Source organism: Eretmochelys imbricata, chromosome 2, assembly GCF_965152235.1.
Source record: "Eretmochelys imbricata isolate rEreImb1 chromosome 2, rEreImb1.hap1, whole genome shotgun sequence".
NCBI lineage: Eukaryota > Metazoa > Chordata > Testudines > Cheloniidae > Eretmochelys > Eretmochelys imbricata.
Window position 1 is genome coordinate 188,836,281 of NC_135573.1, and position 144,179 is coordinate 188,980,459.

The window sequence follows — 144,179 nt, forward strand, 5'->3', positions numbered from 1 at the left end:
CTCATTACATATTAGGTCCACAACTCTAGAGGGCTGACATTTGTGCTGGATCATCCCATCAAACCTTAGGACTGGTGTCAATGTAGGAGGACCAGGGAACCCGACCAAAATCTACATACAGGCCAAAGATCCCTGGGGCCAAGGTGGAAGACATCTAAACATGCCTACACTCTTTCTCCAACACCAGCTGAGTTCAGTACTGTCCTTCCACAACGCCTTGCGATCACGTGACACTTCCAAAGTGGATCATGAAGATCAAAGAGTATTTTTGCCATCCATCGTGTCCATAAAATCAGAGGGAACGCGCCGTGTAGAGGCATTGTCCCTCTACTTGGTGCTGAGGGCCTGTGAGCAGTATCAACACACAGCTGTGTGAAACAATAGATAGCCATACTATCTCATCTCCACCCCCAACCCGCATCTGCCTCAGTTACATCCATCTGCTCCTCCGAGCACCAAGAAGAGATGGAAGCATGTAGGCCCCTATGTCTGATTGTGCAGCATTAGCTAATCTCGTTACAGCATCTCATCTCATTCCCCATATCTTGTAGTCATTTATATAAGAAGAATTTCATATCCTCCCACTTTCATATCCATTTAAACTTAGTGATCTTCATATGGATCTGGAACACAGTTTGTCAGAGTAATCTTAGACTGGAGTAACCATGATGGCTGGCTGATATTCAATCAACTGTTCTATAGTTATCATTGCAGGCTCCTTTTGTACAAACAGACCTTCTAGAAATGAGACAGTTACAGCATTGCCACTGCCTCTCTGGTTCAATTAATGTTTACGTTTCTGCTGCCTCAAAGATGCTGCTTTAATTTTCAGGAAGAACTGTCCATTTAGAACAGGGGTTAACATTCACCAACATCTATGACTTCGAAGCCGTGGAGTTGAGGCCGTTCAGTGAGAGAACAACTCTTCTCCAAGTCAGAACAGGGCAGAGGAAAGAACAGGCTGAGTAGCACAAATAGGAAGTTCCAAAATGTGGTGGTGTCCCATGTAAATAAACCACAGCCTCATCTCCTCTCTTACCATCAAATTGTTAGTAGCATCAGAGACACCCTGAATGGTTAATATGACAGGAAAGGAAATATGTTTAAATAGGGTAGAGAGACAGGAGAAACTGTACTCATTTAAGCAGACCATATTATTATTCTGGAATGCTGGGTCCTAGAGGTAAGTCTAAATGGGACAAATAAACCAAAGTCCCATCTTCACTACAAATACAGTCAAGTCAAGCAAACATGGTAAAACTTTTCAATTTATAGTGTAAACAGAACCTGAACCATCTTCCATAACTGGGTCAAAGTCTCGGACATATCTACATTACCAGTTCCAACTATGATATAATGGTCCCTCTGACTCAGTTGTATTTGTAGATGGCCTAAGTATATAAAACAAAAAAACAACCAGTTTTACAAGGGCCCTTGATTAGATTACACACTCAGGTCTGGGGTACAATGATGATATTATCCATGGAGGTTTCACCTATGATCCCACAATACTACAGTTGATTATTTATGTGACTACAACTCTGAATGGTGAAACGTCCTATTGGCTTGATTTTCAAAGGTGCTGCATTTCAAGCCATAGCCCATTGTAGGGGCCACAAAAACCTAAATTAATAATGCTTGAGTTCGGTGTAAAAGTTCTGTTTGCTCAAACCAAAATTAATTTAAAAGCAACCTTATAAAATTCTACCACCCACTCCATTTGATAGGCAAGGAGTAAATTTATGCTTGCACTGGTAAAGTTTCACAACAATTTTGCAATGCTGATTTAAAGTATTTGAAATGTTGTTCTTCATTAACAAGCAGAACAGAGAATAGAGGGTGAACTATAATGATCCATCTTTTTAATTTTTGAAATGGTTTGAAGAGACTAACTTAGATGTAAATGCTTGCTAATGGGGCAATCACACTAAAGGGTTTCATTATATCTGTGTATATCTTAAGAATAGCTTGCCACTTTTTAAACAAAACCCCCCCCACTCACAAGTTTGAAAAAATGAATGAAGTGAAAAAGAACCTTTTCAAGCTCTTGAACAGTTAAAGCATCAAGCCGAAAAAATAATTACCAGATATCTAAACAGATTTGATTTAAGAGAGTGGAGCTAAAGTACCTTTCTTAATTTACATCAGAAATGCAATTCCCTCACGATGCAAGCTCTTAGGTTTGCAAAAATTCTAATGAGGTTTATTTTTATATCAAAGAAAATTAGAAATTAGCTTTCAACTTTTTATTTTTAAAGTGATCCAACATCAAGTTATTTTTCTAAACAGCAAAGAACTTCAAAGTTTCTATATATCTCTCACCATGTCACATAATAATGAACTGGTGGAAACAGCAGCTCTTTGAAGTTAGAAGATAATATGCCATCAGACCCTGAAGCATAAGTGTACATTTTGTTTTGAACAAAACTGTATTCATCATCTTGAGTGTTCAGCAATCAGTTTTCTCCAGACCGAAAATGACTAGTTGAATATATAGTAAACTGCACTGGATAGAGGTGTCTGCCCCACACAAGATTGGAAAGGGTTAAAATGGCCTGGCAGGCCAATTAACTCCTTTATCTGTATGTGGAGGGGAAACCAGAGAGCAGGCAACTGATTAATGTAGATATGTCCGAGACTTTGACCCAGTTATGGAAGATGGTTCAGGTTCTGTTTACACAATAAATTGAAACCAGGCTTAGCTAGGCAGGAATAGGTGGGGCCTAAAAAGCCAGGGAGCTGGTAACAGACATAGGCGGCTGGAAAAGGGTGCAGTTACTTCCTAGGAAGAGGGAGGGGCTTTCTGTGTGTGTGAAAAACTGATCTTTATTTTCCAGAAATATACAAACTTATTCTCTCATTTCTCCATTTCTTCTACTCATCTGATGTACAGGACATTGTTACATCTTATCAAAACTTCACCAAGGTGTCCTGTCAATGCATAATCTATGTACTCTTCTGTGTTTGCAAGCTACATGTTCATGTAGCCGTCGACGGGCTACACCAGGTAGCCTTTGTACTCGTTGGAGCTGGTATGCCCAGAGAAAGGGGGGAACCAAGAAGAGCAGGAAGCAGTCCAGGGAAAGAGCAGTGAGGTCTGGAAGAGGAAAGCCCAGAACTGCTGGGTTGAGGGTCCCTGGACTGGAACTAGTATTACCTCACTAGTAGGTGAGGCCATGTTCCCCTGCTGGCCACTAGGGAAGTGGCACCATCAGGGCAGCACCAGAGAAGACTGCCTGAGCCTGTTCATATGGAAGGTCTTTGGGTAACCCAACCGTCATGAAGAGGAGGCTGCAGTTCCTGGAATGGAAGGGGCTGCAGGGCAAGACAGGATGGGTAAAGACAGCGCCAGAGGAGGGCACTACCTCTGGCAGAGCTAATCCCTAGGACAGCCAGGAGGAAGCGCGGCTAACAACGTGTGAACCCTGTGACATGCACATTACAGCAGATCACAGAAAAACTATAATGTTTGGTTTTAGATCTTAATTTAAAAAACAATCATACAAATGGTGTTTTAAAAAGCTCAACTTTGGCTCTGCTTTCATAGAGGAACAGTTTTAATGTTTAAAAACTTTGGTGTGGTGATGGACTAGGACTTGGATTAAAAACAAATTGCGGTCAGGGGTCTGCAGTTCATAGCCTGTGACTATTAGGTGAATTTAAGATCAAGTACTTTAATATAAACATTAGACTCTAAAACCCTAATCCTGTGCCCAGGCACTGTCCCACTAACTTAAAACAAACAGAGATTTGTCCACATGGTTCTCTCTGTAAGATCAGGCTCCAAGACCTTAAACAGCGATAGCAGTAAGAGTACCAGTCCCTTCAATACTGGTGAACCCCTTATGTCAGGTGTTTGGGACATTCACAAAGGACAGGTTAAGATGATGATATGTCCCTTGTCCCCCTTCTAGGATCACTTTCTAACACTGAACCCAATCCTGCTCCCAATGAAGTCAAAGGGACATCGTGAATAAAATACCCATGGGCCCCCATCAAGGAGACACAGCTGAATGTTTTGGTATTTCCCACCTCAGCAAGAGCTCGGGATGGAGTCACTCTGGGAACAGAGTTGTACAAAGGACAGAAATTCCATTTCCCAAAGAATTTCAAGATTTCAAAATTTAGCTTTGTTCCTAATCAGAACAACTACCCCTGCCCCCATTTCAAAATTCTTCAGGAAGGAAAATTCCACATTTTTTCCCCATTTCAGGTGAATCAAAATTTTTCTATTTTGACTTTTGATTTGTACTATAATATATAATACAAATTAAAAAAAACCCAACACCCTGAAAAGCCATTTCAAAACAAAAAATATCAAAGTGTTCAGTTCCAACAGTGTCAAAACGGGACATTTCCATATTGCCAGAACTTTTTCTCTGGTTTCCTTCCAAATAGAAGTTTTGACAAAATTGACTTCATTCTGTGAACAATTCTGATTTTGACAAAAAGGCATGAGGTTCTGTCAGTGTTCCTCTGACCAGTCCCACCAGGGAACTGTTTCTCCACTGTTGTGAGTGGCTGGGTAAGTGAGCAGCAGGGAAACACATTCTGAGTTTTCCCTTGTACCTATCCATAAATGGTGTAAAGCCTGAGCTGTATAGGGCAGGGTGACTGTATCCCAACATGAGGAGAGCGTCAGTCGGACAAGAATGAGATGGCTCCAGCCCGGCCCAGAGGAGTAAGAGGGTTTGTTCTGGCCCCCTAGTGGGACAGAGGAACATTTGCTGGCCCCCTAGTGGGACAAAGGAACACGAGCAGCCTTGCAGTGGCTCATCAATTTTGATCGGACCATGCATCTCAACCATCCCTCACTCACCCCAGAGTCCCCTGTGTTCCAAACAAAATTTTGTGTCCTCTCCTTTAATTTTTTAAAGTTGTTTACATCAGAAATAAAGACTCATGGGGCTTGAAATACAGAACCGTTCTTTACATTAAATGAAGTAATCCCACAGCCGTTTACATTTCCTGCATGAGTAATTTCCGGGTCTCTTCAGTCTGGGTCTTTGCACACATGGCATCCCACATTTGGGTCTCGGTGGGTTGAGAGGTATGCCCAGGACTAGATTTTTAAATCTTCACTTTCCCCCCTTCTATCCATGCAATGTCCACATTCTATAGTTTATTCTCTGTCAGCCACACAGTGAAGTTTCTGCTTCACAACCATGTGAACTAATGGCACTGCTGCCCTTTTAAAAACCTTCAACATCAGTTTAAACTCAACAAATACTCACTCCTATAAGGTACTGGGCTATGGAGGCCCTGATCCAAATCATAGCACTTAAGCACTTGCTTCACTTTGAAATCGACGGGACTATTCACACGCTTAAAGTTAAACATGTTCTTAGGTACTTTGCTGTATTGGGGCCTGAGTATTAATCACCTAGCAGGATCTAGATAAGAGAGATTATTCTTCTGTGTAGTGGGATGGCTACCCCAGTCTGATAGATGGGTTAAAAGCAGCCAAACTAGGCTGATTAGGGAAGCAGCCACAGCTGTGGCCAGCTCAATCACGGCCCAGTTGGCCCTTATGTAAGCGGGGGAATAGTCCCGCTATTGTGGGAAACTTTCCCGGCTTCTGTACTACCCTGATGAAGCGGGCTAGCGAAAGGATCTGAGTCCTCGCTCCCACTTCCTTTACCCAGTGGCCTCCCTGCCCTTGAGGGCTCCCTTTCCACTCTCCTGTCTGGCAGAGTCCTCATAACCCCAACAAGGCTGGGCCCAGGATTCCTGGGGGGCTGGACCCCAACCCTGCTGTGGTCACCTAGGACAGGGACTAGGGTGCCCCACTCCGGGGTACTCTCTCTGCACTGGGCACTTCTCTGACCCACTGAGCATTACATACAAGTTAAAGCAAATGCAAGTTATTTAATCAACAATTAATTTTAAAAAGAATAAGGAAAAATGGGAAAGGTTAAAGGAAACAAATCAACCCACTCTGTGGCAGTGAACATCACAGTGTCTCTGGAATGTCAGGGCAGTTCAGAGTCTGTTCCTTGTAAGTCCCAGGCCTTCTTCTCAGGCCCTGGCTTTGCTGCAGGGATGCTGTGGGCTGGACGTTCTGGTGGTGGCCACACGCTCTCAGGCTCTAAGTGGTAGGACCCTTCTTCCCAGTGTCGCCCCCGCCCTGTCGGGGTTACGATCCAAGCCTGGCCTGCAGAGCCTCTATGCTGGGCCCGCTGCCCAGGGTCCCCCTCGCTCTCCTCAGCTGCTCACCGCACCCAGCTCCAGACTGCTGCAGCCCCAACTGCACCACTCTGTCTCTGCACTGCTGCTGCTCTGCCTCCAGCTCCCTGGGCTGCTTCTTTGGCCCCTCTGGCTCTGGTTGCTACAGCTCTACTCCCAGGACAGGTCTGCTCTGCAGGCTGCTTCTGTGACTCTGCTCCCAGCACTGACCTGCTTCCTGGGCTGCTTTTCTGGCCCCTCTGGCTCTGGTTGCTGCAGCTCTGCTCTCAGGGCAAGTCTGCTCTCTCTGGGCTGTGCCTCTGGCTTTGGGGCTGCAGCTCTGCTCCCAGGACAGGGGCTGCTCTCTCTGGATCTGGCACAGCTCTGCTCCCCAGCTAAGCTTGGGCCCCTACTTTCTCCTTAGCTCGGCCCCACTCCATCTGACCCAGGCAAGTCCAGCTCTCACGGAGGACAGGACCCCCCTGGCCTCCTGACTCCCTGATTAGCCTGCCTGCCCTGTCCTTCAGGCTGACCTGGAACATTGGCCTCTTCCCATTGTTCCTGGGGGCTGTCAGTCTCAGGGTCCAGATTCCCCATAGACTCTTCCCCTTTTAGTACTGGGAGCTAGAAACTAAAACACCCCCACTGAATGTTAGTAAGGGGGCAACAGTCCCCTTACATCTGTAAGAGGACTTGGGGTCAGGAGCTGAAGGAGTCTCACTCTAGCACTGGAGTGGGAGGAGCTAGCTGACTGAGAGCAAGGCACCTGAAGCAGAGCAATGCTGGGGAAAGGCAAAGGGAGCTGGGGAGCTCCAGCCTGGTAAACCCCCAGGCTTCAGGCCTTGGTGAAGGCCTACAAAAGGTACTGGGGCTACAGAGGTGCAGCTTGGGAATAGGCTGAGGCAGCTGGTCCTAACCCCGTGCCACTGATGAGTGGCCATTACAAACTACAGTCTGCCCCAGTGAAAGGGGGCTAGATGATGACTGGCAGTAGCCACTGAGGCAAGGTGGGTTTAAAGTGTTGGGGGTTCCCCTTGGAGGGGAGTCCCAGAGCATGGGGGCACTGCTGAAGCAGAACCCCAAGGTAAAGGGCACTGGGCTCTGGGAGGGACATGGTGCCCTCAGCAGGCCTGCAGAAGGCACTCTATACGCTGGAAAAGAGCTAATTCTCAGACGACCAGCAGGAGGTGCTGCGCTGGTGAGGCTTCACTTTGCTACATTCGAGGTCCTCTGCTCTTAGAGACAGATGCTTCTGCTTAGCTGTACTCTCTAAAACAGTAGTTCTCAACCAGGGGTACATCAACTCATCTAGATATTTGCCTAATTTCACAACAGGCTACATAAAAAGTACTAGCAAAGTCAGTACAAATTAAAATTTCATACAATAACTTTTTTATACATCTCTATACACACTATACATTGAAATGTAAGTACAATATTTATATTCCAATTGATTTATTTTGTAATTATATGGTAAACATGAGAAAGTAGCAATTTTTCAGTAATAGAGTGCTGTGACACTTGTATTTTTAGGACTTGATTTTGTAAGCAAGTTTTTAAGTGAGGTGAAACTTGGGGTACACAAGACAAAACAGACTCCTGAAAGGGGTACAGTAGTCTGGAAAGGTTGAGAGCCACTGGTCTAAAAGAAAGCTGGATCTAGGCTCAGAGCCACATAACTATCTCAGGGGACTAAATAACAGAATTAATGGTTAACAGGATTCAGGAAGTTTAAGATCTCAAATCTGGCACAGATAAGTAGAGACCAGATGTCACTACTGCACAGAAACTGTTTGGTGGCTCACATGAGATGAAGCAATCTCCGTCCAGTTCCTAGTGGACAAGTGTCTGCATTCTAAATAAATAAACAAACAAACAAATAAATAATAATTTGCAGTCTCAGCGGGGTTAAGGACTGACTGGACATGTCAGCTCAACTTCCTTCTCATCACTAGAGGTGATCTGACTACGTCACGGTTAAGGCCAATTGTGAAGGTGAGGTGGGGAAAGCTTGAATTGCCAATGTCTATTCTGTAGTTATTCTGCCGATAAAACCAAACACTTCAGTCTCCAGGGATTTCAAGCAGGCTGTTTAATGAGCACAAAATGCACTTACCATTAAAACAAGAAAGCGGCTATGGATACACAGACTCCATACAATTTATTGTAATCAAAACCACAAATGTCATACATTGTAATAAGGCTCTGTTTGAGATCAGATGCTTACAGCGAGGTACACTTTTGCGCTATTCTTCTCCCGAAATGATTACACTGGAACCCAATGCCTGTGTCAATTTGGCTTAAATAATTACAAACATTATGATCTTAGTAAGGCTCTGTGTTGGATTTATTCTGTTGCATACAAACATGTTACAAAAGAAACACCTAAAATATGAAAATACGTATCTAAAACACATTTCTTTTTTAAAAAGGAAATTAACAGTATACCACCACAGCTGTAAAACAAAATAGATATATACATTCAGTGAATAAGTTATTATCATCGTAAACTTTGTTCTACAGAAATACATTCTTGTTGCCTGGGATTCTTTTTACTATAAGCTGTCAGATATAAAAAATACACAAGGCTGATCCTGCATTCCTTGAATAGACAAGACCCTCATTAAAGTCAATGGGAGTTTTGCCAGCATAAGGTCTTCAGGATTGAATCTTTATATGCTAGTTGATAGAATTCTTCCTCCCCTCTCCCTGGGAAAGTAAACTTAACCCAGAAATCATCTTACAGGAGAACTATTGGTTTCATGTAACTTAAGTGCAGTTTTGGCATACACGAAAATGTCAAATCCCTACCAGATTTCCTTGATCACTCCTGTATGGTTCATGTGAATAGCGCTAATGCCATAGGGTAGCAGAATTGCAGAGGTCCTTTAAGTTCTGAACTGCCCAAGTGATCATTCCAGCTTGCTCAGGAGAAAAGATTCTGAAGCTCTCATTTAGCACCACTGTAGCTACTTCAAAACCCAATTTACAAAAGAAAGAAAGAAAGAAACATAAAAGGGCTGAAATTGCCCTGGTAACTACACCAGTTTGTGCTCACAGTTTAGTTCTATTTATTGCAATATTTTTTTTAAAACTGCGATTTCTCCTAACAAAAATGAAACTTGAGCCAATATTTCAATTCCTATACTTAATGCAGCAAAGGAAATGCAGTGAAGTCCGAAATTGGCAAAGAGAGAATTGCAAACCATGATAAACACATTGTAACTTTGATTTCGTACCAACCAAAAAGTTAAACTATACCTAATAAAAACCATACAGCCACCAGAAGAGTTGGATAACGCGACCTTCACATTCTTCCCTCAAAATCAAGAGATGGGATTAGAGAAAGTTTGGCCCATGTCATACGCTTTGCAGTTTGTTAGCCAGAATAAGAACTAAAGTCTCTTGCCTAATAAATTGCAAAGATTAACACAGATGGATAACAGGGGGTTTTGAATATTTCTACAGAGCCCCCCCAATCCTTTCCAAAAAAAGATGGAAATTAAGTAACATTGACCAGTTGGAGACAGAATTGAATTGGCCCAAGAAAAATATATTATGGAAGTTATTTGCCTGAGAAAAATAACGATAGTTATTGCAGGAAACAAGGTAGAATAGCATAATTTAAGTTCTCACATGGCATTTCAATGCTCTACTGTACCTTGACAAATGTGATCCCAACAACAAAGAGGAGATGGATATAAGAACACACATTTCTCCACTCAAGTGCAACATATAACCACTTAATCTCCCTAAGACACAATTAAAAGTACTCTCAGATGACAGGGATCTCACAATATGCTAACAAATTCTATGATAAAACTGCTTCAGATGCAACATAAGTATGAAACGGACATTGATTCAAGGAGAATGGTATTGTTATTTTATTAAGGAGAGTAATGATAAAATATTTAGCACAGAAAGTGAAAATCCTTGCCCTGTTGATGTCAACAGAAAAATCTGCATTAACTTCGGTTGGGCCAGGATTTCAGCCATAGACGGTTATAGTTGCTTGAAATCTCCAGTTACTGTGCATAAGTTTATATAAGTTTCTTCTACAAGTCCCTTCAAATATTGTTATGCAAGAGATCATTCATAGCGTGACAAGCAGAGCCAGATCTCCAAGTAGTCCGCTCTAGTGCCATATGCAAAAGTGTGCACGTAATCATTGTGATTGTACATATACACAAATTAGGCACTTGCCCATACGAGTGGCTGGGCCTCTGACCATTTCTGTGGAAATGCCCACAAGACTTGTGCTCCTGCATTATTCAGGCAGGATAATCCAACATTAAAACCAACATTAAAACTCTAGTAAATACCTAGGCCTGCTTTGTGGATTAATTCATACATTTTGCACAAGGGTCTGACAGAGTAATTGCATGTTGGAAATGGAACACATTTTTCCACTTTAATACTTGTCTTCCTTCAATAAACAAATCTCTCTTTCAGGTCAAGTGCAAAGCATTAGTAGCAGATGGGATGCCATTATTATTTCTTTAGAGCACCTTCTGTCATTACTGGAACAAGAAAGCATAGTGGAATAAGACAGACCTGAACCCTACAGCCATCAGAGCGGGAGTGCAAGTTTTTTTTGAGCTCTCAAAAATGATAATTTTTTTAAACAAATACACAAGAGTATTATGCTTGCTGCTAAACTAGGAGATGCAGGGAGAAGAACTGGCATACAATACCACTTCCTATGCTCCGACTTTAGGGAAGAAATCCCGCTTTAGTAAGAACATTCCATAGATTTCAGAGCTGCCCTGAGTCAGTGGTGTGGGATACATCTTCAATCAACACCCAGCAATCTTCAGGAAAAGGAGGAATTACTTGGAAGAGAGAAACTGTTGGGCAAATATTCTCCCAGTTCTGTTCAGTTCCTGAGCTTTTAAAAATCCATTTTCCCTCTGGCTTTATGATAGAAGAGAAAGCATATCTTTGCTTCCATTTCCAAAAGAGAAGTACTTGCATTCATGGATGGTACATGAACTGTTGATAGGTTTCCTAAAGGTTCATTCTAAAATTTGAAAACATCAGCAGTTGAGGTTAAAACAACCCACGTCTATCCACGCTTAAAACAATAAATCTCCTCTTCCGATTTTTCTGCAGCATATGAGAGCACTTTTCCTCACAGCGTCACCCTCATTTCCAAACCAAAGTCATTCCTTTGGCATAAGTTATTCCACCAAGCCTTCTTGTTCCTTACTTTCCAAGAAGGACATGCCCACATCTCCAGTACTGTTCGCACTTGTGTCTCCGTTGCCCCTGGTCTCCTCTGGTTTGTGATGTGCAAAAGTGTATGGTTCACTGTCCCTCTCTGGGCCGAAGGGGAGTTCCTCAGAGTTTAATATTTGAGTGTCTCTCTTGAAAGAGATGGGAGGTGGAGTAGGTGGTGTGTCACCCACAGGCCCATCAAAAGGCCGGTACACATCTACCTCTGGATTGACTGATCCATTGGATTCCTTCAGCAAATCTCCATACACCATGGCATCATCAATGACTGCATAGACATGGGAGTCATTTTCCTGCCTCCTCTTTTTGAATAAGACCCGTCTTCCAGGCATCTGGGTATTGATGTTGACATTGTATGTACCCACTTCAGGATTCTGGCTTTCCTTCTTCCTGTTATAAAACAAAAATTAACAAGTGAGAACCACTGTAAATCCATATGTTACTTGTGTATTCAAACTCCGTAAGGCAACATCCATTTATTTTTATATTTAATTATATTTCCATCAAGTCTATGCCTCAAGTATTTTCTCTCCAGGGCAGAGGAGCTTGTTCACAAGTAGTAAAGGAGTTTACAGTTAGAAACATTGCCCTAGGACCAAGTGCCCCAAATTTTTTACACCCAAGCTAGTGAAAAGTCCTACAATCGTCTAGCTTGTTTCAAGGGAGATGATTTTGCAGAGCTCTAGTTACCACCCCAAGAACATCTTCATTACAGTTTACAAATGAGGACCCAAATCCTGGAAACACTTAATGTGTAGAAGTATCCCCATTAGCTTCATCCGAGTAAAGTTATGAGTATTTGCAGGATTGGGTTCCTTCTTTCAGGGCTCAACTTTAATTAAACTACTCCTCCCAGGCCACGAAAACCAAGAGAGAATCCCCTAGTGCTAGAAGCTGGATGGATCTGATTGATTTTGGCCTTTTTCTATCCCGCTCTCTTGCAAGTATGTACAAAAGAGGTTTTCAGTTTGTATCATCTGTAGACAGTAGCTACCTATAACCATGAGAAACATTACTGACTCATCGTAATGTGACTTCCTTAAATCACCCAGAATTAGGAAATCAAATCTGCTCCTGACTAAATGCTGCGCAACGCATTGATGCATAAACTGACTTGTTTTATGAGATATCGGTAAAGGGAAGGGGACATTTGACTGAATAGTGATTGTACACTGCTTTCAGGGAAAGCAGCCAAATTAACTTGGAAACATACCTTTAATAAAGTTCAGGAGATATCTACCTTAACACATTCAAACAAACATCAGAAGTCTATGGTAGTGCAAAGTGCATTAGTAAAGTGATCTACAATATTGTTGCAAGAATCTTAAGCTTTTTAGTTGCAACCCATTGTGCCTGTCTATCCTACACCTTCCACTGCACACTCCAGACCCTTCTTCAAGGACCACCTATCCAATATGTTAAATAAGAGGAATGGTACCGCCTGGCAAAACTGCTTCTTAATCTGCCTAAATCAGCATCTTGAGTAATGAACATACCTCTTCCTAGTGCAGCATATGACGATTCCGATAATTGAGAGCGCTCCAGCCATTCCAACTACCACAGCAATTATCACTGTCACATCTATAAAAAAAAAAAAAAGATACAAGGAAGAGAAATAAAGTCATTCAGCAATATGCAACCACAGTTAACCTATTGAAATCTAGTTGCCATACTTGACTTGCATCATTGCTGCTTAACATACCAGGTCTGCACAGAGACTCAGCCAGTTCTTGTGCCTCTACACTTACCTCCTACATCTCACTTACTTACATCTGATTGACTGATTAAACACATGTGTGAAGAGGAAGGGAAAAGGCTCCAACAGCAAAGGAGTGAAATAGCAGGATCCTTTCATTAACTCTCCTTCAACCTATTTAAAGATGTAAGTAACAAACAAACACAAAGCCACCCGACAGATCTTTAAGGTGCCATAAATGAAAGCCTCACAAAATCAATCAATCAATCAAGCAGGTCAATGTACCCAGGGTGCAGGAATTTATAGGAATGGAGCTATAGAAGTTTGACTGAATTAAAGCAAAAAAAAAGTTTAAGAAAGAAAACACACATTTAAAGAAATAAGTTTAAAGGCAATGAAGTGTGAACTAAAGAGGAAAAGAATTAGAAGTTCAGTAGAAGGTGATGTAATCTGTTCTAATCTTCATTGCCAACTCTTGCTCTAGGCCTCACAGCTGTAAATGCAAGTACTTCCATTGAGTTGAACGGGACTACTTGCAGACATAAGGGTTTTGCATGACTGGGGCCGTGAACCTGAAGAATAAAGTGCACTACACTTTATCCTGACAGGCGGGAAGTTCTTGTAGATCGGACACGAGTTGGAGCAAGGAACTCCCTAATCCTAATCCTGCCATTGAATGAATCTCAGCGGAGAGGCACTTCTTAGGCTATGTCTATATTATGCAGCTTTTAGCGACATGGCTGCACCGCCACAGCCGTGCCCCTAGAAGTCACACAGTGTAGCCGCGGTTTGTCGGTTCTCCTGCCAACAATGCGCTGTTCACACTGGCACTTGTCGCAGCAAAACTTGTGTCTTTTTGGGGAGGGAGGGGTTAACATCTCAAAGACAAAAGTTTTGTCATTCAATTGCCAGTGTAGACACAGCCTTAGAAGCAAGCGTGTCAGAGAATGTGCCTTGGTACACAGTGTGGGCTTCAATCTGGAGGAGCATAGGAAGAGTCATTATTGATCTCAGTTTGCCAGATGACTGAAAATTCAACGGCACCTTTTTATCAGCTACCACAGAATTGACAGTTGGCAAGCAGCCCATAGGATAGCAGGATTTAATTTTGTTTTTATATAGGTATACATAGTCAGAGGTAATGCTTTAACTATTTTACACTCTGAAAGCAAGTCCCAGACTCTGGAGTCTCTATAAGCCTGCCTTTCAGTATAGAACATTACCTGTTCATTAATGTGGAAGGTAGCTTAAAAAAAGCCCACTACATTTGATTTTCTACATGGTATTTAAGGATTTCTTTTTTTAAATAAACATACCCAGAAGGCATACAAAGGTCTAGTGAAATTTTAATTCCCAAGGTCACAGACCTAGGCTTGGTATACACTACCAACGTATGTCAGTAGAACTGTCGCTCAGAAGTGTGGAAAATTCACACCCTTGAGCAATGTAGTTATACCAACCTAACTCCCGATGTATACACAGCGCTATGTTAACAGGAGAAGCTCTCTTGTTGACATAGCACTGTCTACATTGGGAGTTAGGTCGGTATAACTACCGCCTCTCGGGGAGGTGGAGTACCCACACCGACAGGAGAAGCCCTCCCTTCGGCGTAGGTAGCGTCTTCACTACGCGCTACAGTGGCACAGCTGCGGCGCTGTAAGTGACCTGATCACACAATTTTACTCATCTAAGAAGTTAGTCCTTATGTGAGCTCCCAAACATGAGTAATCAAAGATTTATTACATACTGCAGACCTCATTGCCAGCTGAGAGAGAGTAGTATTTTTACAGTACATGGTGTGTCTTTCATTTAGAAAGATCCTCCCTTACAAACCTAATTTCCTAGCAGTTAGTTCCTGTCTCTCTACACACACACAGAGCCTCTGGTAGATGTATGGCATTACAGTGTACAACAATATAGGTAAAAGGATATGACTCACAAATTTGCTACCATTGGTGCTGACCCGTACATAGATAGATACCAGAGTTTGCAGCAGAGCTTTGAAAATGGAAGGCACGGTATATTACGATTAGGATGATGATATTGATATTCTGATTTAAAGGAATAATACTAATCAGAAAAAAGTGTGGTCTAGTCTGAGGAGAGAGCAGGACACCAGGATTTCCTGAGTTCTAATCCTAGCTGAAAGATTCTTTCTGCAGCTTTGGGCAAAACACCCAGTCTCTCTGCCTGAGTTTCTCCATCCTTAAAAATGAGAGTAATTAAATAGTTATTACCTACCTCACAGCACTATTGCAATGATTAGTTAATGTTGGTAAAGTGATTTGAAGATTAAAAGTACTGTGTAAGTGCTAATGATCTTCATTGTATGAAATATCAGAGACAGAACTCAATCACATACTTTGTTTCTAGATTCTGTCTGAGCAAGGAAGGTCCTCCAAATTCATAAGCAAATTTTAATCTATGTGGATGGACTGGGAAGAATTAGGGCATTAAGAACAAAACACTAGATCTAGACAATTATTGATGTCTAGGGGTGTCATAAATATGAAGGGAAGGGTAACCACCTTTCTGTATACAGTGCTATAAAATCCCGCCTGGCCAGAGGCAAAACTTTTTCACCTGTAAAGGGTTCAGCAGCTAAGGTAACCTCTCTGGCACCTGACCCAAAATGACCAATGAGGGGACAAGATACTTTCAAATCTGGAGGGGAGGGGGAACAAAGGGTTCTGTCTATCTGTGTGATGCTTTTGTCGGGAACAGATCAGGAATATAAGTCTTACATCTACTGTAAAGTTAGTAAGTAAGCTAGCTAGAAAATGCGTTAGATTTTCTTTTGTTTAATGGCTTGTAAAATAAACTGTGCCGGAGGGAATGTATATTCCTGTTTTTGTGTCTTTTTGTAACTTAAAGGTTTTGCCTAGAGGGATTCTCTAATGTTTTGAATCTGATTACCCTGTAAGGTATTTACCATCCTGATTTTACAGAGGTGATTCTTTTACCCTTTCTTTAATTAAAATTCTTCTTTTAAGAACCTGATTGATTTTTCATTGTTCTTAAGATCCAAGCTTTTGGGTCTGTGTTCACCTGTACCAATTGGTGAGGATTATTATCAAGCCTTCCCCAGGAAAGGGGGTATAGGGTTTGGGGGGATATTTAAGGGGGGAAGACGTCTCCAAGTGGTCTCTTTCCCTGTTCTTTGTTTAAAACGCTTGGTGGTGGCAGCATACTGTTCAAGGACAAGGCAAAGTTTGTACCTTGGGGAAGTTTTTAACCTGAGCTGGTAAGAATAAGTTTAGGGGGTCTTTCATGCAGGTCCCCACATCTGTACCCTAGAGTTCAGAGTGGGGAAGGAACCTTGAAAAGGGGGAGAAAAATCTTTTAAAGTACATGTCTCTGGCTCTCAAAGATTTTTGAAGTTCAGGTATGTCGAAGTGCAGGGATTTTATGATTAATACTAATTAGAAGTAATATTAGTAGCCATTCCAGAGATAATTCTGTGCCAAATTTTCTCATTCATGCTTGTTAAAAAGAAGGCAGGCAGACACACATGATGTGCATTTAAGAGAAACCTTCATTATTTACACAGTGCCAAAGCATGCCAGGTCTTTTACAGACACACAAGTTAAGTTTCTATACCAAGTAACATACAGATTAAGGCCCCACTTCTGCAATCAGATACATGTGACTGTAAGGATCCACTGGTCCTGACCAGATCAGATTGCTGGATTTGTGCATAACTAGACATCTTACAAAGAGGAAAGACAGCTGGAGGAAAGGATACAATGAGATTTTAAGAAGTCCTTACCTATGTGTCAGTCTGTGGGGTTTGTTTTTTTTCATTTGCCAATCTTAACTGTGTGTGTTGTTTTGTTTTTCAGTTATTAAATACATACTGCGACTTCACGATTTCAGTATTATTTCAGCCTTCTCCCAGTGCTTAAAATGGTTACCAAATTTAGGTAGCAAAGGCTGACTTAATAAAAAGCTCTATGATTCAGGGAACTGATTCTAGGTATTGTCCGTAATTTTATTTGAATTTTTTTTATGATTGTACAGTGGATTATTTGCTTTCGGTCATAATCTCTTAGGTCCGATAGTGAGGACCTGTGTGCAGCCCCATTGAAATTAGCACATCCAAATACCAACGTTCAGACTTGGAGTCTAATCCCACAGGAGGCTGCAGCTCTTTTGTCCATCTTCCATTAAGAAGAGAACATCCTTCCCTTACTTACTTTTAAGCTAAATATAGCAAAGAGGAAACTGAAAAACAAGGCTGATAGTGAAATTGAAAACATCTAAATCATTAATATACGTATATTCCTAAATGCTCTCTAATATGGTGTCTGAAATACAGATTGTATCTTTAAGTATCTTGGAATTTATACATCAAGTTTTACATTCCCTGTTTCAACTAAGTTCAGAATCATCTCTCACAATTCTGCTACTTCAATCTCTTCCGCATTTTTACACTTTCTACTTCTTTTGACTGTTTCCCAAGTGAATACATCCAAAAAAGAAAGAGGATCCTGACAGAGTTTAGGCATCTGATGCTGTATTCTACAAACCGTAGAAAAAGCTGCAGTTTTGTAAAGCTGCTAAGAAGCATCTCTGTGTTCAACAAATTGATGAAGCAAATAGTCTACAAGTACATCTACAGCTGTGGACAGAAAACACCAGAGCATCCATACTACAGAGCATGATCCTCCCTCAGTACAGAAAGACAGCAACAACTCACCCCTCTTTTGTGGGACAAATGTCACCCAGAACTGCAGGCTCAGCTGTTTCTTATTCACTGGTTTACAGTTAGAGATGTTTACCCAGAAGTGGTGGTACATATGCAGGGGCTCAGGAAGCAGCTCATCTTCACGGCGCACAGTTTCTTCAGCCTTTGGTTTCTGTTCCTGTATGTTGACATAGGCGCGCCCCGTTTCACAAGCAATGTCCATCCGCTCCTTCAAGAATGCTAAGCGAGCAACTTGCTTACTGGGGACTGTGATGTTCCAGGACACGGAGACATAAGGAGGCAAACCCTCTAGCCAGTTAGGGGTTTGTAGGTAAACTTGCGCTTTTGGGTCTGGGATCACAGTGAAGATACATTCCTCTGTAGTATAGGAAGAGATAGATTGTATACATAGTATTGTCACTGCTCTTAACTTTCTCTTTAAATACATTACTTAGCCACTCTTTTCTAAAATAAAACGCATCACTTACAATGGTGACTAGTGATTCATACAGAAAAAAACCACAATATCTTCTTAGTAGTAACATGTCACTTATCACCATTTTTGTGTAATACAGTTATAACATGAAGAAAAGGAGTACTTGTGGCACCTTAGAGACTAACCAATTTATTTGAGCATAAGCTTTCGTGAGCTACAGCTCACTTCATCGGATGCATACTGTGGAAAGTTTAGAAGATCTTATTATATACACACAAAGCATGAAAAAAATACCTCCTCCCAGCCCACTCTCCTGCTGGTAATAGCTTATCTAAAGTGATCACTCTCCTTACAATATGTATGATAATCAAGTTGGGCCATTTCCAGCACAAATCCAGGGTTTAACAAGCAACTACAGCATTTGCTCAAGAAACTCCCTGAAAAAGCACAAGATCAAATCCGCACAGACACACCCCTGGAACCCCGACCTGGGATATTCTATCTACTACCCAAGATCCATAAACCTGGAAATCCTGGGCGCCCCATCATCTCAGGCATTGGCACCCTGACAGCAGGATTGTCTGGCTATGTAGACTCCCTCCTCAGGCCCTACGCTACCAGCACTCCCAGCTACCTTCGAGACACCACTGACTTCCTGAGGAAACTACAATCCATTGGTGATCTTCCTGATAACACCATCCTGGCCACTATGGACGTAGAAGCCCTCTACACCAACATTCCACACAAAGATGGACTACAAGCTGTCAAGAACACTATCCCAGATAATGTCACGGCTAACCTGGTGGCTGAACTTTGTGACTTTGTCCTTACCCATAACTATTTCACATTTGGGGACAATGTATACCTTCAGATCAGCGGCACTGCTATGGGTACCCACATGGCCCCAAAGTATGCTAACATTTTTATGGCTGACTTAGAACAACGCTTCCTCAGCTCTCGTCCCCTAACGCCCCTACTCTACTTGCGCTATATTGATGACATCTTCATCATCTGGACCCATGGAAAAGAAGCCCTTGAGGAATTCCACCATGATTTTAACAATTTCCATCCCACCATCGACCTCAGCCTGGTCCAGTCCACACAAGAGATCCACTTCCTGGACACTACAGTGCTAATAAACGATGGTCACATAAACACCACCCTATACCGGAAACCTAGTGACCGCTATTCATACCTACATGCCTCCAGCTTTCACCCTGACCACACCACACAATCCATAGTCTACAGCCAAGCTCTGTGATACAACCGCATTTGCTCCAACCCTCAGACAGAGACAGAAACCTACAAGATCTCTATCAAGCATTCTTACAACTACAATACCCACCTGCAGAAGTGAAAAAACAGATTGATAGAGCCAGAAGAGTACCCAGAAGTCATCTACTACAGGACAGGCCTAACAAAGAAAATAACAGAACGCCACTAGCCGTCACCTTCAGCCCCCAACTAAAACCCCTCCAACGCATTATTAAGGATCTACAGCCTATTCTGAAGGATGACCCAACACTCACAAATCTTGGGAGACAGGCCAGTCCTTGCCTACAGACAGCCCCCAAACCTGAAGCAAATACTCACCAGCAACCACATACCACACAACAGAACCACTAACCCAGGAACCTATCCTTGCAACAAAGCCCGTTGCCAACTGTGCCCACATATCTATTCAGGGGACACCATCACAGGGCCTAATAACATCAGCCACACTATCAGAGGCTCGTTCACCTGCACATCCACCAATGTGATATATGCCATCATGTGCCAGCAATGCCCCTCTGCCATGTACATTGGTCAAACTGGACAGTCTCTACGTAAAATAGTAAATGGACACAAATCAGATGTCAAGAATTATAACATTCATAAACCAGTCGGAGAACACTTCAATCTCTCTGGTCACGCGATTACAGACATGAAAGTCGCTATTTTACAACAAAAAAACTTCAAATCCAGACTCCAGCGAGAAACTGCTGAATTGGAATTCATTTGCAAATTGGATACAATTAACTTAGGCTTGAATAGAGACTGGGAGTGGCTTAGTCATTATGCAAGGTAGCCTATTTCCCCTTGTTTTTTCCTACTCCCCCCCCCCAGACATTCTTGTTAAACCCTGGATTTGTGTTGGAAATGGCCCACCTTGATTATCATACACAATGTAAGGAGAGTGGTCACTTTAGATAAGCTATTACCAGCAGGAGAGTGAGTTTGTGTGTGTGGGCGGGGGTGGGGGGAGAGGGTGAGAAAACCTGGATTTGTGCTGGAAATGGCCCAACTTGATTATCATACACATTGTAAGGAGAGTGATCACTTTAGATAAGCTATTACCAGCAGGACAGTGGGGTGGGAGGAGGTATTTTTTTCATGCTTTGTGTGTATATAATAAGATCTTCTAAACTTTCCACAGTATGCATCCGATGAAGTGAGCTGTAGCTCACGAAAGCTTGTGCTCAAATAAATTGGTTAGTCTCTAAGGTGCCACAAGTACTCCTTTTCTTTTTGCGAATACAGACTAACACGGCTGTTACTCTGAAACCAGTTATAACATGTTTACCTGCAGGATTTCCATCATAACTACCCACCTACAACTCCAAGTCTGAAGTTTTTATTCCCTTCTTACAGAGGCAAAACTTCCATTGATTCAAAGGAAGCTTTGCTCAAGTAATGATGTCATAAATATAAAGGGAAGGGTAAACCCCTTTGAAATCCCTCCTGGCCAGGGGAAAGCTCCTCTCACCTGTAAAGGGTTAAGGAGCTAAAGGTAACCTCGCTGGCACCTGACCAAAATGACCAATGAGGAGACAAGATGCTTTCAAAAGCTGGGAGGAGGGAGAAAAACAAAGGGTCTGTGTGTCTGTCTATATGCTGGTTTTCTGCCGGGGATAGACCAGGAGTGGAGTCTTAGAACTTTTAGTAAGTAATCTAGCTAGGTATGTGTTAGATTATGATTTCTTTAAATGGCTGAGAAAAGAATTGTGCTGAATAGAATAACTATTTCTGTCTGTGTATCTTTTTTGTAACTTAAGGTTTTGCCTAGAGGGTTCTTTATGTTTTTTGAATCTAAATACCCTGTAAGATATCTGCTATCCTGATTTTACAGGGGGGATTTCTTTATTTCTGTTTACTTCTATTTTTATTAAAAGTCTTCTTGTAAGAAACTGAATGCTTTTTCATTGTTCTCAGATCCAAGGGTTTGGGTCTGTGGTCACCTATGCAAATTGGTGAGGCTTTTTATCCAACATTTCCCAGGAAAGGGGGGTGCAAGTGTTGGGAGGATTGTTCATTGTTCTTAAGATCCAAGGGTCTGGGTCTGTAGTCACCTAGGCAAATTGGTGAGGCTTTTTACCAAACCTTGTCCAGGAAGTGGGGTGCAAGGTTTTGGGAAATATTTTGGGGGGAAAGACGCGTCCAAACAGCTCTTCCCCAGTAACCAGTATTAGTTTGGTAGTGGTAGCGGCCAATCCAAGGACGACGGGTGGAATATTTTGTACCTTGGGGAAGTTTTGACCTAAGCTGGTAAAGATAAGCTTAGGAGGTTTTTCATGCAGGTCCCCACATCTGTACCCTAGAGTTCAGAGTGGGGGAGGAACCTTGACAAATGATATTGGAATTGGACGGTAAGAAATTTAACTCCTGTTATTTTATTATCGGATGTACAACACTTATGTGTTAATGGATATACTGAAGGAGTTGGGGAATGGATCGGGGGAACAGACCTCCACCTTACCTTTAATAAATGGCACAAAAGACATTTTCAGATCCTGATTAAGAGAGTCATTGAGGAATCCTCTGCCAAATGTTTTTAGGGATATGGTGATATTGTCTCTCATCTGAATCTTTTCAATGGATCCACCAGGACAGAATATACCAAGGTTTAACTCCTTTCCCTTGGTGGTGCTGACAATGCCATAGCTGTAACTTGTATTGCACCTCTGCTCTTGGATATGTTGTTGTAGCTTCAAGGATGGAGACATTATTTCCACATTGATCTCTTCTGGAGCCAATAGCTTCCAAATAAACTTATCCAGCCGAACAGGAAGCTGGGAAATAGCCCTGGGCACAGTGAGGTGATAGATCTTCTTTTGGCATCTTTTGAGATCCCAACAGGCTGCAGTCATAGAGACACAGATTATTGCTATACTTTTCACATTGAGCAGAGCTATTAAAATGAGATTTTGCTATGTGCTAGAGTGCTTAGGTCTGTACAAACACAAAACAGCAGAGTTCCATTGTTTGGTATTGGGGATATATGTGCTGAAAGATGGAAATAACTCAAATTCCCCATTAGCTCTGGTCCTGTGGGGATGCACTATAGAGTACATCCATATACCCACCTTTCCCACTATATTTTCCATAGTAACCATTAATAAAATGAGTGTGTTTCTCCTGACTCTTACAGGACATTAACGGAAACTGAGAAATACCAATGCACAGAGTTTGCCTGATGGCTCTTGGTCAGCACACAGGATATTATCTTCCCATCACCATTTGTCTACAGACTTCATGGGATTTTCCATGGAATTGTGTAGACATCTGGTATAAGAAGCATGGATATCACCTGCCCCATGTTTGAAGGAGAGCTTTGCTAACACCCTGCCCTAAGACAGGTTCCAGCACTAAGCAAGAAGTTTCCCTCTCACTTGCTTGTCTTCCATGTGCTAGGATTGAATTTTTCTAGGGATTAGCTATGCTGTTCTTGTCTGTCACCAAATCCCTACATCCTAAACCAGTTTGTGTTTATTTACTGACTTACTGTACCCACCACCTATTTGTTCAGCGCCTGTCTGCGAGCCAACTACACTTAAGCACAAATGAAAGACAGGATTTACAAGCCTGAACCTTCAGTAGAATACTGTGGAAATGAGAACATGTAGAACCCTTCTGTAGGTAACAACATTCAAGGCTATTGTCATACCTATGGTTTTTTCAGCTGTGATCCTCAGATTCTCCAAATCATAACACAGGAAGAAAATCCTGTAAATGGTGCCTGATGTTAAAGTTACATTACGTTCACAGGTTCTAGGATCTTTACATATCAAACATTCTGGCTCAAACTGCGAAGGATGCCCACTGTGTCGTGATTTTGGCTGTATGGTTATACTTATGTCCCTCTCTTTGACTAAGTCAATCAAGTATGTTGCATCTGAAATGAAGAAAAAAAAAAAAGAATTAGATCAACACAGCAATTAAAGAAATGTGGTGAACTGGAACCTCGTCCCATTCCTCTCTTCTCCAAAAATCAGATGTTGGACTTATCTTTACATTAGCTAGGAAAGCATTATTTACTTTTTACACTATTGGAATTAATACAAATAACTGTTTTTGGGTTAGGAGTTAGCCTGTTATAACAAAGTCCCATTCCACATCATATGTAGAGCTGAGAAAACAGCTGATACTTTGTTTTGGTTCTGGGGAAAAAAAAATCCAGATAATTTTGAAAGGAAACCGAATCTTTTCAGTTTCAGTCACCAAAACGCAAAACAGAAGAAAAAAAAAAAATTCAACCCAAAGAAAAAGAAATGTCGTTTTGAAACATTTCATTTTGGAAATGTCAATACGGTTCATTCTGAAAGTGTCAAATGTTTCAATATTTCAAAAAGATTTTTCTTTTTGGATGAAACTTTCAGCTGACTTTGATATGAATTTGTGAATAGTTTCGATGCCCCTCCAAAGTGCATTTTTTAGCAAATTTACTATTTGCCAAAAAAAAATTTTGCCCACATAATTTCGTGTATGCTAGTCCCTTCTGAAAAGGCTATGCAAGAATATAAGGAGCTTGCTATAGAAAATTCTTTAGGTCACAACTATAGTATTCACAGTAGGTGCTATAAAATGGTCATAACAGACCAGTGGATAGGGCACCAGACTGAATCAGAAATTCTGGGTTCTACTGCCAGCTCTGTCAAACTTGTTGTGTGACCTTGAGCAAGTAAAGTCACCTTTTTGTGTCTCAGTTTGCCCACCTGTAAAATGGAGATAACGCTTTCTTACCCATGTAAAGTGGTTTGAGATCTGTGGATGAAACTTGCTGAGTAAGTATGGAATACTGGTACTATGTAGCTAATTAATTTCATTTCTCTGTATTACATACCATAAACTACAGCAATACTGTTCTGATGTTACTTTCACAAAGAACTGAAGTACTTTTCTGTGATGTTAACATTTTGGGTTTGTGTGTTTTTATTTTAAGCCCTAAAAAACAAAAATTGAGAATGAAGAGCTTGGGAGATAGTGGTACATTTTTTTCTGACTACTATGTGACCCTCTGTGTGATGCTTAAGATGCAGCTTGTTAAAGGATATCTAGGGATTAAGTCAGGCAGGTGGTTTTGCATTATTGCAGGAATCAAAGTCAATGGGTCCAGATAGCCAATCACCTGTACTTAAACAATACAGGTGTCAATTCCTTTGAAGTTTTACCCCCCTCTGATCAACATGGTGGCTGGTAACTAGGCGAGGGGAGACTGGAATCCAAATGGAGCAAATGAAATGGTTTGGGAGAGTTTAAAAGAAAGCCTCAGTACAAAAGCTGAGAGAAACCAGAGAGGCAGAATCTGCAGGAATGCAGATGGAACCCTGATCCCCAAAAGTGGAGGAATGGTGGGTGGTGAATTTAGAATAAGTGGGTCCTGCCTAAATTGAATTGCTAAGTTTTAGGTAAGAGAGTCATGCATGTAGGCCTTTTGTTGTTTTAGCCTTTTTCTCTGGATGCTATGTTCCTATGGATAAATGGTACTTTGTTTTCAAGAAGCTAATTGGAGTCAGTGCATTTTCATACTGATCACGGCTCCTGAAGAGAATTTTTTTGCAGGAACCAAAATCAGCTGGGCCTGTCAGGCGAATCATGGGATTTCACCCTGAGAGGAGTGCAGGCACGAGGCCTGTCTCCTGAAAGGGCACTCAGGAAAGGACAGAGAGATAGGTCAAAAAGTACTGCTCATGTTGAGCCACAACCGAGAACTAATGGCTATTAGAACTGACAGTAGTTTTGAAATTTTGAAAAAGTGAAATGCAACTTTTGCAAAAACAGTTTGCTAAAGCTTTTCTACATTTTCTGACCAGCTCTACTGGTCACACACTTAGTGATTTGAAATGGAAGAGTTCTCATTTCTCAGATTTACATCGATTGCAAGGTTATCTTCACCCCCCCATTTACAAGCATATCAGACAATTTAAGTTTCTTCAGCTCAGCTGTGAACAAAGTTGTCTGGTTGCCTGGAGTCTCTTCAGTATTAAGCTCAGCCAACAAAATCCAAAGAGGAGGGGAAACTGCCAAATATGGTATATTTGCAAAACTGTTAAAGTTTATTGAGATCATATAGTTTAAAAGAGGGCTTCCCAATACTTATTTCTTTAGATCTGACATTTAAAATACACACATGTCCAAAGCCATGAGCAACTAATTTGTAATTTAATTTACAATAACCACTGAGCACAATATTAGAGCTCTGTGAGCACTGGAATTTCCATTCCATGAAAAAATTGGTATTTCTGACGTATTTTCGTTCTGAATCAGAAACAAGTTGGAAATGTCAATTTTTCTATGGAACAGAAATTTTAGAAAATTCTATTTCAAGAGAACCAAAATGGAGTTTTTTTAAAAAAACAAACTCCAGGCAGAGAACATGGGGAGTCCTCTAAGTGGGCAGCTGGCTAGCTGGGGAGTCTGTAAGCTGGACAGCCTGCCTGGTTTCCATCAAAAGTGTAGATGGAATTGACATGTTCACGCAGAACATTTCGATTCTGTAGAATCATTTTCTGACAGAAAACTGTTCTACTGGAAAATTTACAGACAGCTGCAATAAATACAAATATACCGACAACACCAACTAGCAGCCTTCAATAATCAAAAGTTGGTAACAATCTGCCTCAGCCAGCGGATGGCAAACATGAAAAAAATCCAGAAAAATGGTCTGTCCCCCCCCACAACAGACCTTTATCCTTCTCTATCCTTTCATACACAAGATTTCTTCAGAATGCCTGGTCATCAAATATGGGCTATTTTGGGGGATGGAGAGCAAGCTCCAGAGTCCCTGGGCTCTCACAAAGAATGCCCTGCCAATAGCCCCCGCCCTCTTTTATAAAGAGTGCAATCCTGCTCAAACAGCCTTACTGGCTGTAGTCGTGTTACTGGGGCATTGGGAGTTAAGCAGTCTCTCAGGTAGGTAGGATACCAGGCCATTTAAGTCTTTGTAGGTCTATGGCACACACGGGGGTATGGCTACACTACCAGCTGGATCAGCGAGCAGCGATCGATTCAGTGGGGGTCGATTTATCGCATCTAGTCTAGAAACGATAAATCAACCCCCGAGCACTCTCCCATCAATTCCTGTACTCCACCGCCATTAGAGGCGCAGGTGGAGTCGACGGGGGAGCAGCAGCCATCGACTCACTGCGGTGAAGACACCACGGTAAGTCGATCACTTCATGAAGTTTCAGAGTAGCAGCCGTGTTAGTCTGCATCCGCAAAAAAAAAAACCAGGAGTGCTTGTGGCACCTTAGAGACTAACAAATTTATTTGAGCATAAGCTTTCTTGGGCTAAAGCCCAATTTTTCCCCGCTACTATTCCTCACGCGTTCTCGTCAACTTCTAGAAATGGCCCATCTTGATTATCAGTACAGAAGGTTTTTTTTCCCCCCCTGTCCTGCCGGTAATAGCTCACCTTAACTGATCACTCTCATTATAGTGTGTATGGTAACACCCATTGTTTTATGTTCTCTGTGTATATAAAATATTCCTACTATATTTTCCACTGCATGCATCTGATGAAGTGAGTTTTAGCCCACAAAAGCTTATGCTCAAATAAATTTGTTAGTCTCTAAGGTGCCACAAGTACTCCTGTTCTTGTAGCTGAAGTTGCATAACTTAGATCGATTCCCGCCCCCCTTCCTCCCATGTAGACCAGGCCAGGGACTATAGGCTGTTTGTAAGAGACTTGTGCTTGTTTTTAAACCCAGAGAACATTGTTCTTTTTCAGAAAGCCAATCAACTGAATGCTCTAGGGATGTGTCTGTGTGTGCCTCCAGCGGGAGTAAAGAAAGACTTTTTCCCACTGCTCAGGAAGCATCATGATATATGGTAAATGATAGAGCTAGGGAGGTGTGCATATTTAACTGAAGAGGACTTGGACTTAGTCCCACTGCATCTATTTTTGGGCCTCTTCCATTAATTGCAAGATAAGAGCCTTGGTTTGTGAGGTCCCACACAATGTTTTCTAAATGGAAATCAAAGGGGAAAGAGGATTCTGTTAAATGTGGCTTTTTGCTGCATTTGCCCTGACAGACAGAAACTACTTTGTTCAGTTCAGTCTAGTTTTTGAAAAGCTATTATTCAGTCACAGAAAGCTTGTAAGGTTCTGCTCCCTTAAGGTATGAGCTACTAGACTGGTTCAGTAGTAAAGCAATCAATTAAACTCCTCTCAAGGGATAGAAGCACTTCGGTTAAGTGATTCCTCTGGCCAATTGAGTGGTACCACTGAGACTCCAAAGGTTGTCCTCAACCAGAAGGATAAGTGGCTGTGACGCAGGTATTGAGGATGTGCATATACTAGCTGAGCACCTATATCAAGTATGGACTGACAGGCCTGCATTTTCAGAGGCATTACACAACCACAAGACCCACGTGAGGTGGCTGTGAGCATTTAGTACTTAACAATCAGGCAGCTTACTTTGGTGCTCAACATTATGTAGGCAAAATCTGAAAATTTTAGCCATTGTGCATAAAAATGGGGTCATTACAAAAGGTGGGTGAGCAGCATTATCCCCATTTTATATGTGGGAACTTAAGGCACAAAGATAGAGATACGCCCACGGTCACACAGTAAGTCAACAGCTCAACAGGAAGAGAATCCAGTTCTCAACTCCCAGTCCAGTGCCCTAATGACCAGGTCATGCTTCCTCCATGATTTGTCTCAGCTATATGTGGTAGCACAGATAGGATATTTGTTTTAAGTGAGAACAGCTGTATATGTTTCCCTGGCACCCAACTGTAAGCACTGCGAACAACAGTAAAACTTGTCCAAGTGTTTGGGATGCCTTTAGATCATGCAGGTATCAATTTTCTTTTTAATCTGGAAGTTAAATGTGCTTCTAATTAGTTTCTCATTACAGAGGGAAAAAAATCAACACAGTTTCAATAGATGCATAAGAGGTATTTGGAGCCTTTGAAGGAAAAAATTATATAAAACTACTCATGAAATCCTTTAAAATCCCCAGAGAAACCACAGTTCTCATTTAAAACTAGGAGATTTATTATTTGCATTTTATAAAATATAACAGCCTGCAAGGTTTTTTAGGTTAATATCTGGTCTGCAGGACATAATGCATTAAAGTTCCACGTTACTGTCCAAAATAGAAAAGATACAAAGATGGATTAACTGAATAATGCTTTTTACTCAGTTAGGGTTTCAAGACACATTGTACACTGAATATAAGCAAACATGCTTTGTCAAACCTGAACTTCCTCTGAGGATTTGAGGAATTTGCTGCTCACGAATGGAGCCAGATTAAAGGTTAAAGCATATTCCATGAACCACAAATGGGCACTGCTGATGTGTCACAACCACTACCTAGATGGATCACCTCTAGGGTGAATCCATTACATCTTTGCTCCCTGCAGAGATGGCCTGCTAAATTAGCAGCAGCTGCAGTGATGGTTTTGCAAAGTGGACTTCTATCCACTAGCAATTGTTCTTAACTCACCAACTCATTTTAGCCTGACAGCTGTCATATGTAAATTTTTCAATCTCTGCCAACAGGAGCTGAATCCAGACCACCTGGAGATAAATAACTTTTCAGCTCATTATTACTTGCACCATCTAGTCTCCAGTAACAGGGTTATTACTTTTAATACATGCAACAGTATTTCAAGTCATTTCCTCTATCAAGCGGTTCCACAGGGCTGCACTTTACCCAGAAGTATCAGCTTACATTAACCTGTGATTTTGAAGTTAGTGTAGGTTAAGAGTAACTTGTCAGCTCAGTTAAAAAAAACAAAAAACAAAACAAAAAAACCCCCACAGACATTCCTACATATATAGGTTTCATCCGATGAAGTGAGATGTAGCTCACGAAAGCTTACGCTCAAATAAATTGGTTAGTCTCTAAGGTGCCAGAAGTACTCCTTTTCTTCTTCCTACATATATAGGTATCTATATGTCTAGATCTCCCACTGGTTTCCTCTGACCAGTTAATATAACACCTGGATTGAGCTTCATGTCACCTTGCTCTCATTCACGCTCCTATGTTGGCAAGGTGGTATGTACTCAGAGGCCCTCTACAACCTGGATCAAGTTTAGAAAAACAAACAAGGAAGTGGAGTACTTGTGGCACCTTAGAGACTAACCAATTTATTTGAGCATGAGCTTTCGTGAGCTACAGCTCACTTCATCAGATGCATGCTGTGGAAACTGCAGCAGACTTTATATATACACACAGAGAATATGAAACAATACCTCCTCCCACCCCACTGTCCTGCTGGTAATAGCTTATCTAAAGTAATCGTCAGGTTAGGCCATTTCCAGCACAAATCCAGGTTTTCTCACCCTCCACCCCCCCACACAAATTCACTCTCCTGCTGGTGATAGCCCATCCAAAGTGACAACTCTTTACACAATGTGCATGATAATGAAGTTAGGCCATTTCCTGCACAAATCCAGGTTCTCTCACTCCCTCACCCCCCTCCAAAAACCCACCCCCATACACACACAGACTCACTCTCCTGCTGGTAATAGCTCGTCCAAACTGACCACTCTCCAAGTTTAAATCCAAGTTAAACCAGAACATTGGGGGGGGGGGGGTAGGAAAAAACAAGAGGAAATAGGCTACCTTGCATAATGACTTAGCCACTCCCAGTCTCTATTTAAGCCTAAATTAATAGTATCCAATTTGCAAATGAATTCCAATTCAGCAGTTTCTCGCTGGAGTCTGGATTTGAAGTTTTTTTGTTTTAAGATAGCGACCTTCATGTCTGTGATTGCGTGACCAGAGAGATTGAAGTGTTCTCCGACTGGTTTATGAATGTTATAATTCTTGACATCTGATTTGTGTCCATTTATTCTTTTACGTAGAGACTGTCCAGTTTGACCAATGTACATGGCAGAGGGGCATTGCTGGCACATGATGGCATAAATCACATTGGTGGATGTGCAGGTGAACGAGCCTCTGATAGTGTGGCTGATGTTATTAGGCCCTGTGATGGTGTCCCCTGAATAGATATGTGGGCACAATTGGCAACGGGCTTTGTTGCAAGGATAAGTTCCTGGGTTAGTGGTTCTGTTGTGTGGTATGTGGTTGTTGGTGAGTATTTGCTTCAGGTTGCGGGGCTGTCTGTAGGCAAGGACTGGCCTGTCTCCCAAGATTTGAGAGAGTGTTGGGTCATCCTTTAGGATAGGTTGTAGATCCTTAATAATGCGTTGGAGGGGTTTTAGTTGGGGGCTGAAGGTGACGGCTAGTGGCGTTCTGTTATTTTCTTTGTTAGGCCTGTCCTGTAGTAGGTAACTTCTGGGAACTCTTCTGGCTCTATCAATCTGTTTCTTTACTTCCGCAGGTGGGTACTGTAGTTGTAAGAAAGCTTGACAGAGATCTTGTAGGTGTTTGTCTCTGTCTGAGGGGTTGGAGCAAATGCGGTTGTATCGCAGAGCTTGGCTGTAGACGATGGATCGTGTGGTGTGGTCAGGGTGAAAGCTGGAGGCATGCAGGTAGGAATAGCGGTCAGTAGGTTTCCGGTATAGGGTGGTGTTTATGTGACCATTGTTTATTAGCACTGTAGTGTCCAGGAAGTGGATCTCTTGTGTGGACTGGACCAGGCTGAGGTTGATGGTGGGATGGAAATTGTTGAAATCATGGTGGAATTCCTCAAGGGCTTCTTTTCCATGGGTCCAGATGATGAAGATGTCATCAATATAGCGCAAGTAGAGTAGGGGCTTTAGGGGACGAGAGCTGAGGAAGCGTTGTTCTAAATCAGCCATAAAAATGTTGGCATACTGTGGGGCCATGCGGGTACCCATAGCAGTGCCGCTGATCTGAAGGTATACATTGTCCCCAAATGTGAAATAGTTATGGGTAAGGACAAAGTCACAAAGTTCAGCCACCAGGTTAGCCGTGACATTATCGGGGATAGTGTTCCTGACGGCTTGTAGTCCATCTTTGTGTGGAATGTTGGTGCAGAGGGCTTCTACGTCCATAGTGGCCAGGATGGTGTTATCAGGAAGATCACCGATGGATTGAAGTTTCCTCAGGAAGTCAGTGGTGTCTCGAAGGTAGCTGGGAGTGCTGGTAGCGTAGGGCCTGAGGAGGGAGTCTACATAGCCAGACAATCCTGCTGTCAGGGTGCCAATGCCTGAAATGATGGGGCGCCCAGGAGTTCCAGGTTTATGGATCTTGGGTAGTAGATAGAATATCCCAGGTCGGGGTTCCAGGGGTGTGTCTGTGCGGATTTGATCTTGTGCTTTTTCAGGAAGTTTCTTGAGCATATGCTGTAGTTGCTTTTGGTAACTCTCAGTGGGATCATAGGGTAATGGCTTGTAGAAACTCGTGTTGGAGAGCTGCCGAGCAGCCTCTTGTTCATATTCCGACCTATTCATGATGACAACAGCACCTCCTTTGTCAGCCTTTTTGATTATGATGTCAGAGTTGTTTCTGAGGCTGTGGATGGCATTGCGTTCCGCATGGCTGAGGTTATGGGGCAAGTGATGCTGCTTTTCCACAATTTCAGCCCGTGCACGTCGGCGGAAGCACTCTATGTAGAAGTCCAGTCTGCTGTTTCGACCTTCAGGAGGAGTCCACCTAGAATCCTTCTTTCTGTAGTGTTGGTAGGGAGACCTCTGTGGATTAGTATGTTGTTCAGAGGTATTTTGGAAATATTCCTTGAGTCGGAGACGTCGAAAATAGGATTCTAGGTCACCACAGAACTGTATCATGTTCATGGGGGTGGAGGGGCAGAAGGAGAGGCCCCGAGATAGAACAGCTGCTTCTGCTGGGCTGAGAGTATAGTTGGATAGGTTAACAATATTGCTAGGTGGGTTGAGGGAACCATTGCTGTGGCCCCTTGTAGCATGTAGTAGTTTAGAAAGTTTAGTGTCCTTTTTCTTTTGTAGAGAAGCAAAGTGTGCGTTGTAAATGGCTTGTCTAGTTTTAGTAAAATCCAGCCACGAGGAAGTTTGTGTGGAAGGTTGGTTTTTTATGAGAGTATCCATTTTTGAGAGCTCATTCTTAATCTTTCCCTGTTTGCTGTAGAGGATGTTGATCAGGTGATTCCGCAGTTTCTTTGAGAGCGTGTGGCACAAGCTGTCAGCATAGTCTGTGTGGTATGTAGATTGTAATGGATTTTTTATCTTCAGTCCTTGCTGGAAATGGCCTAACCTGACGATTACTTTAGATAAGCTATTACCAGCAGGACAGTGGGGTGGGAGGAGGTATTTTTTCATATTCTCTGTGTATATATAAAGTCTGCTGCAGTTTCCACAGTATGCATCTGATGAAGTGAGCTGTAGCTCACGAAAGCTCATGCTCAAATAAATTGGTTAGTCTCTAAGGTGCCACAAGTACTCCATTTCTTTTTGCGAATCCAGACTAACACGGCTGTTACTCTGAAACCTGTCATTATGCAAGGCACTGAATTTAGCCGTATGGAGTGGAAATCTATCAACTGCATGAAAAAACTTGCACAGATACAGACAGACATCATCTTCCTTTCCAAATGCAAACAGATGGACATCGTACCAAAAGGACTGAAGGTAAAAAATCCATTACAATCTACATACCACACAGACTATGCTGACAACTTGTGCCACACACTCTCAAAGAAACTGCGGAATCACCTGATCAACATCCTCTACAGCAAACAGGGAAAGATTAAGAATGAGCTCTCAAAAATGGATACTCTCATAAAAAACCAACCTTCCACACAAACTTCCTCGTGGCTGGATTTTACTAAAACTAGACAAGCCATTTACAACGCACACTTTGCTTCTCTACAAAAGAAAAAGGACACTAAACTTTCTAAACTACTACATGCTACAAGGGGCCACAGCAATGGTTCCCTCAACCCACCTAGCAATATTGTTAACCTATCCAACTATACTCTCAGCCCAGCAGAAGCAGCTGTTCTATCTCGGGGCCTCTCCTTCTGCCCCTCCACCCCCATGAACATGATACAGTTCTGTGGTGACCTAGAATCCTATTTTCGACGTCTCCGACTCAAGGAATATTTCCAAAATACCTCTGAACAACATACTAATCCACAGAGGTCTCCCTACCAACACTACAGAAAGAAGGATTCTAGGTGGACTCCTCCTGAAGGTCGAAACAGCAGACTGGACTTCTACATAGAGTGCTTCCGCCGACGTGCACGGGCTGAAATTGTGGAAAAGCAGCATCACTTGCCCCATAACCTCAGCCATGCGGAACGCAATGCCATCCACAGCCTCAGAAACAACTCTGACATCATAATCAAAAAGGCTGACAAAGGAGGTGCTGTTGTCATCATGAATAGGTCGGAATATGAACAAGAGGCTGCTCGGCAGCTCTCCAACACGAGTTTCTACAAGCCATTACCCTATGATCCCACTGAGAGTTACCAAAAGCAACTACAGCATATGCTCAAGAAACTTCCTGAAAAAGCACAAGATCAAATCCGCACAGACACACCCCTGGAACCCCGACCTGGGATATTCTATCTACTACCCAAGATCCATAAACCTGGAACTCCTGGGCGCCCCATCATTTCAGGCATTGGCACCCTGACAGCAGGATTGTCTGGCTATGTAGACTCCCTCCTCAGGCCCTACGCTACCAGCACTCCCAGCTACCTTCGAGACACCACTGACTTCCTGAGGAAACTTCAATCCATCGGTGATCTTCCTGATAACACCATCCTGGCCACTATGGACGTAGAAGCCCTCTGCACCAACATTCCACACAAAGATGGACTACAAGCCGTCAGGAACACTATCCCCGATAATGTCACGGCTAACCTGGTGGCTGAACTTTGTGACTTTGTCCTTACCCATAACTATTTCACATTTGGGGACAATGTATACCTTCAGATCAGCGGCACTGCTATGGGTACCCGCATGGCCCCACAGTATGCCAACATTTTTATGGCTGATTTAGAACAACGCTTCCTCAGCTCTCGTCCCCTAAAGCCCCTACTCTACTTGCGCTATATTGATGACATCTTCATCATCTGGACCCATGGAAAAGAAGCCCTTGAGGAATTCCACCATGATTTCAACAATTTCCATCCCACCATCAACCTCAGCCTGGTCCAGTCCACACAAGAGATCCACTTCCTGGACACTACAGTGCTAATAAACAATGGTCACATAAACACCACCCTATACCGGAAACCTACTGACCGCTATTCCTACCTGCATGCCTCCAGCTTTCACCCTGACCACACCACACGATCCATCGTCTACAGCCAAGCTCTGCGATACAACCGCATTTGCTCCAACCCCTCAGACAGAGACAAACACCTACAAGATCTCTGTCAAGCTTTCTTACAACTACAGTACCCACCTGCGGAAGTAAAGAAACAGATTGATAGAGCCAGAAGAGTTCCCAGAAGTTACCTACTACAGGACAGGCCTAACAAAGAAAATAACAGAACGCCACTAGCCGTCACCTTCAGCCCCCAACTAAAACCCCTCCAACGCATTATTAAGGATCTACAACCTATCCTAAAGGATGACCCAACACTCTCTCAAATCTTGGGAGACAGGCCAGTCCTTGCCTACAGACAGCCCCGCAACCTGAAGCAAATACTCACCAACAACCACATACCACACAACAGAACCACTAACCCAGGAACTTATCCTTGCAACAAAGCCCGTTGCCAATTGTGCCCACATATCTATTCAGGGGACACCATCACAGGGCCTAATAACATCAGCCACACTATCAGAGGCTCGTTCACCTGCACATCCACCAATGTGATTTATGCCATCATGTGCCAGCAATGCCCCTCTGCCATGTACATTGGTCAAACTGGACAGTCTCTACGTAAAAGAATAAATGGACACAAATCAGATGTCAAGAATTATAACATTCATAAACCAGTCGGAGAACACTTCAATCTCTCTGGTCACGCAATCACAGACATGAAGGTCGCTATCTTAAAACAAAAAAACTTCAAATCCAGACTCCAGCGAGAAACTGCTGAATTGGAATTCATTTGCAAATTGGATACTATTAATTTAGGCTTAAATAGAGACTGGGAGTGGCTAAGTCATTATGCAAGGTAGCCTATTTCCTCTTGTTTTTTCCTACCCCCCCCTCCCCCCAATGTTCTGGTTTAACTTGGATTTAAACTTGGAGAGTGGTCAGTTTGGACGAGCTATTACCAGCAGGAGAGTGAGTCTGTGTGTGTATGGGGGTGGGTTTTTGGAGGGGGGTGAGGGAGTGAGAGAACCTGGATTTGTGCAGGAAATGGCCTAACTTCATTATCATGCACATTGTGTAAAGAGTTGTCACTTTGGATGGGCTATCACCAGCAGGAGAGTGAATTTGTGTGGGGGGGTGGAGGGTGAGAAAACCTGGATTTGTGCTGGAAATGGCCTAACCTGACGATTACTTTAGATAAGCTATTACCAGCAGGACAGTGGGGTGGGAGGAGGTATTGTTTCATATTCTCTGTGTGTATATATAAAGTCTGCTGCAGTTTCCACAGTATGCATCTGATGAAGTGAGCTGTAGCTCACGAAAGCTCATGCTCAAATAAATTGGTTAGTCTCTAAGGTGCCACAAGTACTCCATTTCTTTTTGCGAATACAGACTAACACGGCTGTTACTCTGAAACAAGGAAGTGTCATCAACATGCTGACAGCACTACAGCCAATCCACTTCACTGTCTCCTACAGCAGCCCCTGGTACACAGAGCAGTCTGGGTGACAAAAGAACTCTACAAGAAACAGAATGGCCCACTGTCTGTGTTCTACCCCACAGAATTCTGAAATTAAATAGGCCAATGCAGTAGGTACACCACCATGATGTACCTGGCCTCTGTCTGAAGTAGGCAATAATGCCATGACAACAGTTCCCTCCAATTTGCCTTTGAGTTAGGACTTGGAGAACCAGAATTTGCCCACCTCTGTACATTGAGACACAAACCAACAGGTCAGTACTATTCTTATCATGAAAACCATGAGATCCTAAACTAATCTAACAGTCATCTACATAAGTACATAAGAACAGCCATACTGGGTCAGATCAAAAGGTCCATCTAGCCCAGTATCCTGTCTTCTGACAGCGGCCAATGCCAGGTGCCCCAGAGGGAATGAACAGAACTGTAATCATCAATGTTGACATCAGCAAAGACAAGGTGTGCTGACTCTAACACTAACATGATAGACAAAAAGTTCATCTATACCGAGAGGAACTCAGAGGTAGAACGGGGCACCCCATATCCCCATCACGTTTTCTGTGATAGCCCTAATTTGGGATTCACAATAGGGCACACTCCACACTTGTATCCAAGGAAAAGGAAAAGGTCCTTTGTACAAAGTCAGATGATAACAGAATGGTTATACCATCTCTCAAACTCTTCCTTGCCTAATATTGAGCCAGCAACATCTAGGCCAGTGGTTCCCAAACTTGTTCCGCTGCTTGTGCAGGGAAAGCCCCTGACGGGCCGGGCCAGTTTGTTTACCTGCCGCATCCACAGGTTTGGCCGATCGCGGCTCCCAGTGGCCGCGGTTCACTGCTCCAGGCCAATGGGAGCTGCTGGAAGCGGCGGGACGCAGCAGGTAAACAAACTGGCCTGGCCCGCCAGGGGCTTTCCCTGCACAAGCGGCGGAACAAGTTTGGGAACCACTAATCTAGAGACAAATAGAATAAAACAAATCCAAACACATACACCCGTCCCCACCCATCATCATCCAGTCAGGGCACCTCCTCTATTCTGAAATCATGGATGTTGATAAGCCTTGTTAGCTACAGATCTTGCATTCATTTGTTCATTCATAAATAGATAGACCCAAAGAATCCCTGTCAATGTACTCTAGAAAACAGTCAAGACACCTAATCCAAGAGTCTCTGACCTTTAATGTCTCTGGTACTTTCAGAAACAAATATAGTCACAATAAAACAAGAAAAGAAAATTTAAATTCCATTCAAAGAATACTAAGCATCAGACAAATTAAAAAAAAACAAAAACCAGGAATTGTCTTTAACACAGTTCATTATATTGTCTGAATATTATAGTAGTCTCCAAGACGTTGGATGTTCATCCTATAGGTTGTATGGACTGCACATCTTACTGTTTGTTTTTTTTAACTTACACCTTTAATGTTATCTGAACCTATTCTCTATAACTAAGTGGACTTTTTTTCTAGTGAGGTTAGTTTAGATTAGTAGGCATACAGTGCAATAAAAACAGGATATGGGATTTTTAAAAGTACTTCATATTGGCCTAACAATGCTTCCACTGAATTCAAGGACTCCAGTGAAAGCAGAATTAAGCCAACACAGAATACTTTTGAAAATCACAGTGGAACTCTTCAAGTGTTTGAGTTTCAGAAACTGATTCCACTTCTTCCCAAAATGAACAAAGATTTCTGCAAAGATGTTAAAGTCTCTTGCTGACAAGGACATGTTTCCCTCTAAAATCATTCACTGTGAAAAAGGCCATGTGCTCCTCTGTGATAAGAAATTTCTATCAGTGTTTTAAATGGAGTTCTTTATATTGACTTTAAAGTGACCACTAAAACTATTAAAAATAGTCTGTTTAATATCCAGTAGTATGGCCCACAACCCCATAGATTTTAGCAACAGTTGGTCAAACAACTTATTCTGTTTTAGATGTGTTATTCCAATCACAGCTGGAGAGTAGAAGATACAAAATGACCTGGCTAACCTAGTCTGAGTGACAAATGGCATGATATAGGAGAATGCCCTACACATTCAAATAGTCCTACTAGTAGAGGGACAATATCTAGATAAAAGTAATCTTGCTTATTACCCTACTGAGTAATTATCATGATAATGGGCACAGTACAAGAACTTGCACAGAATAGTAAAAAAGTCCTTATTTATATTACTAATACCACATCTAGGATTAAAAATGAAATAATTTTATATCCAATTTACTTTTCAGCGGTCTTGCCATTGGTTTTCATTTTATCGAGCTTGATCAGTTACACTGGTCGGTTTGTTTATGCTGTAGTGAGTTCCAGTCTCCAGCTCTCATGTACTAGCACAGTGCTGCTGTGTTTGGCTTTCCAGCCCTGCAGCAAGTTATGAAAGCGTTTGATTCAAATAAGGGAAAATAAAATTGCACCACTATGTCTAAATAAGACCTTGATTTCTATACTGAAACACATTGCAGGACTAACCAGTTCAGTTAACCAAATGAGCGTCTTTCCACTGACTTCAGTGAGAACTGAATCAGGTCCCAGGAGAGGGGATGTACTGATTACTGACAAGCTACCTCCTGCATAGTTACTGTGTACAGAATGCAAGATATGACATTACAGACAATTTAAAAGAAAGATTTCAGTTACTCAATGTACATGTAACACAGAACATGTGTTGAAGTAGAAGGGGGGTGGTGTCTTAATTTGCTTTTGTTTTAAAAAATGCAGTATAAATTTGTAGTACCTTTTACCCCTCCTAGCAGATTAGGGAATATTGTTCACCTTGCTGTAACAAAACCCCCCTGGCATCCAACACAGTACCACAGATCTCTCAATGTTGCTTAGCAACTTATTTGCTTAAACTCATGTTGCGTCCAAAGTTCAAAGATTCCAACAGCAGCCAGTCAAATGGTATTCTCTACCAAAATCAATGTGTGTGCAGCTCAACCCCAACGTTTATAAACAAAAGCAGGAAGCCTACTTTCATGTGATCTTTTTGCCCAGTGTACAATGACAAAAGAATTGAGAAAATGAAATAATCAGCATAAAAAGGGAAATAATGGACAAGTGGCTACTTACTCTCTTCATTTTGAGGATGTTGAACTACAATCTGAAAAAGAAGACTGAGGATCCCGGGGTTCTGATCATCATAGTCGCAGCCCTGCAGGGACAAGTTGAAATTGCCAGCAATATTGGCAGGTTGTTTGTCACTCAGTTTAAACACCTCAGGGCTACTGAATAATCCAGGTAAGTAATATTCCACCCTTTCCTCTTTCCTTTCACAGTTGGAAAGGCTATAGTTGCGGAAGATGACACTGGCTCTAAGGTCAGAAGGAACAACAAACTGCCATGTCATGAGCTCATCTTCTGGGAATCCCAGTGGGTAGTTGGCAGACATTAGCGTTGCTGACGTCTCTCCTTTAAAAGTAGATTCAATAACACACAACCCTATTACAGGAAAAAATAGGCTGCTATTAAAGAAGATACATATTCACATTTACAGTACAGTACAATAGCAATGGACAAACCGTAGCTTCAAATAAAAAAAACTTTAATATACATCTCAGCAATAGGCTAAATTATAGAAGAAAACAGAGTGCATATATATTTGAGGTGGTGATGTCGTCCTCTAATGGTTGATCCACAGAGAAGGTAAAGAATCTGCTCTTGTTGTTGGCTTAGAGTTCAGCTCCAAAAACACAGGCCCGTCTACCACATGAGTGAAGGATCCAACTTTCAGTCTTGGCTCCACATGAGAAAGTGTGAGACTTGTATAATTGTGTTTTCTTACACTGCCTCTCCGAATTTCATGTACAATATCACAAGTGAGAGGACATTCAAATCACTGGAGAACTTAAGTGTAGTGGTTTGAGTCCAAGGATTTAAAGAGCTCTAGAAAGAGCAGACAAGACAAAAGTCTCAAATATGTAAGGCGGTAGCTAAATCTCAACCATAGACGGCCTTGTAAAATGCCTGACATGTGAATTAAAAACTAACTCCCTGACTAACCAGGCATCAGCGCAGAAAGCAAAATGCAGGAGAACTACTAATATATTCAGGACTCATTGCTGACCAGCAGCAGCAAGGAGGACAACACCCTGTCTACTCAACAGCTAAAACTAGTGGTACTGCACAGGTGATGAATTACATATCTGATTTTTGCCTGTGTAGATGCACCTATGTTGTGGGTCTGAAGCAGTTTCCACCCACAACTAATGCTGACTAAGGCATTCAGGTAAAAGGTGGGAACTTCTCACAACCAAAAAGTATTTGTTTGCGTGATTCACAGAGGGCTCCATCCTTTGCCATGGCTTCTGCAGATGAAAAATACAACCGTACAAGTTTCGCATTATGGAATGGGCTGAAACAGACTATTACACATATGCAAACATGAGCAGGCAGGCTGATGTGCCTTCCAGGCATCCTCCTTCCAGTTTCTTAAACTGCAATGTAAGCCTGAAGAGTTCAGCACGTTATGAAGAAAGAAGCAGTTAAAATAGACTCAATAGCAGTCTTCATCCATTCTCATCACTTTGTTGTTATTATGTTTTTACTCTTTTGCAAATACTTTTGGTTAGTTTTTAAAATCCTATAACGTCTCAATTTAAGAAGAGTTTGGATAGTACGGTTTGATTCACAAATAGAAACATGTCATTTTTCATAATTAGGTGAACTGATCGAACTAAAAATCATGAAAGTAAGAGGACAATCTAAAAACCTTTTTAAAAAATAGGATAACTACAAGAAGGGAGAGGGAAGTAAGCAGAATAATTACAAAACTAAAAGTTGATAGCAAGGATCACTGAAGCAAGGAGCATGACTGTGTACTGGAAATATTTCAGTGTATTTTAATAAGATGGGACTAAGGTGTGAGGATGTAGAGAAAATAGGAAAGCACTAATGATTAGACCTATACAAAGGTTAAAAACCCTTTTGCAAGCTACAGGAGCTAATTATAACTGCAAATAAATAAGTAAATAGTATACTGTACCTACTTTTTATGGAAGATCTGTTTGCTATGTTAAAGCCAGAGGTGGTGAGCTCTGAATTCCATGGGAGCTTTAAAGCCATGACAACTCCCCCCTGCACCTTGACCCGAGACACCGAGCCATTTCTGCAGAAGGTTCCAATGCTGACTGTAGTAGTGTCAATACAGCTGCTGATACTGTATGTGATTAAATCTGGACAAGTGTCTGTGGGCCCAATCTGCCTTAACCATGGTGTAGAGAATTTCAGTTCAAGTCCAACCTTCTTATTGGCTTTCACATCCCAGAAGAAGGTCCTGTTAAGGCGAGGCAGTCCTGATGGCTGAAGATGAACATCTCCAAAGGGGCACGGGCCTGACGTACAATCTAAAACAGACACACACAAAGCAGGTGCACAAACCATGAACAGTTGAGGAACTTGCTATTTCCCCCCCACACACACACACACACTGTGTTCATGTTTTTCTATTAAATTATACCTAAATCCACACCACCACTTAAATTACAGCGTGCAACATTCCTTCACTGTTTTAACAGCTAGCAAATCAAAGCAAATAGTTTTAAGACAAGAAATTACATGCACTGTACACTTCCCTGCATCCCTCTTGAGAAAGCTAGAACAGTACTGACAACCTTGGGTGTTCAAAAACCATAAGTCAGGCCCCCAAAAGATAATGAATCTCATTATTATGAAGACAGATTTTGAAAAACAAATACATTTTGGGTTCTTTTGATTTGCCTTTTGACCCTTTATAGTTCATGTTTTCAATCTTTCTTCCACATCCATGAGGGCAAAAAATAATTTTTTTAAATGAAAGCTGAGATTTGTGACTCCAGGAACTGGGGCATTTAAGAAAAAAATTAAATATAGCAAGACTCTTGACACAATCATAGGAGTTGGCAACACTGCTTGAAGTGTTTGAAGCACCTGTAAGACTTGCCTCTGAAACCGTGCCGCACAGAGTGCGCTACCAGGCATCCAGAAGGGACTGGTGTACGAGAGCACTCAGAGACATCCTGCAGTGGTTGGTTACAATATTTCAGCTGCATGGTAGTCAGGAAATGCCAACTTACAGCTTCCACATCAATCCTGCTCCTCGTTTATTTGGTCATTAACTGGATAATTATAAGCAAGGCTAGTAACATCATTATTATATAAGACAACCTTAAACTAATACCCTATTTTCCATTTACAAAACTTTACCAATCTTTAACCATATAGGCTGAAATTTTCCATGCCAGATGTCTGTCTCAGGCTGAATTTTTCTGGAAAATTTCAGCCAAAATGGTTCAGCCGTTTCTAAGACCAAAGGGCAAAGTATGTTGTTTTTCCCCATGTTAAAAAATCTAGCTAACTTTTTTTGAAATGTCCATGCTTTAGACCAGCAACTTGAAGTTTGGCAAGGGGGTGGCCTTTGTGTCAGAGATGTGCCTTCTGCTCTCCCTTGAAAATCTACCCAAATTTGACCAAATTATAAGGCTTTGAATAACTGCAGTTTGGGCATGCTCAATAAAGACTTGCTAGATCTTAAAAGCTACAGTCGCCAAAGATTCTGTCCTCCATGAGCATGCTCCAACCCATCACAACTCCTAGTGCTGGCGGACTGTGCCCACACCCTCCTCACAGAACAAATGAGCTTGTGCCAGCCCAGGACCACCAGGCCACAGAAGGACTTCCTCTGAAGTAAATCCTTAGATATTTTTAAGGTCAGGCTTGACAAAGCCCTGGCTGGGATGATTTAGTTGGGGATTGGTCCTGCTTTGAGTAGGGGGTTGGACTAGATGACCTCCTGAGGTCCCTTCCAACCCTGATATTCTATGATTCTATTCTGTGATTCTAAATGCTCCAGACCAGGGTGGGGCTGGGCATTGTGCTCTCAATGACCCGTTGGCTGGAAACATTCACTGTCTCTCATTTGAATGCAGAGGGTAGTGAAAGGAGTACATTGGGAAAAGGAGTCTGGTGAGATTCGGACTGGAGGGAGTGGCGGAGAAGAGAAAAGGTGATTGGGGTTTGACTGGCTGGGCAAAGAGACTGAGCTGGTGCAGGAGGGCAGGCTGGGACTGGGAGCTAGTGAGAGAAAAGTGGGGAGAACAATGAAGCCAAGCAAAGCGCTGGGGAGACTGGGACTAGGAACTGGGAGAAAGACAGATCTGACAAGAACGTGGAGTGCGCGGGGCAGGGGGGAAGTGGGGGAGGACTGGACGGGCAGAGTTGCCCGTAGGAACCTTACCTCATTTGCTGAAGCAGTTGGCAGTAAGTGAGGCAGGAGATTACAGGAAGGCGGGAGGGGTGCAGTGGTTAAGACAGTTGAATGATGCCCTGCAGAACTGGATTCTTTCCCTGACTCTCCCACAGAGTTCCTATATGATGCTAAGCAAGCCACTTAAATTTAATTTTTCATACTTATGAATCACTAATTGTGTGTTGCTCATGTTCTGGATGCCCAACTTGAGATGGTGGGGTCTGATTTGTACAAGTGCTAAACATTCAAAACTTCAACTGTAAATCAGTGGGAGCTATAAAGTGCTATATAGTGCTAGGTACTCTCAAAAATCAGGTCCTTGGAGTCTCAAATTGGGCACCCAAAATTAGAGAATACCTTTTACCTTATCTGCTGTGCCTCAGCTACCCACCTGTAAAATGGGGATAATATCGCACCCTCACCTCACAGTGGTATTGTGACGCGATACATTCATTAACGTATGTAAAGCTCTCAGATATGATAGTGGTGAGTACCATAGAAAAGCCCAGGAGAAATGAATAATTCTGTCCTCAGAATTAGGTTTAATAGTGTGCAGTAAATAAGGTCGAGGACCACACATTGCACAGTGAGCATAAAACAAAGTATTGAATAGCTGCTCATTAAGTGTGCACCATCCATTCTGTGCACTGAATGAGGCAGGGGTCCTGTAGAAAAAAATAGTACGATTCTGTAATAAAAGATTGTATCACAATGCACATTCACAATGGGGACAAATTAAAGTTAATGGGCAACCTTCATTCTGCCATTTCCTAGCTTTTGAGTGCTTTGACTTTGTCGTGTGTGTGTGTGTGTGTGTGTATTGCTCTGTTGAGCTGAATCAAACTTGTTTAAATGTGCATCAGAGGTCCTATACTGCTAACAGCGAAGGATTAGTTATGATTTCCCAATGTTGGATAGGGGCCTGTATTTTGGAGTATGAGGATGAGTATCTCCACTATCAGATCATCACAGTGAGAGGCTCAGATGTGCAGCGTGGCAATAACCTTTCAGTCCTAGGTAGCTATCAATTTGTTATATTATGCAGTAATACTACTGTACATGTTGTTAACTTTAATGACCATATGTAAACTGTGTATGCGCAATATGGAAACGATATATAATCACTGTATTATGAGCCAACATGCATGGATGATTGTTTATTCATTACAATCAACACAGGATGATTCATCCCAGTAACTCAGTCTACACCAGGGGTGGGCAAACTTTCTGGCCTGAGGGCCACATCAGGGTGCGAAACTGTATGGAGGGCCAGATAGGGAAGACTGTGCCCCACAAACAGCTTGGCCTCTGCCCCCTATCCGCCCCCACCCACTTCCTGCCCCCCGACTGCCCCCCCTCAGAACACCCAACCCATCTAACCCCCCCCACTCCTTGTCCCCTGACCGCCCCCTCCCAGCGTCCCCTGCCCCTAACCGCCTCCCCAGTACCCCACCCCCAACCAAACCCCTCGCCCTGCTCCCTGTCCCCCGACCCCTATCCACACCCTCGCCCCCGACAGGCAACCTGGGTCTCCCACACCTATCCAACTCCCCCTGCTCCCTGTCCTCCTGACCCTTATCCACACCCCTGCCCCCTGACAGGCCCCCCGGGACCCCACCCCTATCCAACCCCCCCCTGCTCCCTGTCCCCGGACTGCCCCCCTACCCCCTATCCACACCCCCACCCCTGACAGGCCCCCTAGGACTCCCACGCCCTATCCAACCTCCACCTGTTCCCCGACCCCTGACCACCCCGCCCCATCCAACCACTCCCTGTCCCCTGATTGATCCCTGGGACCCCCTACCCAACCCCCCGCCCCCTTACTATGCCGCTCAGAGCGACAGGAGTTCGGAGCCCTGCTGCCCAGACGGAGCCAGCCGCACTGCAGTGTGACTGCTGGGGAGGGAGGACAGCAGGGGTGGGGCTGGGGGCTAACCTCCCCGGCCAGGAGCTCAAGGGCCGTGCAGGAGAGTCTCGCAGGCCACATAGTTTGCTCACCTGTGGTCTACACCATACTTACAAAGGCCACACCTACAGCAACCAGATCTGCTAGCACAAGCCCCTGCTCTCATGCAGAAGCCTGTTAAAGTCAAAGGAGGTGTTCTGAGGTCTGTGCTAGGAGATTCAGTTGCAGTGGGCCTATAAATTAATAAGAACAATAAGGAATTGTATATAATATTTTCATTTATTCAGAACAATTTCTGAAACAACTTGGTTTCAAAGCTGGCAAGTCCATATTTCACATTGTGAGCTACAAACATGCAAAGTTCAGTGAACAGCTTCTGCAGTTCCCACACATAAGTAGCTATATATCAACTTTCCACCCTGAATGATTTCTCCCTAGCTCAGCCTGTAGTAGGTGGCATAATGAATAAGACATTCCTATGTATTATTATGAACGAGACACTAAATGAGAATGTCAGGGAGATTCAGAAATTCTAAAAGGAGAAATTTTAAATACACATCTTACCAATGTTCTTCTGGATTTCCATGACTAAATATTTCTCTGGTGTCTCACACAGGAAAGCAAAATTTTCTTTTACCCCAGCAGTTATCCTGAGTTCATATGTGCACGTTTGACTGGTACAGATTTTACAGTAATTTATTGGTGGAACAGAAGACCCTTGTTTAATCGTCACAGTGATGTTGTCCACAGCACGAAGAGATATTGCAAAAGAACCTGAAAAGAAAAAATAAATATGATTTAAAGTAACTCAGTATGTGAATATCAGATAATTTCCCCACACAGCTAAGGATGCTACATTTTTAAAGAGTAACGTTTTCATCATGTTCTTAAAATTTGAAATTTTGAGCCTACAAAACACTCTTTATACCTAGTTGAAACAGCTGCAAAAAATCTGCCTGTTGCATCTGCCAAAATTTTTTGGTTTTGCTAAATGAGAAAAGAAAGATGTTGAATGTCACATAAGAATAATCATAGTGGGTCAGACCAATGGTCCACCTAGCCCAGTATCCAGTCTTCTGCATTGGCCAACGCCAGGGAATGGAGGGAAACCTTCCCATTCCAGTAGCTCTGCATCCAGATTTCATCAATATCAGTGCAACATGTTTGATGGGAAGTTTTAGAGGGAGCAAATTTGCACGCTCCAGGAGCAACAGAAGGCTGACTTAATACAGTGTTATTACTGCCATCGCTTCAATTCATCCCGGTAGTGACACCTTATTCATCCATTTATTCCTCTTCATTTCTAAAACTGCTGAAGAACCAGTATTATAAATGGCTACTGACAAAAAATCCTGCACTGTTCTTCCCTTGTAACAATGCAATTAAAATATTCTTACTCAGTTTAGCAAAGAAGTGAAGACTAACATCGTAATTCCTCACTTAGGTCCAATCCTAGTCTCACTGAAGTCAATGGGAACTGCTCATGCCTGCTATCTTCTCTTTAGGACACTGGTTCTACAAACACACTGAGACCACCACATGAGAAGTCAGGGGAGTGCAGTGGTGAGCCACAAGAGAGTTTCTCTTCTCCGCTTCCTATTCTCCCACACAAAGCAGTTCTCATAGTGGAAATTTGATAAACTATTCTTAGTAAAATAGGGATTAACCTTTTTCATTTGGCTTTGTGCTATTCTACATACTTGATGCACAAAAGAATATACTTTCACCATGACAGTTCTTAATTTCTCTGATATTTATTAGTATGGTAGCTGGAAACAGGGAGTTAACAGGGCTTGATTGTTGGTGTGTATCTAAAGACTTCTTCCTTGCTTAATGTAATTTTCATGATCAACTCTTGTTTAGAAATAAAAAAAAAGCCTCTTCTTCCAGGACAATTGTCCTAGCTTTCACTTTTCCCTTTATAGTCTCTGGAAACCCTGAAACAGCGCTACATTGATGACATCTTCATCATATGGACCCACGGGAAGGAGGCCCTTGAAGAATTCCACCTGGATTTCAACAATTTCCACCCCACCATCAACCTCAGCCTGAACCAGTCCACGCAAGAGATCCACTTCCTGGACACTACAGTGCAAATAAGTGATGGTCACATAAACACCACCCTATCCCGGAAACCTACTGACCGCTATACTTACCTACATGCCTCCAGCTTCCATCCAGGACACATCACACGATCCATTGTCTACAGCCAAGCTCTAAGATACAATCGAATTTGCTCCAAGCCCTCAGACAGAGACAAACACCTACAAGATCTTTATCAAGCATTCTTACAACTACAGTACCCACCTGGGGAAGTAAGGAAACAGATTGACCGAGCGAGACGGGTACCCAGAAGTCACCTACTACGGGACAGGCCCCACAAGGAAAACAACAGAACACCACTGGCCATCACGTACAGCCCTCAGCTAAAACCTGTCCAGCACATTATCAATGATCTACAACCTATCCTGGAAAAAGATCCCTCACTCTCACAGACCTCGGGAGACAGGCCAGTCCTCGCTTACAGACAGCCCCCCAACCTGAAGCAAATACTCACCAGCAACTACACACCACACCACAGAAACACTAACCCAGGAACCAATCCCTGTAGCAAACCTTGTTGCCTATTCTGTCCCCATATCTACTCTAGCGACACCATCAGAGGACCAACCAGATCAGCGACACCATCAGAGGCTCATTCACCTGCATGTCTACTAGTGTTATATATGCCATCATGTGCCAGCAATGCCCCTCTGCCATGTACATCGGCCAAACGGGACAGTCCCTACGTGAAAGAATAAATGGACACAAATCAGACATCAGGAATGGTAACACACAAAAGCCAGAGGGAGAACACTTCAATCTTCCTGGACATTCTATAACAGATTTGAAAGTAGCTGTACTTGAACAAAAAACCTTCAGAAACAGACTTCAAAGAGAAACAGCAGAACTAAACTTTATTTGCAAATTTAACACCATTAATTTGGGCTATAATAGGGACTGGGAGTGGCTGGCTTATTACAGAAGCAGCTTTGCCTCTCCCGGAATTGACACCTCCTCATCTATTGTTGGGAGTGGACTACATCCACCCTGATCGAACTGGCCCTGTCAACACTGGTTCTCCACTTGTGAGGGAACTCCCTTCTCTTCATGGGTCAGTATATTTATGTCTGCATCTGTTACTTTCACTCCATGCATCTGAAGAAGTGAGGTTTTTACTCACAAAAGCTTATGCTCAAGTATATCTGTTAGTCTTTAAGGTGCCACCGGACTCCTTGTTGTTTGTGGATACAGACTAACACGGCTACCCCCGGTACTTGAAACAGTATACTTATTCTTGCAACAAACCAGAATAGAACACAGACACTATGGTCTTTAACAGAGATCAAGCACCAAGCTCTATGGTTCAGGAAAGCACATCTGTGTTCATTGCTATTCACCAAGTCCCAATAGGACTAAAGCACATCCTTAACTTTAAACACGATTACTTAATGATAACTTTGAAAATGCATTCCTGAATCAGCACCCCAAAGCAGGAGCCTTTACCATCTTGAGATAGAAAGAGCTAATGCTATTGACCATGACAAGGCTCTTATCTTTGCCGGGGCCAGCTACTAGAAATCTGCATAGAGAGACAGCTTAAGCCAGATCATGGCACAAACATCTCCCTAAGATAAAACTTTGAAGATATTTTTGCTGTCCAAAATGATTGAGAGCACAGTACAGAAACATCAGCAATGTCTTTAATGCAAACATTAGATTAGTGTAATTTACTAAATCAAATGTCATCTTCTTTAGGACCTCAAAAAAAAAAGCTCATACACAAACAAAAATGCATCCAGTGATCCCAGAGTCACTTAGTACTTTGGACTGAATAGCTTAGAAAATATACTACAGAGCAGGCAGACAAGACTATATAAATTACTTCTATTGCAGTGCTTTGTAAACACCATGATCATGACTCATACTGATCTGTCTTTGACTATGCTTTTCTCCACACGTCTCCTTATAAGGATAACCAAGAATTGTATATACTGTTTGTAAGGAATGAATTTCCATGTACCGTAAATGCTGCTCGGTACGATGACTCACAGAATATTTAACAAGCAAGAAGAAATAAGAAGACAGTTACTCTTCATCTGCACAGTGTCATACCGATTTTGGGATAGAAGGATCCCTTAGCATAGAGGTGGGCAAACTACGGCCTGCAGGACTGTCCTGACCAGCCCTTGAGCTTCCGCCCAGGGAAGCTAGTCCCTGGCCCCTCCCCTGCTGTCCTCCCTCCCCTGCAGCCCTCAGCTTGCCATGCTGCCAGGATGGCATGGTGGCGTGGCTGGCTCTGGCTGGGCCGCACGGCTACAAGCTCCTGCCACTCTGAGCAGCATGGTAAAGGGGTGGGGAGCAGTGGGGTTGGATAGGGGGAGTCCCAGGGGGCAGTTTGAGGTGGGGTGGTCCCAGGAGGGGGCTGTCAGGGGACAAGGAGCGGGGGGGGGGTCGATGGGTCGGGGATTCTGAGGGGGGCAGTCAGGGGGAGGGGGCCAGGTTGTTTGGGGAGGCACAGCGTTCCCTACCTGGCCCTCCATACAGTTTCGCAACCCCGATGTGGCCTTCGGGCCAAAAAGTTTGCCCACCCCTGCCTTAGCAGACCACCCAGTCCTGCCCTTGCATTGTGGAAGGATGGATTTAAGTGACTTCCTAAATTATCTCTGACAGACAGATGTCTAATCTAGCCCTGGATTCCTCAAACGATGGCAATTCTGCAGCTACCATGGACAGTTTGTTCCACTGTCTAATTTTAACCCTAAATTTTCCCCACTGCCACTTAAGCTCATTACTTTTTGTTCTGGCCTGGACTCCTCATTAATAACTGATCCTTGTTCTCTTGCTAATGTCCCTTTATTTCTCAGTAATGCCTTCCCTTAGTCTGAACACTCCCATCTCTGCCAGCCTTCCACTGTCAGTCTTATTTTTCCAGAACTTTCATCAACTTCATTGTTCTGAACACTCTCCGATTTGTCTTATCATATACAATTTGTTTTAGACACAACCTCAACAGCCCAACTACCAGTAACAGCTGTGGAACTATCTCACTCGATTTACAATGCAGTCTCCTTGTACTACATCCCAATGTAGCATTTGTTTATATTTGCAATAACAATGGGTAATGTTGTTGTGGAGAATAAATTGACACTGAAATAATAACTCTAAAATCTTTCTGTAGGACATTACTGATTAGCCTTTATTTCACAAAGGTTTATTTCATTATACCTTCCTTAATGAACCTCTCTTACATTTGCTTTATTGAAGCTCGTTTTCTTGATTTTACTTTTATCAAGTTTATCCGTATTCTCCAATTAAATCTGCAATCCCTTCCAGTTCCATCTGCAAGGCTGATTAGTGTTGCTGATGACTTGAAGGATATAGTGAAGATAAAATTAGCCACCAGATTTGTTTTGTTTACAGTCCTTAACCTGCAGAGCAAGATATTAGTGACTTGACACCACACTATAGAACTAATGGGCCATTTGAAAATGACCGCTTGACAAAATCAAACTAAACAAACCAAAATTGAGGGAAGTAGTACAAACAAGGATTCAGATCCCCTTTTTATCTTGTTTGCCACAAATACAGGATCAGTCTGAAGTATTCACTTACAAAGCAAACAGGCTTTTGTTTACACTTACAATCTAAACATCCTACAGTACTTGTTTATTTTTCTGGTGGCAATCTTGTTCCTTTGGTAACTCAGTGGCCTTTTTCAGTTTGGGCCTAATTTTAGCATCTAGTTTATTATGGTTATAGGATTCATACTTCAGGATGGAAAGCAGATTGCCTTCAGGAGGTCATTGTGACCATTAAGGCCCCAATCCTGAAAAGATTTAGAGAGAGTCCAGTGGGACTACTCACATCCTTAACTTTCAGCACAAGCACAAGGCTTTGCAGAATAGGGGTCTACGTAGTTAAGATTTGTAAAGTACTTTGCATGTTTCTTTAATTACATAGTTTCAGCACTTTACTTTGAGAAATGAATGCTTTTTCAGAATGAGGATTATTTCAAATTTTAAGACACATTTTGGGTCTGTCAAGATTAATTGTTATTACAGAAGTTATCCTTTCACTCCAGGAAAACACTAAATTTTATTACATGTATAAAAAGGTAGGAAGTAGAGCACTGCAGCAGGACTAGGATCCCGCAGGTCCCCCAGGACCCACTGCCATAAGAGCAGGAGTGGGTAAAATGTACTTTGTGGTAGGCAGGATTGGGTGGGCAAAAAACCTAGACTGCAGAATTTGCAGGAAAACACTAAATCTCTTGTCAGTTTACCACATAAAAATTGTGTCTGAATTCCATTTATCTATTGTGACAAAGTTCCTCTTCTGCCTTGGTGGGTCTTGCACGTATTGGTGGATTTTCTCGCCACAGAGGTTAACAGCAGCCCTCAGTTTGGCCACTTTCGTGGCTCAAATCTGCCATTTACTCAGTTAGCCTCATTGCTGGCCAGCATGGGGAAAAAGGAAGAACAATCCCCACAGTCTCTGCTGATCCACCTAGTGGATCGGGAACAGGCCAGAGACCTTCCCCTCAGGTGGAACCCACAGTCCAGTTCAACTCCTCCGGTATCAAGTAGGGAGTTGGGGGGATGGAGGGAACCCGGGCCCGCCCTCTATTCCGGGTTCCAGCCCAGGGCCCTGTGGATTGCAGCTGTCTACAGTGGCTCCTGTGACAGCTACAACCCCTGGGCTACTTCCCCATGGCCTCCTCCCAACACCTTTTTATTCTCACCCCAGGACCTCCCTCTTGATGTCTGATAATGTTTGTACTTCTCAGTCTTCCAGTAGTATGCCTTCTCACTCTCAGCTTCTTGCACCTCTTGCTCCCAGGTCCTTGCACGCATCACAAACTGAAGTGAGCTCCTTTTTAAACCCAGGTGCCCTGATTAGCCTGCCTTAATTGATTCTAGCAGCTTCTTGATTGGCTGCAGGTGTTCTAATGAGCCCGTCTGCCTTAATTGTTTTCAGAAAGTTCCTGATTGTTCTGGAACCTTCCCTGTTACCTTACCCAAGGAAAAGGGACCTTCTTAACCTGGGCCTAATATATCTGCCTTCTATCACTCTCCTGTAGCCATCTGGACTGACCCTGTCATACTGTGTAATAGATTAAAAAAAAAGGGGTGCGGGGGCGGGTTGGTTAAAGTAGCATGGGGGACTCTGTTTCTTGAGGGATTAGCAGGATCTAAGGTTTTTGTGGGTGAGAGCGGAATAAAAATGCAAGAAACAATGTGGGAGCAGGTGGGAGTGGAAGTAGGGTGGGATGGAGTGGGATTTAAAATATAGTCCCACGTAGGGCTCTCGGAGGAAGTGATAGTTTAGTCACCATGCTAGTTCTGTGCTGGCTATGAGTTTTGTAAAGTATGCAGTACAAGACAAAAAAGTGAGTGCACAGCAACAGGATAAGGAAGTGTCAGACTGGTCCAACGAAAGGAACACAACAAAGACATGTCTTCTCTGTATCTAGAACCTTTACAAACATTAAGCCACCACATCAAACCTATTTTGTAATAGAACTGCCCATGACTGGGCTTTCTTATGCAACGTACCCCTAACCCTGTAGCCCACGAAAGCTTATGCTCAAATAAATGTGTTAGTCTCTAAGGTGCCACAAGTACTCCTGTTCTTTTTGCAGATACAGACTGACAGGGCTGCTACTCTGAAAAATGAGAAGTTAGCATCCCAGAGAGAACTCAGATCTGGAATTTCAAGGCTGGCATAAGTCTAACTGGACTCTCTATTTCCATGCACAGTCCTGCTACTCTCCCCCTCTGTTCTTTGGCTTTCAATATAGTGATTTTATAATATAGTCAGAGCCTTGTCCTTTCTGGTTGGTGAAAATTACTACAGAAGTACATGGACTTTTGTTGGCTGAGATTATCAGTGTTTGGCTACAGGGATGTGGTAGGGGTACAAGTGGTTCTCAAAGAAGCAATTGTGAGAACACTGCTCAAGGAACCAACTTCTGGCTATCAATGTGTGTCCATTTCCTATTTTTGGGAGAGTCATGGAGAATCTTTTGGCAAGGCAACTCAAGTGGATACCTGAGTCTTCGGATTTCCTTTACAAGGAGAATCTGGCTATAGGCTTAGTTATAAGGTGGAAACTGCACAAGCTGAGGCATCTCTTTCAAGTAATCGATGAGGTGTCCATGCTGATTCTTTTAGATCAGTTAGCAGCTGTTGATATTGTTGTTTAAAGTGCTTTCTTGACTTGTTTGCAGACTCTAGCAGAAGCAGACTGAGTTGCTCAAATGGTTCTATTCTTTTTTTTTTTTAAGCCAAGAGAGCCCAAATGGTAGCCGTGGGCAACTGTCCCTCTGGTTTGAGCATTCTCTCCTGCAAGATAACATAGTAGTCCATATTGTCATCCCATATGTACATGGGGCCCCTGGGAGGGTTAGTGACAAGACATGGGATGTGATGCACTCAGAATGCTGTTGACAGCTGGCTCTATTTCCATCATGCCTACTGGGCCAGAGAAGTGGAAAAAATCCTTATGTCTTTATGAACTTGGGGCCTGGATGAGGGCTAACAGTCTGCAACTTAATCTGGACAAGACACGTTGTCACGGGTTCGGTCACAGAGAATCCCTGGGGACTGTCACATGATGTGCTGATTACACCTCTGAGCTCATTTTCCCTGCCAGCTTGGGACTCCAGAACCCTGCCTTGTTGAGCCAGACATGCTAGTCTGCTGCAACACAGACCCAGGTCTGGTCCACGCCCCCAAAGCTGCAGACTTTAACCAAAAACTGCTCAGCAGGTTTCCTATCCCCAACACTCAGACACCAATCTCCCAATGGGATCCAAACCCTATATAATCCATTTTACTCTGTATAAAGTGTATACAGGGTAAACTCATAAACTGTCCACCCTCTATAACACTGATAGATATGCACAGCTGTTTGCTCCCCCAGGTATTAATCACTTACTCTGGGTTCATTAATAAATAAATGTGTTTTTATTAAATACAAAATGCAGGATTTAAGTGGTTTCAAGTAATAACAGACAGAACAAAGTAAGTCACCAAGCAAAATAAAGCAAAAACATGCAAATCTAAACCTAATACATTAAGAAACTGATTACAGGTACAATCTCACCCTCAGAGATGTTCCAATAAGCTTCTTTCACAGACTAGACTCCTTCCTAGTCTGGGCCCAATCCTTTCCCCTGGTACAGTCCTTGTTAGTTCCAGCAGACATCTTAGGTGGAAAGCAGGGGTGTTTTCAGGCCTGGCAGCTCCCTTTGTTCTATTCCACCCCCTTTTATGGCTTTGGCACAAGGCAGGAATCTTTTGTCTCTCTGGGTCCCCACCCCTCCTTCTAAATGGAAAAGCACCAGGTTTAAGATGGATTCCAGCATCAGGTGACATGTTCACATGTCCTGTGAAACCCCAGCCTCCATTCTTCCAGGGCTGGCCCGCATGTACCCATGAAGGTTTGCAAGTAAACAGAGCCATTTACAGGTCATTGATTCTGAAGCACCCTTAATGGCTTCCACTTGATATGTTTATATTAGTAATACAAGTTTATATCTTATTTTCCTAACTCCAGACAGAAATAATTCATGCAAACAAATAAGATGAACACACTCAGTAGATCATAAGCTTTGTAATGATACCTTACAAGAGACCTTTTGCATTAAGCATATTCCAGTTACATCCTATTCACACTCATGAGCATATTTCCATAAAACATTATGGAGTGCAATATAGCACACATAATATTGGTGGAAGCAGATGGAAGAGCTGGCAGAAGTTATATAGCTGCCTCCAGTTAAGGAATTGGACCATAACCTCTAACACAGATGTACTTCTAAATTCTTGGCTATTTTTGAATGCCCAGATAGCATGGCAATGGCCAACTGCTCTTTTCCACCCATGCCAGATGAGAAAAAGTGTGACTTTTCCCACAATCTGTACCTTATTACAATTATCTACACATTGTTACCTCAAGATTAGATTGCCATAATGCACTCAACTCAGGCCACGTGTTGAGGCTATTTGGAAAATGAAGTTACTAATCAAGTACCTACATTCTGTAGTAAGTGGAGCAGCGCACTCGCTGCTCCGGGGAGGAGGCGGAGAAGAGGTGGGGAAGTGGGGTGGAATCAGGGCATATCACCTCCAGCCCCCTGCCGTGAACCGCTCTGGACAGGGGGCTGGGAGCACCCCCACTACCCTAGTCCACACACCCCAGCTCCCTGCCCTGTCCCCTGCACCACCCCCCCAGCACAAACCCAACCTCCTGCCCTGACCCCTGCACCCCCCTCACACAAACCCAGCCTTCATTCTGGGAGCACAATTACACCAATGCTCTGGAGTCTACATTGGCTGCCAGTAGGTATCTGCATGGAGTTTAGTTCAAGACGTTGGTTAACTGAGATGTTACCTACCTTAGTGTGCTACACTGCCACGAGTGAGATCAGCTGAAGCACTTAAGCATAAGTTCCCTAGATATAGAAGTGGGAGCAGCTGGAAGGTTGTTCCCAAGAGGTCCTTAAATTTGGAATGTACTCTCCCATCCTCATTACATCACAGCCAAGATCAACCTGTTTTCTAGGCACACGGCATATCCCATCTTTTCCCCTCTCAAGCTTTTGGACGGAGTTTATTTTCTTATCCTGATGTTTGTGGGGGCAGTAGCAAAATGAGATGAGCAACTCCTTTATATTATATCATTTGTACAGTATATTTAATTTGTGTAACTGGTGTCTTGAGCAGGGGTTGGAAACCTATGGCACGTGTACCAAAGATGGCACGCGAGCCAATTTTTAATGGCACGCTGCTGCCTGCCAGGTCCCAGCTGCTGGCCCCTCTCAGGCCGCTGTCAAACCCAGGCCAGCAAGTGGGCTGAGCGGGGCCGGCGGCCGGGACCCTGGCAGGCAGCAGCGTGCCATTAAAAATCCTGCCTGCCCCGGCCCGCTCTTCTCCGCTCCCCGTGAGGGCAGGGTGAAGAAGCTTGGTCCTGCCGGCTGCTGCTGCAGGGCAGGCAAGCTCCCCCCTCCCCCGCCTCTTCCCCCAGCATGCTGGGTTCCTGCCTCTCCTCTTCTCCCTCTCTGCTGCCGATCAGCTGATTGCCCTTGGGCAGGAGGGGGAGAAGTGGAGCCGCAGCCCACTCGCTGCTCCGGGGAGGAGGCGGAGAAGAGGTGGGGAAGTAGGGTGGAATCAGGGCATATCACCTCCAGCCCCCTGCCGTGAACACCCCCAGCTGGGAGCACCCCCACGACCCTAGCCCACACACCCCAGCTCCCTGCCCTGACCCCTGCACCCCCCCCCACACAAACCCAGCCTACTGCCCTGCACCCTGCACCACCCACACATACCCAGCTCCCCATACCCTGACTCCTCCAGCACCCCCCCAGCACCAAACGGGAGCTCCTGCACACCCCCCCCCCCCCCCGCAATTCCCACCTGCACCCTTGCACCAAATGGGAGCTGCTCAGGTAAGCACTCCATACCCAAAGCTCCCGCCCCAACCCTGAGCCCCCTCCCTAATTCTAGCTCCTGGCCACACCCTACACCCCAACCCCCAGCCTACTCCTTCACCCCCAGCCCTGTGCTCAGTGCACTCCCACCCTCAGCTCAGTGCAGAGAGAGAGAGAGAGAGAGAAGGAGCTAGAACCAGGAAGAAGGTAGGTACCCACTCTATGTGGGCAGGGCTGAGATCCTAGCCTGGCAGCGCGCTGAGCGGGGCTGGCAGCTGTGACCCTGGCTGGCAGGAGCCGGCGGATGGAACCCCAAACCAGCAGTGGACTGAGTGGCAGTAGGCTGAGCTGCTCAGCCCACTGCTGGTCTGGGGTCCCGACCACAGGTCCTGCTCAGCCTACTGCCGGTTTGGGGTTCTAGCCGCCGGCCCCTTGCCAGCCAGGGTCCCGGCCGCAGGCCCTGCTCAGCCTGCTGCCAGTCTGGGGTTCTGGATGCCGGCCCCTTGCCAGCCGGGGTCCCGGCCGCAAGTTCTGCTCAGCCTGCTGCCGGCCTAGGTGAACGGAACCCAAGTCTGGCAGCGGGCTGGCAGCGTAAGATCAGCATTTTAATTTAATTTTAAATGAAGCTTCTTAAACATTTTGAAAACCTGGTTTACTTTACATACAACAATAGTTTAGTTATATAATATATAGATCTATAGAGAGAGACCTTCTAAAAAACGTTAAAATGTATTACTGGCATGCGAAACCTTAAATTAAAGTGAATAAATGAAGACTTGGCACACCACTTCTGAAAGGTTGCCGACCCCTGGTCTAGAGCATTACATTTACAAACACCTCCAGCACAAGTCTTAAGAAATAAATTCAAATGGTGTTAATGCCTTTGGAGATCTCAGAATAATCTTGTCTATGAAATCCACAGGAGATTATCAGAGGAAGCTTCTAAAGGTTTCACCAAGAGATGAAGCCTTCCTGCTGTGCAGTTTCCAAGTGTTCAGGTAGCAAATCCCCAGTTTTCCTTTTATTCCCTCAAGTGCTCCTTTAAGGAAGGGCACACAAATTGCCTCCTATTGATCTACTGCATCAGTTTAGGTTTTCTGCATATATTTTTACGTTACATGTATCCCACAGACTTAGCTTGAGATCCGGACTACTGCTCCCACCCCTTTACACCATGTAAGAGGTCCGTAGTGATGTAAAGGGGCCCAGAAGCCCTATTTCTCACCAATGGAGGATTCCCTCCGTGCAGGAACTGAGGAAGACAGCTGTAAGGCTGCTTTCCAAGGACCCCCTCATAAGTCCTGGAGACGGGAATGTGTTGGGAGTGGGGATGGGGGCAGACCACAGCCTGTGGCAATGCTGAAATACTGGGCAGTCCAAGTAGGCTGCCGTAAACATAGGCCTGGTCTACACTTGAAGAGGTTTGCTGGTACAGTTATACCAGCATCTCCTGTAGAGAAACAGTTTATACCGAATGGAGTAACCTGTACTGGCAAAAGTACTAAAATAACTACATCTACACTAGGGCTTTTGCTAGCATTGTTATGTTGGTCTGGGACCAATTTTTAACTATAGACCAGGCCTTATACAGGTCCTCAGGACTCCCGAAGCTATGCCAAGGATCTCTCCAGCTCCTGGGGCAGACCAGAATTGGGAGGGCACAATGGTGGCTAAAACCACCGTAGTCCCTCCCCTCTCTGCCTAGCCTGGAAGGTCTCAGCGCTAATTTTGCACTGAATTATACATCATCAGTCCCAAACAGAATCATTAGGGATATACAAGCCGCAATACAAGCTACACTGGACTTGTTAGAACATGAAAAGATACAGAACATACATACTGCCCTCCCCTCACTGTTCTAAGGTTGTCTCATTTCTCAGAAACCTGAAGAAGCAGGTTAATAGTTGGCATTTTGGAGTTACTCACTTCAAGAAGCAGGTATTTACTTTTCTATATTTCTTCTCTTATTTCCTCTCCTCTCTCCTTACTATTTATAGATACCACATGTAGTTATCTGCCGAAATCATTAAAGTTCAAATCTATACACAGGTACACTGATGTGAACTTCATCTGCCAGCAGCTAGGTCAAAGGTTTCCTACCACATGCAAAATTCCTGCTAACAAGACATCTGACAGTGTCTGGTTTGACATGATCTGCACACATACCCTTTGGTTGTCATACAGTGGCAACAGTTTGTCCACGTCTAGACAAACATAGCTCCAAAAAACATCACATTTAGTAGTGTTTCCAAGACACGCTGACTTTGCAGAAACCTCTTTCTTTTCATGTACGGTCTTATTATTCTCTGATTTTCTTTTAAATCGAGTCATTGAGGAGGGGGAAAAAGCCTATTTCCTGGTAGTATTTTTTTCAAATTTTATTATTTTACTTCGATCTGTCAAAAAAGTTTATGAATTTTGACACCAAAAGAACCACCCAACTCTAACATTCTTGCCCCCTTAGTGGACAGAGGCCTGTAGTTATGACTACTAACTCATGTATACTAGTGTTGGTGGAGTTGAACCGGTAAAACAAAGCAGAGTTTGGACCTCCTTGGTTCCAAGGGTCCCAGCAAAGAGTCGTTCTTCAGGTTGTGCATCCAACATTTCATGTTGGAGACAAATTAAGGTAAAATTGTTCAACTCTCTCTAGGATGGGGTGGTGTTTTGTTTTGTTTTTTCTTTTAAACACACACATAGTTCTACTAAAAATCAAAAAGCAAGCCAAGTTGATGAAAGCCAGCCTTGATAAAGCATGTTTTCTGTTGTGTCTTAACCCACAGCTGTCACCTCTTTATGGGTGGGAACCCACTTCCCTTTGTCTCCAGATAGGGGATTTAGGCTTGCAGTCGTCCTCTAATTCAAAGATAGAGATAACATTTATGGATACAAAAGTTTATGAATATTCTCTGGGCCCCATAGTGCCATAGTTCCATGCTTCCAAGGTTTCACATCTGTCACAGCTTACACAACAAATACTTACAGGTTATGGCAAAAATGAACATAGAGGCATTTTCCAATTTGGACAGCCTGCCTCCTTCTCCCCTTTCCCCCAGTCACACAGAAGAATGCCACACAATTTACAAGCTGTAAGATCCTACTTACTGCAATGTGTTCTCCTGCACACAGCCACTTTCCTCCTAACACTGCTGTCAACAGTTTGAAACTGACTAGAGTTGTGAAAGAGGTACCACTCATAAGAAAAGGAAGTATTAGCATATTTTTTGTGGCACCATCATCAAGCACCAGACTACTCCCATTGTAAAAAACTGTTGTTTGTTAATTCATAATGTGAGGGAAATTCTCCTGTTGATGTTCTCATGTGAGGTCACACAAACTGAGTTTCTCTGCAGTGAGATACACACAGCCAAAAGCTGTCTATAAAGTTTAGAGTATTAATACACACTTTCACCGCCCCTTCCCCATTTTATCCTTCAAACTATCTCCACATTATTGATGCCTCCCAGACAGAAAAGGTTTTAGTAAAGAAAATACAGTCTAGAAGTCGAGAAGGGGGGAGGGGGGGAGAAATGCATATTTCCTGGTGATATGTTACTACCAGGAGGGAGGGAAAAAAATAAGATATGTGGTTCATAGATTATTAGGCCAGAAAGACCATTGTGATCATCCAGTCTGACCTTCTGCATAATACAGGCTGTAACACTTCCATGAATTATTTCCTGTCTGAACTAGAGCTATCTTGATTTTTTTTAAAGTAAACTATTCCCTAAACCCATCCTAATTTATGAAGAGAAAAACTAAATATTCTAGACTGACTATAGTATGTAGCATGCACACACACATACCCACCATTTATGCTCTTAGAAAGAAAGATGTCTATTAGGGATGATAATGGTTTTTCAAACTGGAAACAATCCAGCTCCCACTGACTTTAACGAGAGCAGAAACAAGGCTATTATCTATGTACTGTCACTGATAAAGAAGAACAAAAAAGCCTACAAGCTAGTATCCTTTTCTGAAGGGAAAAACTACATATAGCAGTCTTGTAGCCTCAGTTTCATAGATATCACTCAGATCAATCAACTGAGGAGAAAAAATTAATTGCAGCATACAGATGAGGGGAGGAGAACTATACCAGCAATATTTGTGAGTTCACTTAATATAACAGTGAAATTTTAAAGACCAAAATTACAAATGCAGATTAAGTCCCAAAAGGACTTAAGACCTGTTTTAATGCCATTCATTCATCTTTGACGACGGCACAAAATTATGCTTAATCATATTATTAGTGCTTCAAAGTAAATGTTCCTAAATTAGACTCAAGAAGTTAGAGGCCTGATTTTCAAACTAGATTCCCATTTTTGTGGATATCTATATCTGTATTTTTCCCATTTATAATTCATTCATACTTTTTCCTGGTAATTTACTGTGAGTGCAAAACTGCTTCTGAAAAACAGAGGCTGCTTTGAAAATAATTAGAACAATGCATGTTAAATGAATGAGTGGTACAGGATCCTGATAGGAAGACCAAGAAAGGTGTAGTTGAATAGGGGGGCCCTTTAGCATGATATACGTTTTTGGGAGTGGGGGGGGGGGAGACAAGAGAATCTTCTTAAGATGACAAAAAATAATTTTAAACATGGGCAACAACAAAATCCATAGCTCTCCCAGGGGAGTTTTAGCAGGAAGAGCTTGATCAGTTCCAGGAGAGAGAGAGAGAGACTCCCTCTAATTAAACCCATGAATGGTTCTGATGGCACCCCAGATGGACTTGCAATCAGCCATACTTGACTGGAATGAGCATCACCATGATGTAGAGACCTTTGCTCCTTGATTTACACTTCAGTTTAGTTTTATAAAACAATTTAGCTAAAGGAAATTATGTGATTGTAGTTCCAGCCATATATCAGTGAAGATTCCATGAGAATGCCCACTTCGCAACTTTTTCCTCTGTATGAAATACTGTGGCCTCCCAATTGTAGTTTGATGAGGCCTGGCCTACACTAAAAAGTTAGGTCAAACTAGTGATGTCACTCGGGGTGTGAAAAATCCACACTCCTGAGCAATATAGGTAAACTGACCAAACCCCTGCTGTAGACAGCGCTAGGTTGACAGAAGAATTCTTCCATTGACCTAGCTACTGCCTCTCAGGGAGGTGCCTCTCAGCAGCTGTACAGCTGTAAAGTTTCAAGTGTAGACAGGCCCACGGAGGAAAAGATAGGTCGAAGTGAAGGGTATGGGTGGGTGTCAGAGGGAAAAGCATTAAGAAGTGTTTTGAAATATGCAGTTACTTTTATGAAAGATTCCGTGTATTGAGTGTTCTGAATCACAAAAAGAAAATTCCATTCAAAAATGACTCATTCACATGAACACGTAATAACTCAAAACAGGGGAAACAACAACATTCCAGCTGTGGTGATTTTAAGGCAAAGAGGGGGAAATAAAAACACAAAGAAAAAGAATGTTCTATTCTACTTTCAGTGCCCAAGACCAGGCAAGAATTTCTTCAAGGTGAAGAATCCCTTTCCTCCTTAGTAACCCGCTTCTCGACTGAGAAGTCATTCGATATAACTACAGACTGTAAATCCAAAACTGAAGTTAAAAAATGGTCAGAAAATGTTTAATATTTGCTCCCTATAGAAAGTTTTTATTTTTTTTACTGAAATATTTCATCCAGAAACAGAAATATTTCAATTCAGAAATGCTGTATTGATGCCTCTGGGAAATTGTAGTTTGAGTGCGTCATGCTCCCATTCTTCTCCATAGGCTGAGCTCCCTGGCTGGACTCCTGTGATGCACCATGAACACCAAGCCCTGGCAGTGGTGCATCATGGGAGATGTAGTCCAATAGGTAGTACAGTCCATACAGAAGAATGAGAACATGACACAACCAAACTAACACTCCCATGAAGCCCTACAGTAGCGTATCCAAATTGAAATATTTCAGTTTTTGGCATTCAGTTTTTACATCATTTAAAAAAAAAAAATCCACAAAAGGCAGACAATTTTCTTAAAATGTTGTTTAATCAAAAACACAGTTTTCCCTAAAACTGTTTCGATGGAAAATTTTCAACCAGCCTGAGTAAATATACTTTGTACTATCTAGTGACGGATTTCCAAAAAACATACAACCATTACTGATCTTCATTACACCCCTGTGAAGTAGATAACTATCATCATCCTCATTTTCCGGACTGAGGAACACAGTGGTTCCATGAGTTGTGCAAGGTCATACATTCAGCAGCAGTCAAGAAAAAGAACCTATATTTCTTGATTTCCAGACCTGCACTCCAAGCACTGGACTATGCCTCTGTACAAATAACAAAATATATTTTGTGAAATCAAAAATAGACTGGTTGTCCTTTTCCTTACCTCATCCTCCAGTCTCTAATTTATCCTGCCCCAACAATTTCCCATATGCACAATTTTACTCTGGAATTTTGTTTGCTACCACTCTAAGACAATTGTATACTATGCACATGTTATTTTATATTCTAATTAGAGAAAAGGCTTTTAGAATTCAAAGATCAAATTAAATTGGGGATAGAGGCAGCAACCAGAACTCCCATTTCAGATAACAAACCAGTTTCCTCTCTCACAGCTTGGTTCTGCTAATCACCAAACAGACTTGGAGGACTCAATTCCCACTGCTTTGCAGCATAAGTAGTCATTTACTCCTGCATAAAGTAGGTGTAAAACAATAGCAGCAGTGCGAGTGAATGGATAATTCTGATCTGGATGTTTTTTACCCACTCAGTACAGGCACATAAAGGGTATAAGGGAAGAGGAGGTGACAACAGAGGAAATATGAAATGTAGGCTAGGATGTAGTTGAGTAGGGTCTTGAAAGCAAGGACAAGAAGTTTAAATGTTATGTGGTGTGTAAGAGAGAACTAGAGGAAAGACACAAAGCGGGTGGTGGCGCAGCCAAATGAGTAGGTGAGAGACAGTTTGAATAGCCACATTTTGGTTGGATCAGAGGGAGCAACGTATATACCAGGGAGACCAGAAAGGAGGAAGTTTGTTCTCCCAGAAAGTTAACAGGGTGCCCTACATGTCAATGAAGATCTAGATCCACAGTGTCATGTGCCAAAAATATACCATGATTTAAAGGTTTATTAGCTCCTGAGAGGCCTTGGGGATGCTTGGATTTTCTCCCTCTTACAAAGAAAGAGCTCAGTTTCATATATGTTTCTTTTCTAAAGAAGGTTGCCCTATAGAGGTATTGTTTTATCATCCTTTGAGGAGACTTGGGTGTATAGTTATAATTTGATACTTATGGGCTATGCTCACAAATCCTTCCACACAGATGAAAATATATCATTTGGAAATTTTAGACTAGACAATCTAAAAGCTTAATCACAATGCTGTCTGGTTATTTAGTCAACATTTAGCTATGCTTACCTGGCTCAAAGCCATGACTATCCTGAATAATATGGCCTACCCCTCCTCAAGGTAGTAGAAGTAATAGACATGAATTTCAGATCACACTGTACAGACACTGTGTTTTTTCCATATTCAAACTTTGCAATTGTTTTGCATGGAAGTGAATCCAATTATCAAGGCCGATAATACTAGAAATAAGCGTCACGCTTTTTTTTAGGTTTGTGGATGTGCACGCAGATCATGCTGTATCTCTGCTCTGCCTACTCCATTCTTACAAGCAGACAGTCTTTGGACATTTACAAAAATTGAGTCTGAATTTCTTCAGTGTTATAGGACAGAACTTAATAAAATTTGTAATGAGAGGTAATTGGTGGTGCTGGTTAATATCAAGCATCCCAGTAGAGCAATACAACTTTTGGGCACAAATCTGCAACCCTTACTTATGGGAGCAATTCCCTTTCCCTTCCCTCTGTCTGGACGGAAGGCTTCACTGAGACTTCTTGTGAGAGTAAGGATTGCAGGATCAGAAAATGTCTCTCTCCCTATACTGTACTTAAGAAATCAAGACATTTTCAGGTAAGATTAAAAACAATGTGTTCTCCTGTCAATAAATTATTGTTGAAATTATGTCCTAGAATGCCAGAATGCAGTTTGAGGCATTTATGGAACTTGTTCCTCTCAAAACTCAGAGTCACCCTAAATAAAAATGTGCTACCCTAATTCTGGCAACCCACTGCCAATACTAGTGCACATCAAACTCTCATAGGGTTTATTAGTGTTTACACACATCAGGGGAAATATAGCTCCCATTGTGGGGTAGTACAAAGAAAGCTAAGAAAAGATAAGAACTGTATGCAGTTAAAGCTCTAAATTACAAAAGCTTTTTGAAAAGTGGAAGTATTAAAATACTTCTCATTTTAAAGAGTAGAGTTGAGTTATATGTGGACACATTACTTCCGACTTAGAATATCTGAAAGAGTTTTTAAGAGAGAAGCATGAAAGTTTATGGGATTCTAGATATGAAGGCAATAGTTTAAAATTAAGATACTCTGCAATTATTCAATTATGAACCTAGTTTTAAAGTACCCCAAGTTAAAACTAACTTCACTCTTATTTTACGCCACTGTGTCTACAAGTTTCACTGTATCTTGACTGAAGGCTAAAACCAACAGCTTTTCTCAGATCACTGCAACACATTAGTACAGCCATATGAAAAAAGGGCAAAGCAGGGAGCAACCAGCTTCCGCATACAAATTACTGGCGTATGTCATTAGCATCTAGATGAGATCTTAATGTATTATTTTAAAAATGAGCATGCAATGAATAGCTTTTCTGTCTGCATGAAACACATACACAAGAGTCAGATTTTAACAGGATGGACAATTTCATGGAGGCACCAAGAGCTGCCCCCTTTAAGAAAGTTGGCCCTGCCTCCGCCACAAAAAATAAAACACTTGCAAAGGGAGATACAAATAAAAGCAACTGGTGACTCTCCTTTCCAAACACTGTTGTAAATTATGCCCAAGAAGGCCAGACCGAAACTAACTGAGCAGCCTTTCCTCCACTGAAAAGTGTAAGAAAGAACAGACTCCGGAGAGGGAAAAGCAAGAACCTGGGGGGGGGGGGGGGAACTTGAGGGGCTAAATTCATGCCTGGTGTAAGCCAATGCCCCCACCCATCAGAGCTGAATGCTGGCTTTTTAGAATAGTTACAAGGCAAAGTGGCAAGCTGGGATGGGCAATATCTTTTATTGGGCCAACTTTAGTTGGCGAGAGACAAGCTTTGGAGCCACCCAGAGCTTTTCCTCGCGTCCAAGTCAGAGCTCTGGGAAACGCGTCTCTCCCACCGACAGAAGTTGGTCCAATAACAGATCCTCCCTCCCCCACCTTGTCTCTCTAGGAGCCTGGGACCCACAGCACGGCAAGCAGCCGGGCGGACGCCTCAGGCAGGGGAGCAAAGGCTTGGGGAGCGCCCCAGGCTGAAGCCCCGGGGCGCCCTGGATTGAACCCAGCCCCCCTCCCCCGGGCACGGCTTACGGCGGGGGCTCGCTGGGCTCCCGCGCTCTGCCGCGGTGCCTGCGCCAGGGGCTCGCTGCGCCGCAGCCCCCCCGGGCGGCTGCCCTGGAACTTCCCGCCCCGGCCCACGCCCCGGCTCCCCGCGCCGCCTCTCCCGCCCCGCGCCGCTTACCTGCCAGCTGCAGGAGCTGAGCCGCGGCCAGGAGGAGCCCGGCCGCCATCTCCCAGCATCAGCAGCCCCGGGCGGGCGGGCGCGCAGGCTGCTCCTCCTCGGGGTGCCGGTGAGGGGCCAGCTGCTGCCACGGGCGCCCTGCTGCTTCCTGCTCGGCTCTGTACCTGCGAGACAGCAGCTAGCCCCAGCTCCTCCCCGCGGGCTCCAGGTGAAACCCCGCCTCTTCCTCCCGGGCCAGGGAGAAGCCGCAGCTGACAAGCGGGAACCGGGGCTGTCATTAGTCACTGTTCCGTCCCAAGGGCTCCACGCGCCGCCCTGCCCAGCACGGGACGGCAGCCACCTCTGAGGGGGGAGGGCGGCAGCTGTTGGACAGCGCACAGCCCCTGCATCCCCTGCTATAGGATGGGAAGAGGGGAAGGATACTGAGCCCCGCTGAAACGATGGAGGGAGAGGGGTTAGTCTGGCGGAAGAGAGTTACCCCGGCCGGAACTGGGCCAGGCGTAAGGCTTCCCTTTTGAATGACAGCGGGCACTGGATACCTCAGGACATCGCTGAAATCTGGACAGCAGCTTGGACTCCCCCCACTTTGAGGTGCCCCCCTGAAAGTCTTCCTCCAGGGAGACTTGCCTTCTGCCCTCTCCCCGTGCATTGTAAATCTGTGTTCTAGGGATGGGAGAAGGACATCTGAAGTTTAGCCCAGAGTGCAGATTGTCTTGAACAGCCTCCGTATGTTAGTAATTATTCTTGGCACTTATCTATCCCTTTTCATTTTCGAATGATTTACAAACATTAACTAGTTAATCTTCATGGCACCCCCATTAGAAGTAGCTAAGCATTACCCCCATTTGGCAGATGGGGGACTAAGGCAGAGTTTTAGTTACTTGCCCAAGGCTGCACAGCTAGCCTTTGGCAGAACCAAGAAGACTTGCTAGCTCCCCTAGACCTGTGCTCAGATTTACTAGAAGTTGCATGCCTTTTCCCCAGAGGACTGTACAAGAGCCTTGAGATCGTCTCAAAGTTCTTTGACGTTCCTGTTGAATTCTGGAGGGTCATTGGGCTGATGTGCTAGTATCTAGGCTTGCTTTTATTTTTCTGAAGGTTCAATGGGAAGCTTTAAGTATTGCTTTGCTCCTTTAAATCTATCAGTTTTGCAAATTTACCTTTTAATATCCCCTGAATAATGGGGGAAGATGGATTAAGCTGCCTAAAAGATTTGAAATGTGAAAGTTTCATAAAAGATGTCATGTTTAGGGTGGGGAAAGGGGGCAGTATCTAGAAGTAATGGGATGAAACTGAAAAAGGATAATGTAGGTGGAACGTCAAGAACAATAACCTCATGGTGAGATGTACTAGACTGTACTGTATAGTGGTTTCTTAAGGGAACAAGCGAAAACACCATTGCTTGAGTCATGTAAAACTTGATTAGCTCAATTAGTGCATGCAAAGCCCTGGCTTGCCCTTGCTGAGGAGTCAGCACTGGTGCAACTATTCTGATTGCTGGCCACTGTTGCTGAATAAGAGCGATTCCTGAGCAAGGGCAAGGCCCTACTGTGGCAGTCAGTTGGTGGGTAACTAATACTGTTCTTCCCAAAACTTACCGAAATGCTGAGTTCAGTTTACTGTTAAGATTATCCAGTCAGCATTGTGGTCACCTTAATTGTTTCATCTTATCTTTTTAAATGAAGAAATAAGAAAAAAGGCAGGGGAGAAGAAATGTAAAATGAGGTTTTTTTGCACAATGTATTCTATTAATGTCACCAGTATACCATGTCAGTGCAGAGTGCAGGGAAAGCACTCGTCACCAATGATTGACTAACACTTGGATGTGATCCATCACACTTTCAAGCTGCTGCTTGCTAGCCTCCGCAGAAGAACCTCTCCCTTTTACGTGTCCTTTTACAGGGCTTTGCTAGGAAATGCTGTCATTACTTTAGCTTGAGAAAGCGTGGCTGAAAGGGTGAACATTCTTGTGATTTTTGTTTGTTTAAGGAACTTTAACGAAGATACTTTCTGAAAAGGAGCCTTAGAGTTGGAGATGATAGGGCCAAATGCAGCTCTCAGGATCTCTGTTTGACTTCAGTGCAGTTGTGTGTGTATAACTGAGAGCAGAATTTGTCCCTGCGTCTACTTTTCCTAATGCAATTGACAAATCATTCCCTAAATTCACAATAACTACAATACATCTGACACAACAACCCACATGCTTGTTTTCTGCATTAGCCTGACCTAGGAAGAAGAAATGGTGTTGATTCTTTTGTTTATCTCCAGTGAATTCTTGTAGAATATTGATTTTCAAACTGTGGTCATGAAGAGCAGGCAGATCACATGACACTGGCTCCTCCTACTTGCTTCTGGTCTAGACTAAGAACTCAAGCTAACTGGAGGATGGCAGTTCTGTTTTGCTGCAACTTTCAAGGTTTTGTTCCACCCTGGTAGACAACCTAAACCTCTAGAACATTTTCATTAAAACAGAATTGGGTCAAAATATCTGCTTTTGGATCAAAACCTGAGCTTTTTGATTTGGGAAGGTGTGTGTGTGGTGGTGTGAGGAGTGGACGCTGTCTGGGATATGAGAAAGCCAGATTCAAGTCTCTGCTCTGCCTGATTCAGAACAGAGTTTTTCATCCCTGATAACGCTGAATCAGTGAAGGAGAGCCAGGATGCTCAAAACCCTGGGAGCCCTGGTTAAGCTGGGAACCTCAGCGCTTGGAAGTTGGGGCTTTCAGGCTCCAGTTCTGTGGCAGGGAGCTCAGAAGCCCTGAGTGCCCCAACTCAAGCAGGGGTTTTTAGGGCTTCCAAGGCTCCATGCTGTAAAGCCAGGAGCTAAGGCCCAGCTAGAACTAGGACTTTCAGACCCCTTGCCATCAGAGGCTCTAGGGTCCATGGCTCTATGCCAGTCCCACCATGTGGACAAGAAGCCAGTGCCCAAGCGCAGTCCACGTGGCAGTCCCCCTGGATTCCCCAACTCTAAGGCAGATCATGTGGTGGGAGTGCCCCAGAGCTGTAGGCCCTAGAAACTCTGGGGTCCCTGGCCCCAAGGCAGTCCACATAGTAGGGTTACCCTGGAAGCCTGGGAGGAAGAAATGGTGTTGATTCTTTATCTCCAGTGAATCCTTGTAGAATATTGATTTTCAAACTGTGGTCATGAAGAGCAGGCAGATCACATGCAGCAGCCCTCCGGACAAGCTGGCAGAAAGCCAGGATGGTTAATTAGTAGATGTGAAAAAGTACTGCTTTTGACAAAAACATTTAGGTTTTGATGAATCAGCAGTTTCCGATGAAAATCTGTTTTGTTGGGAAGTTCTCAAACAGCTGTTTTCTCTTATCTGGTCCACAAGACTGAAAGAAGGAGCGTTGCAAGAAGCCAGGGGGTTGGCTATAGCTATACTGAGTCCCATCTTTACAGATCACTGTCCAGCAAGAGACTCATCCTTTACACCCCCTTGTGTCTGCTCAGTAGCCATAAAAACAGAGTTGAGTCAGTAACTATACTGTGGTCAGCTGCCAACCCAACGTTTGCCTCCCTGACCCCTCATGGAGATGCATTTTTCAGAGCTTGCAGTGGCAGCTAATGTTTCTGTAATATAATATTCCAAAACTTTTACTGCAATTCCTCTGCTGTACTTTATGGGGAGCATACCATTTGGGGCAGCTTCTTCCCTCATCCTTTCTTCACAATAACATAGTTTTGAGGAAGAGAGAAAGGCAGCTTTTTCGAGGGGTATTGAAAAATATTGAAAAATTATATGTAACCCTTCTGCCCGTCAGAGTTGGCAGCAACAAGGGCCAGGTTCAATATATAGGGGATCCATTCCAATAACACAATGCAAACCGGCTCGAGCCCCCACCCAGTGACCTGGGACAAATATATACCACCCCCGCTGGGCCGCCTCCAAGAGGCAATACTTCCCCTCTCACAAGCACATAGTCTGAGTGTAGCAAAAAGCCTTTTAATAACAGAGAGAAACAATGTGGCATTATGTTGGGGAAATACCACCAACAGGATTCATAACACAACCCATGAGCAAAATCCCACCCCAAGCAAATTGGGGCATGCCCCTTTCCCTTTGGTTCTTGAGTCCAGCAACCCCAAATCACCCAAAGTCCCAAAAGTCCAATGACCCAAAAGTCTCTGTCCCTGGTCAGGGCAGCCCCAGAGTTCGAAAGTTTATCTGTGGAGCTTTTACCTCCCAACCTGGGTGGAGATGGGACAGGGCTAAGAGGCACCTTACATGATCTGAAGCTGACCGCCCCACAACTCCATAGGACTTCGCTCCGCTCCGCCAGCCGCCCCATGAACTCCTTCACTCCGCGGCCCACCAGCAGTTCCCGCTGTCCTACGAACTGCTCCACCAGCCTGTCCACAAGGCACTCCAGCCATCCCACAAACTGCTCCACAATATATCTTCAGGCTCCCCCACTGCTTAACACAATGCTCAGTGATTTCAGCTCTTAGGTGAATTCAGCTTGTAGTAGGGGAGCCTCAGTGCTGGTGCACCATTAGCCCAAAGTGAGCTCAGCAGCCTGTAACTAGACTTCTAATGAAATCAAAATTAGCTCTGATATTCCACAGTGGAGAGAGGAGGAAATGCAATTAGCATGTAAGGCCCTCACCAAGGGGCCCATGCCACCAAGTATTAATACTTGTCCCCAGCCTCTCTCAATTCACAGAGTTTTGGAACCCATGACCCTTGCCTAGCGAGTGCTACTTAGTTGATGGTGAGTCCCTCCATCATAACAAAAGGCCAAGTACAGTTCCAAGCACAGTTCCCATAATCAGGGTAATAACAATTTATTCTTTCTGCCCCAGTAACAGAGACACTGGGGATCCCACAGCAGCCAAAGTGTCAATTTGGGCAGCTATGGCCTCATTCTAGGTGGGGTGGGTGTGCCTATGCAAATGAGATCAGCCCCTGAAGTTCTTTTCCACAACTTGCCACACCTCACCACCAGATGTCAGGGTGGAGCTCATCCTGACACTGCTTACATATAGATGGAGTTTAAAACACCCCATAAATCAGAATTTTTGAGAGGGTAAAAAATTTCTCTTTCAACTTTTTTACCACCATAAAAAAATACAGGACAAGTAAACAAGCCCAATAATGAACCAAGTTCATTGCAAGTTCATGCAAACTGAGATACTAATGAGAGATTCCATTTCCCTCTTTTTTCATTTATATTGAGAATCATTAAAGCAATTACTATATGTAGGTAGGCCTACTCCCATAGTCAATGGGGAAAAAATGCTGGTAATAAAATAGGTTACTAAACCACTGGTGAGAGAGTCACAATTAAATTTTCTCACTACCCTAATGAAAAAGAGTTCATTTGATTAATTTTCAAGCCAGTAGTTATCACAGTGCTCTGAATCCAGATAAATAAATAAACAAAAACAAAGCTCAAAGAGAAATGTAGAGTATTTAATGAATCTTTCTGTGAGAAAAATTAGAGAACCTGGGAAGGCCAGTTTAAGGGTATGTCTACGCTGGCAGAGTTACAGCGCCGGCAGTTATCGCGCCGCTCAGAGAGCACTGAAGGGAAACGGCTGTTGTGTGTTCACACTGTCAGCTGCCTGCGCAATAGCGTGTTCATACTTGTGGCACTTGCAGTGGTATTTGGAGCGGCGTACTCTGGGCAGCTATCCCACAGAGCATCTCTTCCTCTTCTGCCGCTAAGAGTTGTGGGAAGGCGGAGGGGGTCACAGGACATCCTGGGTCCTGTCCCAATGCCCCATGATGCATTGTTTTGCATCCCAGCAATCCCTGGGCTTCCATCTGTATTTGGCGCCATCTTTCAATAGTTTATGTACTGCGCGCTCTGCCTCTTCGGTCTGCAGAAATGGATCCCGCACTGTTGACCAGTATGCTGCTTGCTCTGACTAACACATCACAAGTGACAGTGGAGTTTTTCCTTAAACTACAAAGACAAGAGGAATTCAACATTGATCTCGCCACACATACTAGCTACGACACAAGACTGCTTGTGGCATTCACGGAGGTGCTGACCACGGTGGAACGCTGCTTTTGAGCTCGGAAAACAAGCACTGAGTGGTGGGATCACATCGTCATGCACGTCTGGGATGATGAGCAGTGGCTGCAGAACTTTTGGATGAGGAAAGCCACATTCATGGGACTGTGTGATGAGCTCGCCCCAGCTCTGCGGTGCAAGGACAAAGAATGAGAGCTGCCCAGCCGTTGGAGAAGCACGTGGTGATTGCATTGTGGAAGCTGGCTACTCCAGACTGCTACCGATCAGTCACTAACTAGTTTGGAGTGGGAAAGTCGACCGTTGGACTCGTGTTGACGGAAGTGTGCAGGGCCATTAATCTCATCCTGCTCCGAAAGACCGTGACTCTTGCAATGTGCATGACATTGTGGATGGCTTTGCATAAACGGGCTTCCCTAACTGTGGAGGGGCGATAGATGGCACGCATATTCCAATTCTGGCACCAGACCACCTATCCACTGAGTACATTAATCAGAAGGATTATTTCTCTATGGTTCTCCAGGCACTTGTGGATCACCATGGGCATTTCACGGACATTAACACAGGCTGGTCCGGAAAGGTGCATGACGCATGCATCTTTTGTAACACTGGCCTGTTCAGGAAGCTGCAAGCAGGGACTTTCTTCCCGGACCAGAAGATCACCATAAGGGAAATCGAAATGCCCATTGTGATCCTGGGAGACCTCGCCTACCCCTTAATGCCGTGGCTTGTGAAGCAGTACATGGGGCACCTTGACAGCAGCAAAGAGCGGTTCAACAACAGGCTGAACAATGCGAAATGACTGTTGAGTGTGCTTTTGGCTGTTTAAAGGCCCGCTGGTGCTGCCTATATGGGAGCTGGATCTGGCTGATGACAATATCCCTATGCTTATAGCCACGTGCTGTACGCTCCATAATATTTGTGAAGGGAAGGGTCAAAGCTTCATTCAGGGCTGGACCACTTCACTCAGGGCTCAGCGCCTGGAGGCTGAATTTCAACAGCCAGAGACCAGGGCTATTAGAGGGGTGCAGCTTGGGACCATAAGGATCAGGGATGCCTTGAGGCAGCAATTTGAAGCAGAAAGCCACTAATATTTGTTGCTATGCTCGGGAGTGCAGTGCTTGTGATGCTAGGAGGTGATTGTGATTGGGACAGACGATGCACTATGAAGGTTTAAGATAATTGCCTGTTGCTTTGCAGGGCTCTGTTTGCTTTCAATCAATAGAATAAAGATTGCTTTCAAACCAACACAATTCTTTTATTAAAAAACAACAACCGGAGGAGAGAGAAAAACAAAAAAACACATCAGCACTGAAGAGGATGGGGGAAGGTCAGGTCCCAGGAGAAGGTGGGGTCCTGGGATGGTTAAAGATTTGTGTATGTCCAGGGATCATATCCAACCTTCTCCTTTGGAGTACAGTGCAACAGGTACTGTACTTCAACAGAGCTAAACTGCACAGGGACGTGTGTTGACTGCAGTGGATACTGCGAGTCCACAGTGCTGGACTGTGACAGGGGAGGAGTGGCATGCCATGGGTACAGACTGGAGCCAGGAGGTTGATAAGAGTGTGTTGTCAGTGTCTCGAGCGGCGCATGGGTTTTGAGTCTGTTGCAAACTGTTTTGCAACAGCGGCTAGAGGGAAGGGCGGACATGGAGCTGCTCAGTTTTCAGTGCTAGTATCACCTGGGCATGTCTGCTTGGTGTTCCATAATGTTTAAAATCCGCTCCGTGGCTTCATTCTGGTGCGCTGCATTCTCCTTTTGGCCTGTTTTTCGGCTGCAGAATGCATCATAACCTCACACAGAAAGTCCTCCTTAGTTCTTCACGGCTGCTTTTTAATTCTGCACAGCCGTTCAGCCACCAATAACAAAGAGGGAGGCTGGGCTCCCAAGGTCATCTCTGTGAAGCCAAAACACAACGTTTTACGGAAGCAGTATTGTTTGCAACACACAGAACACTGATTCAGTGATTTAAAACACAGCCAGTATTCACATACCTGTCACTAACTGGCTGACCCCAGGCAAGCACACATGAGCCACAAGACCCCCAAAATGGTGAGTAGCTGCAGGGGCAGGGTAAATCAGTGTTCCTGGACCCTACTGTACATTGGGCACATGGCTCTTGGGGAGAGCTAGCACTGTAGGAGGGACCTTATAATCATTCCTGTCCCCACATTTTCCACAGGCATGGGCCGAGGGACATACTGGCCGCCGCTTCCAGCAGCTCCCATTGGCCTGGAGCAGTAAACCGCAGCCACTGGGAGCCGTGATCGGCTGAACCTGCGGACGCGGCAGGTAAACAAACCGTCCTGGCCTGCCAGGGGCTTTCCCCGCACAAGCGACTTAACAAGTTTGGGAACCACTGCCTTAGGTCCAAATTGTGCAATCCTTGATTTGACTACACATTACAGATTTTATTTCCAACATTGACAAGGACATTCTGACATACTGTAAGTAGTCAAGGAATAAGTCAGTTAACATGTGGAAAGATTATTGAACTCACTGTGTATATATTTTTAAATGTCCGTTTTCTCAAGAAAGCTAGAGAGGCTTTGTTTTGCATACAGAGAAAGAGTGCTTTAACACAGAATGGACTTTGCTTACTTTTGGCAAATTCCAGACTTTTTTGCTGTTAATTCCATGCAGAACTGTAGCCCAGTTAGAAAACCAGCTAAGCTATACCTGTTTATATCTTTAGAAACAGCCATGTTAGAAAGAGAAAGCTGTTTAAATGATCCAGTTCAAGAAGACACAGTTAGAGCTTAATATGGTCTTTCCTTCCCAGGTTCAGAACTCCCACATGAGTTTTAACTCCCACATTTCCTGCTGTCATTTGAATCCAATCATGCTCTGGTAAAATACTTGCAGTCTCAGCTGAATATGTCTTAAAAGCAAAATGAATAATTAAAGATACTACTGTGCTCACACAGAAATTTGTGGTGATGTATAATCTAGGAAAAATTAAGGCAGGTTGTCTAGGAGACCAGAGCTACGGTTGTTACTCCCCATCTGAAACTGCCAAGTCTTCCTTGGAAATAGTTGCTTTGACTATAGGAAAGATGTGAGCAAATGCTGAAACTATTTTGAGCAATATGGAAAGTGGCAAGAAAGCGAGGATCCCCATAATAAGATAATACACATTATTTTATAAAATCTGAGAGGTTTGGAGTTGGATCCAGACTTCACTAAAGTCCAAGGGGAGTTGGATCGGGTGTTCTTATTTGGTTGCATTTTAGGCCTCAGTCTTGCAAGGAGATTCATGGACCCCTGGACCTTTACAGAATCCCCCAATGAGACTCCACAGGAATTTGAGTGTCTGCCTTCACAGATCTTCATGCAGAATCAGGGCCTTAAAGAGGATGAAGAGCCGAGAAGTTCTCATCTGGATATTGTTGCCGGCACCCAGTGCTGAGAGGCTAAACAACAGCTGGGGTTGGTTCGCTACCCGGTGTGCTACACCCAATAATCACAACAGGGTGGAGAAGCAGAAAAGTTTATTTGCAGCTGCAAAAAGGTACAGGGAGAATAGAATCTCAAATCCTGCACACAGAGCAGGAAGTTACACAGGCTTTTATACATCCTTTTTCCCAGCATACTTATCCAATACCAAGCTGCCCTAAATATCCATATAGCCAGCCAATCCAGTTACCAGCTAGTTCCCTTGTTTTTTGTATCATTTGTTAAACTATACATAAAGCTGCTTTATTCAGCATTGTTCTTCCATATCTGCCCTGTTCGGCCTTGCTTAGTTTCAGGCAGTCTGACTCTGCAACATATTGTTGCAGATCCTCAGCATAACTGCTGCGAGTGCCTCCAGGCGGGGGGGCCAAGGACACTTGGGCCTAGTACGCAGAGCTGCTGCGAGTGCCTCCGGGCGGGGGTTGGGGGACCAAGGACACTTGGGCCTAGTGCGAGGGGGCTTCATCAACACTCGTGGTCTTCCATCCCCTCGAGTTACCTAGTGGCCATGCCCCAGTGTCCCCAACAACTCCCTCCTTTGAGAACACTCAACAGCCTTGGCTCTGAGTTTTCTCACTTGGGCTGCTTATTTCTTTACAATAGGACTTTGCATAAGCACTTTGTGATAGCCCTGAAGAGAATGACTTATTAACTTCTGCAAAAGGGCCCTGACACATGATACCGCACAGCATAATACCAATAATACGAGCAATACAGGAAAGAGAAGTTTCAATAGCAGGCTAAATAAACCACCAAGCCAAAACAACAAACCCCAGCCTGAAAACAAGGTTTGCAACCAATTGTTCTCTGGGGCAGTATAGGCAACCTGTGCTCCGGCTCGGGCATGGGCCTCAGCCTGTACCACCTTTTCATAGATCTCATAACTGCTATCATTTACATATACACTACATCGGGGCCCGACGAGGGCACAAACCCCTCCTTGGGATGCCAAGAGATAGTCCAAAGCCAGCCTGTTTTGGAGGGAAAACGTCCTGAGCGGCTGTACCTCTTTATTTAATGTTTTTACTGCTGATCCTAAATCACTAACCGAGTCCTCTAACTCTAAGGCCACTTTCTCAAGTACCATTTGCAGCCTTACAGTATAGCGGCCTATGCATGCCATGGCTGGCCCGGAAAACAGTGGTTCTATTCTCAGTACAGAGCACCCTACAAGCTTCTCGGTTGTGAGGGGATTCTTCATATTGCCCTCCAATGCCGTAGTCAGTCGCCGCAGAGGTGTCTCGGGCATTTCTAATCTTTCCTTTGGGCAGTGTGGCAGTTATTGACAGATGAGGAACTCCATGAGCTATATAACAGCTACCTGTCCAGTTGGCTGGCAGCACCTTGTAAGCCTTTCGGCCACATACAAAATAGTGACCCTGTAGGGCCCATTAAGGGGATTCCTGGGATATTTAAGGCTGCTTTTTCAAACAGTTCATATGCCCCTAAGGGGGCATCCCATCCTCCTGATTGGGTACAAGGGGGGGCGTTTCTAATTGTGCCGTTCAAATTACACTCGCCATAGGGACCACTACAAACCCACCATTGGCTTGCTACATTGGAGATATTAACTGGACGGCAAGTTATATTTCCAAACCCTTTTTTTTTGTGGTAAGATTATTTGTAAGAGTTTCCCTAAAAGGGGAGGAACCATTACACCCACACTGTTGGCCTCCCCTTTTGGTCTTTATCCAATACCCATTAGCCCACTGTGTTATAACACAGGAGCTTTTTCCCACAGGACGCCCATAGTGATCAGATTGGTTTCGGGTAAAACATAACACTCCCTCAGTGAGTACTGCAACTGAATACTCCTGGTCCTGATAGGTGGCTTGCTGTAAAGAGGTCTTATTCCAGAACGGCGAGTCCGTTCTTTCCTGCTCTTTGGTGGCGGCTAATTCTGCTAGGGTCAGGGGCAGCGTGTCAAGGGGCATTCCCGTTTTGGGGGACAGTGGAGTTGGAGCACATACCCAGCAATCAATCTGGTTTGTTAAAGTAGCAACATGGTGCGCAAGCGAAACAAAGGAGTTATGCTCCTGATATGCACAGTTTGGAAATACCAATACAGAGAATAACAATGTTACCCAATTAATTATCACCAGAGTCTTTTTAACCCAGGGTCTCCAGTACCTGCGTGGGCCCATTTTAGCGTAAAGGTGCCCACTATTTGTGTCTTTTAAACAGTAGCTTTAGCCCGAGATCGTCACTAGATGAGGAGTCAGCAGGTTGGATGGTCCACTGTTCTGCTGACGAGGGGGTTGGTACTGCCTTCAGACGAGAGTGATGGATCCAGTTCTTGTGTCCCTCGATCTTTGCCTCTGTATGGGAGATCAGCAGGACGGTATAGGGTCCTTTCCACTTTTGCTGGAGAGGCTCGTCTTTCCAGGTACGAACAAGCACGGAGTCACCGGGCTGTAAGGAGTGGACGGGAGAGTCCAAGGGGAGAGGCTGGGAATCCTTGGTATACCTGTGAAGAGACAAGAGAACAGCAGACAGGGAACACATATACTGTGACAAAAAAACATTACCCAACTCTCATTCCCCTGACAGAACCGGGGTGCCATTCATAGGCCATGCCCTTCCAAACATAATTTCAAAGGGACTAAGCCCTAAAACGCAGATACGAAGTAGGACGAGGGGCAAAGCATCAGGCCATCACAGTGAGGCTTCTTGGCACACTTTTGAGAGATGCCGTTTAAGGGTCTGATTGGTACGCTCCACTACACCACTGGCTTGTGGTCTCCAGGGCGTATGGAGTTTCCAGGGGATCTGTAAGGCATGTGAGATGCTTTGAATGATTTTTGATGTGAAATGTGTCCCGTTGTCAGATTCCATCCACAGGGGGAGTCCAAAGCGAGGAATGATCTCCTTAACAAACTTGGGGGCACTGTTCTGGCGGTGCAATTACGGCATGGGAAGGCTTCTGGCCATCCGCTGAACCGATCCACTATGACAAGGAGATATTTGAACCCTTGGGTCCGGGGAAACTCAGTAAAGCCTGTTTGCCACACTCGTCTGGGGCCCGGAGTGGGTTCTAGGGCAGCTGGTGGCACAAGATGTCCCGGTCGGGGGTTATTCTTTTGGCAGACTAAGCAATCCGCTTGTACATGGGCAGCCAGGGGTCAGAGTCCGGAAGTGATAAAGTATTTTCCCATTAGCTGGATAAGTGCTTCCCTGCCAGCATGAGTGGTTTGATGTAGTTTCTGCAGCACTTGCTGGATCAGGCCCTTTGGTAAGAGGACCTTCCCTTCCGGGGAATGGAGCCATCCCTCCTTTTCCCGAAGACCGAGTTTGTCAGTTAGCTGTCTCTCCTCCCCAGAGTACTGAGGGGTTGGAAGCTCCCCTACTGATGGGATAAGGGCATGCATATGGGCGTTCTCAGTCTGAGAGGATGGCAGGGTGGCAGCATGCTTAGCCTCTCTATCTGCCCGGGCGTTACCTCTGGCCACATATTGATCCTCCCTTTGATGGGCTTTACAGTGTACCACCGCCACTTCCAAGGGAAGTTGTACGGCTTTTAGGAGCCGGAGGATTTGGGGCCCGTACTTGACTGGGGAGCCTTGGGCTGTCAGCATTCCCCTTTGCTTCCATAGGCCAGCATGAGCATGTAGCACACCAAAAGCATACTTTGAATCAGTAAAAATGTTGACCCGCTTTCCTTTTGACAGTTCAAGTGCACGGGTCAGGGCTATTAGTTCGGCAAGCTGGGCAGAGGTCCCAGCAGGCAAACCTTCAGCTTCCACAGTGTCATGGAGGGTCACAACAGCATAACGTGCCCTCCTTTGCCCATCTATTACAGTACTGCTACCATCAGTGTACCACTCATAATCTGCAATTGGGAGGGGTACATCCTTTAAATCCAGACGGCTGGAGTACTGGACATCTATGATCTCTGAACAGTCATGTTTCTGTTCCTCTGTTTCTGGCAAGTGGCTGGGTTAAGGGAGGGGCAAGGCTGTAAGGTGACTTCAGAGTTCTCAAAGAAGTTCTGTATTAAAATCACAAATGAGTTTGATTCCCCATAGTTTAAATTCCAGGGTATTACTAATTAAGAGGTCTCTTGGTTTTTGGTACTGTTTCTCTCCCTCTATGTGTGAAACTTGCAAGCTGCTAATTGTGTTAGTACATTCTAAGACAGAGTCTGTTCTCAAAGCAATTCACAGAGAGAGAGACTCAAAGCAATACTCTAACAACAGAAACAGCACCCAGAGACTCCCCGCCCTTTTGTTGTATTAACAATTGTGATTAAAATAGAGATAGAGGATGTATGTGGATGGATGCTTGGTGTGGATAATAACTGAATGATCAGGGAGGTGCCAGCCTAAGAATCCGTGTCCATCGGCTGAAGAAGGCCTCAAGTGGAAATAACCAGAGGACACCCCGGAGGGCAGACTGGAATCCACCCAACAGCCTCAAGAATGGGAGAACCAAAGAACAAGATAACATCTTGGAGCCGTCAGGAATGTGCTATCTGCTGATTGATTCAGCAACAGCATGATGAAGCAATTCCTATAGACTGCGATAGGAAGAAATTCCTATAAAAATAGACTCTAAAAAGTGAGAACTTTGGGGTCTGATTCTGCAAACCAACTTCCAGGAGCATCAGATGAGCATCTGACAAGGCCCTGCTCCCTCCTCATGTCCAGGCCACCTGGCCAGTGGCTTGGCATGAGCAACTCTAAGGCTGGTAACTATGATAACAACCTTGCAGAACCTCTGTGTGTGTGTGTGTGTTTGTATGAATGAATGTGTGAATAAATATGAGATTGGATGGAATGTTATAACTATAACTAACTGCTTACTATGATTCTTTCTGTATTCACAATAAATGTGGTATTTTGCCTTTTTCCCTTTAATAAGATCCTGCTGGTTTTATTGGTATAACATTTTGGTGGAGAAATGCGAAAGGGGGAATATTGGTAAAAAACCTCAGTTATTGTAAATATTGGTGTGCACACCGCCAGCTCTAGTGAGCTAGGCATTTCTATTAGGTTAACCAGACCTGCTGGCCTCCGAGAAGGTAGCAGGGGACCTGCTGGCCTCTGAGAAGGTAGCAGGAAAAACAGATTAAACCAGACCTGCTGGCCTCCGAGAAGGTAGCAGGTGACCTGCTGGCCTCCGAGAAGGTAGCAGGGAAGAACAGGTTAACTGGACCTGCTGGCCTCCGGGAAGGTAGCAGGGGAAAAACGCATAGATTAAGCTATGATTTCAGAATCTAGGCTGTGTCACTTGCTAAGTAATACCAGCAGTGACAAAGAGATTGAAATATCCATTTTAAGATGTTTAAAAGAAAACAGGGTAAGCCAGTACCAGAGGGAGGAATGGAGTCAGAAGGAACTCCAATCTCACCTTTTGTTAAAGAAATTATACCTTTTAAACAAATCCTTCAAAAATTTGGGCACAGTCCTTGGACTAAACAAGCCCTAGCTGATGTCTGCACTATTTCGGACCTAGAGGATAGATTGGCTCAGTATATCCTCATATACAAACCTTCTAGTGCTGCCAAAAGAGATGCAGCAGCAATTTGGTTGTTGTGGGAGGCATGTAAGGATTCTTCCCTCCACTTGTCTTCATGTAAAGAGGAAAACGCACAAACGGAAAAGGGAGCAGACAATTGGAAGGTGCTGGCTACAAATACCGAAAGCCAACTGAAAATAGTGAAAGAGGCACTCCAGGAATACAAAAAGAGTGAAAAAGTTAACTCTGCAGAGGTTGGATGGAGGCAGGTAAAGGGGGAGAAGGTCCTATGTATGGCACCCCCAGGCATAATTACAAAGAGAAAAGAGAGTAAAAAAAAAAAGTTAACTCTGCAGAGGCTGGAGGGAATTAAGCAGTTAAACTTTGTATTTCACCCAAACAACTTTTAACCGAAAATGTTAAAAAGGAAAAGTGTTAGAGAAAGAGCATTCTTGGTTTCTTTGCAGCCATTCTGAAAGAAAAACGGGCCCTTTTCCAAAGGAATGTCTGTAAATTAGCCAGGCAAAAATAAACTATCTGATTAAAATCATTTGACTGGACAATTTAGTCAAATTTGCTAAAAGAACATAAGAGGGTTCTATTGGAACTTAACTGCCTCAAATGTATAAAGGGAATGTAAGATGTTAAAAATAGAGCAGTGTGGAAGGGATGTTAAGGAAAAGAAAATGTGTATGTATCTGTCTGTGTGTGTGTAAATATGTAAAGTTCTAAGGACCAGTTAGTTTTGTTTTTGTTTTAAATAATGCCACTAAAAATCCATTTGACTCTTTAATTCAAAGTTGCAAAACTGACAGACCTTTTTGCTAGACACAGGTAATTAGTGTTGTTTGGCTTTGGGATTTGGCATTTAACCCTTAAAAGGTAACTCAATGCTTCACAAAATTTAAAATGTTTTTAAGTTGTGGCTGCAGCAGGGCAGTCAAAATCAGGAGAATATAAAAAAAAATTTTGGATTCTTTTTGTTTGTTTGTTTTTTGTAACAAAATAGCAGATGAGAGTTGTAGTAAAAAAAAAATTAAAAAAAGACAGTGCCTTTCTGAAGCAACAGCAGGGGTGAGGTGCACAAAACAAAAAGAAGCAATGTTAGAAACACTGAGTCTTAAAATGGCTCCAAGTAATCAGACTGTCACTTTGATAAAGGTACATGAAAACTCTGTAAGCAAAAAAAGAAATAGTGACACCTTATGTAAAAATGGATCTGGATAATGTTATAGAAGTTAAACTATGGAAGGAATGTGCATTTGCCCCAGAACATGTGCAGGGTATATTGTAGAAGGGGCAAAAGAAATGCAAACATACCATGCTACTTCATTAAAATGCTATTAGGGCTCCAAAGGGAGCCACAATAGGTTGGGTTTTCTTTTTCAGATTGCTGTGTGTTTTGGAAGCAGAAGTTAAAAGTGATCAAAACTCTGGCGAAAGTTGATTGTGTCCCTTTTAAGATAGAGTCTCTGAGCTGCTGATGGCTTTAAATCCAAAAGCAGGAAGCGTCTGTGAAAATGCAAATGACCTAAATGATAAAGGAAGGAAAGAACTAGCAGCACAAAGGAGCTGCAGATAAAGGACATACCTGGTCAGCAAACAAATTGTCTAAATAAAAGGCATGGGATAACAAGATAATTTTAATAAATTTAATGATAATAAGTATCCCTGTAACAACGTATAGTGTGTATGATTTTTGGAAAAATCCTTTAAGGTCGTATGGTAATGATGCTTCTCAGTTATTACCTGTAAATAAAACTTAAAGCTTAACACAGCAGGAAAAACATTATAAACTTGGTCTGCTGTATAAGAAGGAAAACTCAGGGATTTAATGACTAAACAGTGGGATAATTTCCCCATAACCCTTAAAAGATAAAAGCCATTGAAACCTGGCCTGCCTATAGAACAAAAACAGGAAAATGTGGGGGCAATTCCTCTGTTTTGCCTGCAATCAGCAAGGGTATTTGTAAAAGCAATATTTTAAGCAATAATCTGCCACCCCAAAAGAGGTAGAAACATGTTCTTTTTGTCTTTCAGAAAATCAGGAAAAGCTGATGCCAGCTGAAAAGCAACCCAATACCATGAATCTACTGTCACAATAGAAATTGTGTTCTGTGTTCTATGTTTTGTCTTGTGTTTTGTCTTGTTGCTAGCATTGTTGTGTGTTTAAAAAAAAAAATACTGAAGACCTGCAGGAACTTAAAAATAAATTAAGCTTTCTGTCCCAGCTACAGGACAGCCTGATACAAAAACAAGTACATGCCAATGTAGACTTGGTCCAAATTGGTCTGGGTAACCTAAAAGGCCGATGGAATCTTTAGTAATGGCTTAATACTACCACATGGCTTATCCATAAGAAAAAAATAATATTAGAAATAGGAAACTACACAGCCATAGCTATGGGATGCACTGAAATGCAGATACTTGCACTAGCTACTTTGGAACACAAAATGTTCTGGGTCATATTGGGAAATATTAAGGGTTTGATGCATTTGTTAAAAAAGAAAGAGATCATTGTTTGACACTTATCAATATGAATGGATGCAATATGTTTCCAGTATTGTAAACCAGACTTGTTAATGGGAGAAATTGTTGTCAAAATTGCACACCAACAGTCCCTGGAGGCAAAGGTATTGAAGGTTAACCCACTCCCCATATTACACATGGGATCCTTCTGGCTACCCTGGACCTTGAGCCAGTGGACTGGGGAGGGAGGGAAGCTATTGGACACTAGAGGTTGTACTGAATGGACTCCTCAAAAGTGGGTGTGCCTCACCTTGCCTGTTGCCCCTGGACCTTGTAGTAAAGATACATCACTAGGATCATGTATGTGGCATGAATTGGAATCACAAACTCAAATTGCCTCACAGTACTTTCTCTTGAATAGGCTACATAGAAAGTGACACTGACGATTATAAATCTTAGTTTCAAAAGGGGGATTATGTTGGATCATATTAAAGAGGTTCTGTATTAAAATCACAAATGAGTTTGATTCCCCATAGTTTAAATTCCAGGGTATTACTAATTAAGAGGTCTCTTGGTTTTTGGTACTGTTTCTCTCCCTCTATGTGTGAAACTTGCAAGCTGCTAATTGTGTTAGTTCATTCTAAGACAGAGTCTGTTCTCAAAGCAATTCACAGAGAGAGAGACTCAAAGCAATACTCTAACAACAGAAACAGCACCCAGAGACTCCCCGCCCTTTTGTTGTATTAACAATTGTGATTAAAATAGAGATAGAGGATGTATGTGGATGGATGCTTGGTGTGGATAATAACTGAATGATCAGGGAGGTGCCAGCCTAAGAATCCGTGTCCATCGGCTGAAGAAGGCCTCAAGTGGAAATAACCAGAGGACACCCCGGAGGGCAGACTGGAATCCACCCAACAGCCTCAAGAATGGGAGAACCAAAGAACAAGATAACATCTTGGAGCCGTCAGGAATGTGCTATCTGCTGATTGATTCAGCAACAGCATGATGAAGCAATTCCTATAGACTGCGATAGGAAGAAATTCCTATAAAAATAGACTCTAAAAAGTGAGAACTTTGGGGTCTGATTCTGCAAACCAACTTCCAGGAGCATCAGATGAGCATCTGACAAGGCCCTGCTCCCTCCTCATGTCCAGGCCACCTGGCCAGTGGCTTGGCATGAGCAACTCTAAGGCTGGTAACTATGATAACAACCTTGCAGAACCTCTGTGTGTGTGTGTGTTTGTATGAATGAATGTGTGAATAAATATGAGATTGGATGGAATGTTATAGCTATAACTAACTGCTTACTATGATTCTTTCTGTATTCACAATAAATGTGGTATTTTGCCTTTTTCCCTTTAATAAGATCCTGCTGGTTTTTATTTTATTGGTATAAGGGAGGGGGTAAGGCTGTAAGGTGACTTCAGAGTTCTCTAACAGCTTAGCCTGATACCAAGCAATCCGAGTCTGGGTGAGCCAAAGCCCTCCCTTTGCATCCAATAAGGCTCGGACCATATGGGGAGTATAGATTTGCATAACCCCTCCCAATGTTTGCTTCTCGGCTTCCTCAAGCACTAGGGCAGTAGCTGCGACTGCCCGTAAACATGCTGGCCAACCCTTTGCAACCTGATCCAGTTGCATAGAAAAATAAGCCACGGGACGTCTCCATGCTCCTAACAGCTGTGTGAGCACCCCTAGGGCAACCCCTTTCATTCATGTAATACAACTGAAATGGCTTAGAGAGATCCGGCAGGCCCAGAGCCGGGGCTTCCATCAATTTTCTTTTTAGGATTTTAAATGCCCTGTCAGCCTCTAGGGTCCAATAGAAGGGGTCATGATCTGCTCCTTTTACACAGTTGTACAGGGGTTTAGCCCACAGTCCAAACTCTGGGATCCATATCCTGCAAAAGCCTGCCATACCCAGAAATGCCCTGAGCCACTTACGATTACTTGGGGTAGGAACTTGACAGATAGCTTCCTTTCTTTCGCTTGAAAGCTGACACTCCCCTTGCCTTAGCTGCAACCTGATCCCTCTCCCTCAGACAACAGAGTTCTCAGGAGGATATTACAGTCGTCTCAATCTGGCTTGTGACTACTGAGGCACTCCTCAAAGACTGAAATAAACTGGCTTGGGTTCGTGGAGAATTCCCCAGCCTGTGTTTTAAAAGCTGCTAAGTTTATTGGATTGAATGGCACATGGGTGTAAACTTGCCTAGTTGTGGCCGGACGCCTGTCCGATCCAGACCGGGCGACTTTAGTTTCGGTGATTAAGGGGTATAGGCCAACCATTGGGGACTTACAAGGTGTGAGTGTAGGGGCCGAAGGGGACACCGGCTCTGCCATTACAGTGGGGGTGGGGGTCTGGGGACTAACATTAGCTGCAGTAGACCAGTCAGAGTCAGATTACAGTGCTGTAAAATATCTGGTCAAGTACATAAAGCCAGAAACAAATGCGCATACATATGTTCATTCCATTTCCTTGTTCTCTGACAGAACAGGAGTAACTGAAGGATCGTGCTGTAATTAATTGACCCTCCTGGTGGCCACCACTCTTGGTCCTTTGGTTGATATTGAGGCCAGTCAACTTTACAGAATCGTTTTAATTCGCTCTTAGTCATCGGATCCGCACCAAATACCTTCCAGTTTGCTAGAATGCATTCTAGGGGCGTACACCGTGCCCTAACCCCCGAGCTCTGTCCCTGTCCCATACCTACAGGGTAACTCTGGGCGACCCCAGGTTCCAACAGAGCACACAATCTGGATTTCAAAAGTTTCCTACCTTATCCAAGGGACCGGTTCCTCACAGTCGTCCGCAGCTGCTCCTCCCCCATGTCCAAGGGACCGGTTCCTCACCGTCGTCCACAGCTGCTTCTCCACTATATGAGTGCGTTGCACCGTTGTCTCCTCTGGGGTCGATCAAATCGCGTCTCCTCCGAGGCCCCCGATGAGCTCACCGGTGCGCGCTGGGCGTCGGTTCTCGCCGCAATCCTCGACCTCCAGGAGGAGTCCAGGCAAGGCTAAATAGCAGCCTCGTCGCCCACCCAGGGACGCCAAAAGCTGTTGCCGGCACCCAGTGCTGAGAGGCTAAACAACAGCTGGGGTTGGTTCGCTACCTGGTGTGCTACACCCAATAATCACAACGGGGTGGAGAAGCAGAAAAGTTTATTTGCAGCTGCAAAAAGGTACAGGGAGAATAGAATCTCAAATCCTGCACACAGAGCAGGAAGTTACACAGGCTTTTATACATCCTTTTTTCCAGCATACTTATCCAATACCAAGCTTAGTTTCAGGCAGTTTGACTCTGCAACATATTGTTGCAGATCCTCAGCATAACTGCTGCGAGTGCCTCCAGGCGGGGGGGGCCAAGGACACTTGGGCCTAGTACTCAGAGCTGCTGCGAGTGCCTCCGGGCGGGGGGGGGGCAAGGACACTTGGGCCTAGTGCGAGGGGGCTTCATCGACACTTGTGGTCTTCCATCCACTCGAGTTACCTAGTGGCCATGCCCCAGTGTCCCCTAATATTAATTCATGATTCCCCTAAGTCTGTGGGAGTTCAGCTCTAGTGTACTGGCTCAGGTCTGTCAGGATGGATTACTGTATTACAAAGCTTTTTTTGGAATGTGACCACACTAGTACCCTCTCAGAATTGACAGAACTGAAGCCTGGTCTACACTACAAACTTAGGTCGACGGAGCCACCTTACGTTGACCTAATAATGTATGCGTCTCCGCTACCAGGTCCCTTCTGCTGATGTAACTTGCCTGCTATGTCAACTTAATTACTCCACCTCTGCAAGAGGTATAGCACTTAATTCAATGTTGATAGGTTGACAGAGAGGCAGTGTAGACACAGTGTTGCTTAAGTCAACTGAATTGGCCTCCAGGAGGTATCCCACAATGCTCTGCTGTGATCGCTCTGGTATTCATTTTCAACTCTGCTGCACAGCAGCCAGGTACACAGGAAACAACCCCTCCCCTGTTAAAGCCCTGGGAAGTTTTGAATTTCCATTTCCTGTTTGATCAGCTTGGAGAGCTCACCAGCCCAGCTGATCATGGCAGTTGAATGCCCCAAATGCACTCCAAACGCCTGCAAAACAATGCGTTCCCACCAGTCAGTGCTTGTTTCTCAGGACCAGAAACAATGCTCTATCGTATTCAGCTGTGCGTGACTGACAGCAGCAACCGAGAATTGTTTCGTTCTATGGCTTGAAGCAGGGCTGGTTGAAGGACATTTCAATGTTCCACACGACAGCTCCTGTCTTGGCTCTGGAAATACTGCAAAATAAGGCACGAGGTGTTTGTAATGCTCACAACAAGAGTGTACAACTAAGCAGAGTTCATGCTTCTCAGGCTATGGCCTACACGCAGCTAAGCCAGCCTTTTGAAAAAAGGTGTGAAAAAGTATGGGTTGTTTGCCGTTGATATCAGGGGAGGGAGGGAAGAAGGAAGGAAGGAAACTGCATTGTGGGGGATTAAAGCCATTTCCCCCTTTTCCCCTACAATAATGTTTTGGTTCCATGAGGCATTGCTAGCCCTTCCCCACACCCTCTGCAGCTAGTTGCATTGCTACCCATGGTGCACTGTTCTCTGCATTGATGCAAGCGCTGCTAATGAGGACACACTCCAACGACACAATGAGCATGGTGTAGACATGCATGACCGACTTCATTACTGTGGTGGTTGGATGTCAACTTACAGTAAATTGAAAACTTTGTAGTGTAGACATGCCCTTAGATGCAATACTTCTGGTCATCATCAGTAGCATTTGTTTATGTATCAAATACACTTCTACGTTACCTACTGGATAGCTTTAGTGGTCGGTGTCAGTGGATTTTTTCCTCCTGTCATTGAGGAAGGAAAGTCACAACAATATTTTTATACAACTAAAACCTTTATGTGGACACTTCTGCTTGTTTCAGCTGTTGTCACCATAACATAATTCTTGCAAATTATGTACCGGGGTAAAGGTACAGGGGTCCACGGATCTCCTTGCAAGAATTATGTGATGGTGACAACAGCTGGACAGAGTTGCAAAGTGATCTCATTTTATGTCTACTAACATGAGAGGATTGGCTCAGTTCTTCTCTTTAGGCACCACAAGTTATTCCATGTAATAACAGCAAATCATGATTCAGAATGAAACCTAGCTGTAGATTTTGAATGGTGCTGAGGGCAGGACCAATAACTAATCAGCCAGGACACAGCACAAGCTAACTCTGTTTTTCTTATACATTAAAGTTTTTCACTGGAGGCTAAGGCTCATTTGAGAGTCAGTGGGAGATAGATGCCTAACTCCTTTGGAGCACTTTGAAAATCCTAGCCCAACAATGTAATCTCCACTATATGAGAATACTCACACATGCTTTTGTGATCTACTTTATTGGCAAGATTCAAGATAATTGGCAAGATGGAGCCCGAGCACTCGGAAATTTCCAAAAGTAAAGAAAACTCTTTCCTGGTAGTCCTTTAATTCTAAAACACCAGGTGAATAGGCTGACAGGAAGCCATTTTTCTCTGTTGAGCCAGAGGGTTAGAATTTGGCTTCAGCCAGTGCCACCACACTGATGGCTGTTTCAAAAATGCGTAGAAGCAATTTCTGCTGTTAGAGGAATGATAGTCCAGTGATTAGGGTGCTGGGTTCAATTCCCTACTTCATCACAGCCTTCCTATGTGACCTTAGGCAAGTTACCTTGCCTTCCATTTTCCCATCTCTCAAATGAGGATGATAGCACTTCCCTACCTCCCAGGGATGTTTTGAGGATGAATACACTAAAGGTTGTGAGTCGCTCAGATTCTATGGGAAGGAGAACCATATAAGAACCACAGATAGTTTTGTCAACTAAATAAAGTTACGGATTCCATTCTGTCTTTTGTTTTCAAAAGCAGCTAGATAACAGAGCTACTTTGTCTTTTGGTGGGAGGAGGCAGGGACCCCCAAAAAGGGCTCCACTACAGAAGTAACAATGGCCTCTCCCTCAGGAGAGGGGAGGGGAGAGGAAGAGCAGCAAGACAACATGGACATTGAAAACATCTATGTGGTAGGCATAAACACAGCAGAGGAAACTAAGCCTGCAGAATCTAATACTACTGAGACAGTAAACTCTTTGAGGCAAGGACTTGTTTTATTATATGTCTGCAGAGCACCTACCACTCTTTTGGGCACTATGCAAATAAGAAATAACATTACCGCTTTTTGACCCCAGCTCCAGTCAACTTTCAGGGCTCTAGGAATGTTCCAGTTAGAAGCAGAAATTGATGATGGAGTCTGCTATATTCTTTGATGCTATCTTGTTTATTTACAAGGAATTTACGAAGTCCTGCTTCCCAGAAGACAGCAGGAACCAGGAACAAATGAGCAGTTTCTTAGCTTACAGGCCCAGCCCTCCTTAGCCAGTAGACCCAAAAGTTCTCTCTATGGCTTTTCCCAGGATCATACTGTTCTCACAGGTTACTGCTTGGCTTCCCTGCTTTTTTTCCTCCGCCTCTCTTTCTGTTCTCAGTTGCTATGTGTTCTCTTACACTCCCACAACTGGTCACAATATTAAAATCCTCCACCCACCTGGTTCTAGTTTGCTGTCAGATTCTGTTAGGCCTTGTTTTAGGTGTGATCCCTTAACTGTCTCTAACAGCTATCTTAAATGAAAGGTGCATTTACACATCAGTTTGAATGAGGTTTTAACTCAGTCCATAACTAGGTTTCACCCAGCTCATAACAATAATTCATAATAACTGTACTACTGACATTAAGACAACAAACTACTTAATACCTAAACTGATATGGCAGCAAATCAAATTCAGGTCAAAAACATACAGCTGATAGGAAGGAGTACACTGGTCATTTCTAGAAAATTAATGTTTGCCAACAGATACCACATATTTACCACATAGTTTCTATTCTAATTGTAGGGGAGAAATTATGGAGATTTGTATGCTGGTAACTGTTGCCAGATGCTGACTTTCCAATAGCAACCAATGTTCCTGAAAGGGAGTAAAGAGACTTTCACCGCTTTTTTAGAAAACTGTGATCCTAAGATTTTAAAGTTAGATCTTGTTGAAAATTTATTTTATATGAAGAATGCTTATCAAATGCCTGGAAGATTTATTTTAAGAAATTGAGTCCTTGTGAGCAATTATTTTACATATAAATTTGGGGAACAAGGAGATAGTGCTGGCTAGGGTGAGAATACTTAAACACTCTCATGTATAAAAACACTCAAATTTTTTTTCTTTCCCTGTTCAAGCCACTTCAGCAGAGGGTACTGATCTCTCTCTGACAAGCATTTACAGAGTGAGCCTGCTACGTTTTTCCCAGCAAAGCTATATGTAAGACCCGAAGACAGAAAATATATTTTCTGGGACATTGCCTCAGCAGAAAAGTTCCATGGCAAAAATCACTGAAATCTTCTTCCAAATTCAGATTTTCCCAATAACTGACAGAAGCATGTTGAAAAAGATAGAAGCAGAATTTTGGCTTCTTGCTGACTAGTTGGATATGTTCTAAGCATCTAGTCTGTGTCTGAAAATTATTTTCTTTAGCTGTGTTGCTATCTTGGCTTTTCCCGCAGCACTATGGGGCAATCCTGCTGGACTTGCTCAGTTAGAATTCTCCCAGCATAAAATTCACCCCTGCACAGAGATCCTGGGGTACAGTATTTATACACCATTTAGACCCCACTTTAGCCCTCAAACTAGAGTTTAAGTGAGACTAGGTAGTAAATATTCCAAGTGTGGGCTGTTTGACATCAATGAATTTTACCCTCACTGAAGTGACTAGGTGTTATACAGATTTTAGGCAAGCAAGATTGATCCAGTAATAGATAGTAAATGTTAAAACTAATTAAATTTAGAGGTAGGTTGCAAAACTCAATAAAAACTGAGTTAATCTCAGATTTCTGTGCTGGGTGCCTTCATTAACTAGGCACTAAGGAGAATTCATTATATAAATGTTAGTTGTCATGTAAACAATTCCTTGTTACCTCTGTCAAATCTGATGGCATTCCCTGATTCATGCAAAATGACAGCATTCTGTTACAGTAATGATGCATTGTGAAATATCTTTAGCAAATCAGTTAATTTCAGCAGGTTTCATGAAGGGAGTAAGAAAGGGAATGTATAGAAAGGTAATTAAACTTATATTTGTGCTTACTGCCTGTGACAGTCTATACTATTATGGTCACCACTTTTACAAGACTATGATAATTTTTGTACAAAATATGCCTTGTGAGATATCATTTGAAAAGTCATAATATGCTGAATATTATTATCCTGTTATAATATGTGCAGCGATACTGTATGTGAAGTTGTAAGATTCTATTGTATGATTGTTACTGAAATATGTTGTAATTCTGGGTAACACCCACAAGCAGTTTTTCAGAGACAAAGACATACTGGCACCCCAGATAGGTGTTAAAGAGCCATTACCTACTTAAGCAGGCCATCCTCCAGCAAAGGGGAAGGTGTAAACGAGAAATTTACATTTAATCCCAGGGAGGATTCAAACCTGACGTCCACATTGGACTGTGTGTCACCATGACTCAAGGAGGATGTTTGTAGCACAAGAAATTGAATTATAAAGAGGGAGGAAAACGCGATTTCACTTCTCCTTCTCCCATCTCTCTGCTCATGACATCAACCACTCTCAAAGAAGTGAAATAAGGGGGAGGGGCCCAAGGCTGAAAGGAGACACAGCCTGTGAAATTTACAACAGCCTAGGATCGGACAAAACCTTTGCTTTAAAGTTCACTTAGCTTGTTAAGTTAGGTATTAGCTTGCATATTACTCTTTAATTTTCTTTTGTAACCAATCCTGACTTTTATGCATCATCACTTGTAATCATTTAAAATCTGTCTTTCTGTAGTTAACAAACTTATCTTATTGTTTAATCCAAACACACAGGTTAAGATAAAAGTGTGTGGGAAACTCAATTTGGGATAACAAAGCTGGTGCATATTTCATTTTCCTTTGACGAAATGATGGACTTTTTGTGAGTTTGTATTGTTCAGTAGTGTGCTGGACAGTACAAAATGCACATTTCTGGGGGAACAAGGCTGGGACTAGAGACCATACCTAGAGACCATTGCCCTGTATGTAATTCATGAATGACTGGTTAGAGTGCCCATGTATTTAGCTGGGAGTGAATTTGCATTCTGAGGGCTGTGTGAGCAGGCCAAGAGTGGCTGTTCTCACAGCAAAGCAACATAAAAGGCAACCCAACCTAGAGAGTTAAGTGGGCACAGCTGTTCAACAGTCCCGATTGTACCCTGGGGAATGTCACAATGCCCCCGTCAGGTTACTTAGTGAGGAAATACAGCACAGAATGACACCTCAGATCATTTTAGCATTGAGGCTAACCTATACAAATGTGGTTCATTAATTGTAATGAAACAATATGCTAAACTGAGGTTTAAAGGTTAATACATTTAATAAATTTAATTCTCTGTATTTAATAGAGGCGGTTGAGGAAATGATTAACTAATGACCTCATAGTGATTTCTTTTCTTGCTGTGAAGCTGAACTCAATAAATACACCTGGATGTTTTGTATAAATTAATAGTATATATGTAGTTGGGGGTACTGCCTATGTGTAAGAATACTACTTTGTAGGTGAGAGACCCAAAAAGGCAAGAAAAGCGGAAAGCCTGTATCATGGGACCTCTCCCAGGAATGAGGTGAAAATCTTATATAGTAGGAGATACTCCAAATAGATTACGTGGTATTAATTTATTATATTATAGGCAGGCCTGGTAGCATTACCTAATATTAAGGTTGCCTGGCAGGTCCCATTTTAAGACGCTGTTTTCAGTTGTCTTTCACTAACTTAATAGATTTTGTACAAAATAACAAATTGTGTGGTTAAAGTGGGAGGTGGAGCTGAAGAGTGTTGTCCACAGGACTCCTCTAAAAGTGAACTGAAGCCACTGGGCAGCGACTACCTTTCGTTGTTCTGTTGAAAGGGATTCCCTTCAAGTAGCAAGAAGGAATTCTGTAAATGACTGACTTTCAAAGAATTCCTTACGCTTCAGAGCTTTCACTTTCAGCTCTTTGAGTATTGAGAGCTCCTCACATTTCTCCCTACCTACAGTGCTTCTGTCTTGACATTTTATAATAGCCATGCATTGTTCATAGTCACAGTAATGATGACAACCATGGTGCTTCCTTCTGGTAAATATAGTGGATGTGATTCTCAAGAAAACAAGTTCCATCAAAATTTGAAATACTAAGATTAATTCTGGTCGCCAGCAAACTTCTTTTATAAATGTATCATTTGTGCTAACTGTAACAGTTTAGAGGTAGCACCGAAAGAACTCCATTGTGCTTGATACACGTATACTGCCCTGAAGAGTTTACAATCGAAATAGACAATGGGAGTATTATTATCCTCGTTTTACTAATGGGGAACAGGGAGGCTAAGGAATCTGTGGTAGAGCTGGGATTTGAACCAGATCTCCTAGGGCCCAGTCCAGTGCCTTAATCACAGATCATCCTTTTTCACTGCCTCTAAAGTCTTATTCTTGCATTCACTCCTATCTTTCATCTTTTCTCCACTCTAGAAAGCTCTCACTGAACTTGCACTCTCAGCAGCTATTTACTTTGAAACAACTATTATGAATCTATTTGCTCTTTGTTTTCCTTTCTATTTCTAATGCCCACAAATATATGCCCATTCAAGTGTTTTCCCTGTATCCACCTCCTTCAGCTATTACTCAGACTCTCCGTAGCTTTGTATCACATGCAGTATCTCACCTCGTTCTGTCCAGTTTAATTGCCATGTCTCCAAAGATTAATCCTGTCAGATAAAAGGAGACTTGCAGGCAAAATATATACTATTCTGCTTATTAGCTGCTTTTTAAGTGTTAATTTTCAGATGTTCTTTTTGCACTGCTGCTGCTGTTTTCTGTTAGCCAAAGCCTTGCCAGAAAAGCCTAAAAGACCATTGAAATAGAAAAGCTAAATGAGATTTCTTTGGTAACATTCCGATATCATTTCAATGCTTTTCTTTTTCATAAGCTGCAGTAAAGCCTGAAGAGTGATTCCCCTGGTATTGGACTGGTGGACAGAGGAGGGAGGGTTCTGTCCCCCTGGGCTGCTACAGAGAAACCCGCAGGATTTGGCCTGAATGTGGCTAATCACTCCATTTATGCAAGCAAGTGCTCAAGAAAAATCACCGCATAATAGATAGATGCTTCTTAAAATTCCACATAACCAATGGTTTTTCTTGATTTTAGTAAACAATTGTGTGAAGGAAACTTCTAACAAAAATACACTCAAGCATAAGAAAGGAAACAAAATCAAAGCTCTGGGGATGCTCAGGTAGTAGATACAAAATAAGTGAGGTTAGAGTAATGAACATATGATTACCTGGAACCTGAGGGAATTTGGCTGGCTGGTGAGCATTTCAAAGGGCAGAACAGGGCAGAAATGCATGGTTGAGCTGAAACTGGCGATGTTCTTTTTATTATTTGCCCAATGGATCTGGCCAAACAGCTACAAATGTTCACAAATAATTTGCAAAGAGAGAGAGAGAGGTTTCTGCTGTTATAAAGCATAGAACTTCTAGTCAGGGTACAGAAACAACACTGTGTGACCTAGGGTACCAGGCTTATAATGCACATGGCAGTCGTCATAGCAACGAGTTTGTGACCAAACCGTAGGCTACAATGAATTCACATAACCTGTTCCTCCAACAATTAGGAGTAACGAATAAATTCATAAAATCACAACCTGCCAGTGTTCATGGACAATTTGCGAACGCTAAAATGGGGAGAGTTCATCAGATAAATTATTACAAGGAGTAATTTGGCCAGCTCTAAGAAAAATTGTGCCTGAAAAGCTCCAGATAGTTCTTGTGCCTGTGTTAAAATAGATAACCCTTCCATCTTCAAAAAGAAATTGCATGATTCATTGTTGATAATGCATTAAAATTATATGAAAATGTAATAGTAGCTCTGAAGCTTTGTACAAATTGGGTATATTCATTCACTTGTACTTCAGACGTGCACTCTGAGGAAACTGAGGCCTTGTCTATACTTAAAAGGGTTTATATACATACCAGTATAGCTATATTGGCACTCCTGAACACTGCCCACCAGTGGAGATGCCAGATTCCCGAATGGAATAAGCTATACTGGCAAAGCGATTTTGTTTGTTTTTTGCCAATGTAATTGCATCTACACTGGGGCTTTTGCTGGCACAGCTATGTTGGTCAGGAGATTGATTCCCCCCGCCCCATACACACACTCCTGACTGGCAGCTATGCTGTCAAAACTTTCTAGTGTAGATCAGGACTTAAACTTGGGACTGAATTGGATGAAACCATGTTCTTCAGCTTATTAAAAAGTTATCACCCAGGCCATTTTATGCATAAACCCAATCTCCCTCCGTGGGTTTCCAGACAAGAAGGATTTGCACGATGAGGAATCCCCATGCATGAAGCTCAGACTGCATTTTGTCAATTTGAGATTCTGAAAAATGCTGCATTTGGGTGAGAATTGTGAGAATTGAGAATTGAGAGAATTACTCTCATACATCAGAGTAACGCACAGGAGGGTTAGTCTGCAGTAAGAATTAGAAGTAGAACAATATTTCCCTTTTTTTTTTTTTTTTTTTTTTTTTTTTGTAAGAGCAAACTTCTACCAAGAGGTAAAAATTACAGGGTTAACTGTGTCTCAAAGTAATGGGTTTGAAGGAAGCTTTTAGCAGCATAGATTTTCTGTAATTGTAACACTCCTTTCTACTTTTTAATTGTGCTTGGTAGATCCAGGGCTCCCCAGTATTAGTTAAACAAAGCATCACTCATGTTAATGTTTATTGTAAAGCAAGAAGAAAATGACACCCCGATTTAATTTAAAACGGGGCCTGGAGGTGGCTGCGGATATCATCACATCAGCACAAGCCCAATTGCCTGATTAGAGAGCAAGCAGTGATGTATCTGCTGCACTCTGGGAAATAAGCACTGCCCACATTGCATGCTGGGAATCTCAGCGCTATTATTTCAGCTTTTAACAATTATCCCCCAGTAATGTGCACTGCGTGATTCCTTGTCCAATTATCAGGAGGGGACGAGAAAGTAATTGGAGCTAAAATGTGAGCGCTAGAATGAGTTGCTGTTTCTGAAACAGTCACTGTAAACTGTGGTTTAATTGTGAATTTCCCAAAGTCAGGCCTCTCTCTAGCTGTGAAAAAAACTTACATTGTTCTGAGGGAGTTGGATGTTGGGAGAAAAGAATTGTGGGGGCAGCAAGAGCAGTGGAGAAGAAGCAGCCTGGAGGAAGGGAAAGCTGGGTCAGGGACAAGGCAGGCTGGGGGGAGAAGGAGCAGGAGAAGGCATTATGTGGGGAGTGGCATTGACTTCAGTGAGAACTTACAACAATAAGCACCTCACAGGGGAATGACTCATGCTTACTTTACCAAACCTGGCATGGGTAGTAGTAAAAATGTATTATCAACTGTTCAGTGGCCTGTGAACTAGGGCATTGGTGTTTATCCCCGTTTTACAGATGGGGAACTGAGGCACAAGGAGACTAAATGACTTGCCTAAGGTCAGATAGGAAGTCTATGGCAGAGCAGAACCTTGAACCCAAGTCTCAGGCTAGTGTCCTAACCACTGGACAATCCTTCCTTTCAGCCTTTTCCTCTGAATGTGGTGCCTCTGGGTCTGGGCTGAGGCACGTTGGTAGGGCAGTGTGAATGAAGCCTGGAGAGTATTGTCCACCCCACACCTGTTCTGTGAGTATGTCAAGGCCCTCAGTTGTTAGGGTTGTCAGTCTGACGCCTTTAACTTGCACTATATTCAGCAACATGCAAATGAAAAAATCATCATGTTTTTGTTTACTAGGAAATAAAATCGATTGAACACATATCACCTGCCCAGGGGGGCTTTTTTGGATCAAGGGCCTCCACAGTCACTGATTTTTGTGGGTGTCTAAAGCTAGTGCTGTGTATTAAACTGAAGTGTGTGTCTTCAGTCAAACTACCAGGCTGGTGTGTGCTCTGCCTTTTTGGAGGCAGCAACCTTGATAACTTCTGTGAGGGTCCCGTGAGAGGGATTGCACACTGTAGGGGAGACAGTTTGGGGGGACGTGGGACGGGAAGGGTTGTTGGTGTCATGCTGCAAGGAGTAACCAGGCTGGTGGAAGCCAGGATGAGGTCACTGTGCTGCTGGTAGCAGGGCTCTGAGGCAAAGCAGCACAGCCTGGAAGCACCCACGGTTTCAGGGCAGACAGTCACACAGTCCCATACTAGGCGGAGCCAGAGGTGAAAGTAAGCTGGTATGCCCCGGTACAGCAAGAGGTGAATTATATAGGCTCATGGCTCCACCAATGTTCAGGGCCAGGTCTCCACCCTGGCCCCACCTCCTGCCCCCCAGTGCCTCCCCCGATTGTCCCCTGGCCCCCGCTTGCTGCCCCTGCGCGCCTCCCTGGGTCCCAGAGCAGAGCGTCCCTGTCTCTCCCCTGCAGCTCCATGCTGCCTCCCTGCATCAGCTGCCGCCCCCAGGTCCTGGTGCCCCCCATCCGCTACTGCCCTTCCCCCTCAGACCCTTTCATTTTCCGGTGGGACCCTCCACCAGTACAGCAGCCCCCCATGCCCTCAGTCACCGCTCCTGCCCCATGCTGGGCAAGGGGAAGCCCCATCCCCCACCCCCAGTGAGGCTACAGTGAGGGGCAGCAGCAGGGGACGAGGTGCACATGTGGTGGCAGCCCCCCCGCCATGGCACCCACCACAAGGGAGTCGAGGGAGATTCCTGGACCTGAGAGGGGCCCTAGGAGCACGTGCAGTGACAGTGGTTGGGGTGAGTGTGCTGCCAGGGAGAAGAGGGGGGCCCCTACCCCAGAGCTCGCTGCTGCTGGCGGGGAGAGGGCTGTGGAGGGGAGTCCTCTCTGGCTCCAGTCCCAGGGCAGCCTGCCTGCACTCCAAACTCCTCATCTCCAGCTCTGCCCCACCCCAGATCTTGCACCCCCAGCCAGAGCCCTCATCCCCCCAAACCCCAACCCTCTGCCCTAGCCCTGAGCCTCTCCAACACCCCAAACCCCTCATCTCCAGCCCCAGCCCCAGAGCCCTCACCCACCCGCACCCTAACCCTCTGCCTCAGTCCTGAGCCCCCCCTACCCCAAACCCCTCATCCCCAGCCACACCCCAAACCCATCCCCAGCCTCACCCCACAGCTCTCACCCCTGAACCCCCTCCCATCCCCAAACTCCCTCCCAGAGCCTGCACCCTGTTCCCCTCCTGCATCCCAATCCCCTGCCCCAGCCCAGGGCCTGCACCCCAGACCTCCTCCCCCATCCAAACTCCCTCCCAGAGCCTTGGGCAGGTGGGGGGTGGAGTTTGGGCAGGGGCAGGTTCTGGGCACCACCAAAATTTCTACAAACCTGCCACCCCTGCCGGCAAAGGCCTTTAAATTGCCCCTGAACCCCAAGGCTCCCAGCCACCTCTGCAGCTGGGAGCTCAGGGGGTGATTTAAAGGGCCCGGGATTCCCACCTGCTGCTACCACAGCCCTAGCCCCAGGCCTTTAAATCTTTTAAAGGCCCTACCTCTTCCAGTAGAGGCCACGCCGCTTCCGGTTGAGCCCCCCACTTCTTCCCCCCCAAGACTCCAGAGTACCAGCAAGTCCTTTAAGTTACTTTCACCCTGGTGAAACCCCAAACATGTTAACCACTTTCTGTATTACTAAGGTCTATTTTTTAAAGTAATGTGTGTGACTTTTCAATGTCTTTGTGGGTCAAACAAATGAAGACTGAAATCTATAGTCCATTACCTAGATATTTTCCTAAGGTAATTCATCTGGGATTTCCATCGTCCCCAGTTCATCTTTTTTAATCAGTCAGTATGAATTCAAGATGTGGTTAGCACCAGGATCTCAGGAAACAACAGAATTTTATAGCCAAGGCACCTAATCTTATTTTTAAGAGTTCATTTTGTCACTGTATTGCTTGTACTAAAGCAGGAAAGCAGCAATTTGGCCGCTTAAGTAATTATTTTTTGTAAAGTACTTAGAAGATCAACAGTTCTGCAGTGTAAAGGCCTGATTCTGATCTCAGACCGGTTTCACACTGATGTAGTTCTGCTGACTTCAATGGCGTTTACTTCTGAATTACACCAGAAAAATCATCATTAAGCATTACAGCAGGTGATACACTGTGACTGTGCCTACACTTCACAAAACCCCCAGCAGCAGCAAGTCGCAGAGCCCAGGTCTACAGACTTGGACTCACAGGGGCTAGTGCTCCACCACTAAAAACAACAGTGTAGACATTTCCATGCGAGCTCTGAAGCCCAGAAAAGTGGGAGATAGTATTTTTAGTGCCGTAGCATGAGCCGTGGGAACCTGGCTCTGTAGACCTGAGCTCTGAGACTAGCTGCCACGTTTTTGTTTTTTTGGGGTTTTTTTTTTTTTTTTGCAATGTAGATGTACCCTAAATTTCTTAACATTATTTTAACTGTAGCTGCCATTAGACAGGAGTAAATTTCAATCTCTTTAACTTAACAAAGAGAAGAATAAGGGGTGACTTGATCATAGTCTATAAGTATCTACATGGCAAACAAATATATTATAAGGGGCTCTTTAATCTAGCAGGCAAAGGTATGAAAAGATCTAATGGCTGGAAGCTGAAGCTATACAAATTCAGACTGTAAATAAGGTGTACATTTTTAACAGTGAGAGTACTTAACCCTTGGAGTTATGGTGGATTCTCCATTACTGGCAAGTTTTAAATCAAGATTGGTTTGGTGTTTTTAAAAGATCTGCTCTAGTTCAAAAGGAATTATTTTGAGGAAGTTCTATGGCCTGTGTTACACAGTATGTCGGACTAGATCATTACAGTAGTCCCTTCTGGCCATGGACTCTATGAATAGCTTGATAATTTCTGCTATATTTGGGGGGTTGAGTTTTGTTTTCATATTATCAAGTTAGATGCAGAGGGCCTGATTCTTTTACACCGAGGCCCCTTTACACTGCCAGAGCAATGTAGATGGTCTTTAAGGTGTAAATGACTATCAAACCCAATTTAGGGGCCAGAGCAATGCCCACTGAAATCAATGAGTCTTTCCATTGACTTAAATGGGCATTGGACAGGCCCTTACTACACACTAGTTCATTATGGTACTGGACATACAATGGGCTAGGTGGAGCCTTTCGGAGCAACACATAGCTGTGTTGCCCCAGGAAGAACACCAGTAAGGAACACCAGGCATTTTTAGTAGTATATTTTCTTGTATTATTTTATTTATTTATTTATTATTCAAGCACCACCACAAACATGCTTGGCACTGTACAAACATATAGGAAGGCACAGTCCTACCCCAAAGACCCTAGGCTTAGCTTCTCAAAAATATTTTGGCACCTAATTCCCATTGATTTCAATGGGAGTTAGGCACCTAAATACTTTTGAGGATCTGGGTTTTATAGTCTAAAAGGACAGATGAACAACAGGTAGCGGAAGGGGTACAACATATAAGTAAAACAGTCAAGGTCTTGATAGTTTACATCTTGACAATACAATTATTGCTATAGCTTTATATTAGCTACATAAACCATCCCAAATCAACCTTGCTATTATTAGTTAGCTAATTTCTTGTAATATTAACTTTCACAGTATTCACTCTTTTGGTTAGTTGCATAAACTCCCAAGGAACAGAAAAAAACAATGAGAGTTTGACAACTTTAACCAACACAGTGTGAATCATATATTGCACAATTGTATTAACTCTTTCATCAGATATGTGATCTAAATTTTTTTCATGAGTACCTGTGCCAGTAAAACTTGACTGCTCAAAGGTTCGCAAACACAACTGCATTGAAATTTACTTTCAAATTACAGCTCATTTGCAGAAGATATCTTCCACTATTCACTCAGCTCTAATTATAGTTATTCCAGATGTATTCATCTTTATGGATGATACAGGACTCTTGTTTTGGGAGTCCATGGAAGTAAAATCCTCATAGATTCATGGAGTTAAATTCTGCCCCCAGTTACCCTGATGTATATCTGAAATAATTCTGCTGATGTCATTGGAGTTATGCCCCATTTACACAGGTGTAACAGGATAAAATTTGGATCCTGGAATTTAACGGTATGTCTACACTGCATGCTTCTTTTGGTGGAATGTAGGGTACATACCCATGTAGTTCCCCCAGCACAGGTATAAATGGCAATGTAGCTGGTGACATACAGCTTAGGCAAGTAGAGAACAGACACTCCTGAAGTACATACCCTACACGGCTCTCTGCTTGCCCAAACCATGGCCCCCCATCTATACTGCTGTTTCTGGCAGTGTAGTGTCCTGCTGCATCCCTGCAGCTGGAGCTTTCTCCACCACAAGGAAAGACCCTGGCAGGGGGGTTTCCCTGCTGCCTCCCTGCTGCCAGAGCTTTTTCTTGCTGCAGTGAAGGGCTCTGTCAGGGGGGAGTTGCCGAACGCTTTCCCTCCTGGTGGAGTCTTTAACTGACCTATAGCTACACACTGCAGTGTGTACACAGCCAGCTTTTCACTGTGGCATGTAGCTACATGTACCCTACACAGCACTGCCAGTGATGTGCAGTGTAGATGTAGCCTAAATGGAAAAATATAGGGCCTGATCCCCAGTTCAGGCAAATCAACATAGCTCCATTCAAGTCAGTGGCCCATAATTCTTCATTTCTGCTTATATATGTGGCTTAGTTCTGAACTATTTTTGGGTCCCTTTGTGACTGGTGTCCTGATACATTAGAAATGTTTCCTGTAAGCCAGTGGGCTATCACACTGGCCTATGCACCAAAGAACACACTCCAGCTTCAGGCTTTCAGTCCTTTTTATTCCATTTTATTTCTTCAAAATCAAACATTTTTACACAAGTTCAACATCCCGATCATGTTCTTTCCCCCAGGCTTGGGCTCCTGGAAAACACCATCTAATCCCTGCAGCTCTTCCTCTTACACTCCTTCCTAGCCTGCTGTCTGCATGATTACACTCTATAGGCCCCTGTCTAAATTCTTTCCCTCAATCCATGGGCTCCTGAAGACTTAATCCAAGGATTTTGTACACCTCTTATTAGCTTTTATGAGGAGCAGGTGATCTTCCAGGTATCACCTGATCCCTGGCCTCACAAGATGAACTGGGTAGCAACTGATTAGTTACAGTTGTGGTTACACCTCAATTCCCCTTAAAGGAACAGTCACCATGTGGCATTTCTAAACTTTGATTAAAGGAGAAAAGATACCTATGGTACTGGAGGTGATACGGTTAAGAAATGTTGCAGTGGGACTGTGCACACCACTGTGTGAATGTAACAATGCATTGTTAGCCTGTTCTAATGCTGAGTGATAATTCTAGCATAGAGCGCTTTCCATCTAATGTTCTCAAAGCATGCTTTACCCGTTATGGAAATGCTTCTAAAATGTTGACACCATTCCTGTTTTCCCAGCCCCATACACTAAAGTTGTGCATCATTGCACAGATCTGCAACATTAATGGTATTAAGATTCAGGACCTGCAGCTCCAAAACACAATTTCCCTTGTCTGAGCAACTAAAACAGCAGCTATGCTTGCAGAGAATTAATTCCTATATCGAGCTGGTCAAAAATGTTCAGACATATAGTTGATTTGCCAAAAAATGCAGTTTCAGGTCAACTGAAGCTATTTGCAAATTCAACACAAATTTGCCAAATAGTTTTGTACATAACCATTTGGGGGGCTAGATTCACCCAGGGCGTTAGGTGCCATTCACAAAACCGTGGTGGAGTAGTGCTGTCACTGCCCTTCTATCCAGTAGTCCAGTGCTTAGGGCACTCACCTGGGTGCTACCTTTATATTCTATACTTTTTGTGGATACAGGGTCAGCCTTAAGTAGCAGTGCATGATGGTTTAATTGATGAGTCAGATGATGGCACCTCCAAGCATGATCACCTCTATTGAAACAGGTTTCAGACTGGTGGCCGTGTTAGTCTGTATCAGCAAAAACAACGAGGAGTCCTTGTGGCACCTTAGAGACTAACAAATTTATTCAGGCATAAGCTGTCGTGGGCTAAAACTTCATCAGATGCATGGAGCAAACAGGGCACAACAACAGATAAAGATGTTTGCATACAATACCTCATCTTTGTGGAAACTGGAGCTTGCTATCGATGACACAAGCAGTTCAAAGATCAATTCCTACAAACAAGACTACGTGTAGATTAGCTGTTGATCACTTACAACTTCCTCCTTTTTTACATGACAGTTACTCATATCCCCTTTGTCTGAAACATTTCCAAGCACATATTGCAATAACCAAATTTTCCATACTAAAATGTGGTTAGAACATTTTGCAGATAAAAACAATTGCTTTGATAAACAGGATATTACATGAAGCAGCTAAACTTTCAATTCTTAGTACTAATAATAAAGATCAACATCTTAATTTCATCACACTGCATTCTTATTACAAATTATTCTCAGAGCTTGCTAGGGGCTTGGTTCACTTAACAATAGGCCTTTACTTAGCAATGAGCCCATTGACCTAATAGTCAACGCGGGACAGGGGAGACCTGGATTCAAGTCCCTGCTCCAGATGGGGAATTCAAACCTGAGTCTCTCATATCCTACGTGAGTGCTGCAACCATTGAACTAGTGGGCATAAGGGGATCACTTTTTCCTTCTCTGGTTTTATGAATCTCATCCGTCATTTCCTTTGATTTTCTTAAAATGTCCCCAAATGTAACATTTTAGTTTGGGGTCACACAAAATGTTTCATTTGACCTGAAACAAACACTTTCCGACTTTTGCCAAAAATTAAAAAAAAAAAAAAAGTTCTCTATTTGACCTGAACTGAAATCTTTTTTTGATTTTTTTTGGTTCAGAAACAGACCTGAAAAAGCAGTTATTCCTCTAACGTCTGTTCTTGGACCCAAAAAGGACTATGATCATAATCCTTTCTTTGAAAATTGCAGCACATTACACAGGTTCATTTATACGAACACTGACACTTGCTTTAGAGAAGATGCAAATTTACAAGGACTCTAATTCCTCATACTTTAGGACAAAAGTCATTAACTAATAGGAGTTAGGTAGGAACTTCCTCTGAAGCACCTGACTGCAAAATAGGTTACAGGATTGGATGGACCACTGATGTGATCCAGTTTGGTTGGTGCTACTGTTCATTCATAATAATCCTGTGACAATGCTATGGGACAAATGCACTCCATACCCAGGATGGATTTTTTTAATTACCGGTAATTGTGCAGATTCATTTAGTTCTCATTAAAGTGGATGCCTAATAGCACTTGCTCAACCAAGCATCAAGCAGTGCCCAAACTTTCCCACATATAGCTACGCTAAATCATCTAAATCCTGACACCCCTGCTCTTGTTCCAGGGACTCTTTCAACAGAGACTGTCAGGGTCAGAATGCATGCTGATGTTTTGATGTGCACAAATAAGGAACTTGTATGTGACCACCAGACCAGTCTTCCAAGTCAAAATATTTAGCTTGGGTTGCCAGATGTCAAAGGCTAATATATTAACCTACTGTAGCATTTACAGTAGCACCTCCTCTGCTCATTATAGACTTCCATGGTGAGGACTATCAACATACATTCCTGCTTTTACCCTCTGTGTAATTCTTCACTTTTGTCCTGTTAACATCAACAAAAGATATTAACAGGAAAGATCTGCAGCAAAATCATCTAGCCTGCAATGAATTTTAGACAGATTATGTTTTTTTTTTCTTGTGTATCCTCCATAGTCAAAGTAAAAGAACACTTGCTGTAAGGGCCAGCCCAGAAAATTTTGGCACCTGAGGTGCGGAGCTCAAATGATGCCCCCATGCCCCCTCGCTTGGGCCAAAACTTTGAAAGGTCTCAGTTCTGCCTTCTTCCTGTTCTATTCCTCTCACAGTACTGCTCTGCTACCTACCCCAATAAAGGAGAACTAACAACTTAAAATGCCTTGTTCAAAAATGTTAAGTAACACTTAACTTTCAAACGCCTGACTAGGAAATGTAACTCTTCTTGTCTGCATAGTAAACACTGGCATTTTTATGTGTTTGAATAATCAAAGTGGTGCTTTCCGTGCCTTCTTGATTGCAAAGATTTGAACTGCTTCCTGAAGGTCCACAGTCTGGGCCAGCTCATGCTCTATTGAGATGGTTGCAAGGCTGACCAGGATGTGTTTTTATTAACTTCAGCTTGGAGAAGCTGCATTCTCCACTGGTAACTGTTACAGGAAGGGTTAGAAGTATGCGCAGAGCAACACAAGCATTTGGAAAGAGGGTGGTCATCTTATTTGTGCACATATATTCCAGAACAGCCTTTGGAGTTGATCCTGCTGAAATGTCTCTTTAAAGGGCTTTCAGTTCATCAACTAAATCACTCGCATCAATATCACGCATGTCATCATGTGTCAACACTGTCTCTACTGCCCTGCATTGCTGGTGTAGGTTTTCTTCAGGTATAGTGAGGAGTTTTGGAATATCACACAACATCCCAAATATACTGCTGTGTTCCTTGAGCTGCATGAAACGTTCTTCAACTGACGGTATTGCACAATCTAGCACCTGGTTAAAGAATTCAACTTTGAATTGTTGTTTGGGGTCTCTTATGGGATTATCCCATGCCTTGTAATCAAAATATCTTCTTCTTCAGTGACTCTTGTATTCTTGAATGGGTTGGAAATAGCTTCAGTGTGAAGTTCCTCTGCCAACTTCTGTGCACTCTTCAGAACATTTTGAAATCCCTCATCTGACCAGTAAGACTGTAGGTATGACTTTGCTTTGTCCAGTTGTTCCATTGCTCCAGATATATCAAGGTCAACACCTTGGAGCCTCTTGCTTACAATATTTATTTCAAAGAGTATGTCATGCCACAACACTAAGCCACACAGAAATTTGAAGTTATGTATGTTTCTGGTGATTCCATTTCCCTCTGCCACTGTTCTCCCACGAACAGTTCCTGTCATAGCATTATCCTCCATAATGGCAACTATGGCATCATCTATCTTCCCAATTCGGTGTTTGATAGGCTTTATCGCCTTCACTCTACTTTCCCATAGTGTGCCACTCAGTGGTTTCAGTGTCAGAGAGGATGTTCCCAGATGTTGCTTCAAAAATTGCCATTGATGAGTTGATGCAGAGAAAAATACATAGATGCTTTGAATTACATTAAAAAACTCAGCAGCCTCACTAGAAGTTCAATGAATGAGAACTGCATGGGACAAAAAAAGCTCAAGGGTTTAACTCTCAGATCCGTGTCTGCACTCCTCTGTTCTTTCCTCTCATGTTGGCACGATTATCGTAGCCCTGACCTCTCATGTCAGCTATTGCAATTCCCGTATCTTCCAGCTTTTTAAGAAGCACATTTCTCATACCAGCTCCTGTTGTATCATCAATGTCAATAAATTCTAGAAAATGCTCTCTGACAGTCACCATTGCAGGGACATTTTCTCTAGGTTCTGTTGTTGTTACAAAATGCACCATTGAAGTCATTTGTTCCGTATGGCTGATGTCAGGTGTGCGGTCCAGAATAACAGAGTAATATCTTGCTGACTTCAGATCTGCCACAATCTTCTGTTTGACTTTTGTTGCCAGTAACTGTATGATCTCATTTTGAATTGTTTTTCCAAGGTTGTGGTGTGTGTACATTTCTTGGGTGGGGACTTTCTTAGATGCTCCTGGAGTACAGCATCAAACTCAGCCATCAGCTCCACAATTTTAAGGAAGTTTCCCTTGTTTGGCACATACAGCTGATCTGAAGTGCCACGCAGTGCTAGGTTTTGGGTAGCAAGCATTCTCTCAATGGCAATGAGCCTTTTCAGAACATTTTGCCAGTAAAGAGACTCTGATGCAATCTTCTCTTGATGCCGATCATCTATGGTGGCCTTTAACCTTAGTTTCATCTCAAGCTCTTTCCACCTATGGAATGCTCTCTGGTGATTTGCTGCCTTCTCATGGCATGCCAGATTTCTAGACAGATTTTTCCAGTTCTTTGTTGCTGTAGAACCCAATGTGGCTGGACCATTAGACTGGAAGAGTTTGCAACAAAAACAATATGCAGCATTCTGGGTTTTTGAGTACGTAAGCCATGGCCTCTCCACTTTGTCACCATTGGGGATTTCACGCCAGTAATGTGTTGGATGGAAACTTCTATTTTCATTGTCTTTGGGGAACATGAAGTTTTTCACTTGCTCTGGCCCATGCAGTAGAAGGAAGTCCCTCAGGCTACTGCTCAAGTGAGTCCACAATCCTGGATCATCTTGACCTAAGGAAGTAAACTGAGCAGTTCTTGTGCCTCCACCACACTCTTCTCTGATCTACACTTTTCTTCAGGAATGGGCATGGAGACTGGATTCTGCAGTAGCTGCCAGGTCACCTGCACTCTGACTAACTGGAAGATCAGGCATCTCCTCACCACTCACATCCTCACTGGGGCCGGAAGGCTCACCATGAACATCTGAGTCTATGTATCTCAGGAGAGCTCCTTCCTGCTTAGACAGAAAAGCTTCCTCTGCTTGCTTTCTTTTTCTGAATGCTGCCCCAGAGGGGCGTTTTCTTCTTTCACTCATGACTGCTGTTCTGTGCCAGCTCTAGTGGCTCTCAACACTCAGTTGAAGGGGACAAATAAGCAGGCTGGTAGCAGGGCCTGAGTGAGGGAAGAGATCAGTATCTTAAGTGCCTAACTGGCTCCTACTACTTCAGTCCTTGACTGCCTGTTCTCCTCAAGTGGGTTCAGGGAAGCAGCAGGAAACTCCCTGAGAAGTTGGTGTTAATCAGTCCAGGCTCCTGGGGGTGCTAGAGAGGTACATAAGAGGCGCCTCCTCCTCTCTCTCCCTGCAGCTCCTGCTGCTTTCTGTTATTCCCTCTCACCTTTTCTCCTGCCTGCCTGTTATGTCTCTTGTGCCCTCCTTCCTCCAGCACAGCACTCCACCATCTCCGTGCATCTAGAGCAGAGAGAATACATACGCACCAGCAGCAGACACAATTTTCTACACTCTGGGTCCTAGTGGCAACCCCCCTCCCCACCCCACAGTCTGCACCTGAGATGGCCGCCTCAGTTCGCCTCATGGTAAGGCCAGCTCTGCTTGCTGTGGCTGTTGGCAAACACAGTAACAAGGGGGCATGTTTGTACATCATTAGTGTTTGGGGAGAAAAAAAGGGAAATGTAGTGATTGTACTGCTGGAAAAAAATTCTCTAACCACAGCAAATGGTAATGTACTGTGCAAATCTTTGTTCTAATCAATGGAACTCAAAGAGACTATCAGTTAGTTTTAACAATCTCTCAGTGAAATTTAATGAAGGATACTTTGACGTCTATGGAAGTCCCCTTTCCTGGCATTCTTTACTGTATCTGAACTTTGTAGCTCTGGTAACCCATTGTACATATATCAGACACAGTAAATAAATACAAGGAACTGAAAAATAATAAATGGGGAGCAGGCCCCGTACACAAAAACCAGTTCAGCACATTGGCACTGGCAAAATACCACAAACCTCTATTACATTACTAGCATGGACGATAGAACAATGGATCAGAAGATGAGGTGTTATCACAAGCTAGTCAACTAGATATATTCTGTTTTAACTGTATTTACATAGATCTATATGTCAATAGAGATGAGTATATATGTCATCCCAGAGCTTTAAGTGAAGCGATTCCCTCCAACAATGATAACTTACTGTAGCATTTATGTAACACTTTACATTTCCAAAGTGCTGTCTAAATGTTAAGTAATTAATCTCAAAACACTCCTGTGAGGCAGGTAGGTAGGCAAGTAAATATTCCCTATAATTCCTTATAAATTAGCACTAACGCTACATGTAGGCAGGTTACTCTGGCAGATTGCCAGGGGACAATTTACAGCTCAGTTAGGACAAGTTACTGGGTATGATTGTGTCTCGGGTTAGTTACATACTGTCACACAAACTATGGCTACACTTGGAGCTAGGGGTGTGATTCCCAGCTTGCATAGACATACTCCTGCTAGTTCTCATCAAGCCAGCACCCTAACCAGAGTGTAGCCGCATTAGCTTGGGCAGCAGCATCACAGGCGAGCCGCCCAGAATACAAACCTGCCTGGAGCCAGTGGGTATGTACTCGGGGTGGCTGGCCCACGCCACCACTCACTGCTGCCCTTGTTACCAGAGCTATTACACTAGTAGTTTTAGTGAGCTATCTTCATAAGAGCTAGTGCAAGTATGTCTACGCAAGCTGGGAATCAAACCCCTAGCTCCACGTATCGATGTAGCCTTAGTCTCTCTTAGGCATGAGGTTGGAAGTCTCAGTTGATCCCATGGTGGGTGGATGATGGATCATTGTCAATGGGATCCTTTGCATTTGTTGGGCAGGGCTGGATCCAAGTTTGCACCTGGGGAATTGCCTTCTCAGGTCTAGCACATCAGGAAAGCCTGTTTCCTGGCCTCTCAGGAATTGTCAGAAGATCTTTGTCCTGTTTGGCTGAGATACAAAGAGCCTGGTTCTGACCTCATTTACACCAATGTAAGTCAGGAGTAACTCTTTTGAAGTCAACAGAGTTATATACCCCAGGATAAAACTGGTGTGAGAAGAGAATCAAGCTTTTACTAATTATTGATCATATTTCATATTAAGGTTCCATTTCTAAATGATCTATGAAGAGTTAATAAATGATTAATACATGTTTTAATAAATGATTAATCAATTGTTGTGGATTGTTATAGAATCCAATGGATCAAGGGTTGCTCATAACCATGTGTAACACATACTACTCAGGTCTGTAACATGCTTAGAACACGTATAATTTATTAATCCAGTATAAGCCATTTAGAAATAGAACTTTTTTAATATAAAGGTGAAATCTATTCATCTTCCACTGGATTGCTAATATCATTGTTCCAGCCTTCATTGGGGATTGATAAGACAAGTGAGGACAAGTAGGTGCATTAGGCCAGGCAATGAAAAGTGACAGTGTAAATGTAAGTGGCGTGACACCAGGAGAAACGTCCAGGAGATGAAACAAAAAGCTTGTGGAGGGCCATCACAGGCACAGGCTCCAACTCTAATGAAGGAAAGAGCCACATCTGTGCTTAGATTTGCAGACAAAAGCAAGTAGACGCTGAGGCAATGAAAGTGATTTTGGTAAGTTCTGTTTAGGCTGTGTACACTCAGAGGTTAGTGACGCATCATGACACTATGAATTATTGATAGTTGGTTGATGTGCATTTTCATTATGGATCTGCTACCTAACTTGCCAGTGAATCATTCTTTTTCACCTGACAGGCTAGTATTTGATAGCAAATCATTACTTAGGCTGATTACAGCATAAATCATGCCATTGGTAAAGCAAGTCTGTGTCTCCATAGAACAAATGAGGATGTGCCATATAAATATTCGTGGGTGGCTGGCTGTCTCTTTGCTTCCTCTATGTGTAGGTTCATTCTTTATAACAACTCTCTTACCTCTTAAATGTACCTCATTTTGAGGGATAAATAGTTTATGTCCCTCCTTTATGGTCTTTGATGTGTTGCATCCCACATTTGGGCATTGGCAGGTTGAGAGTTCCGGCTAGTCTCTATTCATTAGCAGAAGATGTGTGGTAAATCAGACAGTGTGTTACAAAGTAGCTGTTATTATAAAGGTAGTAGAGGCCATATCATGCAACCTGCCATAGGCTCTGGCTTCTAATTTTCCCCAGGGGTGCTCAGCCCATGGCCCCACCACCACTCCACCCCTTCCCCCAAACCCCCACCCCACCCTGCCTCTTCCTGCCCTCGCTCCACTCCTGCCCCACCTCTTACCCACATCTTGCCCCCCCTCCCTCGAGTATGCCACGTCCTCACTCTTCCCGCTCCCTACCAGCGCCTCCTGCATGCCGCGGAACAGCTGATCTAGGAGGGAGGGGAAGGAGTTGATTGGCAGGGCCGCCAGGAGGTGAGAGTGGTGGGGGAGCTTGGCCGCTGGTGGGTGCTAAGCACCCGCTGGTTTTTTTCCGTGGGTGCTCCAGGGCTGGAGTATCCATGGAGTCAGCGCCTCCATGTGCTGGAAAATAGACTCCCATCTTCCCCACCCCTGCCCCCACACACATACACTTTTGAAATCAAAGGTGAATTCAGTTTCAGGATGACTGCACTATGTGGAATGTGGGCTAATTACTGTTGGTGAAAACATGCACTGTACATGGGAACAACACACTGCACCTGTTATGTGAAAGCTGCCAGGGTTAAATAATATGAGCGTTTTCCCCCATTGTCCTCACAGGTGTATTGCTGATCACACAAGTCTTTTTCAATCACTGATGTGTCTGATTAATCTGATTGTTCCACTGTCCATGTCAACAGACGGCCTGTTGGGATGTATGGAGCTGTCTGTGTGCTCTCCAGTTGTCACGTATTAGTCACTTGTTTTCTGACACATTTAACAGTGTTGAGGAAGATGGAGAGAAATGCCTGAGAAATCATAGAGGAGTGAACAGTCTCTCAGACATGATCCCTTCGCTGCAGGGAATGCGAAATGATGTGGCCTATTGTCAAATGACGAAGTGAACACACACCCCCATTAACAACAAAGCAACAAAAAAAGCCACACAGGAAACATTTAGGAACAGTTTAAGAACATCACTCCCCGCTGGGCTGTCTGTGGTACTAGGGTTTGTGATCATCTGTTCAGTTTTGTCAAGCTACTAGAGATATTGATGGGAGTTGTCTGCCTGGCTTTCTGACTAATTTACATTTTCCTGACCCATGGAGATGTTACTAGCACAAAAAATGACCCCAATCCTAGAAGGTACATGCCAGCAACATTGTTGTGATGGGTGCAAGAGATGCCCAGTGCCAGAGAAATGATCACTGTCATGGAAATAAGCAAACTAACACCTGAGCATTTGTCACCTATATGATTTGTAGAGCATAGAAATGTGAGCAATGCAGAACTAGTATTATACATTAGAACTGTTGTACATAATTCCAGGGTCCCTTTTGAAGATATAACCACCAGACTGTGGGGTGGGCAGGAGTACCTGAGTTGAATCTGCCGTGTGCTAGACACGGAGCTCAGACCTGTGCAGAGTGCTAGTATCCTTTTCAGACATCCAGGCACTTAGGAGAAACTGAAGTCTCTAATCATGCCACAAAGATGTTACAGGCTCGCAGAGTGCCAGAACACCCACCCTGTGTATGCTCTGTTGTAATATGCCTGCACTGGAAAACAGTGTCATAAGCGAGTGCTCTGGAAATCAATCAATGCCCTTTACCATGTGGAATATCATTTGACACTCAGTGTGTTAGTGATGTGTGGGCTGGCATATTAATTGCCATGGCCTCCACAAACATTTTGATAGTTATTGATTGGCATAGGCTACATTTAATATATGAAATGAGCAGAAGGTCTAACTCACCCAAAGAGGGAATGGCAGAAGTAGCATTTGCAAAGCCTACTTGTGGTTTTGATGGGGTTTTTTGCACACAATACTGCTTTCTCTGTAACCTTTTTAGAGTGTCAGCAGGGAACAATTCTGTTAGTAAATATTGTTGCCATTTCCAGCTTCTGTATAATTAATCACAGAGATCCAGTTTGTATTAAAATGCCTCAATCAATTATTCATACATATGCTTTTAATATTTCTCTCTCACTCATTTTTGCATTTGTTCTCAGCAGTTGTTGAGATGCAGCTGGTAATCTGATTGCAACTTTGACCTTTAGGACAAATGGTGTGTGGGGTTTGGTGGTATTTTGTAGGTGCCATTTTCTGTAGATAGTACAAGTACAGCCTTATTATTGATTATGAGTAATGTGACGAATAAGTATCCATGTACAAAGATCCTGACAAAATGTATCTCTGAATTGAAACACCAGGCATGTTAATTGTAACCACTGAGAACTTTCAAGCTTCACACGACAACGTTGCATCCACTGTTTAGTTGGAGCTCAGTTCTGGCCAAAGATGATTGAGAAAATCGGTTCCTTTTGTGAAAAGAACAGTGGCAGTTTTTGTCTGAGGGTTCAAAAAAGAAAAAGCAGAAATACAATAAAAATAAGTGGCATATGATTTTACATTGATCATTTAAAACCCCAGCATGTAGGGTGTTCTGAAATGCTGGCTGGTGAGAACAGGAAGCCTTCAGAGTTGTTGTGAAATTTAAGAAACCAAACATCCACCAGTGAAAGATAAACTTGAGAATATTTTCCTTCGAAAACTTGAACCCCTGAACAATCAAGAAGACTGGATTACTCAGACTGGCAATGTCAACACAAATGCCCTTCAGACATTATATCTGGTATCTCTATGAATCATGCAGCACTGTAAGGTGCAAACCATTGCAGAAAGTACTATTCTTCCCAGCACAGTAGATGTTGTTTAGAAATTATAAGGCCTGGTGCAGTAACTACCATATTGAAGGCAGTGCCTTTGTCAGATAACATGGTTTCACACTGTATTGGTGAAATGGCTAAGGAGGTCCCAAAACAACTGCTTTCAAAATTCAGGAAAGTGATTTCTCAGTAATTCAACTTGCTGAGTCAGCCAAGGTCTTTGGCATTGCACGGCTTAGTGTTTGTGAGGTTAGTTTCTGAAGGTCTGTGGAAGACCTGCTCTTTTGCGAAGTTGTGCCAGTGTTCACAACAGGAGAATGATTGAGACATTGCAGGAAGCAGTCACAGATCTCCACATTCAGTGGGGAAAGTGAAATGCAGTTTACACAGGTGGTGACAAGGCAATGACTGTTAAGAATAAAGGCCTGGTGTCACTCATGAAACACATTGCACCTCATGCTTCGTGGTTTCACTCTTTCCTATGCCACCAAGCTGTTGTTCCTTTGACAATGGCTAAAGACCTCCTCTGAGTCCCTGAGTAAGCTGTTAAAGTAATTTACTCCATAAAGGCCATCTAACTCACTCTTGGCTCTTTGCATTGCTCTGGGATGACATGGGTTACTTTTGCCAGCAACTCCTCTTTCAAACTGAGAGGTCGCTCTCAAGCAATTCTTAGTCCTGGCTCTGGCTCTGCTGCCATTGAGGCTCTGCTGCCAAGCTCATTCTCCCCACAGCTGGTAAGTCCCTATGTGGGATGGAAAGGTCAGGCTAGAGCCATGGTGGTGCAGTGACTCCAGGCCTGTCTCTGTCTCCACAAGCTTGTAAGATGTTCAGACATAGAAAGGCCTCACTCCACAAGAGCACATGCTTATCAGCATAAAGCTACCTGCATCCCCACCTTCATGCAAACTCACCACTCAGGAGTGCCCTAATGATAGTCTATTCCCTGACATATTCAACTTACTTCCCCACAGAGGCAGGAGTATTTTTCCCCCTTATGATGGCTGCTGCTCACCAATGACTTAGGTCCTGAGTTCACAAAGCACTTAAACATTTGCTTAAGTCCCTGTAAAATCCGCCTGTGCTGAATCAGGGTCATTGTGAGGAAGATCTGACTTGTAAGCAAGCCTGCCCTTTGCCATCATCCTTTGTTGCCTACAACATGGCATTGTTTCAGAACAGTCATGTAATGAGTAAGGTTGTTGGTTGTGTGCTGATGGGAGTCTGGAGATGGGTAAGCAGCAAGATTTCCATGATTAGACTACCTAAGTGTCTGCTGAGAGTCTTAGGTACCTTATTCAGGGTTTGACATTTGGTGTAACCTCTGAGCACCTGAGAGAAAAGTTTAAAGTACTAATTAAAGTTAGACTTCACTGGATATTTATGGAAAGAGAGGCAGCTTTATGTTATCTTACACAATAAACACACTTCATACAATGTCCCTCCCTTCAGCTCCATGAAGTAATCCTGTCCTCCAAGCTAATGTAGAAATATATAGCCTGCTAGCTTTGTGTATTGAATTCACCAAATCTGAACTCTTTAAAGGAATGGCAGAAGCCTCATTTAAAAACTAGGAGGGGTAAACACATAGAGGCAAACCTAATACATCTCCCCCCTTATACATACTCAAGACTGGCTGCTCAGTACCTCATCACTGAATGAATAAAGGTCAGTTTCTTAAAATCATGCCAATGGGTACTGATTTAATTCTTTGCCGAAGTCATGTGTTCCAAGCTGGGACAATATATCAGCAAAATGAAATCTCAAACATGCGCTATCCATGCGCTGCCTCTTGGCGCTGAGAAATTGTGTTTAATAGTAGCCTGTAGCAAGTTCTATCTGACGAGATCAGCATTACAGCATTTCCTAAATAACCACAACTGTGTGGCCAGTTGAGTGTGTGTGGGGTGGGGGGGGTGGGGGAGGGAAGGCCAGAAAATTAAAATGACCCAATGGAGAAAACAATAGCTACATTTTGTGTGCTCTGTGATGCTAATCGTCAAGCTATGCTAACAGAAATGTAAATGATACTGTTCCCATACTGAACTGGGAACAGTACTTCTAAAGATATTTTGTGTGTGCTATGATGGGTAATTGGCTTCACTGCAGAGCCCAAGATCAGAGAAATCTGGAAATAGCTGCAGCCCAACTATGATTTACACCAAGTAATGACAGGCACCCTCTTAAGCTGGGAAGCTGCCACAAAAGCTTGAGGCTTACAGTTGACCTAACCCTTTTGCACTCTATATTTTGATGTTTTAAAGTTGCTACAGAAATATATTAATATTTTCATGTTTCCCAACTTTAAGTCTGATTTACCCAGGATATAAAACACTCACAGTTACTGGGCCAGCAATGTCTCCAATTCCTATATTATTTTTGTGAATGATGTGGTATCTCACATTCATTTTGAGGCTGAAAACAGAAGGCCATGGAGACACTGTCTGATAGCCATGGAGATTATGAAAAATAGTACAGGATCAACTGAACATAAACAAAAGGATAACCTGAGGTACATGAGGATATGTCAAAAGAGTCATGCATAATTGGTTAAGAATAAATAGACTATGCTGAAGATGCCATCAAATTCTCAGTATTTACTGTAGGACTCATTTCCACCCTCAGTTAGAGTGGGGCAGTTCCCATTGGAGTCGATGGGAATTACACATACAGAAATGCGCTCTTTGTTTTCTGTGAACTAATGTATTGAGGGTTGCTTAGAGCCCAAACCTTGCAGCCCTTACTCACCTTTGTAGTGCCATTGAAATCCACTTTGGTATTCTGCTCCCCTAGATATATGTGGAGAACAGACTATCCAAAGTCCTGTTCTTCCTGTATTTTGTGTGTGGCGGGGGATGAAGTCTATGTCTTCAGTTCCAGTCACAGTAACTTTGGCTACCACTGGACTCTGCAGAAAATGGAAGTGTGTTTGTCATTCCCACTGCCAGAACCTCTGGAGCTGGAACTTGTCACAGGAATGAAGCATTGTAGCTGTAGAAGGAAGTCAGAGTTATACTCCTCTTGCCTCACTCCATGCAGGCTGATGACCAGAACTGTTCTGATGATGGTCTGCTGGTGGGAGGCTGCGAGTTCCACTGCCTGGATTGGAAATAGGTAGTGACATTTTGGAGAGAGATGTTTGACATGGGACACAATTATGGCTCCAGAATCATAGGTGCTGGAACTAGGGATGCAGGGGTGCTGCTGCACACCCTGGCTTGAAGTGGTTTCCATCATACGCAGGGTTTACCATTTGGTTCAATGGTTTTCAGCGCCCTCACTATACAAATTGTTCCACTAGCACAACTCTCTGTGGTAAGGGTCATCAGCTTCTGCAGAATGAATTCAAGCTTTAATTTAAAACAAAAATTTATTTTCTCTTGCCCATATGGCTGCAAATGCGACCAGAGTATAAACTGATGCAGTGCTGTCTTCTGAAGTGTGGAGACAGACCGCTCCAGTGCCTCTGCAGCTATGCAGAGCTTCTCCAAACTGCAACTGATCACTGACCATGGCTGTTCAGAATCGATCTGATGATAAACACACGCACCCCAGGGCTGGGGGAAAGGTAGAGTAACAGAGTCCCCACCACTCACACAGGAGGCTATTGGGACTGAGGGGGAACAGAGACAGGGACAGCCCTTTCTCCAGTCCCAGGAGCTAGAGGGGATTGGCAGGGAGGGAACGCTTCAAATTTATTAGAGTCTCACAGATCAAAGGATTATACAACAGTTGGGGGCCCTGACCACTGTCTAGGGACAGCACCCAGGTAGGAATCCCAACAGCTTCTCTTTTCCCATTAGCTGATGAGGGAGGAGAATTAGCTTCCCACTGGGGTTTTTCCCCTGGATGATGGTACCTTTTTCTTTCATGTTGGTCTTTGGCTAGTAGATGTCTGATAATCCTCTGGTTATTAGATGTTGGGTAACATTTCCAAGTCCTGCATCTGACAAGGTATGGTTACATGGAAGTATGGGTGGGGGAGAGGGTGGAAAAGCAGGAGAGACTAATGGGGTAAGTTATTAAAAATGTATGTTATTGAGAGAGAAATCTGTGGGGAAGATGTGTGAGAAAAATGAAGAGAGAAAATATGGGAGAGGAGATAAAGAAGACGAGGAAAAGAGAGGGCAGATGGAGAGAGAGAGAAAAAACAAACACTTAAAACATAGAAAAGGAAAAGAAGAGCAAGGAAAAAAATGATATATTAACAATAAGATAAGTAACATTTTAAAATATATTAAATAATAGGTTGATTGACAATATGCTGCAATACATAATAAACAGAACACACCTGTTCAATCTTTTACATTGTATTGGTCTGGCTTGGGAGGCATGGTCACCTAAAAAGAAAAGGAGTACTTGTGGCACCTTAGAGACTAACCAATTTATTTGAGCATAAGCTTTCATGAGCTACAGCTCACTTCATCACTTCACCTAGTTATTTTTTCCTCCAGGCTAGCAGGCTTACTCTTTTAGCTAGTAGGTGTCTAAAATCAATGTTTCACGCCCAGCACTAGATAATGAGAAACATGCACATCTGGCATGGAACAGATCATGTCATGGGGCAGCAGACCAATGTCAGTGGGCCAAGGGCACCAGGGCAAACGATTAACCCTTAGAGAAAGGGCAGTGGGTTCTTCAAGGCCCACTCAGAGTACACAGAACTTGGTGAAGAAGGTCTTCCAAGGACCAATCTATAGTCAACTATATGAGAGAAAGAGACAATTTAGACTTTCTGCTATACTGAGCTGAATGCAGAGTGACATAATTGCTATTTTTATAACATTCCATAACAGCAACATCCTTCTTTGATTATCCGAATCTCAGCATTAATTTTAGCACCAATCATCATCAACTCAGTTCTAAGAGCAATAACAAGAAAATGATATAATTTGTGAAATCTCATTCATCTGTGAAAACTATATTATGGTCTTTGGGCCCAATCTTGATGTCAATAGAAGTCTTGCTGGAGTAAAGGATAGGACTCTTTATCTCTCACTTAGATCTGCAATTGCAGGAACATTCAATAGCAATATTACCTTATATAAAAAAAGGTTGTAGCCTGGTTTCCTTCTAACAGGAAGATGTCAAAAATAGAGTTAGCATAGATAATACAGTGCAGTCCCTTTACCATTTAGATGGGTTGTTTTATTTCCAAGAATTTGTAGAATGTTTCTTCTCTTGTTACATCGATTTGGTTTGTTCCAATAGTGTTGTTATTAGCCTGCCTTATTCTCTGTCCATCCACTGCTTTTCCAGCTCTTATTTTTCTGTCTGGGTGTCTGTCCATGAGTTTCTACCTATAGTTTGTTGGCCTGATCCCACAGTCCTTCTTCGGGCAAACCTCAATGAAGGCAATGGAAGTTTAGGTTGCATAAGAAGCGCAGAATAAGGCCTCTTAATTTTAACCCCTGTATCTTACCTGTATACCGTTTTTATTTCTATTTAATTTGTCTCTTCAACAGTCTATATTTTTTTCTAAATTGCTTAGTAGACACAAATTGGTGTATATACTGTCTTTCTCCTGTTCTTTTTGTTTCTTTGCTTCCTTTTATTCTTCACTGTTCTTCTTTTGTATCTTTCCATTTTAACAGCTTCATGTTGCTTAGCAACACCAAGAGGTACATCAGATAGATAAAGTCCCAATACTTCCAGTGGGTTTCACCTTACAGTGCACAAAAATGCAATTTAACTTACAGAGAGAAATCCTTCCTACAACAAGGTATGGTGTATTTATGGTTCATTGAGTACCTAACAAAAGAGGAATTATAGATAAGTGCTACTCTGAAGTAGTGAATTCATAGGGAGTCGAAGTGCATGTCGAGTATAGAAATAACCAAGGCACTGTATATCCCAAACACCAGACACAGAGTTTGGGGGGAAAGTCAGCCATTCCAGCTTCACCCCTTAAATCAATACCCTATTGAGATAATACAAAGACTAACACTAGAAGTATGGATTTGAATTCAGACTTTCCCAACATTCAATGGTGTTCTAATCTAGAGAATTGATTTAGCTTATTATAGAGAAATGGGCCAGCTACCAAGTTCAGATCTGCAGCCAAACTTTATCAGAGTTTGAGGGTATTCGGATCAGTTTAGTTTGGCCACAATTCTAATCAAACTCAATCTGATTATATCTAGTAAACATGTCTGGCATCTCAGATTTTTCCCCAGGCCTCTCCCTTGAGATAGTTAAAATAAGCAGAATAAACTAAGTTAACTACATTAATAATTCAGATTTCAAAAATGACATTGCACAACTTATCAGTCAGATATATATATACACACAGAGAACATGAAACAATGGGTGTTATAATATAATAACCATTGTTTCATGTTCTCTGTGTGTATATATATATCCAGTGATGAGCTGCCAAAATCTTAACAACGGGTTCCCTCCTCACCCCACGAGGGGGTCGTTGCCCACCCCCACCCCCCAGGACTCCTGTCCCATCCAACCCCTCACCCGTGTTTCACCCCCCCCAGGACCCCTGTCCCATCCACCCCCTCCCCTGTCCCCTGACTTCCCCCAGAACTGGGCAGGAGGGTCTCATGGGCCACTGCAGTGGGTGCCCACCCCACCCCTAAGAGCCAGAGGCACCTGCCAGGGGGCGAGGTGGGGAGTCCCGGCGGTGCTTACCTAGGGCAGCTCCCAGGAAGCATCCGGCAGGTCCCTCTGGCTCCTAGGGGTGGAGGAGCGTAGCTAGGGGGGGAGTAGAGGCGCCTGCTCCCCCACTGATCACATCAAAAGTAGCGCCTTAGGCACCGACTCCCTGGGTGCTCCGGGGCTGGAGCACCCATGGGGAAAACTGGTGGGTGCAGAGCCCCCACCGGCAGCTCCCCGCCCCAGCTAACCTCACCTCTGCTCTGCCTCCTCCCCTGAATGCACCGCCCTGCTCTGCTTCTCAGCCTCTGCCCCCCCTGCTTCCCGTGAATCAGCTGTTTGGCAGGAAGCCGGGGAGGACTGAGAAGCAGGCCACGGCTTCCCGCTCAGGCCGAGGGTGGCGGAGATGAGCTGGGGCAGGGAGAGGTTCCCCTGCATGCCCGCGCCCCTCCCTCCCCCCGGTTACCTGCTGCGGCACGGGCAGCCCTCCTCCCCCCCCCCCCCCCCACCGCTCGAGCTCACCTCCGTTCTGCCTCCCTGGGCCTGAGCGGGAAGCCGCGGCTTGCTTCTCTGCCTGCCCCGGCTTCCCGCGCGAACAGCTGATTCGCGGGAAGCCTGGGTGGGGGGGGCGGCACATTCAGGGGAGGAGGTGGAGAGGAGGTGAGCTGGGGGTGGGGCGGGGAGCTGCTGGTAGGTGCTATCACCCCTAAGGTGAACTATTACCAGCGGGGGTGGGGGGGGAACCTTTTGTAGGAAAAAACCTCCTGCTGGTAATAGCTGACCTTACCTGATCACTCTCGTTACAGTGTGTATGGTAACACCCATTGTTTCATGTTCTCTATGTATATAAATCTCCCCACTGTATTTTCCACTGAATGCATCCGATGAAGTGAACTGTAGCTCATGAAAGCTTATGCTCAAATAAATTTGTTAGTCTCTAAGGTGCCACAAGTACTCCTTTTCTTTTTAATGAATGTAAGAGTTACTGAACTGGATTCTGAATAAATAACACCTGTATATTTATCTGAGTACAACAATTTTGTCCCAAAACCTATGTACTTATGGGTGTATTAAAAAAGACTACACTGACTACTGCTGACCTATTAATATATAATAATAACGCTCCAAATAACCCTATACATTTTTATTTAATAATAGTGCCCCAATTACCCATGTATATTCTTATTATGTTGAAATACTCTGCACTAAGTAACAGAGAATCTTACCTGTCTATAATAATGTCATTTCTAAAAACTGTGTACCTACCTGCTACTATTCTTATAAAGCATAAATAAACAATTTTAAAAATATATATAAAACCAACCCTTTATGCTAGACCTGAACCAACAATTTACTAGTCTAGCACTGAGCATATACCCTAAATAAGTATACTAACCGCTAATGCTAAATCTTTTTAGGGAAAGAATTTGTTGGTTCTAGGAACCAAAAATAATAGATAATAAACTCGCATCAAATATAAAGAAACAAAGATTTACCTCCATTCCAATGCTCCAACGTTAATCCTTGCTTTCCAGCAAACAAATACTAGAATAAACTAAGTATAATTTATAAGAGAACCAGATTTACAAAATATTTGACAGAGAAAAAATAACTGACCTTTTTTTTGTCTTTTCATCATCCTTTCCTGCCCCGCACCTCCCCTCCCACCCCGCTTTAACTTCTTATTACACAAAACAAGGCCTCATATAGGAATCACTGAGAATAATAATAATTATATTTGGGCTACTAATCCTCATCTTGTGCTGTCCCTGATAACAACTGGTTTTAAAAACAAATCCAGACAGGCGGTAATATGGCTTAGACTCATCCCTTGAAAAGAAATGAAAAAATTACACTGCTAGTGAAAGAGGAAAAAACATAGACACCGGCTCTGTATATAGTTAAAATCCAAAACTAGCTGATGATCCAGATTATTAAAGACATTTATCAGTTTATTTGGGTCTGATGCTTCCATATTTACTTAGACAAAATTCCCATCGACATTGATGAAAGCAATGCCTAAATGAGAACTAAAGGACTGCATCCTTAGTTACTGAGAATCATAGTAGTGTCTTGAACCAAGTTAGAAGAGAGCACTATCGTTGCTACCATTGGGATAGATGCATGAACTTCTATTGCTGTGTTATGTAGGAGGCTATCTCATCATAATGATCACTGCTGTCTTAAAATCCAAGAATCAACTACTTTACTATTTACTTGGGACCAAAGATGACGGAGAATCTTGGGTATTGCCCAGACCATACCAAGCTTTGAAGTTTTATTCTTTGGGGGACAAATCTTGCCTCCATCTCTATGGGCATGGAAGGACTTTGGTGCAATGGACAGGAACTGGAGGTCTGTAAAATGGGTATATATGTTCTGTGTCCCATGCAACTTGGCTCTCCAGAAAGTCCCTGCATCCCAGGGGAGTTTTAGGGTCCAGAGACAATGCTGATGGATCTCCCACAATGCAGTTCCACTGGCTATTCCCCCTCTGTGAATGGAGCATGCTTAGCCACAGAGGTTACTGCAACCCAAGGAGAAGCCCACACTGTCTGCAAAGAGCTCCTTGTCTCCTTGGTCTGAGACAGATCTTTCTAGAGCACAACAAATTCATTTGTGCTCAGGATTTGTCCTTTTCTGATTTCACATGATCCATCCATTCTAACATCTCACTCTATAACAAGTTATATTAACAAGTGCCCTACTTATGTTGAGGTGTATGGTAGAATGAAAGCAAATTCTTCTCCTTCTCCATCTTCTCACTTGTTTATTGATGCAGCAAAACATATGATAATTAGAGCTGCATGTACATAAAATTTGCATTCAAGTAGATTGTGGTATGAGCTAGGGAACTCACCCTTAACTTTATAGTCTGTATATCTATTTTGTATTAACTTTTTAGTCATTCCTGATATGTTTCTGTAGGCATCACAGTTAAAAGAAGAATTGTTAAAAATGGCAATTTCATAAGGCCCAATTCTCCTTTTGCTTAAATTGGTGAAATTCAGATGAAATCTATGGAGCTTTGCTGGTGAAACTGGTGTGAGAAGAGAATCAGGCCCATAAAGATCTTAAATTTAAACATGCTCAAACGCTTTGCTGGATCAGAAAAAGAATACTCAGTATTTTGCAGAATCAACCCATTAGTTCAACCCAAGGTTATTAGCCCTCTCTGCCTACATGTGCACTGTTGTTATTAACAATAATGCCTTGCTGGCACTGTAAATCTTCACTAGATATTTTATTATATATGTACAGGCTTTATAGCACTTAGACGTATTTGGGAGGATATTGACATGACTTCATTTGTAACTAGATGCTATATTCTCCCGGGGCCCCTGTGTTTATATTTTAGGAGGTTTATGAGTCACACAGGGTATCAAAGGTACAGAAGGCAAATATTTGCTTTTGTGTGCATTTCTCATTTCTGAAAAAAATAATCTATACAAAACAGAAATGGAAATGTATTTCTCACATCAAGAACAGAAAGGTAGGATTCAGTGAACTACCTACACAGGAAAAAATGTTACAGATCACTAGGTAACATGAACATTTTCCATAGTGAATGGAGCCTATATTTGTTAAAATAAGGTTCCATTGATCTCAATGGACCTATTGTCTGAGTAAGAGCTGCAGGATAAACCCCTAAAATATAAGATTTTTAAATATATCCTTTATTTATTTTATCTGTTTCATGCGGTATACTCAGCAGCTTGTTTACCTCTGCATTCTCTTCCATTAGATTTCATATGGTATAAAATATTGCATATATTTCTTTTATTAATGTTGTCCTTTACTTGTTTAAAAAAGTAAAAAAAAAAAAAAAAGAATCCTAACACTATTTAACCCCTTCAAACTTTTCATGCCAATATGAGTTGCCTTATCCTCTCATCTACATAAACCCTAGAATAATTAAACAAAAATGCTCATGCCATGTTAAATTAGCCATCAGAGTGAGCTCATATGTGCCTAGAAATCAAAGATGCTGACACTGGCAAAAAAAGTTAGAAATCTTATCACAGGTCTTGTTCACTTTATTCCCACAACTGGTCTCATTGACTTCAGCTGGATGATTCATTTGGGTAAGGCAAACAGGATATGGTCCCTTATAGAGCTAAAGAGTTCAAAGAATCATTCCTTAATTTACACTGAGGTTTTCAGGCATGTGAAATTTCAGAGAAATCAGTTGTGGCTGTACAGGGGACACAAGAAAGGAGGTTTCTTATAGAATCTCTCTCCCTTTACACAGGGTGCCAATCAAAATCTGACTCTAGGTTTATAATTTCTTCCTCACCTAACCCCTAAATTTGGGGCCTAAACAACCTGACCATAACCCTTTAAGACTAATATATCAAAATATACTGAAGATAATAACAAAGAAGTATTATATTACAATTCCTTCTGCAAGTGTATTTGAACTTGCTTTGAGGCACACACTTTGTTGGAGTCACAGAGAATTGTTTTCCAGCTGTTTTCAATACAGTAGAAATAGTGGGCCAGATCCTCAGATGGTATGTACTTGTCTAGCTCTGTTGAAGTCAACAGACCCTAAGGAAAGTGTAAATGGGCATAGCTCCAAAGAAGTTAATGGAGCTATGCTGGTGAGGATCTAGACCATTTATTCTTATCTTGAAATAAGTGGAAGTTTTGAAGATTAATTCCAATGGGAACAGGATCCCATTATTTGTATTCTGAAAGATGGGCAAACACTGTGTAGAAAAAGTTTTGGGGTGACCATCCATCCACTTCCTCTAATAACACGTGTAACATACCCTAATTTCTACTGATGGTCTTCACGATCATTTAGGAGAGCTGGGAATTTTGCAGAACCCTTCTTTCCCATTCTGGGAGAAACAGAGCAACAACAGGCTAAGCATGACTTCCAGAAAGAAAATCTCTGTATTAAAAGCCAAGTAACGCAGAACTACAATATTAAATACACATTATCTGAAATGGGAAATACACTGTAAAAGTTTCATTAAAGTTCAGTTTCAGCAATAACAATATATCAGTTTTAAATCCTGCCAGAAAAGATTCTTCTGATATAAATAAAACTGCTAAGACAAATTGGTTCATATACAAATAGCTACTCTGACTAAAAACAACTGCAGTTGAACAGGGTTTTTCGTTTGTTTGGGGGTGTTTTTTTGTTTTTGTTTTTTACTAAAACGTCCATTTAAAACGGCTATTAAATATAGAAAACAAATACACAGGATTTGGTCGTTTTCTGCTATGAATCTTGGGCACACGAAAAGAAAACAAAATCCCTTTGACTACTGAGGAGGGAGCAATGCTCCGCAAACCGCCACACTCGCCTGCACTGGACACCAAGAAACCTGGGCAAGGCTTTAAAGTGCTCCACACACACCCCCACACACCAACCCAGGGGGAAGCGTTTACAAAGAGCGCGCGGGGAGGGGATGCGAGTCCACCAGCGTCCGCCCCAGTCTCGGGAGCAGATCGCACAGCAAACGGAGGAGGGCGGCCCCAGCGGAGCGGAGCGTCGCGGAGCGGGCAGGGGGGGTTATTTGCCAGCGGCGGTGGCGCTCGCAGCCACCGCGGTGCTTCTCCGCTGCTCCATGCCGTTGGGCAGGAAGCCGGCGATGATGGGCACCGGCCAGATGAGGGCGGCCACGCTCCACACGATGATGACGAGAGTCATGAAACAAGCCACCAGGGTGGACTCGATGGGCTTGCGGTTCAGCCGCCAGCCCGGCTCCCCCTTCAGCTCCTCCAGGCTGAAATCCAGGCAGCAGAAATTCAGCGGCTCCCCCTGCAGCCAGTACTGGCCGGGCTCGGACAGCGAGGAGGAGGCGGCGGCGGCGGCGGCGGCCGCTGCCCGGAGCCGCCCGACCCTGCGCCCCCGCACCCAGCTGCAGCCCACGCAGAGGCGCAGGTCCTGCTGGGCTCCCCCCGCCGCCAGCCCCAGGTGCTCGATGAGCAGCGGCGGCCCCACGCGGTGGAAGGCGGCGGAGAAGAAGGCCCGCCCGTGGCCGTTGGTGGAGAAGAGCAGCAGGTCGCACGGGATGCCGAGCGGGCGGCTCCAGCGCACCAGCAGCGAGCTCAGCATCTGCCGCTGCACGCTGATGTTGCAGGGCGCCTCCTCGGGGGGCTGGGGCGGCTGCGGGCCGGCGGCGGCGGCGGCAGGAGGCGGCTCCCGGCTGGGGCTGCCCGCCTCAGCCTGCCCGCCCATCCCGCGCAGGTCGCGCTCCAGGCTGGCCAGGGAGCGCGAGGAGGAGTTGATGGGGGGCAGCAAGAGCTCGGGCTCCTCCTGCCCCCCGCCGGCCGCGGCGGGGCTCCAGCCCTGGCAGGGGGGCAGGCAGGCGGCCAGCAGCGCCGGCAGGAGCGGCGGCAGCAGCATGGCATGGACTCAGAGCCGGCGAGGAGGAGGGGGTGGAGGCTGCATGGCGCTGCCGCCCGCCACCCGGCTGGGGAGGGCGTGGGAGCCGGGCTGGGGCCGCCGCGGCTGCTCGGCGAAGGGCTGAGGGAAAAGGCGCGCGTGACGGCAGCAGCTCGGCAGCCCGCCTCCGCCCCCTGCTCAGCCCCGCCGGGAGGAGCGGCCGGGCGGGAGCCCTGCTCGGCTCAGGCGCTCTGCGGGACTCCCCGGCAGCCCCCCAGCATAGGCACCCCTCGCACCGCCGACGTAGGGACCCCCCCCCACCCAGTAGCGGTCTGCCTCCCAACCGTGTCCCCTCTCCCGCACTGTCAGGGGCTCCCCCCCCCCGCGCCCAGCTTCCTCCCTGCTGCTTGGGGCAGGGCACCCCCACACACACACACACCAGGACACCTGCCCCCACAGGGCGACTCCCTGCAGCCCGCGCAGCGCCTGGAGCGCGGCCACGTCTTGGCGCCGGCCGGGCGTGATTTCCAGAGTGCACTCAGGAGGCTGGGATCTCGGAGCGGGTTACCCGCCCCGCCGTAATCCGGTTCCCGGGGCTTACCGCTTCTTACACGGCACAGGTATATTTCTTGTGTCCCTGATTCGGAGCCTTCTAAGTGCATATCTGGGCCGATCTGCTTTCTTAGAAGGGGCACCCGAATGTCCTGCTGTCTCCCCCTGCTTTGAAGCCCTTCTCAATACCCCCAGCAGCTGCAGCGGCATCTGCACTTCCAGTGAAAACTGGGAGCCATTGCTCTCCCTCTTCCTTTGGCCTGGGGCAAGCAGGATGGCACAGACCAGTGTGCCTGAGGCAGAACAGGGTGTGAATTCGCCGCTCCCTCCAGCGGCCCCGGACATTGCCTTTTTCTCCAAATATCCCCAATAATGTTACTACAATGAGAAATACCTATATGGGCACCAAGAGAAAAGTAAATGCGTAGATGAAGGGACCAGACTGCCACTCCACAGCTTGCTATCCTGTCCTATTTAGCTTCTTCTACTGTATGTCCCCCTCACAGGGGTTGGGGGGGGGGGGGTTGAGGAGTTGTGTTTCGAGAGCATTCATCTGAGAACTGACTTTTACAGATGCTCCTTTCTTATGGTTTTATAGAAGGGAAAGTAAAAACAAAAAAACAAACAAAAAAAAAACAAACAGACAAAAACCACTGTAGAAATGCTGTGAAACTGTCAAGCCTAATCCCCTGGCTATTTTTTTTATCCAATTCTTTAAGTTACTTTGTTGTGAAAGAGGGAACTCATACTTTGTTCACAAGAGGGAGTTCCAGTAGCCTGGAAAGAAAGAATCACCCAGTCCTAGCCCTTGCCTGGCAGTTGGAGTTTCACAGCTCTGATTTAGAGAGAGAGAATATACTTTCATAAATGATTCATCCACTGTCATATGCTGGAGGACAATTAATCCCTATATAAAAGATTTGAGTAAGAAAACAATTACAAGAAACATAAAACTGACAATTATATTAAGTTAGTGTGAGATTTATATTTTTTAAAGGCAGCTTTATAATAATTTTGGTGTCATTTTGTACTTCAGGCTGTTTTATAATTTGACAGTTACCATAGTTTTAGTTTTGACACTCTGCTTAACGTTGCCAGGCTAACAGAGCCTTAGAAATGGATAGTGATATAATAGGAAGAATAGATACAGGGAGTGGACAAGGAAAATAACAATAGGGCCTCAGGTGTGGCATTCTTTAGCCACCACTCTGCACTGGGGATGGGGCAGAACTATACCACCCTAGGGAGAGGCATGACTGCCCACTCTTTCCTTCCCCACCCTCTTTCCAGCAAGTTCTCCTGGAGAGGGAGATTGATTTATTTATTTGTATTATCATAGTGCCTGTGAACCTTAGTCATTGACCAGGACCCTATTGTGCTAGGTGCTGTACAAACATAGAGCAAAATGATGGATCTCTGCCCCAAAGATCTTATAGTCTAATAGGAGAGGTTGATACTACCCCCATTTTACAGAAAAAAGGGCATAACAATGACTTCACCCTCTCACTCACATCAAGTAGCTTACTCTGGAAGTAGTCTCAGCTGAGTAAGGTACAATGCAACACGAGTAAGGCTAGTGAACCAGGCCCTATATGGTTTTCCTCTGAAGTCATCACCTAAGCTTATCGAGACAAAACCAATATCTTCTTGGTTTTAATTTGAGATGGACCTCAGTGCAAGTGAGCTGTAGCTCACGAAAGCTTATGCTCAGATAAATTTGTTAGTCTCTAAGATGCCACAAGTACTCCTTTTCTTTTTGCGAATACAGACTAACAGCTGTAATGGCTGCTACTCTGAAAGTGGATTTGTGTCCTGACCTGAATTTGTCCAAAGTATATGGTGTGTTTAGGTCTAGGATTTTGGTTTGGCTCATTGTAGAGGTCTGTGCCAGGCATGAAGTTCAGATCCAGGTCTGGCTCTGAAATGCCACAAAATTCACATCTGGTTTAGATTCTCTAGTTTTAATAAGTTTTTCAATCCATATATTTCAATTTCTCCTATTTTCAATATATTTTGATATATTTTAGATACACTTATACAGGTTTCTGTGTAAACATTTGCATAGCACATCTTGCTCTTCTTGGTCACATCTACAGCCTCATAGACCTGTATTAATAGGAGTTTCACTGCTGTACTTTATCAGTGAGCACCAACAAATAGGCGAGGAGAAAGCTGTGATGTAGTCAATAATAGACAAAATAACTTAATGCCAAAATGGTTTGACCAGTGATGAGAACAAATTATATTACATCAGCATTTTGGCATAAAGGATTGGGGATAAGCCTGAATTTTTAAGTTAGGTTATCTTCTGAAGAGGGTGGCAGATGTTCTCAGGCAGTGCTCCAGTTCCTCTCTGAGCTACTAGAAACCAGTTTACTAGGTTTAGAGAGATTTGTGTAGGGAAAAGGGGGAAACTGAGTGAATTTTTTCAAAGGGAAGATAACTTGCCAAAGGAATTTTAAATTGTATCTACCTATCACAGTAAAGAAATAAGAGATGACAATTTGTCTGAGGCTGGGAATGCAGGCAGGTATTATACTTGTTGCTGTTTATAGAGAGACAACACATGAGGACAAAGATGGGAAAAGGTATGGCAGATCACTTATTAACCAATAATGTCCTATGTTGATAGGGACCATAAGAACCTAGATAGATAGATACAATTAATCTCTGTATCCAGTCAAGCATACAAAGAGTATCACAGCACACTTAAAAACAATACCTAGCTTTTATATAGTGTTTTTCATCCATTGATCTCAAAGCACTCTACAGAAGAGATTTCATGACCCTCATTTTATACAGGAGACAGTTGAGACACAGAGAAATGAAGGGACATGCTCAGCTTCCACACAGATTAGACTATATAGATACAAATAAAATTAATATATGTACTATAGATTATTGTATCTCAGACAGGTAGCATCTGTGGATGTGCTAGGGCAGGTCTGAAGAGGAATGTAATGGACAAGTTGTAGGAAAAGTAATGAAGCAGTGGGAAACTAGGAGTCTCATGGGGTAAAAAGTGTTTATTAGGATGAGGGTGAAGGACAACAATTAAAATCTTGGAGTGAGATTTGAATAAACTTTTTGTTACTGTAAATGTAGTACTCATGGAAGGTGCTGGATTGTCAGTTGTGAGGACACAAGTTCTCTCTCTATCCATGTATCAGGTACAACATTGGCAACAGCAGTGCAAGTTTTCCTATGCTATCCTGCAACATTTCTCAGCTCTGATCTGGATGTCCCATGCTAGGAGGAAGGTTGCTTAGTCTCTGGGGCTTTGCAGTAGTTGGCCTCTGCTGAGATTGATAGTGCCAGTGATATTTTGACATGTGGACACATGTTCACTAGGAACTGGTTGGAGACCACTGAACTCATTCCACCAAATGGTAACAACTTTCTCTTATTACGGTTTTGAGCTACATTTGAAATAGTAGCCTACAGGTGGAAAGGTTCTTTCACCCATTACGAGCAGCATGAACCATCTAGGTCTCACTTAACAAAGGATTTGAAAAGAACAACTGAATGGATCTGCTTCGCAGGAGCATGGAGTTTGAGGAGGTAGAAAGGTGAACAAATCCATGTAGCAGCCATAGAAGGAGGTGTATTCTATGTTGGACTCTGAAATGGACTGGTAGTCAATGAAAGATATCTGATTTGGGATTTATGAAAACCTCAAAAGAAGGAAGTTCATATAAGATGGATCCAGGAATATGTGCTTCAGCAGAGAACCAGTGAAGATTGTTTTTCATGTGTTGGCTGTTTTGGTCTCCTGTTATAGCTAATGGAGAGACTCCTATTGACCACAGGCAGATTCACATGGGGGATGCTAGAAGCCAATAAATAGTTTGGTTCAAGTTTAAATCCTAGGAGTCAATATGAGAGGATTCTCAGATAGTGTTGTTCAACATAGCTCCATTGCCTTTAATAAAGCTGTGCCAATTTACACCAGCCAAGGATATGACTTGAGATTTGCACTGAGGAGGAAGATGGAGGGGAGGACATTTCTTGGTTAAGGGTTGCTTTTCTGTAGTGGGATGTCATTTCTGAATATATTGAGTAGAAAGTAATTGGCAGTGGGAAATAAGATAGGAAAGTAGGTCCGGGGCCATACCATCATGGAAAGGGTTAGCTGTGGAAAGTTGTCTTGTCAATCACAGAAAAAGGAAGTAGGAGCAAATCAGGACACCAAATTGTGCCTGATCTCCACTGAACTGTCAGATAAACACTTTGAAGAAAGATGTTATGTTACAGTCAACAGTATCACTTGTAAGCAGATCACTTCGTGGCTAAGAAGGATGAGAAGGAGGCAGGCTTGAATGAAAGAAGTGAGTAGTTGACTCCACTGAGAAGAGCAGATTCAGTACTGTGAAAGGAGTGAGAGCCAGGCAGGAAATAAGCTTTGGTATTGTTTTGAGAGAACTGGTTATTTCTAGCTGAGAAAATATAGTTTTCCAAGATGTTGCTAAGAAAGGTTTGATTGGCTAGTGGGTAAGAGAGCATCATAGAGAGGTATTTTAGAGATGGATTTAATAAAATGAAATTAATGGACAATGGTTGATTATCAATATTTTGTTGATTGACCAGGGAACTGCATTATCTTTTTATATTGCCCATTGAGATGCCAAACAATAACATTTCTTCAATAGTAATTATACCAAAGCCTTTACTTATTTTTTCATCTGCCACCTCTATGGATTTGACAGAAATTATTTGATTAAAATGCTTTTGACAACTTTTCTTGGAGGAAAAGAGGTTAAATATGATGACTATATCAATAATTGTTTAGTGTAGCAGAACTGTTACTGTGAACTACTAGAATTAGAGAACATCTAATTTAATTATCTGTTACATTGTTCTGTAAATATTTGTACATAAACTTGCATTTCCTAATGATTGTTTTATTAGTATGTCATTGGAAAATCTAAACATTTTTACTGTAACAATGTACTTGAAAAAACCTTATAAAGCATTCAGTTTTTCAGATCCATTATGCCTTTCCTAATCTGCTCTGAAACAAAGTTTTAGGGCTTGGCTTTATTATTATTAATATTTATTATCTCTAGTAGAGTGGAAGGATGGCCACGGAGCTAGGCTGCTCTCCTGGGACTCAGGAAACCTTCATTGGCTGTTGTCCCGCAGGCTTTCTATGCGACTCAGTTACTGAGGGTATGTCTACACTACGAAATTAGATCGAATTTATAGAAGTCGGGATTTTAGAAATCGGTGTTATATATTCGAGTGTGTGTGTCCCCACAGAAAATGCTCTAAGTGCATTAAGTGCATTAACTCAGCGGAGTGCTTCCACAGTACCGAGGCAAGCGTCGACTTCCGGAGCGTTGCACTGTGGGTAGCTATCCCACAGTTCCCGCAGTCTCCGCTGCCCATTGGAATTCTGGATTGAGATCCCAATGCCTGATGGGGCTAAAACATTGTTGCGGGTGGTTCTGGGTACATGTTGTCAGGCCCCCCTTCCCTCCCTCCCTCCATGAAAGAAAGGGCAGACAATTGTTTTGTGCCTTTTTTCCTGGGTTACCCGTGCAGACACCATACCATGGCAAGCATGGAACCCACTCAGCTCACCATCACCGTATGTCTCCTGGGTGCTGGCAGACATGGTACTGCATTGCTACACAGCAGCAGCAACCCATTGCCTTATGGCAGCAGATGGTACAGTAGGACTGGTAGCTGTCATCGTCATCTCCGAGGTGCTCCTGGTCGCCTCTGTGAGGTCGATCAGGAGCGCCTGGGCAGACATGGGCGCAGGGACTAAATTTGGAGTGACTTGATCAGGTCATTCTCTTTAGTCCTGCAGTCAGTCCTATTGAACCATCTTATGGTGAGCAGGCAGGTGATACGGATTGCTAGCAGTCCTCTTGTATCATCTTCTGCCGAGCAGCGATGAGATGTGGATGGCATGCAGTCCTTCTGCACCGTCTGCTGCCAGCCAAAGATGTAAAAGATAGATGGAGTGTATCAAAACAAGAAATAGACCAGATTTGTTTTGTACTCATTTGCAACTCCTTCCCCCGCCCCCCATCTAGGGGACTCATTCCTGTAGGTCACACTGCAGTCACTCACAGAGAAGGTGCAGCGAGGTAAATCTAGCCATGTATCAATCAGAGGCCAGACCAACCTGCTTGTTCCAATAAGAACAATAACTTAGGTGCACCATTTCTTATTGGAACCCTCCGTGAAGTCCTGCCTGAAATACTCCTTGATGTAAAACCACCTCCTTTGTTGATTTTAACTCCCTGTAAGCCAACCCTGTAAACCATGTCGTCAGTCGCCCCTCCCTGCGTCAGAGCAACGGCAGACAATTGTGCATCTGAGTTGAGAGTGCTGTCCAGAGCAGTCACAATGGAGCACTCTGGGATAGCTCCCGGAGGCCAATACCGTTGAATTGTGTCCACAGTACCCCAAATTCGACCCGGCAAGGCCGATTTAAGCGCTAATCCACTTGTCAGGGGTGGAGTAAGGAAATCGATTTTAAGAGCCCTTTAAGTCGAAATAAAGGGCTTCATTGTGTGGACAGGTGCAGGTTTACATCGATTTAACGCTGCTAAATTTGACCTAAAGTCCTAGTGTAGACCAGGACTTAGTCTTTCTGTGCCTTGGATCTCCATGTGTAATATGTGTATGATTGCATGTCCCTTCCTAAAGCTGCTGTGTGGAAAATACATTAAAGATTGTGAGGTACAATATGGTAACACCCTGTTAAATAGAGAGCTCTGATGTTTACATTATTGTATTATGTTACTCTAAACAAAAGCTTACTGTTGTAATGGTTATTGATATTTACATGACAGTGATTTGTAAACTGGTTAAAACTTGATAAATACATAGATAAAAAATTTAAAAAGATTGTGAGATGCTCAGATACTGTGGTAATGGGCGGGACACATACAAATACCATAAAGGAATCAACATTTATATTGCAGTAGCACAAGAAGGCCATTACCAGATTGGGCCCCACTGTACAAACCATACCAACATATAATAAATGACAGTCCCTGCTCCAAAGAGCTTACAGTCCAAAAGACAAGGGATATGTAGATGAGATGAACAGGAAGTCAGAGTTTGGAGGGGAGGGGCACCGGAGCCAGGGCAATGTGTGTGCAATTCTTAGGCCAAGGGTAGTCAACAGGTAGACCATGGGCCAAATCTGGACTGCAAAATGCTTTTGTACAGACCCTGAAATCTTTTCGTTTACTTAATTTTCTCTGGAGTTTGGACCTTGACTATACCTTGACCAAGAAATTTGGATCTTGACCAAAAGTAATGGACTATCCCTGTCTTAGGTAGATCAGCAGTGGTGAGTGAAGCTCTTCATCTGCCTATCTGTTATCAGGTTGTATTTTGCTGTATACATTACAGCAGAGGAGAATTTTGAGGAGAAACTTGGAGCATGAAGTAGTGGCTTTACAGATTTGACTGGGAGCTTTCACCACTCATACATTGCAGCATGGGTGAAAGTGCAAAAATTCTTATTGGAGGAGCAAGAGATTGAGGTTGACACCATTGTCAGAGCAAAGGCAGGAGATGCAATAAGATAAGAGATCAGACAGGTAGGGTGGAGATAAATTGTGAGGACAAGAGGTTTATGTTTGATATGGTGGAAGAGGGAATCCAAAGGAGGGACATAAAGAGGGGAGTGACATAGAGTGACAAGCCACGATGATCTTAGCAACAGCATGTTGAATGAACTTGAGTGGGGATAGGTTGCAGACATCCAGGCCAGAGAGGAGATTACAGTAATCAAGGTACAATATGATTAGGCTTGGAAAAGAATTTTGGCAATGTGGACAGAGAGGGAAGGTCACATCTTGGAGATGCTGTGCAAGAAGAGGCAGCAAGGTTTAGACACTGCATGGATATAGGGTCTAAGGAGGGGGCAGAGTACTATTACCAAAGAAATTAGCAACAATATACCACACAGATTAGCTATGAGCTTCTCAAGCTTGGCTGCTCATTGGGTTCCCCTTCAGACTGTCCATCCCACACCCTAGACCCTTTCTTTGTAGAGGCACTCCTACCTCCCTTATCCATGTGGGGTGGGGATCCATCTGCCTCAGAAAGAGAGCAGAGCCTACTTATCTTTTCCCAGCAGTAACAGCACCTGCTAACAGGGATGGTTCACAGAATCAAAGAAATGAAGGGCTGGAAGGGAGCTCAACTAGGCAAACCCACCACCCTGTTCTCCCCACTCATTTGGAATATGAATGAATTAAACAAGGAGGCACATTCTGGTAGGTCAAAGAAAAGGTAACTTCATTTTCCACTCCACTGATTAATCTAGCATCATACATATTTGCAAAACATTTTGTTTTTTTTAAAGATGCAGAATTAATTAATTGGCAAAAAATTTACTGAAGTCTGGCTTGGATATGATCCACGGATAAGAGAAAGCAAAATGTCCAATATGTATACACTGTGCATAAAATCCCTTTAGAAGTCTATATGTGCTTCCATTGGATAATATAGATCACTGTGAGCTAGGTGGTGCTAATTGCACAGAGCTCCCCCAACACTGAAGGGTGGTACAGAGCAGCACTGCCCTGGGAGGAGTATGGGAAGCATCATGCCTCAGACAGAAGGTGTCCTGAAGTGAGTGGGGACTTTGCAAAATGCCACATCCCTCTAAGTGCTACAGTATACTACCTATCCCACCCTGCATAGATGATCGGCTCTGGCCATGTCTTTGCATACATCTATCCCTCACTTTCTCCCGACCCCAGAGTGATTAGGGAGCAGCCGCAGTACTCCCCTGAGCACAGGGATTGCAATTCTGCTCAGTGATTACACAGACCACATGAGAAGGGTGATTTTCTGGATCCTCCACACATTGTGCCCCTCTGTAAGACTCTATACTTGGTAGCTCGTGGAAAACTGGAAAGTATTCTAGTAATAAAGAGTTCTACTTGATATATTTCTCTTCCTCTGCTTATATTTCTAGGGGCATCATGTGAAAACAGGATCTTCTTTTCTGAGGAACTTATCTGTTCTTGTTGCTAATTTCCCCAGCAACCACCACAGTGCCTGTGACATCACAACTGGCTCCTGTGCAAAATGTTATGATGTCACAAACACAGGAGAATGAGTCACATTCTGCTCTCTGTTACACCAGAGTAAATCTGGAGTAACTCCAGTGAAGTCAATGGGGGTCAGGTTTCACCTTGAAAGGTGCTGTGCACTTCTGCCCTGATCCAGCAAAGCATTTTACATGTGCTTAAGTTTAAGCACATGAACCGTCCCATTGACCAGCTTCAGCCCTCCTGCTTTCATTCTTCAGTGCTTCGCTTTACACCATTGTAGCTGAGAGCAGAATTTGGCCACGTGACTTGAAGTGAGGAATGAGCAGCAGCAGCACAATCTCTTCAGAAACGTACATCGTTCCATTTTCATGCAAATATCCCTAGTGTTCAAAAGCAGAAGAAAAGACGTACAGAAAATACATTCTGTACCAATCGATTTCTCTCTGAATACATTGTTTTCCACAAGGCATCAGCTGCCCTTTAAAGGAATGGGAGGGTAACCTGCCATGCTGTTCATAGTTCATCACTGAAATTGACCACATTTAAATATGGTGGTTTAGCTCTGTGGGGCCAACCTTACTACCACATGGCTTGCTTTTGCCTGAGTGAATGTAATTTAAGTGCAAATAAAAGGAAGGCTAGATCTCAATAATTACAGCCCTCAGTTGTTTATTTTAACCTCCAGTCTGTGAAATTGATTTCGTAAGTCACCAAGTCAAATGTTAATGTTTCAAATATTACATATTAATTCACTGCCTACATTATTACATTTGTTCCTGTGGTAATGTGGAGCACACACTGATGGCAATTCCTTTACCTGCCTTTTTACACAAATACACTTCCCCTCCCCACAATTCATGCTGTCTCCAGTAGTTAGTGACTATCTCATAAACACATTCACACTCATGTCTTCTCACTTTGCTATGGCTGCAGGCCCTGATTCTCCTCTCACATATGCCATGGTAAATCTGGACTAACCTCAGTGCAGTCAGTGAGTACACAAGACCCTACTTTCCCAACTCTAACAGACATTCCCCACTCTACATAGTATAATTGAGACAAGGCAAGTCAGTTATGAGAAGGGGGATATACAACAAGTCTACATTTTTAGGGCACAGTTTATCCATTGTACTTAGGCAAACCCAGGAGGTAAAAAAAAAAGGGCTTAAAAGTAATTCCCTGTATTTTTATTGCAAGTCAGAAAAAAATAATTAGTCTCTATGGGATTCTCACTGCACAATGACATCTGGGGATATTGACAATGACCCACTAGAATAGCAAAGAGGATAATCTGATAGAAAGATTAGGGTATTTTAATTGGCCTAATGCTTTACAAAATTATTTCTATTGTTTTTTCTGCATATTTACATTTTGAATTAGTCATGTTAGCTCTTTCATCACAGGGCACATTTCAGATTCTAATTCAAGATCAATAGTTTGCAAGCAACAGCATTGACTAGAACAGGGGCGGGCAAACTTTTTGGCCTGAGGGCCGCATCGGGTTTCAGAAATTGTATGGAGGGCCAGTTAGGGGAGGGGGTTGTGGCCCGGCCCCCACCTCCTATCCACCCCCCCCAGGACTCCTGCCCCATCCAATCCCCCTGTTCCCTGACGGCCTCCCCCGGGACCTCTGCCCCATCCGCATCCCCCCGCTCCCTGTCCTCTGACCGCCTCCAGACCCCCACCCCTAACGGCCCCCCGCCCCATCCAACCCCTCCTCTCATTCCTGACTGCCCCGCCCATGACCCCTGCCCCATCCTACCACCCCTTCTCCCTGTCGCCTGACTGCCCCCGGAACCCCTGCCCCTGACTGCCCCCTGCTGCCCCATCCAACCTCCCCCCCCTTCCTGACTCCCCCATTCAACCCCCTGTTCCCGCTCCAACTCCTATCCACACCTCCACCCTCTGACCACCACCCCGAACTCCCCTACTCCCTATCCAACCCTCCCTGCTCCCTGCCCCCTTACCGCGCTGCCTGGAGCACCCATGGCTGGTGGCACTACAGCTGTGCCGCCCGGCTAGAGCTGGGCCACACCACCGTTGCCACCACACAGCACAGAGCACCGGGTCAGGATGGGCTCTGCAGCTGCGCTGCCCCAGGAACTCACCGTCCCGCTGCCCAGAGCATTGCACTGGCAGTGAGGTGAGGCGTTGGGGGAGGGGGAACAGCCTCCCTGGCCAGGAGCTCAGGGGCCGGGCAGGAGGGTCCCGGGGGCCGGATGTGACTCATGGGCTGTAGCTTGCCCACCTCTGGACTAGAATCATGTTTTCTTGACTTTATTAAATATGTGGGGGACTGATCCTGGGAGGTGCTTAGCACCCTTGTCTGTAACAGAGTGCTGGGCAAAAGCAGATGATCCAGCACTCTGGTCACTGCAGTTCTAATTAAATACAGCAGAGCAGACCTTATTAATAATTGTTGTGCCTAGGTGATGGGCTGAGGAGAACTAAAGCTAGTTAGGCCATTAGGCAGATGGTACAAATAGCAGAGGAAGGGAGGAAGCAGAGAAAGAGAGATATTTTTCCCTGCTTGCCTCAGGAGCAGAGGGCTCCCTAAGACTGTAGGTGTAAGGCTGAATAGTGTACAAGGGTGGTGGGAACCAACATTGTAAATAAGCTGCACCGGGTGTTTTAACAGCATAAATGTCTCTGAGCTGCTTATGGACTTGAGCGGAGGTCTGAATGGGCCCTGCCATAGGTACCCTTTTAGGGAAGTTACTTCCATACATTTTTTATATATTACTCTAATAATAGACATTTCCAAGATCCCTTCAGCTTGTTGATTAATCTTGAACTTTTATCAGGACATTTCTAATTCCATGTCATTACTTTCCCTTTTACTTTCTCTCTTCTCCATTAAACTGAAAGCTGAACCCTTAGTCAGTTGGGCTCAACTCTCATTTGTTTAAACACTCTGATACTTTCTGGATACATATTGGACTTTGCACTTGTAGGACCCAATTCATCATTGTGTTATTCCAGCTTTACCCTGGGGTAACTCCAGTGATTCCAGACAATTAAAGTTAAGATTTTGTCATGGTCATTTTTAGTAAAAGTCACCATAGGCGCTGGCTTCCTCATTTCCCCAGGGGTGTTCGACCCCCGCTCTGCCACAGGCACCACCCACTCCTCCTCTTCCCCCAAGGCCCCTTCTCTTCCCACCCCCTACCCCCAGCACCTCCTGCATGCTGCTGAACAGCTGATCTGTGGCGGGCAAGAGGCACTGGAAGGGAGGGTGAGGAGCTGATTTGCGGGGCTGCTGGGGGTTGCTAAGCACCCACTGTTTTTTTTTCATGGGTGCTCCACCCCCGAAGCACCCCCAGAGTCAGCACCTATGAAAGTCACGGACACGTCGCGGACAATAAACAAAAATTCGCAGAAACCTACGACCTGTCCATGACTTTTACTAAAAATAACTGGGGGTAGGAGGCTGACCACCAGGGGGCTGAAGCCTGAGCCCTGCAGGTGGTGGGGATGGGGACTGACAGCTCCAGCCCCCGCCACAGTTGCGGCTGTGGGGGCTGAAACCAAAGAAGTCACAGAGGTTCATTAAAGTAACAGACTCCATGACTGAATCATATCCTTACTGGTAATGTAATGATAACTACAAGATAGATGCCTTTTACCGTGTAAACAGGCATATTTCTTGTCTTCATTTAATGCCAGCAAATTAGCTAAACCCATTGGAAATACCCCATCAGGCCTGAGAATACAGGGAGTGCAAAAGTAGTTTAAAGTCAGCTTTGCCCCACCTTTAGGCTCTCCATTTCTGTGCCAAGTATAGAAACAGAGAAACAGAAAATCAGGGCCTAGCCTATGATGAGAAGGAAGTATCAGATGTGTTATATCTACTCTTGTGAAATGCAGTGCCCTTGTGAAATCTTGTGACACGCAGTGCTTTGTTATATTGGTGCTTTCATTAAAGAAATGAAAGGCTTAGCCCTGGTCTACACTACGGGGTTAGGTCGAATTTTAGCCGCGTTAGGTCGATTTTAAAATGAATGCATCTACACAAACAACCTCGTTTCGTCGACCTAAAGGGCTCTTAAAATTGACTTTGTACTCCTCCCCAGCGAGGGGAGTAGTACTAAAATCAACCTTGCTGGGTTGAATTTGGGGTAGTGCAGATGCAATTCGATGGTATTGGCCTCTGGGAGCTGTCCCAGAGTGTTCCAATGTTGTTATAGCAGTAAAATAAAAACCAGCAGGATCTTATTAAAGGAGAAAAGGCAAAATGCCACATTTATTGTGACTACAGAAAGAATCATAGTAAGCAGTTAGTTATAGCTATAACATTCCATTCAATCTCATATTTATTCACACATTCATTCATACACACACACACACGCACACAGGTTCTGCAAGGTGGTTGTTATAGTTACCAGCCTTAGAGTTGCTCATGCCAAGCCACTGGCCAGGTGGCCTGAACATGAGGAGGGAGCAAGGCCTTGTCAGATGCTCATCTGATGCTCCTGGAAGTTGGTTTGCAGAATCAGACCCCAAAGTTCTCACTTTCTAGAGTCCATTTTTATAGGAATTTCTTCCTATGCCAGTCTGTGGGAATTGCTTCATCATGCTGTTGCTGAATCAATCAGCAGATGGCACGTTCCTGATGTTATCTTGTTCTTTGGTTCTCCCATTCTTGATGCTGTTGGGTGGATTCCAGTCTGCCCTCCGGGGGGTCCTCTAGTTATTTCCACTAGACGCCTTCTTCAGCCGATGGACAGTGGATTCTTAGGTTGGCACCTCCCTGATCATTCAGTTATTATCCACACTAAGCATCCATCCACATACATCCTCTATCTCTATTTTAATCACAATTGTTAACAAAGCGAGATAAATACAACAAAATGGCGGGGAGTCTCTGGGTGCTGTTTCTGTTGTTACAGAGTATTGCTTTGAGTCTCTCTCTGTGTGAGTAGTTATTGTTACAAAGAATTGCTTTGAGAACAGACTTTGTCTTAGAATGTACTAACACAATTAGCAGCTTGCAAGTTTCACACATAGAGGGAGAGAAACAGTACCAAAACCCAAGAGACCTCTTAATTAGTAATACCCCGGAATTTAAACTATGGGGAATCAAACTCATTTGTGATTTTAATACAGAACTTCTTTAATATGATCCAACAATGTGACCGCTCTGGACAGCACTTTGAACTCCGATGCACCAGCCAGGTACACAGGAAAAGCCCTGGGAACTTTTGAATTTCATTTCCTGTTTGGTCAGCGTGGCGAGCTCAGCAGCACAGGTGACCATGCAGTCCCCACAGAATTGCAAACGAGCTCCAGCACGGACAGAAAGGGAGACACTGGATTTGATTGCTGTATGGGGAGAAAAATCTGTGCAGGCTGAACTCCGATCAAAAAGAAGAAATGCTAATATATATGCCAAAATTGTACAGGGCATGGTGGAGAGAGGCTACAACAGGGACACACAGCAGTGCCGCGTGAAAGTTAAGGAGCTCAGGGAAGCCTACCAAAAGACAAAGGAGGCAAACTGTTGCTCCAGATCAGAGCCCCTTACATGCCACTTCTATGATCAGCTGCATGCCATTCTAGGGTGGAACCCTACCTCTACCCCACCACTGTCTGTGAACACCTGCAAGGGGGGAGTCTCACTCAGCACATAAAAGGATTTTGTGGATGAGGAAGAGGAGGAGAATGTGCAGCAGGCAAGAGGAGAATCCGTTCTCCACAGCAGCCAGGACCTTTTCATCACCCTGCAGCCAATACCCTCCCAAGGCGGGATCCCTGACCCTGAAGCCAGAGAAGGCAGCTCTGGTGAGTGCACATTTGTAACTACACTACAGGGTTTAAAAGCAATAGTGTTTAATGTTTGATTTGCCCTGAAGAATTGGGATGCATTCGCGGCCAGTATAGCTACTGGAAAAGTCTGTTAACGTGTCTGGGGATGAAGCAGGAATCCTCCAGGGACATCTCCATGAAGCTCTCCTGGAGGTACTCTGAAAGCCTTTGTGGAAGGTTTCTGGGGAGGGCTGCCTTATTTTGTCCTCCATGGTAGGACACTTTACCACACCAAGCCAGTAGCAAGTAGTCTGGAATCACTGCAGCACAAAGCATGGCAGCGAATGGTCCTGGGTTTTGGTTGCATTCAAGCAACATTCAGTCTTTATCTTTCTGTGTTAGCCTCAGGAGAGTGATATCATTCATGGTCACCTGGTTGAAATAGGGGAATATTTTGTAAGGGAACAATAAAAGGACCCCTTTCATGCTGGGTTGTTTGCGCTTGGCTAAAAGGGATCATCCCAGAGATTAGCCACGCGGTGGGGGGAGGGGAGGTGTGTGCTGCACATCCACCCAAAAACCACAGCCCTGCCTTTTAAATGTGAGACTCAACCGGCATTGCTTGCTATGGAAAAGGATGGTGCTGCAGTTTGAAACCATTCCCACATGTTATGAAGGCGTAAGAAGCCAGCCCCGTGTACCAAAAGGCTTACCACGGCTGCCTGGAAACTGAATTCTGTTGCCCAGCCATTTGTGATGTATCACCACACCTCAGGCGCTCAGTATAAAAGGCAAAATGCGACCTTGTACCTAAAGCTCATGTGCTGTCTGCTGTGAATTGCTTGATTCACTGTGAAAGAGTCTCCCTTTTGTTCTCAGAAATGTATCATCTTAAATTTTACTCTCCCTTTTTATCTCCCTCCAGGTGCAAATGTTTCTATGCTCCCCCTATCATCTCCATCCCTGAGGTTACTGCAGATTAGAAAAAAGAAAAGGAGTACTAGTGGCACCTTAGAGACTAACCAATTTATTTGAGCATAAGCTTTCGTGAGCTACAGCTCACTTCATCGGATGCACTCGTTTTCTTTTTGTGAATACAGACTAGCATGGCTGCTAATCTGAAACCTACAGATTAGAAGGCGAAAAAAATGCACTCGCGATGACATATTTTCTGAGCTCATGCAGTCCTCCCACACTGACAGGGCACAGCTTAATGCATGGAGGCATTCAGTGGCAGAGGTCAGGAAGGCATTAAGTGAGTGTGAAGAGCAGAGGCAGGAGGTGATGCTGAAGCTAATGGGGGAGCAAATAAACATGATGAAGCATCTGTTGGAGTTGCAGGAAAACCAACAAGAGCACACACCCCCGCTGCATCCATTGTATAACTGCCTGCCCTCCTTCCTAAGTTCCACATCCTCCTCACCCAGACGCCCAAGAACATGGGGGCGGGGAGGTGCTGGGCACCCACTCCAGAGGATAGGCCAAGCAACAGAAGGCTGTCATTCAAACAGTTTTGATTTTTAGTGTGGCTACAATAAGCAATGTGGCCTTGTCCTTCCCTCCTCCCCCACTCCACCCGGGCTACCTTGTCAGTTATCTCACTTTTTTTTTAATTAATAAAGAAAGAGTGCATGGTTTCAAAACAATAGTTACTATATTTCCTTTGCCAGCTGTGATCAAAGGGGGGAGGGTGGTTGGCTTACAGGGAATTAAAATCAACAAGGGGAGTGGGTTTGCAGCAAGGAGAAACACACACAACTGTCACACCGTAGCCTGGCCAGTCATGAAACTGGTTTTCAAAGCCTCTCTGATGTGCAGTGCGCCTAGCTGTGCTCTTCTAATCCCTCTGGTGTCTGGCTGCTCAAAATCAGCCGCCAGGCAATTTGCTTCAACCTCCCACCCCGCCATAAACGTCTCCCCCTTACTCTCACAGATATTATGGAGCACACAGCAAGCAGTAATAACAATGGGAATGTTGGTTGCACTGAGGTCTAACTTAGTCAGCAAACAACACCAGCGAGCTTTTAAACGTCCAAAGGCACATTCTACCATCATTCTGCACTTGCTCAGCC

General features: G+C 43.8%; 2 protein-coding genes across 2 annotated transcripts; both read right to left on the minus strand.

The window, feature by feature from the left end:
* Nucleotides 1–8,320: 8,320 nt before the first annotated feature.
* Nucleotides 8,321–66,329, minus strand: CDCP1 (CUB domain containing protein 1). The gene is made up of 9 exons (XM_077809283.1): nt 66,229–66,329; nt 45,784–45,993; nt 41,077–41,433; nt 39,161–39,529; nt 23,144–23,371; nt 21,956–22,336; nt 17,796–18,161; nt 12,897–12,981; nt 8,321–11,790 (listed from the first exon to the last, which is right to left on the minus strand). Exons 1-9 carry the CDS (start codon nt 66,275–66,277, stop codon nt 11,346–11,348), a joined length of 2,490 nt encoding a protein of 829 aa, XP_077665409.1. The 5' UTR covers nt 66,278–66,329; the 3' UTR covers nt 8,321–11,345.
* A 59,096-nt stretch (nt 66,330–125,425) lies between these two features.
* TMEM158 (transmembrane protein 158) lies at nt 125,426–126,796 on the minus strand. The gene has a single exon (XM_077809284.1). It carries the CDS (start codon nt 126,794–126,796, stop codon nt 125,960–125,962), a length of 837 nt encoding a protein of 278 aa, XP_077665410.1. The 3' UTR covers nt 125,426–125,959.
* Between the last annotated feature and the right edge of the window lie 17,383 nt (nt 126,797–144,179).

Excerpts from the sequence above, each read along its gene's own strand:
- CDCP1 (XM_077809283.1), bottom strand. The coding sequence starts at position 66,277 with ATGGCGGCCGGGCTCCTCCTGGCCGCGGCTCAGCTCCTGCAGCTGGCA. Across the intron at positions 39,530-41,076 it reads AAACAGATCTTCCATAAAAA|GGTTGTGTGTTATTGAATCT; the intron begins GTAGGTACAGTA and ends TTCCTGTAATAG. Across the intron at positions 23,372-39,160 it reads ACATCCTCAAAATGAAGAGA|ATGCAACATACTTGATTGAC; the intron begins GTAAGTAGCCAC and ends TCTTCATTTCAG.
- TMEM158 (XM_077809284.1), bottom strand. The coding sequence starts at position 126,796 with ATGCTGCTGCCGCCGCTCCTGCCGGCGCTGCTGGCCGCCTGCCTGCCC.